Below are 144,179 nucleotides of genomic sequence, written 5' to 3'. Positions count from 1 at the left end.
TGCTGACCTTTTCTTTCTCGTTTTTCCTTAGACTTTTTTTCCTTTTCTTCTTTCTTTCTCTTTTTTTCTTCAAGCCGCTCTTTCATGGGAGTAGAGGTCAAGATCTCTGAATGCTGCTTAGGTCTTGCTCATCTTGTTGACACATCGGTAGAAGTGCTGCATCCGGGTATAGGAGAAACAACTTGAATGGGAACTTGGATAGGGTTGGACTGATTAATACCAACAGTCTTTGCAGGTGACCTTACAGGTCTTTGCAGGTTGTTTTCATTATTAGCAATCACTGTATCTTCCACACACACTGGTGTCGAGTCCTTATTCTTTTGAAGAATGTCTTCTACCAAGAAGTCTCCATCAGTAAAGATTCCCGGATTTTATGGATGTATCCCAGTGTTTTTGAATCCACTTGTTGCTTTAGCAATGGTAGCAACTTATGAGTAAGCTTTGTTAAAAAGCTCGGCTACATCATATGGTGTTATCTTCACTAAGTTCTTAGACTTCATGAACGAATCACACTCCCTCTTATATGCAGATTTCAATGGTGAATAAAATACTACATCTAAAGGCTGAAGCCTATGCGATGTATGCGGTGGTAAGGAAACCATAACCACTCCATTCTCCCTGCAAAAGGCATAAGCCTCAGCGGAGCAATGTGTGCTGTGGTTGTCTAATATGAGAAGCATTTTGTTCTCTACACTTGTGTGAGTAAATTCAGCGAAGTGTTGTAACCAAGTTAAAAACAGCTCTTCATTTATCCATCCAGTCTTTGAACAGCCGTAGATTGATCCTGGTGGCCCATTTTTTCCAACAACTGGGACATACGCGTCCTTGGAAAAATGAACATAGGAGGGACGTAGGACCCCCCTGTGCTCATGGCACATACAACGGTAATGTTTTTGCCTCTTTCCCAGCTGGTAATGGAGCCAACACGTTTTTGCCCCCTCTCTGCTAAAATGAGACCAGGGTCTTGTCGTTATCCCTGTTTCATCAACAATCCATATGTTTGTATCCTTGAACTTATATTTATCAACTGCTTCTTCCAAATTACTAAAAAAACGATTGATTTCTTGTTTGTTAAACCCTACAGCTCTTCCTACGCTTGTGGCTTCAGGTTTTCTAACACTTATCTTGTGTCTTTGCATAAAACCATACATCCAGTCTAAGCCAGCCATTTTAGTGTCTTTGTTAAACCCATGTTTTAAATGATTCTTTTCTGCATATTCAAACGCAATTTTTCTTAACTTTATTGCTGTAATTCCATAGAAAATTTTAGACAGTGTCTTTACATGATCAGCTAGAGCTTCTTCGTGGGCAGGAGGAAAGTCACATTTCCTGCCTAAGCGTGGGTCAGAATCAGTACCGCTCTTTAATCGGACTTGTAATGTGCTAAAGGGTATTCCAAAATTTTCCGCGGCCTTTCTCATTGATAAGCCATTATCAACAGCCTGTTTAGCTTTTTTGAGGTCTTCTGCTGCCCACTTAGCTTTTTCAGTTTTTCTAATATACTTCCTCGCCATCTGAAACATACAAAACAAAAATTGATAACTAAAGGCTGATTCTCACTACACGTGCCAGGCACGATCCAGTCACGGTCAAGTCACGATCGCAATTTTTATAATGCATTCACACTGTCCGGTCAATAGTACGGTCGAAATCTCCAGACAGTCATGTTTTCGCGAAATACATTAATGAAAATAGCCATTGTTTTGGATGAGGAAGAACAAATCTCACTTCCCAAAGCTCGACGATATTGGGTGCATCCTATCCTAAGGCAGCGCAAGAGAAAAGGAGAGTTTTCTACTCTATATAAAGAGTTGATTGATGATGAAACAAAATTCCACAGATATTTTAGGATGTCCCCTAACGAATTTCACCAATTACATGAAATTTTAAAAAGTGATTTGACCAAGCAGAACACCACGTTTCGGGAGTCTATTTCCTCTTTGGAGAAATTTGCTGTTTGTCTAAGGTGAGTAACTACATTAAGAAAATTTTCGTTCACTTTATTACCGGAGTATTTTTAAATTAAATAAATTCGGGGTTGTGTCAATTGAATAATGAAGTTTTAAAAGTGGTTGTGTAATTGAAAATAAATTTATTTTGGTATATTAATGTTTAACACCAGAAAACATATAGTGTTTGTCAAACTCAACACTCATCTTAACTTAAAAGTAATACCTAATACATGGAAATATGAAATATAATATTAAGGGGAAAAAGTTTCCAATAATGAGGCGGCAGACGAAGCAACACTATCTGGTGGCGTTTCTTGTACTGATGATGCAGTAGAAGATGGTCGGGTTGAAATACTGGGGGATGTTGCAAAATATGATTGGTGTTGAATGGATGTAGTAGGTGGAATTGCAATACTATGTGTGAATTGTTGTTGAGTGAGCTGATTGTAGTTAGGTACTGATGACACCACAGAAGATGGTCGGGTTGTACTGTGGGAAATAACATCTGTAAATTGTTGTTGTGGAGTGATCTGGTAGTTTGTAGGTTGATTCCAATATTGATCCATGTATTTGGCTTCAATTTCCGTGATACTTTGGAAAATTTTTTGTTTGGCCAAAAATTTATCATAGGGATTGAATTTATTCACAGTCATTCTGATGGAATCAAAAAACACGTCCATTTCAGATTTGGGTTCTTCCTTTTTCAATTTCTTCTCCTCCTCTAGGATGTGCTTCATTAGAGTACTGGAAGCAGTTTCTGTAGCAGCAACAGGGATTTTCCTTTTTCGTAACACCGAACTGGATGCTTTTGCTATTTGTGGCGTAGGTGGTGTAGGTGGCTCTGAGATTTGTCTAAGCGTATCATTCTCATCTTCTTCATCCGCAATAAATGAAGGATCTTCATTTTCGCCCGTTACTGAGGTTATTCTCACTTTGTCTTTCATGTAAGCTCTGAGAAACTCCATATGATCTTCGTATTTCCACTTCGTTTGGAAAGAGGCGGCCTGTCCGGTCTTTGTTTTTTGACCTCTGATGTGTTTTCGAAATTGCGCACGAAGCGATTCCCATCTTTGTTTGCATTTTCGGGGATCTAAAAAAAAATGTACATTGTTGAGACAAATCTTATGCATGTCGTACCTATGAGATAATAGCAAATGCAAAATCGTACAATAATAACCTAAATATGGAGAAATAGTAATGAGTAGTACAAAATTTTTATTGTTCAGCTACTATTCGATTGCAACTTTTAATAGTATATGTCAGGTTGTTCTATTCACTCTTTTCTCTTTTTTTTTGACTTAAACATAAGTGTTTGTACTGATTCATTATTGATATATGGTAAAATTATATTTGTTTTAGATTTCTTGCAACCGGTGATTCATTCCAGACCATCTCATTTAGTTACCGCCTTGGTCATTCCACTGTTCATGCAATTGTACAAGAAGTGTGCAATGCAGTAATCCGTAAATTATTGGCTGTATGCATACCAACACCGCGTAGAAAAGACTGGGAGAAGATTGCTGAACAGTTTTGGACTACATGGAATTTCCCCAATTGTCTTGGGGCACTGGATGGCAAACATATAGAAATAACAGCTCCTTCTAACAGCGGATCGAACTATTTCAATTATAAGAAAACCTTTTCGGTAGTACTACTAGCATTGGTCGATGCCGATTATAAATTCATAGCGGTAGATATTGGCTCTTATGGGAAAAACAGTGATGGTGGTATTTTTTCTACATCGAGATTGGGGAAATCATTGAATAATGGCACTTTGGACATTCCGGACTGTAAAAACTTACCTGGAACGAATATTGAAGCACCGTACGTTATTGTAGGCGATTCAGCATTTCCCTTAAAAGCAAATTTATTGAGACCGTATCCAGAGTTACAAGTTCAAGGAGATGTGGAAAAACGAATTTTCAATTACCGTCTTTGTCGTGCTAGGCGTGTTGTAGAAAATGCCTTTGGTATTTTAGCACAAAGATTTAGACTGTATTTTAGAAAAATTAACTCGAAACCCAATTATATAGAAAATATTATCCTAACCACATGTATTTTGCATAATTTTTTGCGCAACGGTACTTCAGTTTTGTCAGAAAGCTCTTCTTCAAGTGAACAGAATCAACCTATTTTTATGGCATTGCCTGGTATTGGTAACAATGCCCGACTAGAGGCATTTCAAGACAGAGAAAAATTTACTGCCTTCTTCAACTCTGAAGTGGGTTCGGTGTCATGGCAAAATGATAAAATATAACATATAATGTGTAATATTGTACGTAGCTATTTAATAATAAATTCAAAAATTTGTTTATATGCTTACCTGTTTTTAATGTTTGCCCTATTTCATCCCACAATTTGTTTTTGTGGGGTGTATCCATATATTTTCTGTGGGACATATCGTATAATTCCTCATGTTCTCGAACCAATTCAATCATTTGCTCGTCCATTTTGCATGCGACTTGACCGGCGATCGCCGTTTCGTCATTCACACTGAACAGGCATGGTCAAGTCCGCCACGTGCGCGACGGTCTTTGATCGCCCCAGAAATGATCGTCACGATACTAGACCGCGGCTTGTCTTGACCGTCCCGTCCAATGTGAATTGAAGCATTGTTTTACATTGAATGTGATTCCAACGGTTTTGACTTGACCGTGACTGGATCGTGCCTGGCACGTGTAGTGAGAATCAGCCTTAATGGGGTAATGATGGTCAGTTGACATAATGACTGCCATTACCCCAAACAGTATGACTACCATTACCCCGAACTCATGGTTTTATTTCACAAGAAAAAATCAACAACAACCTGTTATAATACCTTCATAAACAGCAATGGTTATAGTAATGGGGCTTACCTTGATACTGTGTGACCATTGGTTTATCAGCGGGAACAGTGAAACGTGTGAAAACAGCACTTTAAACGACAGGTTTTCTAATAAGGGCAACATAAAAACACTCCAACTCACTCAACGTCCAAACGACGACTGCCAAGATGGCGCGCGTTCGAGTAGTAGTTCGAGATCGTGCCGCAAGCAGGCAGCACCGATCAGAGCGATCTGCGTTACCGAGATATTATACCGACCACGATTACCCCTTGACTGTCATTACCCCACTCTCCCCTACGCTTGGGGATGTGAATTACTCAATAGAGAGAGTATATTTTCAATAAAACTGGAGTAATTTTCTTCGTTCGAAATGAAAATTCCGAGGTGAATTTGAATCATTTTTCCCGGTGTTCGCAATTTTTTCTTGGAGTTTGAATGAGTTTTGAAAGCTGACATACCATTTTCTGCATTATTCTCGCCTAGGAACCAAACAAAAGAAAACTAAATAAAATGTGCGGCAAAAGTGCCTAACCCATATTCTTTACTAAGTCATTTTTGCATCAAACGATTTGCTTCTCGGTCAATAAAACATTAAAAACTCTTGAAACTCACATGAAGACTTACTTCTTGATGAGTCTGGATTATAATCACTATCCTGATCGCTATAATCCGAACCAAAAGGCTCATGTTGACGTCCGCCATGTTTGTGTTGGTTAGGCAGTTTTGTCACACACGTTCTATGATTATTTGTCAGTTCAAAAACTACTCGATGGATGGATACACGTAATAATAGCTGTAGGCTTAGGCACAATTGCCACACGGATTATAACGTACCAAAATAAGTAGATGCGATATGTAACCCAAAAAAATATAGTTTGTGGTTTAGTCACCTTTACCTCTGAGCCCCTCATTTCTCGTCGCTTTCTTGACAACTCATTTATATGAGGATCGTGCGGAGAATTCGTGATATTGGGGACACTGTAAAAACTCGCTCGGTCTCGCATTCCACGACTTCCACAACCTACTACAATGCAAGTTATAGGCATTATATTGAAAATACCTTGTAAACACTATTATAATTGTTACTGCTGCGAAAAATCACTACACTCCACAAATTCTGGCACTGATTAAAAGAATAAATTATATATCATAAATGTTTAAACGTAAACAATCCGTGTATGCCCTAAAAGCGCCATTTTGGATTTATTTGACACATCGTTGGAATGCCTAATTGGTTAGGATAGGTTAGGTTAGTTTAGTTGAAAAATACTCGATTTTACTTTATTCATTTTTTATGTGTTTAATGGTAACTACAAACATTCAATTTCAGCTACAATCAACCCCATCGTTTGTAGTTTGAGGACAAATGATATTTTATGATTTGAAGTCTTGTTATCGTAGCTTTTTTGCTATACTTCGAAAGAATATAAAATATAGTAAAAGTTTGTTGTTACAACAATAAACTAAAATTCATTTAGAACCTATTTCAGAACTTTTTGGCACATTATTACTCGTCTTTCGTAGTTAGAATAATATCAATAATGCTTTCTCAGTGACCGATAAGACTACGTAAAACGTTTTTAGGTAAAGTGGGCTAAAAAAAGGTAGATTTATTTCAAAGCAGGTTCCAGCGTGACGGAGCTCTGCCTACCGAGTTATTCTGAATTTTATCAACTTATATTTCAAAACTTCAAACTACCAATGAAAGAAAAATTGTAATTATTACAAATAGCGAAATATAAAACTGATTACTTTCTTGATATATATATCAAGAAACTGGTATATATAATACCAACATTTGATACTTTTCTGTACTTCATGCAATATTCCACAATATTATTCCTGGTGGAAAAACTCAATTGAAGAACTTTTTCATACTTCTGAAAACACGCTTAGCAAATGCCAAATCTCATATTCATATTCAAAGGTGGATGTTAAAACTAAATTGATCCAAAATATTTATTATAATTTTAATCATTTTCAATTTCGAAAATGGAACAAATTCCGGGCACTTTCGTTTTTAATCCGATTTCTGTTCTATTGACCTGCTTAACTTAGATACTTTCTTTGTTAATATTTTTCTGCAGGTACATTTACAGAGATTGAAACAATGTTTGGGAATTTTAAAAATGGATTGGATATAGTTCTACTGAATTCGTCAACTTAGGTACTTCTGAAAATACGCTTAGCAAATACCAAATCTCGTATTCATATTCAAAGGTGGATGTTAAAACCAAATTAATCCGAAATATTATAATTTTAATCATTTTCACTTCGAAAATGGAACAAATTCTGGGCACTTCCGTTTTTAATCCGATTTCTGTTCTATTAACCTTATTTAGATACTTTCTTTGTTAATATTTTTCTGCAGGTACATTTAGAGAAATTGAAACAATGTGGGGAAATTTCAAATATGGAATTAGGTAAAATTCTACTGAATTCGTCAACTTAGGTACTTGATATGTTAATTTCCTCCTTTCAAATCGAAAAATACTTGGAAATGTGAAAGCTAAAGAAAATATTTAGTTTGAAAACAGTAACAGGGATTTCAATAAATTGGTTTATGACCTATTAACCAAATGAATGCGAATGAATATGAAAGTAGAAATATCAAAATAATTAAAACAAAATACCCTTATTATACAAACAATAAAAAAATAAAATAACTTGAGCTTTCGGAAAATCTTGAGAACATTTTACACTCCTCAATAATGTCAGCAAATGATTTAATGATAAATTTTTTGTTAGTTGCAACATCATTTGTTTATTTCATTCTTTCAAGGTACGTTTCAAAAACTAGTGCAATAAAAAAAGCGTTTGACAAAAGTGTCACATGTTCTTGTTTAGCATTGAAAATAAATTTTCAATTGTCGTTTATTCTAATCATGATTTTTGTCTTGAATATGGGATTATTTTTAATGAGATATTCAATGGAAACTAGGCAACAAAGAAATTTTATCGGACAAAATTGGGGGTAAATGAAGAGTTATGCAGTGAAACACGGCATTTTAGTTCGTGGAATACTTTATTTTAGCTTAATGTAAAATCAAATATAACTAGCCAGACAACATGGAATCGCCAGCTGTCAACTTCAACCGGAGTGTCTACACACCCGTCTTGACGCACAACTACTATTAAAGATCGAAATCTCTGGATTGTATTTTAACACTCCCTCTCAAGCCAAAGATTTCCACATACAGCTAAACTTAAGCATCAGCTCAAAGTACATAAGATATTTATCGAATATTAAACATTAGCCACGCAACAAACCTAAACCTAGTTTATGAGCATGAAACAAATCACCAGACAAATTTTTAGTTAGAATATCAGCGATTTGCTCCTTTGTGCTAATGTATTCTACAGTAACAGTTCCATCATTAACCAAGTCTTTAATAAAATTAAACTTAACATCTACATGTTTTAACCTTTTATGATCAAACCTTTTTGTTAATTTAATACAGGATTGATTATCCTCGTAAATAGTAAAGTTAGTTTTTGCAAGACCAAGATCAACCAACAGACCAGATAACCAAATCCCCTCTTTAGCTGCTTCAGCCAGAGCTACGTACTCGGCTTCAGTCGAAGAAGTGGCTACAGTAGATTGCTTTTTCGTAGACCAGCAAACTGTACCACCAAATACTTTAAATAGATAACCACTGGTTGACTTCCTATCGCTCTCGTCACCAGCCCAATCTGCATCCGCGTATCCAACAAGACAAACACTATTTAATGAAAAACAAAGTTCCTGATTTACAGTACCTTTAAGATATCTCAGTATACGCTTCAAACTCTGCCATAGCTTTTCGGTTGGATTACTTTGATACCTACTGCATAAATTGACTGAAATACTAAGATCAGGCCTAGTAGCCAACATAAGATACATTAAGCATCCTACAAGTTCTCGAACCGGTTTATCTGAAATTGTTTTACTACCATCACCAAATTTTAAATTTCCGGCTTCTAAAGGTGTATTAACTGGCTTACAATCCGACATGTTAAATCGCTTCAGCAAATTATTAATATAGTTCTTTTGATTTAAATAAATGCAACCTTCAGTTCTTCTTACATTTATACCTAAGAAAGTTTTTAAGATTCCAAAATCTTGCATTTCGAATTCGTCTTTTAGTTTAGCTTTTAACCTATCAATTTCAGATCTCACATTACTTGTCAACAGAATGTCGTCTACATACAATAAAATGTATGACATATTACCATTAAAACGTTTAACATAAAGACACGGATCATTTTGTGACCTTACAAAATTTTCTTTTTCTGCAAATTCGTTAAACCTTTTGTTCCAGTAATATGGTGCTTGTTTAAGCCCATAAAGTGCTTTATTAAGCTTACATACTTTATTTTCATCATTAATAGGAAAGCCCTCGGGTATTGACATATAGATGTCCTCTTCAATTTTTCCATGTAGAAAGGCGGATTTTACATCCATTTGCTGAATTTCCAGATTTTTAAAATTAGCAACAGCTAACAAAGTTCTTACAGTACTTAACCTCGCTACAGGCGCATAGGTTTCTTGGAAATCAAATTCAGCTTTCTGCATAAAACCTTTAGCAACCAATCGCGCTTTATATTTAACTTTATTGCCTACATCATTAGTTTTTACTTTAAAAACCCACTTACAGTCAATTAAGGTTACGTTATCCGGTTTATTTACCAAAGTCCAAGTGTTATTTTTGTTCAGGGAATGAATTTCCTCATCCACAGCCCTTTTCCAAAATCTATAATCAAATGACTCTTTTGCTTTTTCTAAGTTTTCCGGTACATTATCAACAAAACTTGAAACGTTTAAAGCCATATGCTCTATCTCATCATCTAAGACATAGTCATTATAGTATGCAGGAACTCTTTTTACCCTACTACTTGTCCTAACCTTTGTTTCCTCAATATCCTGACCTATGTCCCCATCTATAACTAAATCCTCTCCTAGCTCTTGATTTATTAAATTTTCCTCTGTAGTATTTTTCTCATCTGTAGTGAGAACTTCAAGAATCTCAGGATTTTCAATACTTACAAGTGAATTACTTAGATTATAGTCTATTTCAAAAGAGTGTAGAGTAATAAATCATGAAGTGTCATAAAATTTGCCTGAATTTCGTTGTCGTCCATGGGCGTAGGCAAATCTTAGGATTATTAAACTTAATAATTAAAGTAAATTAAAAATTACAGACACAGATAATAATAAAAGGCCATTTTTGGGAAGTAATTTGGTCTAAAACTAAGTACCTACATGTATTTAGGTAAGTAAAATTTCTTAAAAAAAGATTAAGATTAATTTTAGTGGTTCTTGTAAACTTATTTAATATGCAATTTGGGTTCATATACTTGAGCATGATTTCTCAAAAAAGGGTTAACACTTAGTTCCGAGGTGCCATGTCATTATAATAATCCCTTTTTGACCCTGCCCACCAATCATGCAATACCTATTAAACCCAGGTAATTAAGAAAAAGGGTTTAAATATATTGTAATGGTGTCTTAAACATTCGAGTTATAATAGTAATTGTTACTACACCAATTAAACGTACAGTGATATTGTGATATAGAAATAGTGAAAAAGTTATAAAATGGGGACATTTACTCCAAAGAAAAGAAGTGTAAAAAATTCTCCGCTATCTGTTTGCGAAAAAGTTATAATTTTAAATGTATATGATTGCATAAAACACGATCACCCTAGTTTGTCTGTGCAAGAAAGTGTTGAGCGATGTGCCCGAATGACTGGAATTGGACAGTCCACGATTTTTAAATTATTGCGAGAAAGAAAGATATCAGGCCAGGTAAGTCCATGCAAGAGAAAATCAGGAAGACCAATAAAAATCTTAGATGAAGACACCAAATGTGACATTCGAAGAAAAGTTCATTCGTTTTATTTTAAAAAGGAAATACCCACTCTTGAAAAAATATTTATCGAGATAAGCCAAGATAACGATATTCCTTTGATATCCAGAAAACTTTTATGGAAAACTTTAAAAAGTATGAATTTTGCCTGGGAAAAGCACAATCGAAAGGCACTATTACTGGAAAGTGATGAAATTGTTTGCTGGAGACGAAAATATTTGACAACTATAAAGCAGTACCGCAGAGAGCAAAAGAAAATTTTTTATCTTGATGAGACGTGGATAAACGAAGGTTATATAGTCAAAAAAATGTGGCAAGATAAAAATATAACAAGTTCTCGCCAAGCTTTCATAGAAGGCCTTTCGACGGGTATTAAAGTGCCTTCGGGAAAAGGGAAGAGGCTTATAATTGCTCACATTGGAAGCGAAGACGGATTTTTAAAAGAAGGTTTGTTAAGCTTTGAGTCGTGCCGGACGGGAGATTATCATGAGGACATGAATTCGGATGTCTTCGAAGACTACTTCGGGGAAATGTTAAAATTTCTTTCAGCTGATTCGGTCGTGGTTATGGATAATGCAAGCTACCATTCAAGGCGCTTAGAGAAAGTACCAACTTCAGCTTGGAGAAAGCAAGAAATTATTAACTGGCTGTCAAATAAAGGTATTCAGTTTGAGACGAATTCAGTAAAGAAGGAACTACTAGCCATAGTAAAACAACATAAATCTCGCTTCATGAAATATGCCGTAGAAGATGTAGCAGAAAAGTATAAAGTAACTGTGCTGCGCCTACCGCCATATCATTGCGAATTAAATCCTATAGAACTTATATGGGCACAAGTTAAAGGATATGTTGCAAGGCACAATACCACATTTAAAATGAAAGATGTCAAGGTATTGTTTGATCAAGCCATTATGGAAATCACATCAGAAAACTGGCAAAAAGCAATCCAGCATGTTTTAAAAGAGGAAGATAAAATGTGGGAACTGGACAACTTGGTCGATCAGGTGGTTGACCCTATAATTATAACACCAGGGGATGATGACAGTTCTTCGGATGAAGACTATACTGATGTAGAATAATTTAATTGAATTGTAAATATACTGTAGCGGGATAAGCAATCTGGACAGAGACCAGTGTATCAGTGACAGTGACACTTTTGCTTAGGTTAGGGTTTAGAATTAAGGGTAGTCTGAATAATTATTTTCTCGGAAGGTTCTCGAAAATTGTACCTAGTAATCTCTAGAACATTCAATTAGGGTATAAATAGAGTGTTGTTAAACGTTAAGGGAAGTTCACAGTTTTAGTATTGTTCAAGTGTCAAATTGTAATAACGTATCCAGTAAAGTTCTTGTCGTTTTTGTGAATAAATTGATTTAAAGTCCCCACAAGTGTTTCAATACGTAAAGTTCGTTCGTGTGTGTTTGTGAGTATTTCCCGATTTCGGTTCGTATATATTTTATTGTTACATTTTATATTTTTTTAATAACACTGTTCTGCTGTATTAAATTTTTATTTCCTTTAATATAATTTTTATGAATGTATATTCTTTTGGCAATTATCCCACTAGCGCGCCTCTGGCTCAGTATTTATCCGTCGATAACAATGGACAAATCCCTTAAAACAGGGTGATACCTACCTGCTCTTTATGAAACGACATAATTTTGCAATGCGGACTAGGGAAGTGACAGAATTTATTGACGGATCACCCTGTAGCGCTTTTGAATACTTAATGAGATTTTATTACTCTACACTCTTTTGAAATAGACTATAGTTATATTTTTGGTTTCATCAAATGAAACGTTTCTTACGGTACAAATATTTAGTTTTATTGGATCCCAAACCCTATAGCCATTATTCGAATAACCTATCATTATCTTTATTTCTCCTTTCGGATCAAATTTAAATTTTTGTTTTTCTTTGGGAATGTGACAATGAGCTAAACTGCCAAAAACTTTCAAATGTTTTAAATTGGGTTTCTTTTTATAAAACATTTCAGCAGGAGTGACTTCTTTTAAGGAAACAGTAGGTGTACGATTGAGTAAATATACTGAACAAAGTATTGATTCCCCCCACATGAACTTAGGCAACTTTGATTGCAGCAACAGAGACCTACCTTTTTCCAAGAGTGTCCTATTCAAACGCTCAGCACTTCCGTTCATTTCCGGGTTATAGGGGACAGAGTATCTGATCCGAATACCCCTGGTCCTACAAAAACCAACAAACCGATTTGAGCAATATTCCGAGCCGTTATCGCATTGTATCGACCCGATTTTATACCCTGTAATATTTGTGACCATAGCTTCATACTCTTTAAAACATTCTATAATGTCACTTTTATGTTCGATAAGATAAACGATGCTAAAATGAGTAAACCCATCTAAAAAAGTAACAAAATACCTTTTATTGTCATGTGTTACTGGTGTCACCGGACCACAGATGTCGCTGTGCACAATTTCCAATGGACGCCTTGTTACTTTCTTATATGAAGTTTGAAACGGTTTACGAGTAATTTTAGATTGACTACAGATAGAGCAAGTTTCCAGTTCTTTATCATTTAAATTAACATTAATTCCATCAACCATATTACTTTTAACAAGCTTTTCAAAATTTTGTTTTCCTATATGCCCTAGTCTAGTATGCCATAGTTTAGAATTCTTATTAACTTCACAAACATTAGCAGACTTGTCATGAACAACTTCAAATTCTACAATGTACAAGTTATTTTCCTTTTTACCTTCAACAATCAACTTATCTGATTTTCAAAGACAACTCTTAAATTAGCCTTTTGCAGCTTTTGCACAGATAACAGGTTCTGTCTTAGATTTTTAATAAAAAGAATACTTTTAATCTCCCCTGTCTTCATTTCCTGTAGTTTTACCTTGATTAGTCCTACCTTACTTGCTTGTAGACTCTCATTTTCTTTAGCTACTGCGATTTGAATTTCACCTTCCAAATTCCTAACCTCAGAAAAGTAGCTATCATCGTTTACCATATGGTCTGTTGCCCCAGAATCCACGACAAATCTTACAACATTACTGTTCATGGTGTTTGACACATTGCAGTTCATAGCACTTCCAACTGTTGCGACAAAAGCAATACTTCCTTCTTTTTCAGCGCTAGCTTCGTTTGCTTGTCTTCTTTCGTTCTTATTTAACCAACAGTCTTTTCTAAAATGTCCGACTTTACCACACTGATAACAAGGAAACTTCCTAACTTCTCTGGAGGATCCAGCCGAGCTTCCAGCATTTCTGGATTCCCTTTTATTTTTGTTAAAACCGCTGTACGCCACTGTATTTGTGTGTGACCCTGTCTCTGCTTGTGCACTACCCTTCCTTTTCATTTCATGATCTAGCAACTTGCCCTTCACAAACTCCAGTGTTAGTTTTTCTTGCTCTAATGTTTCCAGAGCTGTAACAATAGTGTCGTACGAAGTAGGTAGTGTCAACAACAAGTGACACACTATATCTATCTCTTCAAGACTCGCTCCAACAGACTTTAGTTCCCGTACTGTCTCTTCAAACCTTACAAAGTGTTTTTCCAGAGTTTCACCTCTTTCTAACTTCATAGTGAGGAGTTTTCTTCTTAAGTAGAGTTGGCTAGCTATGCCTTTCCTTTGAAAAACCTTTTCAAGAGCTTTCCACATTTGGTATGCTGTCTTTTTATCTTTAATATACTCGAGATGTGAGTTAGCAATACATTGCACAATAATTGCCTTGCTCTTCCTGTCTTGTTTGACCTGTTGCTCATCCGGAGACTCTTCTTCCGTCTTGATGGTAGAAAGTACCCCCTTTTGGTCAAGAATTGTTTCCATGCGAAATTTCCAATGGTCAAAGTCCTTGCCATCAAATTGACCAATTCCATACTTTTCCACAGTGAAATTTTCTTGGCGGGTACTCATTTTTAACCTCAAAAATACGTGATTTTGTCTCCCTGTCTTCCGAACTAAGATTCCACCGTTAGTTCACTTCTGGGTAATCTAAGTAATCTGGGCCCATAACCTGAAGAGTTATGCAGTGAAACACGGCATTTTAGTTCGTGGAATACTTTATTTTAGCTTAATGTAAAATCAAATGATAACTAACTAGACAACATGGAATCGCCAGCTGTCAACATCAACCGGGGTGTCTACACACCCGTCTTGACGTACAACTACAATTAATGATCGAAATCTCTGGATTGTATTTTAACATCTATCGTCAATTTCAGAAAAAAATATTACTGAAAAGGCACGTTGTTTGATTGTGCCTATATCCGTTGTTTCGTCCATAATGAGAGAAAAAAACATTCCAGGCTTTCTTAAAACTGCAAATAATTCCTCTCGGAAATATTTTCCTAAATTTTCTCTTATTATAGTTGTGGCTTTCGTTCTCTTACATGTTAGAGCCTTTGCAACAGATGAATCTTTGAAAATATTTGAACATACAGTGGTCAATGTATCCATTACTATAAATGGTAAATTACAATAGGCCACAAAACCTGCAAGTTTTATTTCTGCATATTTGACGGCATCAAATTTAGGCGTTTGTGCCATTTCGGCAATGTCACTAATGTCAGTACATTTTGAAACTTGCCTGGAGCGCCAAATGTGTTGCTCACGTTTACTGTGACGATAAATATCATTTTTATTGGGAAATATGTCCATATTACACAATTTACAGAAAGCATACTCAATATTATTATCTTTGGGTTTATCAGATTTTTTTAGCCAATTTTTGAAACATTCCAGTTCTAACAATTCTTGACGGAATCTATAATATCTCTAGATTTTTCTTTCCCTTGAAATAATTTTTTCGTTAGTCTCATAACATAATTGCTGGTAATGTTTGATTCAATGTGTTCGACATCGGCAGACTCCTAAAAGACTTGTGTCATTAGACAATCGTCATATGAATCAGAGAAAAAATTTATACATACCTCTCTAGATGTTCCAGCTTTGCTATTCAACTTCAACCATTTATCCATTTTTTTATTCACATTTTTCTTCAAAAGAAATTTTTTTAAGTTATTAATTAAAAAAATGTCTTGTGAGGCTCAAATCTCAAATACACAACAATGGATGCAAAAAGTAAAGATGAAGATGTTACGATGTTGATGTTAGATGAAATAATTTTTGACAAAGATTTAGGTTAATTAGGTTCGACTTTAATTTGACAGTTATCAAAGTACTGCTGTCAATGAGACGTGGCAGATGACAGAGCATTGCCCAGCATGGCATAAAACAGAAAACACAGAATACTAAATTGGTTCAAGAGTTAATATCAATGACGTATTTCCCTCTTCATTCATTGCATGGCCAACAAAGATAAAAATGTGATCTGGGTGTGACCATTTCTTGTTCACAATCATGTCATCTATTGGTGAGCCGGATTCCTTACAAAGGGCTGGAAATTCGCTATTACTCACAAAACACTGCAGAAGGGTAAAATTACTTACAAATCCAGGAATTACTGGCAGATTGGCAACCCTGACTGGAAACCAGAAAGTAAGGTTAGATAAGCTCAGCTGTGAACAAAACAATATAATTCCTCTTTTTCTGGACAGTAAATGTGTTTCAGCAGTGCTGCCATCTCTTCTACATCCAGCACAAATTATTTTACAATTTAATTAAAGTTTATAAAAGCTGTTAAATTCCGTAATAAATCAAAAAAATTAATACTGATGTGCGAATGTGAAAAAAAGGTAGGTGATACGGCTTAATAAGTGCAATAATAGAATTTAGCAGCCTAAAAAATTGAATAATAAGGTGTTTCAAGTAAAAAAGTTTTTTCATCCTTGGCCTGTGTAATTAATAACTTCATTTTGTACGTTCAAATACGCACAAAATCAATAGATGAATGAACATTCTTTCAAAGGAGTTATCACATCCATTCTTGTTTTTGAATATTTTATGGGGGGTGGTGTAATTACGAAGAAGTTGAAGAGGTAATATTTTACTTGAAAAATATCACGCTCCATGTAAACGTGACGTGATACACAGACAGGAAGCTTGTACACGTATGTCAAAAACTATGTATAATAAATTAGTATTTCGTGTTTTCCCGTATATCCCAAATTGTTGGCAACTTGATGTCTATACTGATAGAACTTTAATTTTTTCTGCGGTTCAACTAAACAAAATAACTCGTATTTTAATTTTCCAGAGAGGAAGACCTTCTTCATTTGATGGTCACATGTGGAGGAATCATCATTCAGGAACTGGTTCAACAAGATGATGAATATAGGAAGGCAGCTATCTCTTCTATTTCCTTCCTAGCCAGGGAGAGAATTCGTATTCCAAAACTCAAGGTAGAAAAGGTGGATATGCTGACTGACCAGTTGTCAGCAACCACACAAGAGACAAGACAACCTGGAGTGGCCACCTTCAGGCTGGACGACGGCTCATTGATTTATGCCAGTCATGACCTCCTAATAAAACACTCGGATTATTTTCTCGCCATGTTCAGTGGACGCTTCAAGGAAAGCGTCAAGGATGAAGTAAAGCTTCCCGACGTTGACCCTGAAACATTTAAACGGGCCCTGAACTTGCTTGAGCGCCCAACATTCGAAGAGCACGGACTCCAGGACCTTTTAGACGTTCTCCAACTGTCAGATCGTTTTCTGTTGAAGAATCTGTACAACTGCCTCTGTGGGTGGATCAGTTGTAACGTAATGAAGCCTGACAATGTGAGCGACCTCTATCAGTGGTCTCTGGAGACAGGACTACAGCAGCTCAGGATGGATGCCGTCAGATTCGCTCTGACCGTTGGGGTCGATGAATATCAAAGATTGGAAATGTTTCAAGAGTTATTCGACCTGACTCACAAGGAGAAGCTCTCGAAGGATATTTCAGATTTGTTGGGGAGGTATCTGCAGAGATGTGAGTAAGGTTTGGAAGCTGCTGAGCAGGAAGAGTTTTCCAAGTAGCAACGTAAATGTAAACTCCATAGCGACTGTATTCCTTTCCTCTATATACGTGGCAATATCATCATACGCGGCATACATTTTAAAGTTTATTTACTGCGAAAATATTACCTTTATTTATATGGACTACGAAAAATAGTTTAAATAACTAGTCAACATTATTTATTTGGGAATTAACTTATTTATTTATTTATTCTTCCGGTGTTTCAATAATTCATTTAATTTATTAAAAGTATTCATTTTGGAATCTGTAATCTACTAAATATTTATTGTTTTTCGTATATAACTTAAGTCTATTTTTTACTAACATTGTGTTAGAAAAAAGTATTTCAATTGTTGAATAAAATATTGTTTTCATAGTTTCATAGTTTTAATGATAGAATAACAAAAAAAAGATGTGGATTTTTCACAGAAACTATCTAAATGCACCCGAGGTAATAAGGAAAAATACTGAAACAAATCATTATGTGTACTCATATATAAAACTTCCATTGAACAGTTTGAATTGAGAAATAACGCTTCAAAAGTTATTTTCATTTAAACATTTCAGATCACTATATGCTATTGGCTTTCCTTGAAATATTCTCCAAAATCCTGGGGATCCAGTAAAACTGAAAAAGCGGCGTATGGAAGTTTCTTATTTCTGAAGGAATTCACTTAAATTGTTATCCATATGCAGGTTCTGCCAGAAAAGTTATTTTGAAAAATGAGAATAAACATTTTTGGGAAAGAAAGTTTTTGGCTTTCTACTACCCCATCTTGATACAAAAAAAGAAGGTTGAGGGAATCTTCCAAGATGGAGTAGTAGAAAGCCAAAAACTTTCTTTCCCAAAAATTAATCACCCCTAAAAATGAGAATAAACATGTTTTTCTGATTGATTCAGCTGTTAATTGATGAAGCTCCATAGTAATTTAATAAACTGCACTTTCTACTTTAAATGAATAGTAACAAATTGCACTTACATGGAACACTGTCATCCTCACTGCCATACATCGATGGTTCGCCTTAAGACACTTGCCCTAAGGCTCTTCAGTACCAAATTGGATAACATTATAGAAAATACACACAATTCATTCATGAATTACGATTTTTTAATGTCACGGAATAAGCTTGATCTGCTTATGTCATCGATGACATTGTAATGACATTCATTCACCTATTTGATTTAATCCCAGCCAAGAGGAATCTTATTTGAATTGAAGGGGTTATATTTTTAGGAGTGATTAATTTTTGAGAAAGAAAGTGTTTGGCTTTCTACTACTCTATCTTGATAGAAAAAAAGATGAGGGAATCTTCCTAAGAAAGGAAGGAAGTAATCAATTTGAAAATAAGTAACTCTATACATGGATGTGTAGATCATGCAAAGAAGTAACTTTCAGACACAAACTGAAAGAAAGTCCTCCTGAAACAGCTACTTTCATATAAACATTGAATTACACGAAAGAAAAAACTTTCAAAACAAATACTTCTATATGAACACTGAATTATACTAAAGATACTTTTCTCTACCAAGTTTGTATTTCAAACATTCGTTGTGGAATAAAAATCAGATATCATTCACTTTAAATTAATGGTAACAAATTGCACTTACATGGAACACTTGTCATCCTCACTGCCATACATCGATGTTTCGCCTTAAGACACTTGCCCTAAGGCTCTTCAGTACCAAATTGGATAACATTATAGAAAATACACACAATTCATTCATGAATTACGATTTTTTAATGTCGCGGAATAAGCTTGATCTGCTTATGTCATCGTAATGACATTCATTCACCTATTTGATTCAATCCCAGCCAAAAGGAATCTTATTTGAATTGAAGGGGTTATATTTTTAGGAGTGATTAACTTTTGAGAAAGAAAGTGTTTGGCTTTCTACTACTCTATCTTGATACAGAAAAAGATGAGGGAATCTTCCTAAGAAAGGAAGGAAGTAATCAATTTGAAAATGAGTAACTCTAAACATGGATGTGTAGATCATGCAAAGAAGTAACTTTCAGACACGAACTGAAAGAAAGTCTCTTAGACAAAAACCATGTGAATCCACTGATAAAACAGGAGATTGTTGATTTACTCACCATTTGTGTGTCTCAAAATTATTTCCAGTTTGACGGAGAATTCTTTTCATGCAATGAAGGACTAATAATGGGGAATCCTTTGAGTCCCTTACTGACGGAAATTTTCATGGATAACATAGAGTATGAAATCCATAATAATCAGTTAGCCAACAATTTTTTGTACTGGTACAGATACGTAGATGATATCTTAGTATGTTTTACTGGTACAGATAGGCAATTAGGCAAGTTCATTGAATATGCCAATTCCATCCACCCGTCAATAAAATTCACCACTGAGAGGGAGGTAAATAATTCAATAAATTACCTGGACTTAACCATTACGAAAAATAACAATAAACATGAGTTTGCAATTTTCCACAAACCATCGTACACGGACATTATCATACATAATTCCTCCACACACCCGTACCAGCATAAAGTTGCTGCATTCAATAGTATGCTTCACAGATTATTGAATATTCCACTGTCTGATAGGGATTTCCAGAAAGAGCTGAATTTGATCAAACAAATCGCGATTAATAACGGTTATAAGGTAGATATTGTAAGCCCCATTCTTTCCAAAAAACGACAAAAGCAAGCCATGGATCTGGTCTACCCATATTCAAGATGCGATAACGTGAGTTATAAGACATTGACATATGTGGGGGAACCAAACAGGAATATTGCCCGTTTTTTGAAGAAAGAAGGCGTAAACGTAGCTTATAGAACGAATAATAACCTAAGTAAATTTATTAAAAACAATAAGGACAAAACTTTGGTGTCGGATAGATCAGGAGTATATAAGCTGACTTGTGGCTCTTGTCCAAAACTGTATATTGGCCAAACAGGAAGAACATTTTTCCAACGAATTAAAGAACATAGGAGTAGTTTTGTAAATAGAAAGACCAATTCCACATTTGCAAACCATCTTTTAGCAGAAGGACACGAGTTCAATCATGAGTACGAGGTGTTACATTCAGAAGAGAAGAGTTTGAAACTTAATCATCTAGAATGTTTAGAAATCAATAGATTCAGGAATTCGGGTAATTTACTGAATGATCAATTAGAACTCAATAACTCTCCGTTACTGAATATATTTTTTCAAATGTGAAAATGGAACATAAGTGCAGGTAATTTAATTCGTTAGAAACTCAGGTAAAATATCAGCTACTTAAAATTCAGGTACTTCATTTACAGGTACTTTGATTTCAGGTACTCCATAAACTATATATATATTTAGTATTGAATGTGTAGAATTAGTTGAAAGACACGCCAGATGAAGCCATTGTATGGTGAAACACGTGTTGCGTTTTTGTAAAAAATTTAGTGAAAATCTCACAATAAAGTGTTTTTGGAATACGTTAGTTATGGATTTTCATCAAGTATCGGCCGATTCCATCATATATTTGAAAGAAAGTCCTCCTGAAACAGCTACTTTCATATAAACATTGAATTACACGAAAGAAAAAACTTTCAAAACAAATACTTCTATATGAACACTGAATTATACTAAAGATACTTTTCTCTACCAAGTTTGTATTTCAAACATTCGTTGTGGAATAAAAATTAGATATCATTCACTTTAAATTAATGGTAACAAATTGCACTTACATGGAACACTTGTCATCCTCAATGGTATACATCGATGTTTCGCCTTAAGACACTTGCTTTAAGGCTCTTCAGTACCAAATTGGATAACATTATAGAAAATACACACAATTCATTCATGAATTACAATTTTTTAATGTCACGGAATAAGCTTGATCTGCTTATGTCATCGTAATGACATTCATTTACGTATTTGATTTAATCCCAGCCAAGAGGAATCTTATTTGAATTGAAGGGGTTATATTGTCAAACGCCAAATTGTCAAACATATTAATTTCCGAAAATTTTCAATTTTTCAAGTTTATAGCCTCAGTGCACCGCACTGTATGGGTCGATTTAGTAAAAGTTCATTTACCTAAATAAAAGTTATGATATTCGGCAATTAGCGATAATGCAATAATGCTGATTGGCATTATTAGACTTCGACCCAGAATCGGGAACAAGAATGTTTGATTCAATGATTTTATTGGACCCCACAGGACATATTTCGGTGTATCCTTTCCGAAGCTCTGCTCTATCAGATATATTCCTCACAGTCATAGGGGGCTGTAGAGAATCAATCATTTCTCAGAGCCGTAGGGGACTGTGTGGCATGGTTAAGTTGTTAGAAACGCAAGTTTCTAAATGCATAAAATGGAAGAATGTTTGAGTATGCGGATTAGTTTGCCACCTTCTGAAGATAACACATCCATCACCCTTGAAAATGTACCTTCGGTAAGTGTATTATTTTTGATTTGTATTACTGGTTTGTTGAAGTATATAATTTTGATTAAGCGTAACATTGTTGTACCTTTATTTTAATAAACTTCATTATTTTCTATCTCTGTGATTATTATTCTTATATAAATACCTCCATCTGAGTTTTCGAAAGCCTTCGACTGTGTCAATCATGATATACTTATAAAAAAAATGTACTGTTATGGCATAAGAGGAATAAGTCTTGAATGGTTCAAATCGTACCTAAAAGGTAGATCCCAGCTGACGAAAGTCAATAATGTGTATTCGGACATTTTGGCTATTGATTGCGGGGTACCTCAAGGATCTGTTCTAGGGCCCATTTTATTCCTATTATACATCAACGATCTTGCTACAGTTGATATTGAAGGGTCATTCACAATTTTTGCCGATAACACCACATTGTTATGGCATGAAAAAAATACTAACAATTTGAAGCAAATGATATCATTAGATTTAGAAAAAGTCAAACAGTGGTGTGATTCTAATTTACTCTCCTTCAACGTAGACAAGACCAAAATTGTAAACTTCAAATTTAGCTATGACAACTTGCTATTAGATGGTAGGAAGATAAAAGAAACGACTTGCACAAAATTTCTTGGTCTGCATATTGACAATAAATTAAAATTTAAAGAACATATCACATCTTTATGCACAAAATTGGCTTCAGGATCATTTGCTGTCAGAATTGTCTCCAATGAACTTGATCTATTCACTGCTAGATCGACTTACTTTGCCCTAGTAGAGTCTCATCTAAGGTATGGCATTGCATTTTGGGGATTCTGTAGTAAACAACTATTGAACCAGGTCTTCGTGTTGCAAAAGAGATCTTTGCGGTTTTTATGTGGGGCAAACCATAGGGATAGTTGTAGACAACTTTTCGTTAAATACAGAATCCTCTCTCTATTCAGCATCTTCATTCTTGAAGTTGTTTGCCTGATTCATAAAAGATATAACACTGATTCTCCAGATACACATAGAATCCACAACACAAGACAGAACAGTAGTAATAATTTACATCTGCCAATACCCAGATTGACTCTAACAAAACACTCTAACATGTACGAAGGGAAAAAAATGTTCAACCATTTACCACAGGTAGTTAGGGATATAGTAGAGCAGAGACGTTTCAGGGAGTCGGTCAAAAATATACTGCTCATGAAAGCTTATTATAGCCTGCAGGAATATTATGATGACAAATTGTAAATATTCTCAGTGTTCTGCCAAGATAAGCTAAACAATATTATGTATTAACGGTCACGTTTTTATCATTATCATTATTACTATTATACATATAGTCTTGTTTTATTCCACATTAATATGTGTATGTGTAAATTGAATTGTGATACAATTGCATTTATAATGAAAATGCAAGGTTTGATTTGTTTTGACAAATATGTTTTACATACTTTTTAATTTGCTGTTTTATTTATTTATATTTTTATATGTATATATATACACATATATTTATACTTTCATCACACTTTGTCAATGAGAATTTATTCTTGGACAATAAAGTATATTTATCTATCTATCTATCTATCTAACCCCCAACTCGCGAGCCATTTGGGTCGCGACAATATTTTGAGGAGTGATTAATTTTTGGGAAAGAAAGTTTTTGGCTTTCTACTACTCCATCTATAATAGAGTTACTCATTTTCAAATTGATTACTTTCTTCCTTTCTTTGGAAGATTCCCTCATCCTTTTTTTTGTCGCCCCCCACGAACTACAATTTACAAAACTTGTAACTTGAGCGAGCAAATGACTAACGAGGTCTTACCTTTCACATTCGATTACACTTGATGTGAATTTCATTACATGATAATTGCACCAGAACCGGAAGGTGTTTTTGATCCATCTGTAATGGAACAACTATCTGCTGGAAAATTTTTTTTACGACCGGTTTCGGGGGTGATCCCATTACCAAGTATAAAATTGAACTCTGAATTTTGAAACATCGAGTTTATAGAATTTTCAGGTATGCTGCAAGCACAGGTATTTGAGAGACATAAATTCAAGAGAGGAGACCTACATAAATCGAATTACTCGTTTAGGGGTATATGTTTCTGGTTTTTAATTGATTTGTTAATTTCCATGGCCTCCAACAGATTCATTTTTCTCCCTTTATTACATTATATGTAGGATTTTGATGTTATCTACATTCATCTTGTGGTTTGATTCTTGAAGATGTTAGTACATTGCAGATTTGTTGTCCAAACAGACGTGTTCACGCAGTCTTATTTCTGAATTTCTACAGGGTTTGGCCTGTATATACTGCAGATCATTCGCCACACTCTATTCTATATACAGGGTGTAACTGAATAAGTGTAATACATTTAAGGAGGTGATTTCTCATAAAAAAAAATAGGATCTTTCATATAAAGGAATTTCATTGGAGCATCCCTTATTAAGATACAGCCCCTTAAAGGGGGTGCATAAAATTTGTATAACAATTTTTTTCACAAGCACCAAAAAAGTTACAATATTGAAATTAACCTGACGTTTTGTACTACCAAAAAGACACTTAGCCAGAAATTTATTTGGTTTACCCCATGGTTCTAAGAGGTGGAAAACGCAGCCCCTAAAATTTATTTCCAATGTAACTTTTGGTCTTATTATTTGTTTACCATTTAAAAATTTATTTCCGATAGCCTGGTTCATTCTAAACAAATAATGTCTCTTGGGTTTTTTGCCCAAAATAAACCAGTTCGCAGCAAAAAGTTATTTAAGGAATAACTACAAAGATACATCGTCAAAAATGCGAAAATACGAAACTAATCTATCTAGTAGGTCGCTATTAGTAATAGTGACAATTGAATTGGTATGACGCTGTCAGTTTATGAATTTTCGAAATTGAATTAATACTAATTGTGTGTTGTTGTTCCGTTCTTAATTTGTTACTTTAATAATTCACTTGTTATTAAAATGGCATACACAAATGAGGAAATGGCTGATATGCATTACGATTACGGTCTGTCGCAGGGGAATGGGTTAGAAGCTTCTAGAAGATATGCTGAAATGTATCCTCAACGGCAGCATCCTTCACATAGAATATTTGCTCGACTTCATCAACGATTACGAGAATATGGTTTATTCGACAAAAGAGCGCAGGGTAAATTTTCGTTATGTGGACACCCGGCGATTTTGAAAAAATTTTTGACTGTACTTACGTATTTTGATGCGAATCAGAAAGAAAAAAGCGGCGCTCTCCCTTATTTAAAAAGTTACGGCCCTTCAAAGATCAGAAAAGGGCAACTTTTCAGCTTTCTTTTTGACAAAATAAAAACACAAGCATTCATTCACTAAGTCACCTTTACACCTTATTCCTCCTTCTTTGATACTTTTCACTTCAATAATGGACATTTTTCTTATAAAAAACTTAATTTAAAAACGAATGCTTCTCCTGGTGACATTATTCTATTTTTAGGTTAGTTACTAGTGACATTTCAGAAAAAAGCGGTTGGTATTTGCCGCTGCCTACTATTTCAAATTCGTAATACACCACCAAAAACCAATTTACGATCTGAAGAATGAAGGTAAAAAACATTTGAATTACTTTAGGAATATGGACTGCATCAGTCGTACCAACCATGCCATTAACCTTAAAACGTAAAATAAAGAGATATGTAACCAAAAAGCAGTTCCGTACATTTTTTAACATTTTTATAAGAAAAATGTTGATTATTGAAGTGAAAAGTGTTAAAGAAGGAGGAATAAAGTGTAAAGGTGACCTAGTGAATGAATGCTTGTGTTTTTAAATAGTTTATTTTGTGAAAAAGAAGGCTGAAAAGTTGCCCTTTTCTGAACTTTGAAGGGCCGTAACTTTTTAAATAAGGAGAGCGGCGCTTTTGGTAAATTTTTGTTATGTGGACACCCGGCGATTTTGAAAAAATTTTTCACTGTACTTACGTATTTTGATGCGTAGATTACGAATCCGAAAGAAAAAAGCAGCGCTCTCCCTTATTTAAAAAGTTACGGCCCTTCAAAGATCAGAAAAGGGCAACTTTTCAGCCTTTTCACTAAATAAACTATTTAAAAACACAAGCATTTATTCACTAGGTCACCTTTACACCTTATTCCCCTTCTTTAACACTTTTCACTTCAATAATCAACATTTTTCTTATAAAAATGTTAAAAAATGTACGGAGCTGCTTTTTGGTTTCATATCACTGTATTTTACGTTTTTAAGGTTAATGATACGGTTGGTACGACTGATGCAGTCAATATTCCTAAAGTAATTGTAAAATGTTTTTTGCCTTCATTCTTTAGCTCGTAAATTTGTTTTTGACACTTTTCTTAAAATTACAACAAATGTACTGAGCTTTTTTCTTCGGTATTTTCATAATCCGCTTTCTATTGCATCTATACCATAAAGTGTCATAATTTAATTTGCACTCTTCATTGCAATTAGTACAACGTATTGTTGCTGCAAACACTCCTACTTGAACCAAATATAGAATTGCATTATTTCTTATTAGTAAATTATGAATTTCGTTCAAATTTATTTTGTATTTTTCTTTCACGTCAAACTAAAAATTCAAATCTACGAATTTGAAATAGTAGGCGACGACAAATACCAACCGCTTTTTTCTGAAATGTCACTAGTATCTACCTACAAATATCAGAGTGTCACCAGGAGAAGCATTCGTTTTTAAATTGAGTTTTTTATAAGAAAAATGTTGATTATTGAAGTGAAAAGTGTCAAAGAAGGAGGAATAAGGTGTAAAGGTGACCTAGTGAATAAATGCTTGTGTTTTTAAATAGTTTATTTGGTGAAAAAGAAGGCTGAAAAGTTGCCCTTTTCTGAACTTTGAAGGGCCGTAACTTTTTAAATAAGGGAGAGCGCCGCTTTTTTCTTTCGGATTCGTAATCTACGCATCAAAATACGTAAGTACAGTCAAAAATTTTTTCAAAATCGCCGGGTGTCCTCATAACGAAAATTTACCGAATTTTGCAACTGGATGCTGGAAATGATTAGAAGAAATTGTGACTTTCTGAAGACGATAGAATTCAGACGAATGTAGTTTTTCTCGGGACAAGATTATTAATTTTTCATAATTACCACACATGGGCTGATGAAAACCCTCACGCTTTTGTCGAAACTAACCATCAAGAACAGTTTTCTCTTAACGTGTGGCTCGGAGTTATTAGGGATGATTTAATTGCACCTCATTTTCAACCTCTTCGATTGAATGGTGAGGCATACATTCAATTTTTAAGAGAAGTGCATCACTGCTGGAGGAAGTTCCTTTGGGCGTCAGAAGGGATATGTTTTTCATGCATGATGGGGCTCCCGCCCATTTTAGTCAAGCAGAAGGTCAGCATTTAACTGAAACATTTGCAAATCAGTGGATAGGTCGAGGAGGACCACAGAACTGGCCCGCTCGCTCCCCGGATCTCAATCCTCTCGATTTCTCTATTTGGGGCCATTTACAGCATTTGGTTTATCGTACTCCTGTTCGCGATGTAGGGGACTTAAGAAACCGCATCATCGATGCGTGCAGGGTAACCAGAGAGTCTCCAGGAATATTTGAGCGAATACGTGGCTCAATGCGCCGACGTCTAGACGCATGCGTAATGTCTGAAGGTAGACATATTGAACATTTACTATGATTTCTACTTGTTGTGTGTTTTGTTATTAATAAATTAGTTTTGTTTATTACCCTTCAATTGTTTAATGCAGGTACTAACTACAAAATAACTATAAATGAATGAATTTGCTTCATCTCACTTCTGAGATGAATAATGAAATGAATACACTTCAAAAAACAAAACGTTTAATACTCAATAAAAACAGTAAACCTGGAACCAAAAGAATTCCATTTAGATAAAGCAGTTCCTTCTCCACATTAGTATCAAAATGCACAAACTTCCGAATACCACTTTTTGCTGGGAACGCAATTAGGATTGATGCAATGAGGGCATCGGTTTAAAAACTTTGACGACACCGGAATCTTATTTTTGATATGCGTCTTCACTATGTCACAGAGAGCTTCAATAAAAAGAGGATGATCGTTAGGAGCAGGAACTCGCCGAATGATCTCTACTCCAACCTGAAAGAATAATAAGAAAATATATATATATATATATATATATATATATATATATATATATATATATATATACGAATATGAAAGTTATTAAGTGTCTTGATATAGAAACAGAAGTTAATATCGGACATAGCACTCAAGAAAGTGGCAAACCATAGACACGTGTTTCGGGCTTTTGGCCCATCATCAGTATGGTGCAGCCAAGTGTAAGGATGGGCAACACTTGGTTACCAAAAGATAGAAATACAAATGCACGGAGCTACCAGCAGGAGCCAACCGCACATTTGTGGTTTCAGTTGATAGATCTTGTGTTTACAAGAATGTATGTAAAAATGGATGTCACGCAGGTAGCTATAGCTGCCTCCGTGGTGATTTTGATAGTTTTCTTATATATATATAAGATTTTAATAATTTTTTTTTTTAATGTCAAGTACTAAAAGGTCTACCTTGGGACAAAATTTGAAATGTTTATTAAAGTTTCAGGGCATACTACGATATTTTTTCTTAGTCGAAAATCGGGATTTTTTATTAGCGATTTTTTTATTGAAAAAATCACTACGCCACTGGATTCAGAGTGCCTCTAAACAGATGTAACCAAAATTTCATGAAAAAATATTCATTATTAACAAAGTTATGACAACTCAAAAATTCGAAAACTCACACAGCTAACAGTCACAAAAAAACACTCTATATCAACAGATATAGCCATGAGAATATTTTTTTTATGATTTCAACAATAAAGTGCCGCAAGATGAAAAAAAAAACAAATAGCGTAAATATTTTTAATGAAAATAACGGAATTACATTCAAGTTTTCACGCAAATTAACTAAAAACTAAGACCTAATATTTCAATTTAAATCTTAGTTGCCATGGGAATGATATTACAGTTTGACACTTGTGAAAGATTTAAGTGTACTATTGTCAACAATATTCACTTTACAGTTCTTCGAATTATTTTGTGTCATGGCTGCAAGATTGAGCGTAAGAGAGAAAATTGAAATTGTACGCCTTTCGGGAGATGACGTTAGAAGTGCTACAGAGAGACATCCAGATCGTCCTCGTATTAGGTACGGCAAATAAAATAAATAAAATATTCAATGAAACTGGTGCAGTATCAAAAATGATGTTGAAAAGTAATCCTGTACAAAGACGAAACAGGAATGATCAAATCATTTTAGATTATTTCGGAAATATTCCTAATGCCAGTATAAGGAATGCCACTTTAGATTTGAATATTCCATAAGAAACTCTTCGGAGATGTCTCAAGACGAAGAATATTAAACCTTTCAAGCCAAAATCTTTACACACACTTCAAGAAGGCGACGAAGCAAGACGCCTGGAATATTGTTTATGGGCCCAAGGGGAATATTTAAACAATAGATATTTCCTAAAAAAAATTTTATATACCGACGAAGCCACTTTCACTACAAATGGAGTAGTGTCATCACAGAATTGTCGCTATTGGGCAGCGGATAATCCTAACTGGGTAATAAACTGTAAAAGCCAGTATTCCCAAAAAATCAACGTCTGGTGTGGGATATTGAACGAACGAATTATTGATCCTTTCTTTTTTGAGGAAAACATTAATGCGCAGAGGTTTCTAGAATTTTTAAACACAGAGTTTTGGGATGCCATTCACGAGCTGCCAATCAATGAACGATCAAATTCAATTGTCCAGTTAGATGTGTGTTCAGTTTATTATGCCAAAGCTGTGAGGCAATGGCTTAACGAACATTTTCCAAACCGATGGATAGGTTGTGGTAGTGCGTTTATAGAGTGGCCACCCAGATCTCCAGACCTCACAGTTTTGGACTTCTTTCTCTGGGGACTTCTCACACAAAAGGTTTACAAAAACCGCTCAAGAGATAGAAATGAACTTTGTGCAAGGATTCGACAGGTATGTGCAGATATTAGCCCTCAAGAAGTAAGGAACTTAATCAGAAACATTCGTAAGCGCTACGACACATGTATCGAAATACGTGGTGGATTAGTAGAGGCTACTAGAATATGAGTTAGAATTAATTGTTGCACTGAATCGAAACATTTCAATAATTAGTTATTAGTTACGTTTATTACAATTTTTTGCTTCATTGTTAGTTGAATTGTGTGAATGTAATTCCGTTATTTTCATTAAAAATATTTACGCTATTTGGTTTTTTTTTTTTTCATCTGGCGGCACTTTATTGTTGAAATCATAAAATGATATATTGTGAGTGTGTGAGCTGTGTGAGTTTTCGAATTTTTGAGTTGTCATAACTTGGTTAATAATGAATATTTTTTCATGAAATTTCGGTCACACCTATTTAGAGGCACTCTGAATCCAGTGGCGTAGTGATTTTTTCCATAAAAAATCGCTAATAAAAAATCCCGATTGTCGACTAAGAAAAAATATCGTAGTATGCCCTGAAACTTTAATAAACATTTCAAATTTTGTCCCAAGGTAGACCTTTTTGTACTTGACATTTAAAAAAAATTATTAAAATCGATTTACAACTTTAAATTTTAGGGAGTGTTTCCATTGAAAATGGGTCACACTGTAGATTGAAAAATAAAATAAGTGAATATGCAAAATTAACAATTTATAAATCAATAATAGCACCCCACTTTGACTATTGCAGTACATTACTCTATTTTGTGAGTAATGAAAATCTAAACAGACTACAGAAGCTTCAAAACAGATCCATGAGGGCAATATTGAGTTGTATAGTTGTAATAAACGCACATCTGTGGAATACATGTTGGAAACACTATCTCTTATGTCTGCTAAACAAAGGATAACACTGAATATGCTAATATTTATATTTGAAATTAAAACACAATATGTTGCCAAATTATCTGAGTGATTAGTTAACCTACACAAATAGTATTAATACACACTCCACTAGAAATAGAATAGGAAATTTTTATATCAACAGAGAACATATAGGTTGTGACTCGTTGTATAGTTCTGGTCTGATTGCATTTAATAATGTTCCAAGTCATATAAAAAGCTGTGATTCATTAAATTTATTAAAAATAAAATGTAGTGAATATATTTCGAGTAATTGTCATCAATAATTTGTCTTGTTTATGTATATATATATATATATATATATATATATATATATATATATATATATATATATATATATATATATATATATATATATATATATATATATATATATATATATATATATATATATATAATAAGAATAAGAAGAAGAATAATGTTGGGGATGCAGTCAAAATTGCTGGGCTGTTGTTTAAAGAATACTCTTTGTTATATGGTCGAGCTTTCGAGAATGTTTATTCCCTTTATCAAGACATCTACAATAAATTGATAACATTGAAGCAAAATTGTAAAACAATAGATAAAAAAGTACTTACTAACTTGAGATTATAGTTTGTGTTTCTCAGTGAAACGTTCGACTTTTTACTGTAACCTCAAGTTAGTAAATACTTTTTTATCTATTGTTTTACAATTTTGCTTCAATGTTATCAATTTATTGTAGATGTCTTGATAAAGGGAATAAACAGTCTCGAAAGCTCGACCACATAACAAAGAGTATTCTTTAAACAACATCCCAGCAATTTTGACTGCATCCATAACATTATTCCGTATTTCTGGAACTGCGGCGAAATTCTACGATGTTCCATTGCGATATTTAAACGCTGACTGCAAGCGTATTCGGACAGTCAAGTACACAGCGAAGTGGAAGATACGGAGCGATACGTGAAGTGATCAAGTAAGGCGATAGACATTCAGACAGTGGACGTTACAGTGCGGTACACGAAGTGATTTAGTAAGGCGATAGACTTTAAAATATTAGTAGAAATTTTTAGTTAGAGTGTTTGTTGTATTTAAAGTGAAATAAAGTTAAGTTTGATTATTCAGTGTAGTCAATTATTGGTGAACCCACAGGTAAAAACTCAACAATACAACGCATCAATCGGATTGCAGAATAATTGGTGAAGTCCATATTCAACATACCTCTTCAGCAAGTTCCTTGCAGTACTCAATATCAAGCTCGTGTAACGTCTCGATGTGCTCATTGACAAAAGCAATAGGAACAACAACAAACGTCTTCTTTCCTTGTTTGACATAACTCTTGATAGCCTCGTCAGTCATGGGACCCAACCACGGCAAAGGCCCAACCTTCGACTGCCACACCAACTGGTAGGGTTGCGAGAAATTCAGTTCCTGCATCACCTGGTGGACGGTAGCTCCTACTTCTGATGGATAGGCATCTCCTCGATTGACTGCCTGAATAGAAACTGAGTTGATTTTTGTTATGGAAACCATATTGATTACTTTATTGAGATTGTTTTCCTAACAAGCACTTTTAGCAATTATCAGATCTGCAATACTCTACTTGATGTGCGTTTCACCAACCAAGATGACGTCTTCAGGAGATGAAAAATAATGAAGGCGCCAACTTGGTTGGTGAAACGCGCTTCGAGAAGAGTATTTTAGTTCTGGTGATGGGAAAAGTGGTTGTTCTGGATTTATTCTACGCCAGAGGTTCCAGTTTTACCTTTTATTGAAAGTTGTTTGTCCAGCAATTTTGAGCAATTCTTTTTAAAAGACACTCCATGAAAAATTTTACAAAATAATTGTATGGTATTGATTTACATCAATTTACTTGATAGAACTAAATGAATGAAAGAAAAATTTATTCAGTAGGAAGCATTATCGTGCATTAGGTGAAAGTTTTCACCAACAGCACCAGCAAACGGACGGACGATAGGTAGAATAATGGTGTCGAGGTACTGTCGAGCTGTGAGGGAGCGATTTGGAAAAACGAGATCGGTTCTGTCGCCGATCATGATTCCGACCCATAGCATAACTGTACAACCTCTGTATGTGTGGACTTCCTGGACGTGTCTCAAACGTTCATTATTTCCAGGTCGTCTCCACAGTCTTACTCGACGAGAATCTGGATGAAATCCAAATCTGGATTCGTCTGTAAACAAAACTGTGGCCCAATCATTTGCATCCCAGTTTTGATGTTCTTGACACCACTCTAATCTTCTACCGCGATTGCCTCTCGACAAAGGTGGACATCTAAGTGGCCTTCTGTTGTGGAGATCTGCTTCATGCAGTCGATTTCTGACAGTATCACGACCAATGGTTACCTGGTGCGTCTGCTGCAACACGTTAACCAACTCAGGTGCTGTGATTGTCGGTTGTCTTCTCGCGGTTAAGACCAAAAATCGGTCTTGAACTGCAGTTCTAGCGCGTCCTTGCCCTGGATGTTGTTCGGCTGGACTGCCAGTTTCACGGAAACGCTGCCACAATCGACTGATAACACTTTGGGAGACCCCCAAACGAAGAGCTACATCATTTTGTCGCATGCCACCTTGAAGAAGTCCTATAGCTCTATTCATCTCAGCCAATGGTAAGTGATGGCGTTCCATGTTAAAGCACAATATTTCCAGTTCAATTGCTGAGCAAGAACTGCATAGAATGTACAAACTCGACACTTTCAGATTATTCATTTTAGTCGAAAACCTACAGTTTGTAAAAAACTTGATAAAAGATTAGTTACCGTTTTTGCAGGCTTTGTTCAACCCATAGAAATCTACAGGGTGGTCGAGTGTACCAATTTAATCGAAATTAAACGACCTCATGCATTTATTTTTATGATATTTAGTATGTTATAAAAATATCCCTAGACTTTTCCGATGTGTGTATATGAATGGAAAGCCCACAATTGTGGGAAACAAAAATTTTAGTCATGTAAGAAAAAACCAGTATATAACCCTGATATACAGTTGAACAGTGATATCATATACCTCGATGCACAAAGCCTACTGAAACATGAAGATGAAATTCAAGAAAGTATTGTTTGTTACGATTTTTGATGTTAATTTGCCGTATTTCAAAATAATAATCTAATATACAGGGTGAATTACGTTCGAATAATGACGTCACCGTCATTTTTTTTAAATGGAACACCCCCATTTTGTCTCAATTTTCGGATTACTCTAGCTGAGCTGATTCCAAAAATGTATCACATGTTGATTCCAATTGGTACAAGGTGGACAAAAATACAGTAGTTGTGTGTGTGCTAATAAAGTAACGCGTAACATTCTTTATTAGGTAAATTAACAATATTATCAAAATACTTATTGTCTAGCGGCAATTGGTTTAAATGTAACACCCCGTAGTTTGGTACATGTTTAGAGTAATAAAAATGAGCTGTTTCCAAACATGTTTGGTACTTGTGGTCTAGCAGACAGAATATGAAAGAAATTATTTCTTATCTACATTTATAAAAAACATAGTCGTCTAGTTTTTTGTGAAATATCATTATTTGTTTAGTAATTTATTGATGTTCAGTGACAGTTTGGTATTCGTGAATATTCGAATGATTGCTTAGATTTAATTGAAAGTAGAAATGGAGTTAAGTGTAAAACAAACAATTGAAATACTTATGATGATTGGGTATGGAGACAGATCGCGAACTCAGATGGAAGTGTGCAATTTGTTTAATGATAAATATCCAGAAAGACCTATAACGCGTTCAACAGTCAGTAAGCTGGAAACGAAATTTCGAGAAACTGGTACGGTTGCAAATGTACGCAAATCAGGTCGTCCCCCTGCAAATGCTGATACAGCATTAGATGTTTTACTGAGTTTTGAAGAAGATGCGCACACTTCTGTTCGTAAAGTTAGTCGCGAAATCGGTGTTGGCAAAACAACGGTACACAAACTATTGAAGCTTGAAAAATGGCATCCTTATAAAATCAAACTTGTGCAAGAATTAAACGAAGATGATCCCGATAGACGACTCCAATTTTGCGAAGAAATGATGGATAAACATCACCGAGACCCTCTCTTGATACAAAACATAATTTTTTCTGATGAGTCCACTTTCACGTTAAATGGTGAGGTTAACCGTCAGAATTGTAGATACTGGGCAAAAGAAAACCCACACTGGATGCGTGAGCATCATACACAATACCCTCAAAAGGTAAATGTATGGGCTGGAATTGTACGAAATCGAATCATTGGACCCTACTTTATCGAAGGTAATTTAAACGGGGCAAAGTACCTTGAGTTTTTAAGGGGGTATCTCGAACCTACTTTACGTAATTTATTTCCCGTAATCCTGGAGGTTTTGATGAAAGTTTATGGTTTCAACAGGATGGTGCACCTCCACATTATGCTGTAGATGTTAGAAGGTACGTAGATGAAATTTTTCCGAACAGGTGGATTGGTAGACGTGGACCCACTGAATGGCCAGCGAGGTCACCAGATTTAAATCCTTTGGATTATTTTCTGTGAGGCCATCTGAAGAATGTTATTTATAAAACGAAACCAGCAATTATTGAAGATGTACAAGTGAAAATTCGAACAGAAATAAACAATATTACGCAAGAAACCATACACAAGGTTCAACAAGAATTTGTACACCGTTTGGATTACTGTCAAATACAGCAAGGGCTGCAGTTCGAACATTTAATTTAAAGTCATGTATTCCAGCATATTCTGTCCGCTAGACAATAAGTATTTTTGATAATATTGTTAATTTACCTAATAAAGAATGTTATGTGTTACTTTATTAGCACACACACAACTACTGTATTTTTGTCCACCCTGTACCAATTTGAATCAACATGTGATACATTTTTGGAATCAGCTCAGCTAGAGTAATCCGAAAATTGAGACAAAATGGGGGTGTTCCATTAAAAAAAAAAAGACGGTGACGTCATTACTCGAACGTAATTCACCCTGTATATTAGATTATTATTTTAAAAAACGGTAAATTAACATCAAAAATCGACGTGTTTCAGGATTATTTCTTAAAATGACCTGTTTAGCTAAAAATGAATTTGTTCCATACTTTACGGACACAGTGTATAATCAATTATTAGAGTTTATTGACAAAAATCAAATCATGTTTAGCAATCAATCTGGTTTTCAAAAAAAATATTCTTGTGAAACAGCACTACAGTTATCATTAACTAAATTTACTCATGAAACAGATAAAGGTAAATATGTTGTAGATGTCTTTTTAGATTTCAAAAGAGCCTTTAAAACGACTGACGAGAAGTATTTTACTTCAAAAGCTGAGAAGATATGGGATTGAGGGGATGGTTTATGAATGGATAAGTAATTATTTATATTGAAGGGGTTATAATTTTAGGAGTGATTAATTTTTGGGAAAGAAAGTTTTTGGCTTTCTACTACTCCATCTTGATACAAGAAAAAGATGAGGGAATCTTCCAAAGAAAGGAAGAAAGTAATCAATTTGAAAATAAGTAACTCTATACATGGATGTGTAGATCATGCAAAGAAGTAACTTTCAGACACAAACTGAAAGAAAGTCCTCCTGAAACAGCTACTTTCAAATAAACATTGAATTACACGAAAAAAAAAAAATTCTTTCGAAACAAATACTTCTATATGAACACTGAATTATACAGAAGCTACTTTTCTCTACTCAGTTTGTATTTCAAACATTCGTTGTGGAATAAAATCAGATATCATTCACATGAGCTCTACTTTAAATGAATGGTAACAAATTGCACTTACATGGAACACTGTCATCCTCACTGGTATACATCGATGTTTCGCAGTATGAATTTTGTTGATTATATCATATTTTAAGTTAGCTAATATGTATATTAGGGAATACTAATTCCATAAAAAATTGATTCAATTCAAACAGATTTTCTACTACCGTAACCCCTTAGTACAATGAAATTATTATTTACGAACGAAGACAGAAACGTTAAAGCTGGTATAAAAATCCACTGGATTGGGACTTGAAGGGGAAGGACTTTAAACATGATTGATTACAATTTTCGTACAGTTGATACTAAGCAAAAATCAAAACAAAAGAATCAATTTTAAAATTTATTATTTTTATTCAATTTTGTAAAAAATGGGTATATTACAATGTTGTTAGTAGATAACATGTGACACTTAAACTTGTGAATGAGGTAGGTAGGGCAGATAGTCTTAAATCTTCAATAATAATATTTATTATTTTGAATTATAAATACTTTTAATTTCAATCAATTTAGCATTAATCTGTGCTCAATATTTTTGGTTAACCTCTCTTTAGTTAGCACAAATAGATTCGACGATTTCCCTACACATGAACATGCAACATACAATATACGACTGTTGAGATTCCTACAACTGAAATCGTAAGGAAAAAATTGAATACTTCCGGCCATAACATGAGCTGCTGTGAGAAAACTCCTCAAAATTGGATAAAGAAACTAGGGGTGTAAGATTTAAAATAATAAACAAACGTCAAGCAGTTATGGAAAGCAGAAGAATAGTGGAATTAAGTAACAAATACTTAGAACAAATAACTAAATATAGACAAGAACAACGGCAAATTTTCTATTTGGACGAAACTTGGTATGACACTCAGGACACAGTTACGAAAGGGTGGACTGGTGGTTCGAGAATGTGTACGCCCAACATGCTTGCAAACAAAGGATCGCGACTAATCATTGTGCATTGCGGAGGAAGTGAAGGATGAGTTCTGAATTCTTTGAAATTATGTGGAAAAAACTTGAGGACTACAATGTTGACTATCATAAGAACATGGAAGCTAATATTTTTGCAGAATGGTTTGAAATCACATTGATCCCAAATTTGGATGCGAACAGTGTAATAGTTCTTGATAACGCTTCTTATCATTGTGACAGTTCATCAAAGTACCGAATAAAAATTCGAGGAAAAGTTGAATACAAAGTTTTTTAATGGATATTAATATACAGGGGGGTACCTTGTACCCGGTTAAGTACCTCTACCAAAAGATTAGTAAAAAAAATGATCATCAAAAATTCTCGAGCGCGTCAGATTAAGGTATGGCGAGTTAATTACCTGCTAAAAAGTGTATATTCCAGTAATCTGACAATTTGAGAGTGACGTAAAGAAAGGGGAGGGCAGCAAAGTTGTAAAAAAATAACGTCATTTCGACATTCTCGAGCGTAGCTAATTTTTTTTATTTTGAAGGAAATAATTCAAGGATAACGAAAAATATATAATCTGACGATTTCCGCAAGCCGAAATAACAAAAATTCGTCGATAAAGTTTAATGCGTGCAGCTGTGTGATACCTATATTTTTCTCTCCGAGTTTCTATACCTCTATTCTCTATTCACTTTTGTCTATCTATTACTCTCTCACTCCGTCCCCACTCTGAATTCTGTTGCCATGACGCCACGACAGCTGATCACAGAGACTCGTTCGTGATGAAAATAATGATTAATTAATCAATTAATTGATGGATGTAGCCGTTACTACGTGGTAGGAAATCATAATGAAGAAAAGAGAAATTAAAGTTTCTAATTTCTCTTTTCTTCATTAATTCATCAATTGATTATAAAAAATTTAATTTTTTTGAGCATTTAAAAAAAATATTTTCTTATAAATACAAGTATTCTACATAAAAACATACACTTATTTATTTGCATGCTATTTCCTCAGCTTTTCAATTAATTGAATTCAATGAATTGAAAAAAAAAGTTTTTGTCAGATTAAGCGAATCCTTCTAGATAATCGTCAGATTATGAGACAGCACGTCTAAAATATAAAGATGAACCATATATATCTTAATCTGACGCGCTTGAGTATTTCATAATGGCGACTTTTTTTTGCACATTATAATAATGGCCGCGAGTTTGCGTCAGATCGAAATCATCAGATTATTGAATGAGAGCTTTTTTTGTTGCACTCAACACCCCCTTAGAAAATCTGACGCGCTCGATTACATTTTTTTCTTTTTACTTTTAAGCCTTACGTACAACCACCCACATCATGCAAACGATCAGATTAACATACCAACATTATTAAAAATACGTAGGACATTGATGGTATCAATATCTGACGCGCTCGAGTATGTCCCTGCAACAGTATTTTTTTACATATTTAAAAATCTATAGCCGCTTCCCCATCGATGAAAAGGTATATATTATATAACATTTTTTTCTTATCATCTAGGCTTTGCAACCTAATATGTCTCAATGACGCTCGATTAAATCCCCATTTTGCATCGTGGGCTCCCCTGCTATCAGGGATTTCCAGGCAGTTGGAAGTCTTAGACCGTCATCACGTTTGTTCAGGCAGAAAGGTCGCTTTTCGATTTCGATGGCCTCGCGAATTATCCGAGCTTGGAGTGTTTTTGCTGTGGCGATAGTCTTAGTGTTCGCAAAGTCTATCTTGTGTCCTGTCTCTTGACGATGTTTTGATAAGGCTGAGGATAGGTCTGACTCTCGGACAGCAAGTTGATGTTCATATACTCTACTTGTCACACGTCTGTTGGTCTGGCCTAGATATGTTGTATCGCAATCGGAGCATGGAATTTCATATGGGATTTATTGATAATTTTGTCCTTGGGAGAACGAAGGAATGTGGAAATTTGATTGTTGGCGGTGAATATCGTTTTTATGTCCTGTTTTTTAGAGAATTCGGCCAATTTTGTTAGTTACACCTTTAATGTAGGAAAGGAAAGCTTTGTGGGGAATGTTGTTGTCTTTTGGATCTTTGGAACTTGACGAAAAAGTTTGTTGACGACGGATGGATCTGTCAATTTGATGGTCTGTGAATCGATTTTGAAGGAGAGCTGAGTTGAGTTGGGCTAGCTCTTGTGGTTTGCTGTGGTGGTCCGTGAGGTTGATAGATCTATGGATGAGAGAGTTCAAGACGGAGTTGGTTTGTGCTGGATGGTGGTGGGAGTTTGCGTTGAGGTATCTGTTTGTATGTGTTCGTTTCCTGTAGACCGTGTAGGAATGGAAGGGAGTTTCCATTGTGAATTTTATATTTGGGTGGAGGTCGTAAAATTCACAATGGAAATTGAAACCAATAACTCCCTTTCATTCCTAGATGTCCTCATTACAAAATCCAATAACTTCTTCACCCCAGCCTTATAAAATCATCATCAAGAGACAGGACACAACAGACTTTGCGAACACTAAGACCATCGCCACAGCGAAAACACTACTAATCCAGTCATTATAGTAAGTTCACCTCGGAATTCGAGATACCCAGCTGTAAGTCTGTAAATACTTGTATATTGACACCCTAAAAGTTGTCTCAGCACCTACATATGGTAGGGTGTAAGCAACTATTAAATTTCAAGGTCAAAGGTCACAAAAATCGTTTTTTTGCGCTTTTTTTGGAAATATCTCATTTCCTATGGGTTTTTTGCTATTTGTATTTATTATCGATATTGTAGAATACAAAATTCTCTACAAATTTTGTTTGAAAAAATTTTTTATACGATGAACCGTTTTCGAGATAGAGGGCGGAGAGCGCGCGGTCACAGATCACTTCAGGTCAACCGGTGCCTCCGGTCGAAAACGCGCCATATATAGTTGATGAACTATCGATAAATCAATGATTATAAATATTTGTCAATTTTTATTAACTATTATATTATATTTCATCATTTTTTTACTAACTTATCCACTTTTTATTCAGTATTAATTTATTTAACAACACTTACCTGCCCATGTAATTGCAGAATTGTTAATGAAAATATAGGAATTATATTTGAATTTTAACCTATTAATATTTATAACTTCTTACATGATGAAAATAAAAACAAATAAATTATGAATTAATCTTTTTATTAAAAAATATCATTGAATACATTTATTTTTATTGAAAGTAAAGAAATGGAATAAAGGGTACAAAAACTACAATTTATAATTTTAATCATCTTGTTCCTCTTCATCGTCGTCTTCTGGCTGCTGGTAAATTTCAAACTGGTCTTCATTATCGTCTTCAACGACATTTGTCTCAAGTTCTTTGATGATTTCGAGGTCAAAGGTTCCATCTTCGTTAATGTCGCTCTGATATGGTAGAGCATTGAGACAAGCTTGCCCATTACATTGGCCACAAGCTAAAGAGCATTGCAAACCCGCTTTCCTGCATCCGCATCGCGAACCACAACCACTCTTGCAGTTGCAGAAAATTGTATTTAGCAAATCTTCTGGAGTAGGTGGTAAAATTATCATGATAGGCTCCAGAAAATCGTTTCGCATTGCCCAACCCCATACCTGGGGTTCCAAATCATGTCCTAACCAAATTTGAACTTGATAATATACACGGTTGAAATGTTGATGAGCAGCTGCACTTGTTGGTGGAATATTTGAAAGCTGCACAGGTTTATTAAGTTTTGTAGACTTGACGTAATGCATATAACGAAGATGATAGAGACTTTTCACAGATTTCGGAGCATTATAGACTGCCAATAAGGTTTGAGTTCCACTCTCTAAAAATCTCTGGGCCGAACAATTTTCTTCCTCAAATGCTGCAGCTAGTTCATCTAAATTTGTCAGTTTCTCAAAAACATTTAAAAATGATTTTTTCAGTTTTTAAAAAGTGCAGAAGTTGTGTCACAGCCACTTAATGCGTGCAGAAATAAAATATGTTTTTTAGAATGAGGATAATTATCAAAACTTTTAGTCGAGTATATCTCCGTTTTTACAGTACCTTTCCCAACGTTTTTAAAGAAAATTTCTTGTTCGTAAGACAGTGTACGCCCAATTAAAATGACAAGTAAATCAATATCTTGTCCTATTATAACTGCAGTTTTTTTAGACTTTGATTCTTCAATTGCAGTTTCAACAATAAGAACATCCGCATCATCTCTGGCTTGTTTAGTAGTAATATTTGCAGCTTGTAATTTTTCAATTAACATATTAATGAACTTATCTTTGTTATTTCGATTTGATAAGAATTTTTCTTGAGTAACTGGTACAACCATTGTTTCATCGAAACAAACTTCATACGTTTTTGAAAGTGCAGCAGGTCTTCTCTGCTGCTCCATAGCTTTTACGTTCTTACTGTAGTCTGAATATCCGTAAATTTTAACATTTACAGATTTTGAAGAGGCACTAAATTATTTTCTATTTAAAATGTCATTAGTGTAAATGGGAATGTAATTATATTATGATTTAAGTTTTTCTTTTAATTATTTTTTAATTTCAGTAAACGGTTATCGGTATTATTGAATAGATATAGATTTAATGCATGAAGAAAATGATAAAATAGAATATAATAGTTAATAAAAATTAACAAATATTTATAATCATTGATTTATCGATAGTTCATCAACTATATATGGCGCGTTTTCGACCGGAGGCACCGGTTGACCTGAAGTGATGCTGTGATCGCGCGCTCTCCGCCCTCTATCTCGAAAACGGTTCACCGTATAAAAAATTTGTTTAAACAAAATTTGTAGAGAATTTTGTATTCTACAATATTGATAATAAATACAAATAGCAAAAAACCCATAGGAAATGAGATATTTCCAAAAAAAGCGCAAAAAACCGATTTTTGTGAACTTTGACCTTGAAATTTAATAGTTGCTTACACCCTACCATATGTAGGTTTTGAGACAACTTTTAGGGTGTCAATATACAAGTATTTACAGACTTACAGCTGGGTATCTCGAATTCCGAGATTCTTACCTAATTTAAGCTTAAATGACTGGATTATACAAGCTCGGATAATTCGCGAGGCCATCGAAATCGAAAAGCGACATTTCTGCCTGAACAAACGTGATGACGGTCTAAGACTTCCAACTGCCTGGAAATCCCTAATAGCAGCGATGCAAAATGGGGATTTACTCGAGCGTCATTGAGACATATTAGGTTGCAAAGCTTAGATGATAAGAAGAAAAAAATGTTATATAATATATACCTTTTCATCGGTGGGGGAAGCGGCTATAAATTTTTAAATATGTAAAAAAATACTGTTGCAGGGACATACTCGAGCGCGTCAGATATTGATACCATCAATGTCCTACGTATTTTTAATAATGTTGGTATGTTAATCTGATCGTTTGCATGATGTGGGTGGTTGTACGTAAGGCTTAAAAGTAAAAAGAAAAGAAATGTAATCAAGCGCGTCAGATTTTCCAAGGGGGTGTTGAGTGCAACAAAAAAAAAGTTCTCATTCAATAATCTGACGATTTCGATCTGACGCAAACTCGCGGCCATTATTATAATGTGCAAAAAAAATTCGCCATTTTGAAATACTCAAGCGCGTCAGATTAAAATATATATGGTTCATCTTTATATTTTAGACGTGCTGTCTCATAATCTGACGATTATCTAGAAGGATTCGCTTAATCTGACAAAAACTATTTTTTTTTTATTTTTTTCAATTCATTGAACTTAATTTATTGAAAAGCTCAGGAAATAGCATGCAAATAAATATGTGTATGTTTTTATGTAGAATACTTGTATTTATAAGAAAATATTTTTTTTTAAATGCTCAAAAAAATTTAATTTTTTATAATCAATTGATGAATTAATGAAGAAAAGAGAAATTAGAAACTTTAATTTCTCTTTTCTTCATTATGATTTCCTATCACGTAGTAACGGCTACATCCATCAATTAATTGATTAATTAATCATCATTTTCATCACGAACGAGTCTCTGTGATCAGCTGTCGTGGCGTCATGGCAACAGAATTCAGAGTGGGGACGGAGTGAGAGAGTAATAAATAGAGAAAAAGTGAATAGAGAAAAAGTGAATAAAGAATAGAGGAATAGAAACTCGGAGAGGGAAATACTTTATCGACGAATTTTTGTTATTTCAGCTTGCGGAAATCGTCAGATTATATATTTTTCGTTATCCTTGAATTATTTCCTTCAAAATAAAAAAAATTAGCTACGCTCGAGAGTGTCGAAATGACGTTATTTTTTTACAACTTCGCTGTCCTCCCCTTTCTTCACGTCACTCTCAAATTGTCAGATTACTGGAATATGCACTTTTTAACAGGTAATTAACTCACCCTACCTTAATCTGACGCGCTCGAGAATTTTTGATGATCATTTTTTCTTTTACTAATCTTTTGGTGGAGGTACTTAACCGAGTACAAGGTACCCCCCTGTATATTAATCTGCCGCGCTTTAGTAAATCCCGAAATCCCCGCTTGGGCTCCCCTATTATAATTTCCCGATGCTCACCCCCCACCAAGACGTCCGGTGATGGTAATCACCTGACGTCCCGCCCCCTCCTTTCCGCTTCAGTAGCTTCCGTAGATATAAACACCACAGAACACCCATCGACACCTCAGTTCAATCTAAGGAGTAGGCAGATTGAGACCTTAGAGAGAACTCGCGACGAGACCTGGGGAGTAGGCAGATTGAGGCCCCGGCGTCAAGTCACATCAAATTCTTGAAAATGGCTCCAAAATGGGAGCCGAAACGTCGAATACAAAACTCCAGACGCGGTTAAACCCGAACTCAAGGACAATGGATTAACAAGGTCTCTAAATCAAAAATCAAACTCTGCTCTACTTTGCCAAAAATGTAGAACGCTTCACGATGACACGCAAAATCGTGAAGCGTTCTACTTTTTGGCAAAGTAGAGCAGAGTTTGATTTTTTATTTGGGATGTACTGTTTGGAACCTTTGGTATAGTAATTAATATTACTGGAGTTTGTTCCCAACACCAAACCGTTATTCTAACACCTCGACATGTGTTTCGATCTCCAAGTGATCATCTTCAAGAGGAAGATCTTCTTCGAGGTGTTAAAATAACGGTTTGGTGTTGGGAAAAAACTCCAGTAGTATTAATGAAGTGTAATGTTCAATTTGAACATGACTATATAAAAATATGTGGACCACCAAACATCGTGGACCTGGATACTGGTACATAAATAGTAACATTACCTTCAAGGGAAGAGAATGCGCAGAAAACAAAATAATGGCCTGCTTTCTCTTATCTTCCGGAATTTGTTGCAATTCTTTGTTTATATTATCAGCAAAACATTTTGCCAATAACGGATGAGTAGGCCATCTGTCTATCACAGTCATTCTCATACCGTTGGGAATGGTCCTGAAAAAACAATTTCGAAACGTGAGGCGACAACAATTGTTTCACGCAATTAATATATACCTTTTCTGGAATAATTTATAAATTTCATTGAAACTGGAACCTGATGTTGCGCAACTGTACTGTGGAAACTGCGAAAAAATTATCGCATGCTGCACTTCATCACTGAAAATATAAAATAAGGATAGTACTTAGGTCGTAATAATAATAATAATATTATTTATTTATCCTTTGAGACGTTAACAACGCATAGGACATGTCAGTACAACACGTTAAAATAGAAAATAAACATACATTAAGATAAAATATCTCAGTAGTTTTAAAGTATAAAATGTATAATAATAATAATATTTTATTCACCATTCACGATACATAGTGTATATATATGGTAAGTCAATCAATAATCAGAATTAATATTAGGTTTAAATTTAAAAATGTTAATATTTATACAAGACGTCACTAAAAAGAAAAAAAAAGAAATAAATTTATACATACATATAAACACATACACAATTGAAATATATAAAAACGTATACAGATCTAGTTCATATTTTATTTTTCAGAAATTATCGTCTAAAAATTCTTGAAAACTATAGTAGCATTTCTCTAATAACAAGTCTTTAACTTTCTTTTGAAATATGATGTTACTTCCAGTCCGTTTGAGTGATTCTGGTAGTTTATTGTAATATATGATTGCATTGTAATCCGGAGACCTCTCATAGAATGTCGTTCTATGTTTAGGAATTTTCAATAAGTTGCCGTGTCTGGTGTTATATTCATGTTTCTCAGAATTACACGAATAATTATCTATATTCTGTTTGGCAAAGATAATACATCGAAAAATGTACACAGCAGGCACCGTAAGAATTTTATTTTCTTTAAAGATAGATCGACAACTGTCTTGATAATTCAAGTTAAAAATCAGTCTTACTAAACGCTTTTGGGAAACAAACACTCTCAAGAATTCTCTTGCTCGACCCCATGCCAATATATTCATATTAATATGTGCATATGCCATAGCATAGTAAATGCTTAGCAAGCCTGCTATATTCAAGGTTGATTTCATTTGTTTAATAGCGAAATAGGCTTTATTTAGTTTTGAACATACACTTTCAATGTGTCTACCCCAATTTATACTCTCATCTAAATGAGTGCCTAAAAATTTAGTTTCCATAAAGGGTTGGATGTCGTCAATTACAAAAAGTTAGTTGGGTAACAATTTTCGGTGAAAAAATTTGACTATTACCGATTTGGACGTGTTTAGAATTAACTTATTTCTCTGACACCAGGATGAAAATTGATTTACAACCATTTCCAGTTTAACTGCAAGCTGTTCTGCATCCTGATCGGATATTGTTATCGTTGTGTCGTCGGCAAACATGGTAACATGAACGTTTTCTAAATATTGTGGAAGATCATTTACATAAAGAAGAAACAGCAGTGGCCCAAGAACTGAACCCTGTGGTACCCCAAGTTTCACAGCCTGACTGTGTGAAATTGAATTATTGCATCTCACTATCATAGTTCTATCTGTCATATATGATTGTATCCACTTTATTATACTGGCTGGAAGTCCTAGAGGCGCCAATTTATCTATTAAAGTTTCAATACACACTGTATCAAAGGCTTTTGACAAGTCGAAAAATAATGATAGGACATATTTGTTGTTGTCAATCTCTTTATATATATAATTAAGCAAGTGACACGAGGCTGTTTCAATCGACCTCTTTTGCCTGAAACCATGCTGAGAAGTACTTACTAATTTATTCTTTTCTAAGTGATAAATCACTCTTGTAGACACTATTTTTTCAAACAATTTCGATAAAGAACTGAGAAGAGAAATTTGCCTGTAGTTGTCAACTACTTTTAGGTCACCTTTTTTGTGCAGAGGAATTACCAATGCTTTTTTAAATTCATCTGGAAAGAACCCTTGTATAAGTGATTGATTCATTAGGTATATAAATGGTTTTAGTATTAAGTCAATAATATTTTTTATAACTATAGTCGATAATTCATCATATCCTGAAGATGTCTTATTTTTCATTCTATTAAGACAATCAACTACTTCATATTCTGTGATAGGGTAAGATGGGTATGGATAATTGATGGTGACATTTTCTACCCTAGTACAGGGAAGAGACATATTCTGACCAAAATGATTTAACATTGCGGAATCTGATGCATTAGCGAAATGCTCAGCAAAAGTTAATGCAACTTTGTGTGGGTCAGAGATAACGGTATCCTTCTGCTGAAGAATGATTTTTTCTTTTCCATCTTTCTTTTTTATACCTAATTCATTATTAATAATTTTCCAGGTTTCTTTAGTTTTATTTGCGGATTTATTTATTTTCGACGAATAATGGTCTCTTTTTGCCTTTTTAACTTTTTCTTTGTGTTCTTTAACTTTTGCCTTGTATCCGTCCTTTAGAATGGAATTGGTTTCATGAGAGTGTGATAAAATCCAAAACATATCCTTCAACTCTTTACTTTCTTTAGTTATTTCATTTGTTACCCAACGTTTTGTGTTATTACCATTGTTTCTTATATGTACATGTTTACTTGGACATGACATATCATAATACCATAGTAATGTCTGAATGAAATATTGGAAAGCTTCATTAAGAAGTAGATGATATACAGGCAACCAGTCTTCAAAAGTCAGTCTTGTTCTTAGTTCCTTAATATTGTCAGGATAAAGCGTACGCCTCATAACTGAATGTCTGCTACACACTTCTTCTTTTTTGTCAATGTTTTCCGTCCTATCGTATATTAAAATATGGGCAAGATGATCAGCAATATTTGGTTGAACTATACAGTGGAGTCCCGATAATCCGAACTTCGGTAATCCGAAAGTCCGCTTAATCCGAAAGAAAAGTAGAAGAAATGTATTGCAATATATACATACTAAGGATTACATTATGTACAAAGATAAGTGTAATTAACAGAACAGAATAATTTGAGCGTATTTTGCGTATTTTGACCTGTGATACAGTAATATAGAAAACAACATTTATTACTGTATGAGGAATATTTCTCACTCGTCACGCACTTCATAAACATAATGTGTAAGTTTTAGACGGATAAAACAAAATCAACTGTGCTTATGACTATTGTATATCCCATTTTGTATAAATATACATTGTATTTCATTATAACATTAATTTTGGTCATGATTTCGCTTAATCCGAAATATTCGTTAATCCGAAATGGGTCCGGTCCCGATCGTTTCGGACTATCGGGACTCCACTGTATTACATTTAAAACTTGGTTTTGGGAGATTTGTCACCATGTAGTCGATAGAGGTTGCGCTGGTGTGACCGTTTCTATTGGTAAAAATTCTAGTATCTTCTTTGGCATTTTCCCATAATTGATATGAGTTCAAAATATCTATTAGCAATTTTGTGTTCATACTCGATTTTTGACAGTCTATGTTGAAGTCTCCGCAGAGAACAACAAAATCAGACCTACTAGTAGCTATATCAAGTGCCTGTGTTAACACACTGATAAAAATATTGGGATTACCATTTGGTGGTCTATATGCGGTTATAACCGCATATAGACCACCGCATATTTATAAAATATAAAGAAAAAAAAAAAAAACAAGATTAGTCAAAATTCGATGTATAATAAAATAATAAAATCTGGATGAAAGTCTGGACCGCAATCAGCTAAAGTCGTCTAAAAGGAATTCACTGACACTGTAATAAGCCTTAGACAGGAGCAAATTTTTAACTTCTCTTTTAAATGACATCAAACTCATGGTTTTAGGTGATTGAATAATTTTATTCCCATATATTTGGGTTAATGTTCAAATTTAGAGGATCTGTGTCTAGGAATACTTAACAATTTTCCATTTCTGGTTGAGTAACTGCGGTAAGAAGAATTTGTGTTATATTTTGTTAAATTATCGTGGATGTATAATAAGCATTTAAATATAGAAGGGAATGGCAGGATTTGATATGATATGAAGTGCTGTTTGCACGATTCTTTCCATGGGATATCAACTAATTTTCTGATAATTTTTTTTTGGGAAATAAAAACCCTATCTTTGTTGGTGGCATATCCCCAAAGAACCACATTGTAGCTTAAATGGCTGTAGACCAAGCTATAATATACGTCCAGCAAGGCATGCAAGGGCATAAAATGTTTTATTCTGGAGAGAGCATAGTACGCTTGGTTAACTTTTTTACAAGTGACTGTAATGTGTTCAGACCATCTCAAGCAATCATCCACATAGACTCCTAGAAATTTTGTGAAATTCGTTGATACCAATTCCACCCCTCTAATATCAAAGACACTAGGATGTTTATCAAGACCGATGGAAGAACTAAAATTGATACATTTTGTTTTATTCAAGTTAACAATCAGATTGTTTAACTTGCACCAATCTAAGAAGTGTGTTATAAACCTGACCGTTGATGACTTTAATTCCTCTAGGCTGTGTGCTGACACCGCTAACAAGGTATCGTCAGCAAAGAGAGTGAGACTATTGTTGTTGATGTTGAAGTATTTGGGTAGATCATTGACGAATAATAGAAAGATAAGCGGTCCCAGGACAGAGCCTTGAGGAACTCCTGAACTGATTGGTTGAGGATCAGATAGTGTATCTTTTATTTTGACCAACATTGTACGGTCTGAAAGAAAATGTTTGAGCCATTGCAAAAATACACCCCTGAATCCTAGATTGAAAAGTTTGGTTTCAATAAAGTCATAAGATAGACAGTCAAATGCACGTGAGAGGTCAAAAAATATTCCTGCCACGTGCATACCATTGTCTAGGGAGTTATAGATGATTTCAGCAAAACTACAGGCAGCTGACTGTGTGGACTTGCCTTTACGAAAACCGTGCTGGCAGTCAGTAAGAATCTTAAAATTCAACAAAAAGTTAGCCATTCTCTCGTTAACTAGTTTCTCAAAGATTTTTGAGAAAATACTTAAAAGAGCGATAGGACGATAGTTAGTCACATCTGATGTTTCTTTACTTTTGTGAATGGGAATAATAATGGCCGTCTTCAAGCAAGATTGGGTTTAAATTAAGTGATGGATTGACTAACCGACACTTGAACAATTCAATTCAAAATATACCGTTGCGGAAAATAGAAATGAAAAATATACTATTAGGATAATACAATGGAATAGAATAAAAATTTATTCATCATTAAAAATTTCATACATGTAGTACATACAGATATAAAACTTTATCAGACTTAGTTAGGACAGAACATAAAGCAACTGCGCTTATCTATAGTTACAATGTCTATACAGGGTGATTCAAAAGTACTTTGACAAACTTCAGGAGGTGATTCCTCACAATATTCTAATATGAATTGTCCAAATAAATAAATGTCCGGAAACGCTTCGTTTCCAAGATACAGGATGTTGAAGTTTTATTTTTATTTTCGATTTTTTCAAATAACTTTCGAAATACTGAACATTAAACGAAACTTGGTAATGGGAGGTTTTTGAGGTGTCGAATTCGAACCTGATGTTCTCATTGCTCTTACTCGTAGGGGGCGCCACCTACACGTCTTTTTCTTTTTTAAAGATTCATAACTTTTTTGGGCGTACTTCTAGCACATTTTTCAATAAAAAAATCTATTCCTCTATCATATCTACGTAAATAAGCTACCCTTGTTACTAGTCGCTGTAAGCAACCGTTTTCTAAATATTTGGACTTGAACACTTCAAGTCGATTATTTGATAATCGATGCATGTTGAAGTTATTACGAATATTTTGCATTTTTCACAAGAATGCTTTGGAAATAAATTTGACGTTTGTGAGTAGTTTTGGTAATTACATATTTTGTGACAGTTAGACGTTTTGTTGAAGTTTCCGTAAGTAGAAGTAGAAAACACTTATTTTCAAAAAATCCAACATTTGCTAGTCTATTTTTTATGCATTAATTTGGGTGAACCAACCAGCCAGGAATATCGCCCGTTTTTTGAAGAAAGAAGGAGTAAACGTGGCTTACAGAACGAATCATAATCTAAGTAAATTTATTAAAAACAATAAAGACAAAACTTCGTTGTTGGATGTATCAGGAATATATAAGCTGACTTGTGGCTCTTGTCCAAAACTGTATATTGGCCAAACTGGAAGAACATTTTCCCAAGGAATCAAAGAGCACAGAAGCAGTTTTATAAATAGAAAGACCAATTCCACATTTGCAAACAACCACCTATTAGCAGAAGGACATGAGTTCAATCAGGAATACGATGTGTTACATTTAGAAGAGAAGAGTTTGAAACTCAATCTAGAATGTTTAGAAATCAATAGATTTAGGAATTCGGGTAATTTACTGAATGATCAATTAGAATTAAATAACTCTCTGTTACTGAATATTTTTTCAAATGTGGAAAATGGAACATAAGCTCAGGTAATTAAATTCATTACAAACTTAGGTAAAAAATTAGGTACTTGAAATTCAGGTACCTCAAATTGTAGAATAAGGTTGAAAATTTCAGGCCCATCACTGTTCCCAGTGTGTTTGCAAAAGTTTATGAAAAGTGTGTGGCACACATGGTAATTTCTTTTTTTGATCTCTATAAACTCTTTAATGCAAATCAATTTGGCTTTAGAAGAGAGCGGTCAACAACGCATGCCATAATAACATTTCTTAATGAACTATACAGGCTGATTCACGGTGCACATTAGACGTTTCTGGTGAACCAGACAACGGATCACTTTGAAAATTCAATGGAGGGCATATTCGGACATTCTCTAGCCAACTAAAATATTTTCGACAATGCGGTGTTGCCGCTTCTATTAGAAAGCAGTAGCAACTTTGATTTTTCAAATGGAACACTCTGTATATAATATTATTTTTGGAATCTCCAACAATTGCCCGACAACTTTTCTTGATATTTCCCTATACCTATCTGTTACCGTTTTCGAAATAAAAATTAATTTCAATTTTTTTCTTCGAAAACCATGACTTCTAAAAATGCCGATATCTTTTAGTTAAGAAGTACTATGATATCGAAATTTGGTTTGGAGTTAGGTGATACTTGGACACTTCCCACACGTCAGCCTATTCTCCGTTACTTCAATACAGGGTGGTAAAAAACTACAGTTTTTTCGTTTGCTTGAAAAAGTTGCTGACATTTGATTATTTTAAATGGAACACCCTGTATATTACTGAAAATTCGGAATGCTGCTGAAATTTGCTTTCTTTCTATGTATATCATACCTATACCTAACTAGTCAAGTTTCGGACTTATGAACATTTATTTGTGAAAATGTCCCTTCAGAATGGTATTTCCATTCGATATTTGGTAAGCAGGCCATGATTACTATTTGACAGTAGCGTTGTGACATTCTCCTAATAATATCGACATTTTCGTCACTTCAGAAGTTGCAAATACCTTCAAAACGATGGAACAAAACTATTCAAACGAAGTTCTTATGAATTTGTTTATTATTTTTGGACAGTGTGACAAAATTATCAGCAGAACATGTAGAAAGTTCAATGAAATGTATCCGAATCTACCGCCAATGAACCTCAAGAAATTTATACGAATTCAGAACAATTTCAATGCATTTGGATCAATTTTAAAAGCACCAAGAAACTTGCCTCGACCCGTAACTTTTGAAGACAACCAGATTAATGTCTTAGCATATTTTCACGCATTTCCCGAGTCATCGATAAGAAGTGCTGAAGAAGATTTGGGTATAAAATATTCATCGGTTCAAAGAATCTTGCGAAGACATAAAATGCATGATTATAAATTCACCAAAATTCAAGCAATGGAGCCTCAAGATCCTCAACAGAGAGTAGAATTTTGTGAAATGTTGTTGACACGCATTCAAGAAGATCCACTTTTTTTAAATAAAATTATTTGGACTGATGAATCGAAATTTTCGAGAGAAGGGATTTTCAATAGAAAAAATCGTCATTATTGGTCCAGTGAAAATCCTCACGTCACAAAAGAAGCCGGATTTCAAGAAAAATTTAGTTTTAATGTCTTCTGCACGTTGATGGACAACAAATTGAGGTACGTGATATACGAGGAGTCATTAACATCCAGAAGCTACCTGAATATTTTGGAGAATACTGTAGACAGTTTCGTGGATAATCTGCCACTCGAAGATTATCGAAACTGTTGGTACCAACTAGACGGAGCTCCTGCACATTGCACAAGAGAAGTGAGCGCAGAACTGGATAGACTATTTGACGATCGGTGGATGAGGCGCTTGGGACCATGGAATTGGCCAGCGAGATCACCCGATCTTAATCCATTAGATTTTTATTTGTGGGGAATGTTTAAAGAAAAAGTTTACAAAATACCCGTGCGTTCGAGAGATGAATTGTTAGAAAGGATTGCCCAAACATTTGAAGATTTGGATCCCAATGAAATCAGATCTGCCACCACGAAAGCAGTCAACACCCGCATTTTAAAGTGCTTGGAAGTGAACGGCCAGCGATTCGAACATATTTTAAAATATTCCACATGATTGTTTTACTTTTTTATAATTATTCATATCAATATTTCCAATTTCAAGTTTCTTGGTGCTTTTTTAAAGTTTATCCAAACATATTGAAATTGTTCTGAATTCGTATAAATTTCTTGAGGTTCATTGGCGGTAGATTCGGATACATTTCATTGAACTTTCTACATGTTCTGCTGATAATTTTGTCACACTGTCCAAAAATAATAAACAAATTCATAAGAACTTCGTTTGAATAGTTTTGTTCCATCGTTTTGAAGGTATTTGCAACTTCTGAAGCGACGAAAATGTCGATATTATTAGGAGAATGTCACAACGCTACTGTCAAATAGTAATCATGGCCTGCTTACCAAATATCGAATGGAAATACCATTCTGAAGGGACATTTTCACAAATAAATGTTCATAAGTCCGAAACTTGACTAGTTAGGTATAGGTATGATATACATAGAAAGAAAGCAAATTTCAGCAGCTTTCCGAATTTTCAATAATATACAGGGTGTTCTATTTAAAATAATCAAATTTCAGCAACTTTTTCAAGCAAACGAAAAAACTGTATATTTTTACCACCCTGTATTGAAGTAACGGAGATTAGGCTGACGTGTGGGAAGTGTCCAAGTATCACCTAACTCCAAACCAAATTTCGATATCATAGTACTTCTTAACTAAAAGATATCGGCATTTTTAGAAGTCATGATTTTCGAAGAAAAAAATTGAAATTAATTTTTATTTCGAAAACGGTAACAGATAGGTATAGGAAATATCAAGAAAAGTTGTCGGGCAATTGTTGGAGATTCCAAAAATAATATTATATACAGAGTGTTCCATTTGAAAAATCAAAGTTGCTACTGCTTTCTAATAGAAGCGGCAACACCGCATTGTCGAAAATATTTTAGTTGGCTAGAGAATGTCCGAATATGCCCTCCATTAAATTTTCAAAGTGATCCGTTGTCTGGTTCACCAGAAACGTCTAATGTGCCATCCACCTTGAATCAGCCTGTATAAATTAGTTGTGATAGTGAAATATTGTTGAAAATTAATTTGTTTAAGACAGTTAATTCCTCAATTCGTTACAGTAATTCTTATTACAGCGTTGTTTTGCTCCTCTAACTACTTTTTTGAAAATATTGCTATATCTTTGGTATGTATCATTGTGATTACGCGTGATACACAAAAATTAGAGTTAAGAATCAACTTAGAGTATGTCATTCGCTACGAAAAAGACAAATATAATAATACTACTGAAAACTAACTTACTTTTCCATTTGTGAAAATGCATCAGCAGTAAAAGGTTCTACATATCTAAACGCAACATATGGCTTATGAGGAGCAGTCTCTGGCGACTCTCTATCCAACTTTTCACATAATAGTTTTCCTTGTAATTGTGTCCACTTCAGGATGGGTGAACCACCTCCAATTTCTTGATATTTTTTTTGTACTTCCGGTGTCCTCCGTTTTGCTATCCACGGACCAAGGTGACTGAAACAAACCACTAGGTGTTTATTCAGTCTTTAAAGATACAAACAGAGATACCATGATTTTTTTTCGAAACATCCACCCACAGTTTTCATGCAAAATTTATGGTAACGACTGACTGGACTCTTCAGTGGTTTATACTACACAGTTCTGGGTAAACTTTTCAGTTTGCGCTATATTACACTTCAGCAGATTTTCATTTGATTTAACTTTGTTTATTTCTTCAGACTGTGGAAGGTTATATATTTTAATAATAATAATAATAATAAACAGCTTTATTTCAGAGTAGATTACAAACTTTTATTGCAAAGAGGTCGGCAACATAGAATGAAATGGTGTCAAACAAGAAGGTACAGATTTTTTTGTTATAAATATTTATAAATGAATGTTCCAGTGAGATATGCGTCCAAAGCATAGGGCTCTAAGTCTATGAGAAGTTTTTTTTTAGTTCTCTTTTGAAAACTCCAATTTTCTTAGTTCGCTTTAATCTGTTAGGAAGATGGTTGAAAAGCTTGATTGACATATAGTAGGCGTTTTTTTCAGTTACTGTTAGTCTATGAAGGGGATATGTATATATATATATATATATATGATGAGGCCAATAGCCAGAAACACGTGTCCGCGGTTCGCCCCTATTTTTTGAGTGTTTTGTCCACGAATTTTCCCCTTTTGATTTATATCACACACACTTGGTAATATTTATATCTCTGTATTTATATCCTGGACCCGGAAGTCACGCAGGTAGCTATAGCTGCCTACGTGGTGATGTTAGATGATGCCTGGGAATTCTGGGTGATGTTAGATGATGCCTGGGAATTCTGGGTCTTCTAATTGAAACCAAAAATGTGGGGTTAGCTCCTGTTGGTGACACCGTGCATATGTGATGTTTTTCATTTTTGGTAACCAGTTGATACCCGTCACGTGGTATCAATGTGACGGGGCTCCTATTCATAGTTCAAGACAAGTCAAAGAGAAACTATTAGAAATGTTTAGGGGCAAAGTTATTGGGCGAAATATGGATTTTTTCTTGTGGGGTTACTTAAAACAAATCGTTTATAAACAAAGACCTTTTCGTGACGTGAATCACCTAGAAACTGTTATTAGAAACTCTATTTTAAACATAAATCCTGTGAGTATCAGCAACTCAATAAAAGATGTATCAAGAAGGACAATTATCTGCATAGAACGCGATGGAAGACATACAGAAATGTAATGTATTTAATGTCGTGAGTCTTTTTTTCGTGTTTTTTTGCTATTAGGTATAGGTACATGTTTATTTTCAGTTCCTTTTAATTAAGATTGAATTCCACTGTATTTTTTGTTAAAAAAACAATAAACACTCTAAGATATTGTTTCCTAATGTTCCGTTTTGTTCTAATTCATATTGTGAGGCCATTTGCTCATTAAAAAACTCAAGTACTGTATAGTTTGGAAAGCCCCGTTGAAACTAGATGAACTTTGCATCAAGTTTGACAACTTTTATTTTTCAAAATTTGTTTTTAACATCAAAGAGGCTCTTAAAATATTATTATATTACAAAAAAAGAAATTCGGTGACGAGTTTAGTTAAAATAAATGATTTAGTACAGGTGTGCTTAAATTTTGATAAGTAGAAAAAGCAGGAATGCGGAAAAATAGTGAAAATATAAAATACTCATTATGGGTTTGAAACTTGGTGTGTGGGTATAAAATTACAAAAGAAAATGTTTTTATCCTTTGATATTTTTGGATATTTTGAAGAATAATGTCATTTTTCGATGTTTCTTTTTTTTAAATGTCAATTTTGACAGGTTAAGGAAATCAATATATATATATATATATATATATATATATATATATATATATATATATATATATATATATATATATATATATATGCGCACCATATGGGAAACTTTTTTTTCGAAAAGTTTCAATGAAGTTTAACTTCGGCACTTGTTTGTGCTTTAAATTTAACTTGAAATGATGGGGCCAACTGCGACCCACTGACGTTTAGTGTTTGCCAAATTCAACTTTTTTTTGAAAAAAATTGAAAAAGTGCATTTCTAGATCGAATTTAACAAAAAGTTACTTGAAAAAGCTGTGCCTACGGCAATTTTATATCTATATGCCAAATGTTATGCAACTAGGATAAAGTTAATGTTTTGCTTATTTTTGACAGATATCTCCTTTATTTTAAAAAACAAGTTCGGTTAATTGTCATCAATTCATGTATACATAACAAACTCATCATGGAGTTCAACTTTTCTGATACATTTTTACTTATACGGACATTTCTAGAGAGAAATTAAAAATTTGCTATAAAAATTTTAACATGACTGGTGCAAAGTTTCAATCACTTGGCTATTTTCTTAAACAAACCTTTGATTTCGAAAAAGCAGAGGCATCTAAAAAAAATGCAAATAATTTCGATAGAACTATTATTATTATTGTAAATTTTAAACAACATTAATATTATAGAAAATACAAATGGGTACAAAAAATTACTTATTGATCTAAATGAGGTTGTCAAACACTTATAGCCTACATTTCAGTATGTCGTCCTCCACGTTCAATACAAATTATGGTCCTTCTACTGACACCTGTAACTGCATTTTTAATAAATCGGGGATTTATATTTGCACAGCACTCGCGAATGGTATTTTCCAGATGTTGTATGTCAGTAAATGGTCTACTTCGGTACACTTTTTGTTTCAGGTAACCCCACAGGAAAAAGTCTAAAGGCGTCAAGTCGGGTGATCTAGGTGGCCAATAATGTTCCCAGTTACGTCCAATAACTTTGCCTCTGAACATTTGTTGAAGGGACTGTTTTACAGCAACCGTGTGATGTATTGGTGCGCCATCAAGCTGATACCATTGGTCGTATTTAATATTCAAAGGCATATTATCTAAAACTTCACTAACCTCATTATTTAAAAGGTTGAGATAATCGACGGATGATCAATTTTCCCTAAAGCAAAATGGCCCAATTATTTGGTCGTTAAGTATCCCACACCATACATTAGTTTTAAAGGAATACTGATCACCACATTCAACTGTAAAATTGGGATTTTCTTGGGCCCACCATCGGCAATTTTGAGAACTTACCGTTCCATTTGAAGAGAATGTTGCCTCATCTGTCCATAAAATTTTATACGGAAACTTTACATTTTCTTCTCTCTCTCCTTGAAACCAGAATGAAAAGCCCAAACGGACATCAAAATCTCGTTTTTTTAACGTGTTAATAAATTTTGGCTTGTGAGGGCAAAATTTATTTTTTAATAAAATTGTTATAACACTTTCTCTCTTGTAATCGGTATTTTTTATAATATCGGTTATCCTCTTTTGCATGTGTTCAATAACTTTCAAACAAATGTTAAGTTGGGCCTCCTCATCATATTTACTTGGAGTGTGCTTTTTTTTAAATTGATTTGCTACGGATCATGTTTCTCTGAATTTCGACATTATCCTTGACACAGTAGTATGTTGAACATTTTTTCCTGGATGCCGTTCATTGAAAATGTTGGCTACTTGCGGTATAGTGTATTCTCACCACATATTAAAACTATTTCTTTCCTGAAGAGACAGCATTATTGCAACAATAACTGTTAAAAATTTGACAAGTAAATCAAGACCTACTTAAAAATTTTATTCAACGAGATTAAGCATCCTTACCGCCCTAGTTAGTGTTTATAAATAATCTGTAAATACTGAATATTGAAATATTAATGTAATTTCAACTCAAGAAATTTTATTAATACTTATTGCAGTTTTTGAGTTGTGTCTGTTTTTTCAAAATTGAAGGTACTGATGTTTGTTTAAGAAAACAGCCAAGTGATTGAAACTTTGCACCAGTCATGTTGAAATTTTTATAGCACATTTTTAATTTCTCTCTAAAAATGTCCGTATAAGTAAAAATTTATCAGAAAAGTTAAACTCCATGATGAGTTTCTTATGTATACATGAATTGATGACAATTAACCGAACTTGTTTTTCTTAAATAAAGGGGATATCTGTCAAAAATATGCAAAACGTCAACTTTATCCTAGTTGCATAAACTTTTTCAAGTAAATTTTTGTTAAGTTCGATCTAGAAATGCACTTTTTCAATAAAAAAAAAAGTTGAATTTGACAAACACTGAACGTCAGTGGGTCGCAGTTGGCCGCATCATTTTAAGTTGAATATAAGGCACAAACAAGTGCCGAAGTTAGACTTCATTGAATCTTTTTGAAAAAAAAGTTACCCATATGGTGCGCACTTTAATGTTGACACTGTGTATATATATATATATATATATATATATATATATATATATATATATATATATATATATATATATATATATATATATATATATATCGGGTGTCCCACATTTTATGTGACAGGCAATATCTGGTTTGTTGAAGGAGATACACAAAAATGTTTCATACAAAAGTTTTAGGAGTTCATGAGAGCTATATTTTGATATAATTTTTAAATATACAGGGTGTTTTGGTGTAGGTGCTACAGACCAAAATTCCATTTTTTGAAATAGAACGCCCTGTATATCATTACATATTCAGATGCTACGTTAAATTCTGATATAATTTCATGTTTGGTTTTTGAAATTCGGTTACGGCGTTGTTGAGTTATTGCACTTTTCCTTAAATATAAAGTTTCAAAAAAACTTATTTACTCGTACACGAATCCAGTCTATATCTTTTATTAAATTGAACTAGACTACTACTGAATACAAACCATTATTCTCACCTCTACGATACGATATCGATATCAGTGGAATATAATATTGAAATTCCTGAGAATGTGACTAACTTGAGGGTGAATTGCTTTATATTGCACAATGTCATCAAGTAGCTTATGCTTGTTGATGCCAAAGTAACAAATGTTGTTGAATTGTATCTACTTGTCAGTTCGATTCAGTGATTCTTTGCAAAACAGTAACTGTGTTCTTTGTGCGAAAACTCCAGTATGCCTTTCGCGTTTAGTCCAAGTGATTGCATTGATATGTTATTAATTTTTGGGGAATGTCAGAAAAACTGCCGTCAAGCACAACGTCTATACCAAGAACGTTTTCCAGACAGACCCATTCCGTCACGAATGACTTTTTCGAGAGTTGTAGAAAAATTGCGAACTGGGTCATTTCCTTCTACTATAAAGCATCGTCATCATAGAGATCTGTTAGAACTGAAGATTTAGAGATCAATGTGTTGGCTTATATTATTATTCATCCACATGTTTCTATCCGTACTCTTGCAGAAGAAGTCGGTGTGAGTAAATCTAATGTACAGAGAATTCTGAAAGAAAATAAATACCACCATTCAAAATTCAGTTGGTACAAGGTTTGAAACCCACGGACTTTGAACGACGACTTGAATTCATTGCTTGTATTCAGGTAATATTACATGAAAGTCCTAACATATTCAGTCAAATTCTGTGGAGCGATGAATCGCAATTCCACAATAATGGAGTTGTGAATCGACATAACAGTCACTATTGGTCTCAAGAAAATCCCCACTGGGTCCGCGAAAGTAATTTTCAAACTACTTGGGGTATTAATGTATGGTGTGGATTGTTCAATGGCCGCATCATAGGACCTTACTTTTTCAAAGAAAATCTCAATGGATTGTGATATTTACATTTTCTAGAAAATGATTTGATCCAGTTGATGGAAGATATTCCCATAGCAGAACAACAAGGAATTTGGTGGCAACAAGATGGTGCTCCTCCTCACAATTCACAGGTTGTTACTGAATATCTGGATAGAACGTACCCAAATAGATGGATTGGTAATAAGGGTCCAATTCGGCGACCGGCTCGTTCCCCAGATTTATCACCGCTTGATTTTTTCCTATGGGGTTATTTAAAATATATTGTTTTCACTACTCCCCTTTGAATGTAGATGATCTGAAAATGAAAATTCGACCAGCGTGCAGTGATATTACGCCTGATATTATAAGAGCGACTTGTACGAGAGAAGTGATTCGACGTTTCGAAACCTGTATAATATCTAATGGGCATCACTTTGAACAATTTTCATGACTTATTTCTAGGTACCTACCATTCTTATGAAATGATTTATCAAGTTATATTATTTACATTGTTATTAATTAAAAATATGTTTTCGAATACACCTCTTTCAATTTCGCAATTGTTTCATATTCAAAATGATTCCTGACTGAATTCCACAACTCAAAATTGAAACTATACTTCGAACACCCAAAATTTTGACTGATTTTCATGTGATCTGATGCAGAGAGAATAATTGTATGAGATATTTTTAAAATAATAGTCGTTCTCAAGACTTTACATTTTAAGCAATAACTCAACAAGGCCGTAATCGAATTTCAAAAACCAAACATGAAATGATATCAGAATTTAACGTAGCATCTGAATATGTAATGATATACAGGGCGTTCTATTTTAAAAAATGGAATTTTGGTCTGTAGCACCTACACCAAACACCCTGTATATTTAAAAATTATATCAAAATATAGCTCTCATGAACTCCTAAAACTTTTGTATGAAACATTTTTGTGTATCTCCTTCAACAAACCAGATATTGCCTGTGACATAAAATGTGGGACACCCGATATATATATATATATATATATATATATATATATATATATATATATATATATATATATATATATATATATATATATATATATATGTATGTATATACACATATATGATAAATAAAATACCTACCTATTTTTATTTTATTCGTATCACATTGTTATTATGTTCTATAGATATTTTAAGTTATTGACATATCATATATACATACTGTACCTCAGTGCAAATAAATATATCATAAAAAGCTATGAATTTTGCCTTAAAACGCATCATATACCCAACAATTGGAAAATGGGCACAATAATTAAAATTCCCAAACCAAACAAGGATCACTCCCTTACAGACAGTTATCGTCCGATTACTCTCCTGCCTGGTAAAAACTTTGAAAAACTTTTACAAAACCATTTACTCCAACTGCTTAATGATAAAATTCCCAGCTACCAGTTTGGATTTAGACAAGGAAGATCTACCTACATCCTCTCACGATTCTCACAAACAACAATGAAACAACCAAGCTGAACAACAACAAAACGGCAGCGATCTTTCTGGATATGAACAAAGCATTCGATAACATCTGACACAAGAGGCTTTTATTCAAACTGTATCAACTGGGTTGTCCTAACTATCTAGTACATACAATTAGGAATCCGCTAATTGACAGGAAATCATTTTATACAGGGCTTTTCATGATGAGCGTTAATTAGCCGTTTCTGACAAACTATTTAACACCCCGTATATAATATCATATTATGATTCATTATCACTTTGTCAACAAATTCATATACAATTTCCCTATACCTATCTATTACCGTTTAAAAGATATAAATTGATTTCGATATTTTTTTTTTACCAAACATGAACTTTTATAAATGCTGATAATCTTGAACTCTCTTGCACTAAAACGATCAAATTTGAAATGGAGTGGAGTGATACTATGTGGATTTCCACTCCGAGTCATATTTTCATTTGCCTCATAGAATAGAATAGAATATTTATTTACCAATATTTGATACAATAGTGTATATTTGGCACGTCACTTAAATATCACACACAAATAAATATCACAAATGTCACAAATAAATGTAGAGTCATGTAACAAAATGAATAAAAACTGAATCATCACATTTTCACACATGAACATATTTACAAATATGATTGTATAATATAACTTATACTTGTCAATTTCACAAAAAAACAGGTGTATATGAGACAAAACAAAATATTTGCCAGGTGTATATGGGATAAAACAAAATACTTACACTACACAAAAAGTTTACACAATGAGGAAATAATTTAGATTCCTCATTCCTCCTATTTTCCCTTTGACAGGTCATTTATTTCTATTTATAAACTCATCTATACTATAAAAAGCATTCAGCATCAAATATTTTTTTATTTCATTTTTAAATGAAGATAACGTCATTTCTTTCATAGGCTGAGGAACACAGTTATACAAAATAATACAGTTATAGTATAGAGAGTTTTTGAATGCAGCTGTTTTATGCCCAGGTATCGACAATAATTTTTTATGTCGTGTATCGTACATGTGCCTTTCCACAGAGGTATTGAAAGAAAGTATATTAGTTTTTGCGTACACCAGACATTTATGGATGTAAATGCTAGGTACCGTAAAAATATTATTATTTATAAAAGTTTCTTTACAGCTATCTAAGCGATTTATATTGAAAATCAGTCTCAGTAATCTTTTTCTGAGCAACAACTGTAAATGACTCGATCGTCCCCAGGTTAATATATTCAATGAAATATGTGAATAAGCTAATGCATAGTACACACTTACAAGACCCTGTTTGGCAATTGTGTCTTTAAGCTGTAAAATGGCAAAATAAGCTTTATTAAGCAGCTTGCAGACGTGGTCAATGTGTGGTTCCCATGTTAACTTGCTGTCTATAAAGGTGCCAAGGAACTTAGTTGTTTCAGATAGAGCAAAATTACAGCCAGGTGTTGATGGCCTCCTAAGGTTAAAGTTCATAAAAACCGTTTTCCCATGGTTTAAAATAAGTTTATTTCTTTGACACCACGCATACACTTCGTCAAGCGTTACCTGAGTTTTGTGGTAAAGTTCCTCCTCAGTAACACCCGACACAGTAATAGTGGTATCGTCAGCATACATAGTGGTGGCACCATATTGAATATGATTTGGTAAATCATTAACATAAATTAAAAAGAGTAGTGGGCCTAAAATAGAGCCTTGTGGAACACCGAGAGTTACGTCATGTATGTCTGATTGGCATTCAATACATTTTACAATTAGTTTTCTATTTTCCATGTAGGAATTGATATAGCTTAGGAGACATCCTCTTATTCCGATATTATATAATTTTTTAGACAGTATGTTCCTGTCCACTGAATCAAAAGCTTTTGATAGGTCAAAAAATAGAGTTAAAACATATTTGCCATCATCTAGCTCTTTATATACATTTTTGAAAAAATGTGCGGATGCTGTCTCTATTGATTTTGATGGCCTAAATCCATGTTGACAATCTGTAAAAATTTTGTTCCCTTCAATATATGCTAAAATGCGGCAGTAGAGAATTTTTTCTATAATTTTTGAAAATGCACTTAGCAAGGATATTTGTCTACGATTTTCTACTTCACTCATGCAGCCTTTTTTGAAAATAGGGATTATACAAGCTATTTTGAGAAGATCAGGAAACTCTCCGCTAAGAAATGACTGATTTATGAGGTGCAGCAGTGGGTCTATGATGTTATTGCAAATATTTTTTATGATGTGAGTACAGGGTCTTCAAAAAATGCAGATACTTTGATCTCATGAAAAAATGAGTGGAACTCAATTTTTTCAAATGGAACACCCTGTATATTTCAACATTTTTGAGCTCTACATCCAATTTTAGATTAACTTTGTTCAGATAATACTATTTCTATTTTGAACCGTTTTCGAGATAAACTGTTTCAAACGGAAACTGACGTGGTTTTCTTGCTCGTTTTTTTGAATTCATCACTTATTTTGGATATTCAACATTTTTTTTATACTTAGTAATATTTCTTTTTGATCCAATTTTTTAACTGTTTCAGACCAGTCAATTCGAAATTGGTATGTACCTACCTTAGAAAAAGTTACAATTTGTATACATTGAGGTATTGGTCTCTAACGTACAACAGTACACATAAATATTTTTTAATAGTGTGCTTTGGAAAAATAAATTAACCAATTATTTAACGTCAGATTATCGTTGGTGGTTTTGACTGATTGTGATAGCTACCAATTATAATAGAATAATGTCAAGATTAGGTTACAGTAATGAAGATTTCTTGAATTTATTAATAAATAATTTATGGTGAGTGCAATAGAATTGCAAGTAGAACATGCCGAGTATTTCATGAAAGATATCCACAACTTCCGAAGCCGAATAATAATGTGATGAATCGACTACTGAAAAACTGTAGGTTTAATGGAACCTTCCGTCCAAAAATCATTCGTAAGAAGACTAAAGTGGATGATGATGACAATGGTATAACAGTTTTGGGATACTCTCATGCATTTCCAAATGCTTCTCTGCACGAGGCTGAAAGCGAGATAGGTTTACCCTACGTGACAATTTGTCGAATTCTTAATAAGCATAAATGGCATCCCTATAAGTTCTACTGTGTCCAACATTTGAAAGAGACTGATTTACCTCGTAGAGTGGAATTCTTTGAATGGTTACTTGTCAAGACTCAAGAGGATGAACATTTCCTTGACAATATCATATGGACAGATGAGGCCAAGTTCACAAAAAATGGAGTTTTCAATAGACACAACAGTCATTATTGGGCGCCAGAAAATCCCCATGTTGTCCGCCAAACGGGTTTTCAAGAAAGATGGCAATTCAATGTATTTTGTGCAATAAAGAATGGGTCAATTTTTTATATCGAATTTTATGATGATAATTTGAATGCATCAAAATATGAAGATTTACTGAGGAATGGAATTCAAATGATTTTAAATAATAGACCAGGAAGAGAACGTGTATGGTACCAAATGGATGATGCTCCATCCCATAACTCTCATTCAGTCAGCGAAGCTTTAACCGAAATCTTCGAAGACAGATGGATTGGTAATAATAGACCTTTTCGTTGGCCTCCTAGAACACCAGATGGCAATCCATTAGATTATTTCGTGTGGGGTTTCATTAAAAATATGGTTTACTCTACTCCAATAACAACGATGGAAGATATGAATCTATTTCATATCTTCCATTGACAACTGTTTTCAATAGTTTGACTCCAGACTTGATCAGAAGCGCTACACATGCCAATCTTTTGAAGAGATTACATGTTTGTTTAAGTAGAGGTGGAGATGTGTTTGAACATATTCTGAAATACACTGACGATTAAATTAACTTATTAATTTATGGGTTTATTATTTTCAGTTCGTGTTTCAGCGTTAATAAAACTATTGTTTGAAGAGAAGTTTCATTCGATGGTTGAGGAGTATTTTGATAATTATCTTTTCATTGTATTATCTGTGACTGATTGAGAAACATCAAACGAAATATGTTTTACAAAAATGAGTGATGAACAAGGAAACCATGTCAATTTCCGTTTGAAACAGTTTATCTCGAAAACGGTTCAAAATAGAAATAGTATTATCTGAACAAAGTTAATCTAAAATTGGATGTAGAGCTCAAAAATGTTGAAATATACAGGGTGTTCTATTTGAAAAAATTGATTTAAACTCATTTTTTCATGAGATCAAAGTATCTGCATTTTTTGAAGACCCTGTATGAGGCAAATGAAAATATGACTCGAAGTGAAGATCCTCATAGTATCACTCCACTCCATTTCAAATTTGATCGTTTTAGTGCAAGAGAGTTCAAGATTATCAGTATTTATAAAAGTTCATGTTTGGTAAAAAAAATATCGAAATTAATTCATATCTTCTAAACGGTAATAGATAGGTATAGGGAAATAGTATATGAATTTGTTGACAAAGTGATAATGAATCATAATATGATATTATATGGGGTGTTTCAATTGAAAAATCAAAGAAGCCGCTACTTTATAGTAGAAGCGACAACGCCACTTCGTCTGAAATATTTTAGACGTGTAGGTCATATTGATTTATGCATACTGTGAAATTTTCAGGTTGATCCGTTGAATAGTTTGTCAGAAACGGCTAATTAACGTTCATCATGAAAAGCCCTGTATAGTAGACAATGGAAGTCCGAACTAGTGAAATTCATCATGAAACATTGTCAATCACCTTCAAACAAAGGAAACTGAGAGTTAAAATACTGAGTAGTTTTTCAGACGAATTAATCCCAGGACAGGGAATTCCACAGGGTTCACCGTTCTCACCTTTGCTATATAACTTATACAGCTCAGATATTTATCGTCACCAACAAGGGAATATCAAACACTTCAGGCAGGAAGCATATATTCTCCAGAATGTAGATGACACCACCCTAATTGCCCACGATCAAACGCTAGACAAAGTTATTAACAATTTGGAACATCTTGCAACAATAACAAATAACTGGTTCAATAAATGGAGGCTTCAGCCAAATCCCTCTTAGTCTCAATTCATCATATTAAATCACCGGAATTCCGCAACTTCAACAATCAACGTTTTCCAACATGTCTTACATACAAAATCAACAGTTAATTACGTAGGTGTTACGCTTGATTTCAGACTAAATTTCAACGGCCACGTTAATAACAAAAAATGAAAGTCACTGCAAAAGCCGCACATTCCACAAGTTTCACAAGCACATCAACAGCAAGCCGAATATACAAACTAATCTGCCGTCCACTTACACTCACTGTTTCTCAATATTGAACAAAGGGTATTGAAAACGATTAAAGTATCTGAAACAACGTCTATCAGGAAAACAACAAAATTGAGGCATCCCAATAACCCAAAACACAACCCTCCTAACCCTCTGCTGTAACAACTCACTGGTATTATCAAAATCGAGGAAAGACTACTGCTACTTACTCAGAAGTTCGCTGAAAAAGACGACAATGTAGAAATCGTCAGAAACTATGCTGTGACAAGAAACCCCTATGCAATGCAAGAGTATGACACTGCCTTCCAACAGAAACACTGTTATAAAGAAACACAGCTTTATCAATGAAATTGTTTTAGTTTTTCTTTATATTCATTTAAGGTTTTTTTTGTGTGTAATATTATAAAATATCTAACTTCAAAGCAATTTTGTTACACAGACGGAAGGACTTCGGTCTGCCAGTTGGGCAAAATTGTAATTTTGTATTTTATAGATTATAATATTTCGAAGCAGAGAATACTATTAAGTGATTGATTGATCAAACCTACTCTTGTGCTATTGGCAGTTGTATCATGTCTCGATCTGTCATTATTCTATGCAAATAATCATGAACTTGGTCCACTCTTTCAGGTCCCCCCATATTTACGAGAACAACGCCAGTTTTTGGTTTTGTGGTAGTCGTGGATAAGTTTCTCAACCCTGTACTTGTACATCCTGAAAAGACGGCATTTAGTATATCCTAAGGAATCGTAACAAATAGCTTACTCAAGAAGTATGAAACTCTGAGAGCAATCATGGTCACTAATGAATTGAATAAATTTCATAAGGGAATGATAAATTAAAATTACAAGTGTCAGCTGCGATATCAAGTGTCAAAGTCTTCTTCTTCATCTTCTTAATTTTGGTCCCAGCTTATAGATTTGGCGCTATTGACCAGTGCTCTTTTTATTATAGTAATAACTATAAACTTTGTCCAGGGAGTACAAGAGTCTTGAATTACACTAATCACGGTATCCTCCACAGAACTCATGTTGTCTCAGATCACAGTATGCAGGTTCGTTCATGGTTGACCAAATTTATTTTTCGCAGCACAAATCGCTAAGTAACATCGAGCGTTCATACTTGCACGGCACCTTTTCATATTAGTTTGTTATCTGCTGTGAGTTGTCATTTTCTTTCAGTAATAAAAACAACTGAAAAGTTGTTTTGTGTTTATTCTTACGACAAACGTTAAATATTGAATGAATACGGATTATAGGAAATTCTAAAAATGAATAAAAGAGAATTGAAACTTTCTATGTTTTTTACCACTTTTGTTTGTAACATGCATACGTTTAAAAATGTCCTTGCAGGACGAAACTGCAGTAACGTTAGTTACAAATAAAAGTGGTAAAAAACATAGAAAGTTTAATTTATCTTTTCTTCATTATGATTTCCTACCACGTAGTAACGGCTACATCCATCAATTAATTGATTAATTAATCATCTTCATCACGAACGAGTTTCTGTGATGGCGTCACGGCAACATAATTCTGAGTGGGGTTGGAGTGAGAGAGTCATAGATAGAGAAAATGTGAATAGAGAATAGAGGAAGAGAAACTCGGAGAGTTTAAACTTTATCGACGAATTATTGTTATTTCGGCTTGCGGAAATCGCCAGATTATATATTTTTCGTTATCCTTGAATTATTTCCTTCGAAATAAAAAATAGCTCCGCTCGAGAATGTTGAAATGACGTTATTTTTTTACAACTTTGCTGCCCTCCCTTTCTTTACGTCACTCTCAAATTGTCAGATTACTGGAATATACACTTTTTAGCAGGTAATTAACTCACCCCACCTTAATCTGACGCGCTCGAGAATTTCTGATGGTCGCTCACAGGCGGCCTTATATATGAGAATCATATTTGGTGGAGGTACTTAACCGGGTACAAGGTATTCCTTTGTATATTATTCTGTCGCACTTTAGTAAATCCCGAAATCCCCGCTTGGGCTCCCTTATTATAATCATAACACTTGGTTAGTAAGAATTATCCAATATGAACCGCCAATTCTTCAGTCCACGTGGACTAGTTGACAGCGGCTTTATTTCTCTGTGTTGTTTTTTTTTGACCTTTGAGTACGCCGACACGTTAAGTAGGCACAATACCAGTTACTTCGACCATACTTCTGATTGGACCAAAACGCGATTGCTAATGTTTCTAGAGCAAAAAATGTGGTGGTTTTGTAAATCTTCCATAGTAGATATCACGGTAAACCGTACTAGAAGTTTTTTTTCAATCAATAAACAATATAACATAACTTTTTTTATTATTTTCAGTCTTAACAATATTGAAAAAATCTGAATATACCAACTGTTTATTGTATATAACCTAGATGATCATGAATATGATTTGATTTGAATGAATATATCGATGAGTAACTTTATTCGGTGAGTTTTATTGTTTTCGAGTAAGTATCTCTTGCTATTCTCCTCAGATGTTCAGCGTCTGATGACCCAGTATCGGCCACCATATTGTGGAATATTCCTTCTCTATTCTGCAGGAGAATGTGTGGGTGATCGAATTCCATAACTTGTCCGGCTTCCATCACGAGCACTTTATCTGAATCCATGATGGTGTTCAAACGGTGGGCCACAGTCAATACCGTACAGTTTGCGAATTTAGTCCTGATTGTTTTCTGAATCAGAGCGTCTGTCCTGTGAATATTTTTGAATCAATCAATTAAGAGTCAGACATTGTCGATAAATAAAATGGGTAATGAAAATTATTCAAATTAAAAAAAAAATAGCAAACATTTATACAGGGTGTAACATAAGTACGTTAAAATATTCAAGTGACGTATTCCTGAGACGATTTTAAGAAAAAAAGTCTATATGAACTTGTGTCCGAAAATGCTTCGTTACAGAGAGACGGGGTGTTGAAATTGGATTTTTTGTTCGCTTTTTGAAAATAAATCTTGCAAAAAATAAGTTATTTGTACGAAATTTGGTACCCGGGGTTTTTTTGACGTGGGAAATCATAATTTCGCATTAATTTTCATGTAACATCTAGAGGGCGCTGTGTACGCTGTCATTATTTCTTTCAAATTGCCCTAACTTTTTTGACAGTAAACTTTTGGTACTTTTCATGAGAAAACCTTATTGCCACACCTTTTCCAAGTAAAAAAGGTACACCTCCTCAACAACGCTGGAGGTGATCATCTTCGAGATATTTAAAATTTTCTATATCGATGCGATATCTATTACTTAGCTCCTAGGGCGTTAAGTGAAGTTGCTGAGAACATTACAAAAACTAAGTACCTATGTGGTGGATCTCGTCAAAATAAAAAACTTTTTTCTATAAAATGTTTAACGAAGAATGATTCGTTTTCGAAATACAGATTGTTGAAATTTTTCAAAACATGGTAGGTTTTTGTCATAAGTTTTTTGCAATTTTAGTTATTTTCATCAAACTTTATACGCAGTATACCCGTACAGACTTCTTCTAAACTGAGCATTATCGAACTGCTTATTCAACCCAAATTAAAAAAAAATTGTCAGGTTTAATTATTCAATTAGAAAGTGCTACATTCCGGAGTTTGTAAAAAAAACAATTCGGAGAAGTACCATGTTATTTATTAGGAAAATATACATATAAAAATTGAACGAAACAACTATTAAAACAACTGTTCATAGTGATGACCCCCCAACAGTAATACAAGCTTCTGCTCTCCTCATCAAAGAATTCCGCACCCGATGAAAAATGCCCGGAGTGTTTCTTATCGTTTCGCAGCAAGCTATGATGCGATCCCTCAACATATCCTCGTTTTCAATGGGGCTAGCATAAACTAGTGATTTTAGGTGTTCCCAAAAGAAAAAATCGACGGGATTGAGGTCCGGTGACCTCGGGGGCCAATGCTCAGTGCATCTTCTTCCTATCCATCGTTGGGAATATGCTACGTCTGCAAAACTTCTTGCTATCATACTGAAATGAGCAGGAGCTCCATCGTGCATAAACCGAGAGTGATTTTGGAGACTAATGGGAAGTTGAAGACCATAAGTTGGGAAAGCTCGTGTTCCAAAAAATGTAGTTAGGCATCTCCATTCAAACGTAAGGGGAGAAAATAGGACCCAATTAAATGATCCCCAACTATGCCTACCCATACATTAAAAGAGAATCTGTCTTAGAAATGAGTTTGCGTTATCACATGTGGGTTATCTTCCGCCCAGGTGTGGTTGTTATGGAAATTCATGATATTATTCCTTGGAAAATTAGCCTCATCTGTGAAGAGGATTTTCAATAATATTTGCAGATGTTGTTCGACTTTTCTTTGAAGCCATTGAGCAAATTCGATACGTGGTTGGAAATCACGTAGCGTAAGTGCCTAGACACGCTGAATATGATAAGGATATAATTGCTGCTCCTTTAAAATTCTGTAAACTGTCATGTGACTCACATTTAAAGTTTGACTAATTTTTCTTTTACTTGTCTCTGGATGTTCACTAATTTCTTCGAGAACCGCCTCCTCCAATTCTACAGTTCTTATAGTCCGTGGCCGCCCTACTGCAGAATTTGTTTCAAAGCTTCCAGATTCAGAAAGTCGCTGGAAAAGATTCGCAAATGTCGCTGCACAACGAGTCACGCGTTGGGGATACCTTTCCTAATAGATGCGTCTGGCCTCGCTTGAATTTCCGTCGGCCAAGACGTATGCAAAAACCATATCAGCCATTTCAGCATTCGTAAAGTCGGGCATAGTACCAAAAAATTACTTTATAAACTCCGAACTGTGAATTTGTCAATAGTTAAAAATGTGACAGCGAACTTTTATTTTTATAAACATACTTTCAGAGCCTACTCGATTCAATTAACTTAATTTGCAAGCGGAGAGTGACAAAACTTATTGAATTCAAATTTGGCTATAAAGTAATATGCATCGATATAGAAAATTGTAAATATCACGAAAACGATCACCTCCAGCGTTGTTGAGGAGGCGTCCCTTTTTTACTTGAAAAGGGTGTGGGAGATAGGTTTTTTTCATGAAAAGTACCAAAAGTTTACTATTAAAAAAGTTAGGGTAATTTGAAATAAATAGTGACAGCGTACGCAGCGCCCTCTAGATGTTGCATGAAAGTTAATACAAAATTATGGTTTCCCACGTCAACAAAACCCCGACTACCGAATTTCGTGCAAATAACTTATTTTTTGCAAGAGTTATTTTCAAAAAGCAAACAAAAAAATTCAATTCCAACACCCCGTATCTCCGAAACGAAGCATTTTTGGACACAAGTTCATATAGACTTTTTTTCTTAAAATTGTCTCAGGAATACGTCACTTGAATATTTTAATGTACTTATGTTAAACCCTGTATACATTAAATGATTAATGAACATTATTCTTCTCGCCAGGAGCTGAAAACTCCACGACAAATATCGTCTTGCTCTGGTGGTCGAGAAGGACTACAGGCTTATTAGTTTGTATGAGCCTGAGGGTGGGGAACGAATAGTTCCAATAAATTCGGCACTTCTCGTTCCCTATAACGGATTTAATATCCCCAGGAGTGTAGGGCAACACCGGTGTCTCGTCAATACCGTAAGATTGCCGTAGATGGTAATATAGCACTTTTAGAGCCGCGTTATGTCGATGGATATAGGCCGAGACCGCATATGCTGGACATGCTGATAGCAAGTGCATTAGGGTCTCGGGCGCCTCGCGGCAGGCTCTGCACCTTGTGTCAGGAACCTCTATACCCATCACGCGACTGCGGTAGACTAAGGTGTTGAAGACACCATCCTAGCAACCCATGATGAATCCTTCAGTTTCCGACTTCAGTCCACCCAACCTGAGAAAAGCAAACGTCAGGCGCTTTGATGAGCCAAGGTCTTCAATGTTATTGAAGAAGACTCCATGCATTGGCTTATTCTTGTGTTTCCGCAGAAGTAAGGTGATCTCTGCGGCTTTCATCTGAGCTTTTTGCTGAACAGGTTCCAACTCGGTGACAAAGTTGTAGTCACCTCGTTCAGTGTCGAAAACTATACCCAGTTCATCAGCTGCTCGGGTAGCTGTCCTAAAGAGAAATGCTCCAATTCCTGCTCTCTCAAGGTCATGGACCATGCAGACAAGGTGATCCGAACTCCTTACGACTTTACAGGCTGTATCCAGTACCATTCTGTCATGCAGACACCCCAAACTCAAAAGTCCACGGCCTCCCTGTTGTCGGGGGAAGTACAACCGTGGGACGGACGATTTGGGATGCAAACTCCTATAGTGATCTGTCATTTCTCGGGTCTTTACGTCGAGTTGATGCAGATCCTCCCGAGTCCACTTCACTACTCCAAACGAGTAGAGTAAGATTGGAACGGCAAGCATATTTGTTGCAGGAACTTTGTTCTTCTCCTACAGTTCCGATGACCAGATTTGTTAAAATTTGTGCTGATACTTGCCGCGGAGAGAGTTTTTCACTGCTGTTACCTTTCGTGAGTGGCGTTGTTCCACCCCGAGGTAAGTATACGTCTCTCCGGCATCCAGATGGTGTAGGATGCTCCCATCTACGAGCTGCACATCCTCTCCGTAGTCCCCGCATTGTCCTCTTTTGAGATGGACCATTGCACATTTGTCTATCCCGAATTTCATACCGATAGCATGCGTGTACTCTTCCACCACCCTCAAGGACTGATGGAGATCCTTCTCTCCAGAGGCATAAAGTTTAAGATCATCCATATAAAACAGATGGGTGAACTTGTGCCTCCGGTTTCCCGGGGTGCCACAGTTATACCCTCGAGTATTTCTGAGCGCAACGGATAATGGCAATAGTGAGATGCAGAAGGGAAGGGGACTGAGGAAATCACCCTGAAAAACACCCCTTTTGAAAGGGACCCACCCTGTTTGGACTCTTGCTTGACCAGATGTTATGATGAAGCTAGTTCGCTAAAGTGTTATCAGTTGTTGAATGCATCTCACTATATTTTCGAGTACCGCAAGGCATCTGAGCAAATGCTAGATGAGCTCATGCGAAATTGTATCGAATGCCTTACGGTAATCGATCCAGGCCATAGAGAGGTTACGCTTGTATTGTATCGAGTCCTGCGTTACACATCTATCGATGAGCGGGTTCTCTTTACATCCAGCGACTCCTCTCTTCGACCCCTCTGCTCATATATCCGTTCGAACACTCGGTCAACTGCGGTGAGTATTCGTGTGTATAAGATGCTTGTAAACAACTTATAACACGAATTCAAGCATGTTATCGGTCTGTAATTCTTAGGAATCAACAAATCTCCGCTTTTGTGGATAAGAACGGCCCGCCCCTTGACAAACCAATCCGGAATCGGCTGCTCTCCGTCCAGCCATGAGTTGAAAACTCTGACCAGATGGCGGTGGGTACTTGATAGTTCTTTCCACCAATAAGTGTTCAGCCCATCTGGGCCTGGAGCAGCAAAGTTTTCGGAACCAACAAGGGCCCTTCGAACGTCATCCGGGGTTATCGGGTTGCGCAGTTCATTGAGCTCAGGCTGTAAAAACTCTCTGTTGAAAGCTTCGAACTGTGCTAGGGCTGGAGTGTCTAAGTTGAGTGGCTGCGGGTGTTCATAGATATCCTTACAGAAGGATTTCACCTGATCAGCGGTCGGCGGATTATCCACAACACGTGGAGGCTCTTGGAATAAGCGAGATTTCTCGCGGAACCTAAGGTTTTCTGCGATACCTCTCGCTCACCTCACTAGTGACTTCTTAGCAGCCACTAGCATTCGTATCCTATCAAGGCAGTGCTGTTTTTAGGTGGTCAGCAGCACGCCTTGGCTTAAAATGTGATGGATACGTCGCAGATTGGCGGCTATTCGCCGCACTGCGGGCGTAAAAGGCCTATTGGCCGCCTTGTAATCCACCACACATTGGATACGAGACGCGTGTTGTCTCGCCGACGTGATTTTAGCCTCCATCTTGTGTACACGCCGTTCAATCTTCCGAACCGCAAGGCCGGGATTTCGTCTTTCCGATTCGGAAAGCGATTGGACGACGCTATACACGGCGGTGTTGATTTGCCAGATGTCAGCCTCTTCTGTTAGAACACTATGAGCCTCCGCATCCAAAGAAGCACGTTATTGTGGCTTCAGGGGCCCAATTCTGTGGAGCGCCCTGCGTGTTCTGATTGTCGTCTCCATTGGTGGTACGGTGCGAGTCTTATTTTATTTTCCACCGTAGTTTGCGCTGGTCATCCCCCGAAGCCCCGATACATTCGGGAGGGCGCGCCAGCATTATCAACCAATGACCACTCCCCACACCGTGGGGTGAGTATCATTATTATTATTAAATATTAGTGAATCGAAATACCATTCGAAATTTGTGAAATACTGCTGATAAATGATAAATAAAGAGTATTTCACATTCAAAAATATTTGATCTCGAATGAAACAGAATATTGGTGAATGGAATTTCATTTAAATATTTTGAATACATAGCGTGTCTCATTTTTGAGACAAGTTGGTCTATATCTATATTGCAGAAACCGTTTTTCATAATTCGATAACATTCATACTCACTGAGGGTCGACGTTAGCAGTAGCTTCGTCCAACATCAAAATTTTATTATTCCTAATGATCGCTCTCGCCAAACATATGAGTTGTCTTTGTCCCACACTATAGTTGGATCCTCTATCCATCACTTTATTCTCTAATCTGTTTATTATATTCTGCGGGTCTTTCAGTTCAACTTCATTTATCGCCTTGTAGAGTTGTTCGTCTGTGAATTCGTCGAATGGATCCAAATTGTAACGAAGAGTCCCAGAAAAGAGAACAGGATCTTGAGGGATAATTGTGATCTTTGACCTGAGGTCTTCAAGAGAAAGGTCATTGGTATCGACTCCGTCGATGACGATTCTTCCTTCAATTTTAACTAATCTGAATAAAGCCGAAATCAAAGAAGATTTTCCAGCGCCAGTTCGTCCAACTATTCCCACCTAAAAGTGAAGAATTTTCAAATAAGATATTTGAATAAACTATTTTTTCATGTGTTGTAGAAACACTTCAAATATTTTCCATTTTTTTAAGAGCTCCAACCCGATGGAAGAATATTTTGGGGTGTTTGAGATTTTAGAAACAGATTTATTATTGAAATTCTGACTAGTCACAGTAATACAGGGTGTAATTAAATAAGTGTAAAACATTTAAGGAGGTGATTCCTCATCGAAAAAAAGATAGGATCTTTCATATAAAGGAATTTCATTGGAGCATCCCTTGTTAAGATACAGCCCCTTAAAGGGGTTACATAAGATTTGTATAACAATTTTTTTCACAAGCACTAAAAAAGTTACAATATTGAAAGTAACCTGACGTTTTGTACTACCAAAAAGACACTTAGCCAGTAATTTATTTGGTTGTAAGAGGTGGAAAACGTAATCCCTAAAATTTATTTCCAATGTAACTTTTTGTCTTATTATTTGTTTACCATTTAAAAATTCACTTCCGATTTTATTCTAAACAAAAAATGTCTCTTGGGTTTTTTGCCAAAATAAACCAGTTCGCAGCAAAAAAATATTTTAGGAACAACTACAGAGATACATCGTCATAAATGCGAACTGAATTTATTATTATTTTGTAGTTAGTACCTGCATTACACCATTAAAGGGTAATAAACAAAACTAATTTATTAATAACAAAACACACAACAAGTGGAAATCATAGTGAATGTTGTCAATATTTCAGACAAATTTCAGACATTACGCATGCGTCTAGACGTCGGCGCATTGAGCCACGTATTCGCTCAAAGTCTCTCTGATTACCCTGCACGCATCGATGATGCGGTTTCTTAAGTCCCCTACATCGCGAACAGGAGTACGATAAACTAAATGGCCCTAAATAAATAAATCGAGAGGATTGAGATCCGGGAATTAAGCGTGCCAGTTCTGTGGTCCTCCTCGACCTATTCAGTGATTTGCATATGTTTCAGTTAAATGCTGACGTGCTACTTGACTGAAATGGGCGGATGGAACTTCCTCCAGCAGTACTGGATGCACTTCTCTTCAAAATTGAAAGTATGCCTCACCATTCAATATCGAGGAGGTAGAAAATGAGGCTCAGTTAAATCATCTCCAATAACTCCGAGTCACACGTTAAGAGAAAACTGTTCTTGATGGTTAGTTTCGACAAAAGCGTGAGGGTTTTCATCAGCTCATATGTGGTAATTATGAAAATTAATAATCTTGTCCCGAGAAAAACTACTATCGTCTGGGAATTCTATCGTCTTCAAAAAGTCACAATTTCTTCTAATCATTTCCAGCATCCAGTTGCAAAATTCAAGACGGTTCGGAAAGTCTCGCGGTAACAGTGCCTGTACTCGTTGCAGATGGTAAGGGTATAAGAGTTGTTCCTTTGAAATTCGATATCTATTAAAATGTTTTTTATGAGTGCCTGAAATTTTATGTCGCTTCTAATTCCTTTAACTTCAGTTGGTAACTTGTTGAAGCAAGTAATGGCATTGTACTGAGGAGACTTCTTAAAAAGTGTCATTCTATATTGGGGAATTCTTAGAAGGTCACCATTACGTGTATTATAGTAATGCTCGGAGGAGTTTTCTCTGAATAGGTGTAGGTTTAATCTGGCAAACATTATGGATTTGAAGATGAAAATGGAAGGAGCTGTAAGAATTTTCTTCTCTATGAAGATAGGTCGACAGCTGTCCCTGTAGCTTATGTTATAGATAAGTCTCACTATTCTTTTCTGGGCTAGAAATATTCGAGAGAAATCTTTAACCATACCCCAGACAAGTATGTTCATGCTCTTATGAGAGTAGGCCATAGCATAGTAGATGCTGAGCAGGCCGGATTCATCTAAACTTGGTTTCAGTTGCTTAAGGGCGTAGTAACCTTTATTCATTTTAGAGCAAGTGTGATCGACTTGCTTTCCCCAGTTTAAGTGAGAGTCTAGGTAGGTACCTAAGAATTTCACTTCAAACGAGCTTTCGATATCATTTATGATCGGATTTACTGGGTTATCTCTACTAAAGTGAAACTTCAACGATACAGACTTGTTCGTGTTTAAAATAAGTTTGTTTTTTTTGACAATTTGCACTGAATATATCGATTATGATGTCTGATTTGCTGATGAGTTGTTCAACATTATTTCCAGAAACAGTTATGGTAGTATCATCAGCAAACATTGTTAGGTGAACATCTACTATATTTTGGGGTAGGTCATTGATATATAAGAGGAACAGTAGTGGACCTAGTACCGAGCCCTGAGGTACGCCAAGTTCAACGTTTTTGGCCGTAGAGGTTGTCCCGTTACACTTGACTATCATATTTCTCTCACTCACAAAAGATAAGACCCAATTTCTAATATCACCCGGAAGACCTATGTCTTGAAGTTTACGGCTAAGAAACTCGGGACACACCATATCAAAGGCTTTGGATAAGTTTATTCCATCATGTTTATTCCATCATGTATGTGGCTTAGTAAGTGATACGAAGCTGTCTCGATAGATTTGTTTCTCCGAAATCCGTATTGGGAATCAGACAGTATATTATTATATTTCAATATTGTTACTTTTTTAGTGCTTGTGAAAAAATTTGTTATACAAATCTTATGTACCCCCTTTTAGGGGCTGTATCTTAACAATGAAATTTCTTTATATGAAAGATCCTATCTTTTTCTCGATGAGAAATCACCTCCTTAAATGTTTTACACTTATACAGTTACACCCTGTATTTTTTTCATTCAAGCTAACCCTGGATGTGGCATCTATTTCATGGTGGGCCTACCAACTGCCTATCATAAACGAATGCGTACGCAAAATTTCGTGTCCCTGCTATTTACCGCTGAGGAGATCTCTCGTACGGAGCCGATCCTGGCAGCAGCATCAGGTCACGTTTGTGATTAAAATGCATTGTCATCGGTTCTGGACCAGCATGCAAAATTTCAGGTCAATCGGATACCGGGAAGTGGGTCAAATTAAACTTGCAAGATTTGTTAACATAAATACAGGTCAAGTTAAAAAAAAGCTTTTAATATAGCAGGAACAAGCACGATCAGTGTGTTACAGGAAATTCAGGTTTGGAAACCACTATTTGATTACTTTAGGTGAAAATTATATTTCCACACAGGGCGTTTATATGCACCTACAACAGCATAATTTACTGATAAATCTTTACAGACACGTATACTTAATTGAGATGAATAATATTTTTTTGTAAAAATTCGGATAGGTTGCACCCTCTGATTCTGAAACAAATTTTGGGATTACGGACCAGAAAGAAGGTTGGTATGAGACACAAATATATAAATTAAATATAAAATGAATGAAATGCAGAATGTGACTCACTTTTTCAGTTGGTTTCACCGTGAAATTCAAGTTTTTCAAAATTTTGGGGCCTCCTTCAAAGTAACTCATAGAAGTATCGTCGAAAACAATTTCTCCTTTGAAAGGCCATCCTTTTGGGGGGGATTTTGGATGTTCCGGTTGATAATCTGGAGTGAGCGCTTTATATTCTAGGATTCTCTCAACGGACATCAGTTGAGTGGTTATAGCAGCGGACATGCGCATGGCAAACTGAACCATGAAACTAAGTTGTGTAGATTGTGTTATTGCAAGACCAACACTTCCACCCGATAGGCCAAGTACTGCGGAAAATCAGAGATATTAGATTCTATTTCTTGAAATAAGACAATGAAAATTGTTTATTATTACCATCTGAAAGTCCTACGAAAGAGAAAGTGACGATTGCAACGAACAGTGAGCAGCACATATCCAAAACAAAACCGAATGCAGTCCCGGTTGTGATACTCATGAACCATGCACTAGAATGGTAGTCTTGGGACTGATCGAAATCTTTTTTGAGGAGTTCTTCAGCCTTGAAAGCTCTAATAGTTGTTAATCCTTGCAAGGTGGCATTCAACTGGGTGAAAGCAGGGCTTCGCACTGAAAAAAAGTCCATGAAAACTAAGTAACTCTCAATATAAAATAAACAATGTATCCCTGATAAACCTGATCTTAATATTTACATATTGTATTCGTATATTAACTATCTTGTGGAAATTTTTTTCAAAAGTTAACAATTTATATTTGATGATGTATATCATTTTTCAATTTCCGAAATTTGATAGAGTGAGGAGTAGGTGAGTAGGAAATAAAATGACTTGATGAAAAACTTTCACACTTCCATTTAGTAATTTTAAATTGAAAATGAATAACATCACTCATTTCGCTTTTGAGAAAATACAATATATGTTTTTTTAAAGATTTTTTCTAAGTTATAGGTTATTGATGGGAGTTTATACTGAAACTTCTGACGTAAAATGAATTCAGAACAAGTGTCTTCTTTATTAATCCAGTAACTTTGTCGCCTGAACTATGAGGGAGTATGCATAAAAAAAAAACCGCGAAAAATGATTTGCACAGCACCCTCCAGTACTTACAACAGATTTCATTATGTCCATCAGCAGTGGCCTGGATGAAGAATCTAGCTTTAACAGCCACATGGCTCTAGCGATTGGGAGAGAATCGATGCTAAAGATGGTTGCCAGAACTTCCAGGAAGTGAAATTCAAACGTAAAAACAATTGTACGAACTATTATAGTCGAGGTAACTGATATAGTAAACTAGACTAGTCTAGTTGATAAAACCAGACATCACCAGAAGATGGCAAATGAGACTTTGCCGAAACGTTGTGAAAATCTGGGGATAAAATACACAGAACACGGAGCGAAACCCGAGAAAACAGCTCACCATATATACAGGCTGATTCACGGTGGATGGCACATTAGACGTTTTTGGTGAACCAGACAACGGATCACTTTGAAAATTTAATGGAGGGCATATTCAGACATTCTCTAGCCAACTGATATATTTTCGACAATGCGATGTTGCCGCTTCTATTAGAAAGCAGTAGCAACTTTGATTTTTCAAATGGAACACTCTGTATATAATATTATTTTTGGAATCTCCAACAATTGCCCGACAACTTTTCTTGATATTTCCCTGTACCTATCTGTTACTGTTTTCGAAATAAAAATTAATTTCAATTTTTTTCATCGAAAATGATGACTTCTAAAAATGCCGACATCTTTTAGTTAAGAAGTACTATGATATCGAAATTTGGTTTGGAGTTAGGTGATACTTGGACACTTCCCACACGTCAGCCTAATCTCCGTTACTTCAATACAGGGTGGTAAAAAATACAGTTTTTTCGTTTGCTTGAAAAAGTTGCTGAAATTTGATTATTTTAAATGGAACACCCTGTATATTATTGAAAATTCGAAAAGCTGTTGCTTTCTTTCTATGTATCATACCTATACCTAACTAGTCAAGTTTCGGACTTATGAACATTTATTTGTGAAAATGTCCCTTCAGAATGGTATTTCCATTCGGTATTTGGTAAGCAGGCCATGATTGCTATTTGACAGTAGCGTTGTGACATTCTCCTAATAATATCGACATTTTCGTCACTTCAGAAGTTGCAAATACCTTCAAAACGATGGAACAAAACTATTCAAACGAAGTTCTTATGAATTTGTTTATTATTTTTGGACAGTGTGACAAAATTATCAGCAGAACATGTAGAAAGTTCAATGAAATGTATCCGAATCTACCGCCAATACACCTCAAGAAATTTATACGAATTTAGAACAATTTCAATATGTTTGGATAAACTTTAAAAAAGCAGCAAGAAACTTGAAATTGGAAATCATGATATGAATAATTATAAAAAAGTAAAACAATCATGTGGAATATTTCAAAATATGTTCGAATCGTTGGCCGTTCACTTCCAAGCACTTTAAAATGCGGGTGTTGACTGCTTTCGTGGTGGCAGATCTGATTTCATTGGGATCCAAATCTTCAAATGTTTGGGCAATCCTTTCTAACAATTCATCTCTCGAACGCACGGGTATTTTTTAAACTTTTTCTTTAAACATTCCCCACAAATAAATATCTAATGTATTAAGATCGCGTGATCTCGCTGGCCAATTCCATGGTCCCAAGCACCTCATCCACCGATCATCAAATAGTCTATCCAGTTCTGCGCTCACTTCTCTTGTGCAATGTGCAGGAGCTCCGTCTAGTTGGCACCAACAGTTTCGATAATCTTCGAGTGGCAGATTATCCACGAAACTGTCTACAGTATTCTCCAAAATATTCAGGTAGCTTCTGGATGTTAATGACTCCTCGTATATCACGTACCTCAATTTGTTGTCCATCAACATGCAGAAGGCATTAAAACTAAATTTTTCTTGAAATCCGGCTTCTTTTGTGACGTGAGGATTTTCACTGGACCAATAATGACGATTTTTTCTATTGAAAATCCCTTCTCTCGAAAATTTCGATTCATCAGTCCAAATAATTTTATTTAAAAAAAGTGGATCTTCTTGAATGCGTGTTAACAACATTTTACAAAATTCTACTCTCTGTTGAGGATCTTGAGGCTTCATTGCTTGAATTTTGGTGAATTTATAATCATGCATTTTATGTCTTCGCAAGATTCTTTGAACCGATGAATATTTTATACCCAAATCTTCTTCAGCACTTCTTATCGATGACTCGGGAAATGCGTGAAAATATGCTAAGACATTAATCTGGTTGTCTTCGAAAGTTACGGGTCGAGGCAAGTTTCTTGGTGCTTTTAAAGTTGATCCAAATGCATTGAAATTGTTCTGAATTCGTATAAATTTCTTGAGGTTCATTGGCGGTAGATTCGGATACATTTCATTGAACTTTCTACATGTTCTGCTGATAATTTTGTCACACTGTCCAAAAATAATAAACAAATTCATAAGAACTTCGTTTGAATAGTTTTGTTCCATCGTTTTGAAGGTATTTGCAACTTCTGAAGTGACGAAAATGTCGATATTATTAGGAGAATGTCACAACGCTACTGTCAAATAGTAATCATGGCCTGCTTACCAAATACCGAATGGAAATACCATTCTGAAGGGACATTTTCACAAATAAATGTTCATAAGTCCGAAACTTGACTAGTTAGGTATAGGTATGATACATAGAAAGAAAGCAAATTTCAGCAGCTTTCCGAATTTTCAATAATATACAGGGTGTTCCATTTAAAATAATCAAATTTCAGCAACTTTTTCAAGCAAACGAAAATACTGTATTTTTTTACCACCCTGTATTGAAGTAACGGAGATTAGGCTGACGTGTGGGAAGTGTCCAAGTATCACCTAACTCCAAACCAAATTTCGATATCATAGTACTTCTTAACTAAAAGATATCGGCATTTTTAGAAGTCATGATTTTCGAAGAAAAAAATTGAAATTAATTTTTATTTCGAAAACGGTAACAGATAGGTATAGAGAAATATCAAGAAAAGTTGTCGGGCAATTGTTGGAGATTCCAAAAATAATATTATAAACAGAGTGTTCTATTTGAAAAATCAAAGTTGCTACTGCTTTCTAATAGAAGCGGCAACACCACATTGTCGAAAATATTTTAGTTGGCTAGAGAATGTCCGAATATGCTCTCCATTAAATTTTCAAAGCGATCCGTTGTCTGGTTCACCAGAAACGTCTAATGTGCCATCCACCGTGAATCAGCCTTATATAATCAGAAATGATTATTGAATAACGAAATTAGTTAGCTTCCTAACTATATCATAAAGGGGAACTGTTGGAAGGTTGGGTGCACTATATCGTTTACTTGAACTATATCTACTGTTGGCAATAAACAGGTAACTTTTGATCCTCTAACACAGTTTCACAGGCTGTGTGTCTTGAAACAATAGGATGAGGAATTGCGAGAGTTCTTCACTCACGAACTGTCACTAATCCCAATCTCACTGGTCTCTGAAGAGGGAATGAGAAAGGACACAAAATCCACCTCGTATTCAGGACTTCAATCTGTAACCTTGAATGTGAGGCAAAAGTAAACGAAGTTAGTAGTAGTGGATGAAAGGCATCTACTTCACAAAGTTGTGTAAATTACTGCTCACTATAGCTCAAACGTGGCAGTAGTTTTTGATGGTTACCCCGTAGATGCTGTTCAGAAAAAACACAAAGAGCTCTGAGCGTCTTCGAAGATCCCAGTTACACTCATCGCGAGAGATGATTGTTGATGAGAAAACCATGGCACAGGTTCCTCAACAGAAATTCTTGTCAAATGACAAAAACAAGATCCTTTTCATAAAGCTGCTGACAACAAAAATGGGAAACCACAACATTCAAGTACTCCTGATAGGCTCATCATCACTACATCTGTAACTGCCGCCTCTACCTATGATATAGTGGTAGTCGTTGGTGAGGACATTGACTTGCTAATCATTCTTACTGCGATCTCAAACCAATGTGAAATTTTTTAAAATAAATGTGGAAGAGGCAAAGTATCAGATGTCATGTATTCCAGCATCACTTCTTTAAAATCCTCTTTGACACCAGAGCTTTTCCTCTTCATCCATTCCTTTAGTGGTTGTGATTCGACATCCTGCTTCTTTGGCTTAGGGAAGATGCAAATGATGTCCATAGTCGAAAAAAACCCGGACGTTGAAAAGCAGGCTGCGATTTTTCGGGCCATAATGATTTTTTCAGTTTGTTCCAAGGGCCAGTTTCTGCCCTTAACTATATTTCTAGACTAGGATAGTCGTAAAGTGTGGGACCTAATCAAACTTGCGCTTTTTTTGCATTTCAATTATTATTGTGTATTGTGACACTTAACGACATCTAGTGGCGAGTAGTAGTACTATGTACTATCTTTTTCAGCCATCCGCTAGATGGCATTAGGCTTAATTAAATATTTGGAATTGCCGCGGTGGTTCCAGAAAGTTTTGGTTCTCGCTAGTGTATTCCGATCACGTCGAGATGGCAATAATAATTGCATATAAAAAGGCTAGCGGCGCAACTGCGAGTTAGTCTGCGTAGGAAAGGCGAAGGAAGCGAAACTGTGAAATAAAGTAACACACGTCAATAAAAGTATTTTGATTTGACTTATTGTTTTTATGTGTGATTTGTTAGTATGGAAAAGAAGCGAAAAATCGACAGTGAATGCAGAACGTTCCAAGAAAAACGGAACTTTCAGTATTTTGTGATTGAGTCCAGTAATAAGGCGCTATGTTTAATTTGTAATGAAACCATAGCTGTTCTGAAAGACTATAACATTAAACGACACTATGAATCGAAACATCTTCAAAGTTACTCCAAGTATACAGGAAGTTTTCGGAAGGAAATATTTAAAGCTTTGAAACGCTGACTCAAATCACAGCAATCTTTGTTTACCAAAGCGAATACTGAACAAGAGTCTGCTTTCGTGTGGCTCTTGAAATCGGAAAACGTGGCAAACCATTCACCGATGGAGAAATTATAAAAGAATACTTGATTGCAGTAGCCGAAGAAATATGTCCCGAAAAGGTAAATTTATTTAAAAGTGTCAGTTTGTCAGCAAACACCGTGGCTCGGAGGGTGCAAGACATCGCAGAAAGATATATCATCTCAACTGTCTGACAAAAATGGACATCATGAGTGGTTTTCTCTAGCATTGGATGAGTCAACGGATGTGTCAGATACTGCTCAGGTGTTGATTTTTATTCGCGGAGTAGATAAAAGCTATGAAGTGTATGAAGAACTTCTTGATATTGATAGTATTCACGACAACTGGAGCAGATATTTTCAAGGGAGTTGAAAATGCCATTAATATAAAGAACCTTCGATGGAGAAATTTGAAATCTATAACAACTGATGGAGGCAAAAATATGTATGGTAAAAATAAAGGAGTGGTTGCACTTGTGTCAAAGGCTGTAGAAAATGATGGTGGTTCAAAACCATTAGTTTTACATTGTATCATTCATCAACAGTCCTTGTGCGGAAAATGTTTGGATATGTCTGAAGTTCTGAAACCAGTCATGTCAGTTGTTAACTTCATCAGATCCACTGGGCTGAATCACCGACAATTCCGCGAGTTTATTCAACAGATTGGGGAAAATGATTTACCATATCATACTGCCGTACGCTGGCTTATTTGCAGAAAAGTCCTTGAGCGCTTTTTTTAACTTCGAGCAGAGATCGAAATTTTTTTAAGTGAGGAGCAGCGCCCTTTTGCCGATTTAGAAAATAGTGAATGGATGTGGAAGTTAGCCTTCTATGTCGATTTGACAAATCATATGAACGAACTGAATTTGAGAATGCAAGGACAAAATCAGCTTCTCCCTGATTTATACACTAATATCAAATCCTTCAGGCAGAAAATAATACTATTTCAATCGCAATTACGTAAAAAATGTTTCATACATTTTGAAACATGTGGAATATTCAGCCACACTACAGAGACTGAATTTCCGTCAATTTTGCAATCGAAACTTTGAGTGATTTGAAGATGAATTTTGATACTCGTTTTTCAGATTTTGATGTCATTGCGAATGAAATTAAGCTTTTTCAAAATCCTTTTGATTCTGACATTGAAACCCTGGCTCCGAAAGTTCAAATGGAAATTATTGATTTACGGTGCAGTGATATGCTTAAGAACAAATATCAAAATTCATCTTTGTTGGAATTTTATAAGAGTCTTCCACTGGAACAATTTGATAATTCGCATAAATTTGCTCGTGACTTGTTTTTCTGTTTTTGGTACTACTTACTTGTGTGAGAAAACGTTTTCCAAGATGAAGTACACAAAGAATGTTTTCAGATCTTAATTAACCGATGAGCATCTTAAAGCTCTTTTGATAATTGATACAAGTAAAATTGATCCACAACTACAAAGTATTGTCGGTGGAAAATCACAATTACATAAATCTCATTAGTGTTTTTGTTTTACTGTGATTCATTTCAATTATTTGTTAGTTATTAATATGCTTAAACTTAGATACTCAAGTTAAGTTTTCTTTGTCATCATTTCTGTCGTTAAGTTTCATCTTGCAAGTAAATAAAACCGAGTAAATATTATTCTGTGTTTTCTTCTTCAACTTATCACAGCAATAGTAACAACAATCAGGTAATCATTGGCTGTCGCGGGCCAGATTGATGACAGTAAATCATTGGCTGTCGCGGGCCGGATTGATGACACTGGCGGGCCGGATTTGGCCCGCGGGCCGTAGTTTGGAGACCCCTGTTCTAGGATAATGAAGCATTTGTTGAAAGCTTCAGAAAGACAAGACCCCCTTTCCATTAAATTTTTTTCCCAGATGACGGCCAGTCGTCATCTTGAAAGTTTCATCTGTCGATTTCACTTCAAAATGAAGCATTCATGCATTAATTTCATCACCCCAAATTTCGATTTCAAAAATAAGCTGGGGAGGAACAATAAAGAAAAGCACTGTACGAGAGTTCAGGTTTGATGTGGAAGAAAAACTTTAATGAGAAAATATGACACGACAGAGATTCGAAACCAGCTTTCCTGTTATCTTTAGACAGGCAAATTCACCAACTACGCTATTGGCATTATACTTTCATAAATTGATTTTTCTTTCATATATCTGCATACAGCAGATTTGATTTGAGGCCAAAGAATTAGATATTTGGATATTTTCAGGATAACTCTCAGTAAGATATTACAATAAGCCAATATTTTATATTTTTGAAATGGAAACTTACTGATTGACTCCAGTCGCTTGATGTTTTTGGAAGATTTCAGGTAAATATTTCTCAGATATCCAAAAAACACTCCCAGTACCAATACCAGAACTAAAGTATATGGACTCACTATTATCACTAAAACCAGAGAACCTGCCATCTGGAGAAACATCTGTAGAAATAAAAAAAAAGTGGATGTAGCCGTTACTACGTGGTAGGAAATCATAATGAAGAATTTTTTAATGTGTAGGTTTGAAAATGTCCTCATAAGGCCCAACTGCAGTAACATTAGTTACAAATAAAAGTGGTAAAACACATAGAAAGTTTCAATTCTCTTTCCTTCATCATGAAAAAATACTTTTTTCAAATGAAGAAATACATGTAAAGTGAGTTAGAATTATATCAAGGTTACGTGCAACGCCATCTGCCCGCGAATAGATCAAGCAAGGAGAATGACAATTTTTCATGATGAATTTCACAAGTTCGGACTTCAGTTGTCTCATATATAGAATGATTTGAAATCCCTGAAACAAATAAAGGTGATATCACCTCCTTTAATGATGATCTTTATTCTGCTCATTGGAGTACAAAGTATACAATGGACAATGCTGGTGATATGCTATTTTTCTGGAATACCAATTTGATACATAATAATAATAAGTACGTCTTTATTCACCATAAAAATACAAATGGAATAGACAAAAATAAAATATAACAGAATACAGAAACAATAACAAAAAAAAGAAAAAAAAAACTTCCAGTATATGGTGAATCTCTTTTAGACACATATTTATCAGAACGGACTCAAAATGTCATACTGGATGGTGAACAATCTATTTCATTGGTCAGGAGATTTGAAGTACCGCAAGGTTCAGTGTTGGGACCACTTCTTTTTGCCCTCTACATAAGTGATTTCCATAAATGCAAAATTCAACACTACGCCGATGATACCCAACTATATACCTCTTTCAGTTTCCATAAACTAAAGAGGTCGAAAAACTCACTGATAGAAATCTTAAATCGCTATTTGATATATCCTGTGCACACAAAAAATAGAAGTGAGGTGCGTGAATCTCCATCTATTCACATCGATAATCACGCTATCCCCTTTGTAGAGGCAAGTAAAAATTTAGGTTTATGGCTTGACACCGAACTTAGATTCACAAAAATGTCAATTACGTAAGACTTCTTTCAATATTTTGAGGCAGTTATATCCTAACAGACTGGCAATGTCTAAAACTTGAGACTCGGCCTCTGTGAGTCTCTGATACTCTCAAGACTGGCCTACTGTGATAGCATTTACGAACCAGCTTCACTACAAACTGATGCTCGGCATCTTCAGAAAATACAAAATAGTTGTATTCGATTTTCGTATGGAATATGTAAATACGATCACATAAGCTTATCCTTTGAGAATCCAGGTTGGCTGAAACTTAATACCGTAAGAGAACTGCACCTTCTTACTTTCACTCATAAAATATTGCAAACCGGAACATCACCCTATCTGCGTGATAAACTCATTTCACTATCTTTCAATAACAGTCGCAATCGACACCTCTTGTTTATATCATAATTCAGCTATTTATACACGTAGTTTTTCATACATGGCAGCTAAATTGTATAACACCATATCTGTAGATTTCAAACAGTTACCTCTCAAGAACTTTTAAAAAAATACTCAAAGCTCTAATGTCAACGAGCCAATAATTTAACATTATAACACTTTCCTCAGGCTATCAGATAGGTTTTGATTTCCCAGATTTTGTTTTACCATATCGCGATTGTATCATTTTGTGTTATTTTATAGTTATTTTATAATAATTTATTATTTATTTACGATACTTTGCACTTTTTTATAGTTTGAAAGGTTAGGTTTAAAAGCAACTATAATAGCTGAACCTTGCCCTTTCATCATACTATGTTTCATCATAGCTTTCTATTGTTTATTTTTTTATTATGATGAATGAAGACCTGTTATTATTATTATTAAAAATAAATAGCTGTAAATAACAATTACATTAAGCAAAAAACCTGAAATGAAATAATAGTGAAATAAAATACAAGTAAAAATAAAACAATTGAACAAAAAATAAAAATAAAGAAATACAAAATGAAAATAAAGATAAAAATAAAAAGTTAAGAGATATCAAGATAAGTTAGTTCACGACGTTTCGATTGTTAGTATCCACAATCGTTTTCGGATGATGTATTTGATGTATTTGTATTTCTTTATTTCTATTTTTTGTTCAATTGTTTTATTTTTACGTGTATTTTATTTCACTATTATTTAATTTCAGGTTTTTGCTTAATATAATTGTTATTTACAGCTATTTATTTTTAATTCTTCTTTTTTAGTTGTTTCAGGGATTTCAAATCATTTATATATTAGACAATGGAAGTCCGAACCAGTAAAATTCATCAAGCAAGGAGAGTTACAAACAATAAATCATACATACAGGGTGAAGCTAATATAAAGCGTGTAATAAATAAACAATAATATAAAATAACGTATGTGTGATCTGCAATAAAATTTAAAATTTTTATTTTTCGTAAAAATTTTCAAATCTTGAAAGGAAAGGAAAATCAGAAAGCAAAATAGCCATCCAAAATTTTGATGGATTTTCTTCAGATTTCTACAATACATGTTTTTGTTTCAACAATACGAATATTATAGAAAACATATATATACTTTACCTGACCAACATCAAGTAGCGTTCTAGGAAGCATCTCATCAATACCACCAATATCCTTCGATACTCTGTTCAAAATTCTTCCGCTGGGATTTGTGTCGAAAAACCTCATGGTAGCATTTATGATCCCCTCGAATATAAATTTATGCAATCTTCTGGAACACACCATTGCCAGAGTATAGAAAGAAAATGACCTGAACATTTGAGCCAGCAGTAAACAAGTAAGTAGTGCTCCATAAATATATAAACAAGTGTTAGTGGATAATTCCGCAAATAACGGCCTTTGTGGTGAATTGTTCGTGATTTCAACGGAAGCATTTAGTTGTGTTGCCGTTCGGTACTCTTCGATATTCGTCCAGGTGCTGATGAACCAATCGGTTCCACTTCCAAAGATTTGCGCGAAGAAATAAAGGAAAATTACAATAGAAACGTTACAACAATTGGCTCCTGATGATAGATATTTCAGTAATAAGGAACCAGACACTTTACCCTTGGATGATTCTTCTTGCATATCTTTCACTTTGATCTCTTCTTCTTCGTCATCACTTTCTATTTCTTCTTGTAGGTCATCATGAACACTCTCCATCAGGCTCTTAGCACTCAAACAACTGACTACCGAAACTGTTCGTTTCTGAAAAAAGAATTGAATGTAATTATATTTTTTTTCAGAGATAGAGTTTCAATATCCTGAATACTTGATTATAGTGATGCGCTGAATAGAGTTTGTGATAAATTGTAAAAAAAAACTTTGGCTTTCTACTTTTTCAGCTTTTCACAAAAAAGGAAGGGAAAAATCAGTTTCATGTCTCATGATTTTTATACAGGCTGATTCACGGTGGATGGCACATTAGACGTTTCTGGTGAAACAGACAACGGATCACTTTGAAAATTTAATGGAGGGCATATTCGGACATTCTCTAGCCAACTAAAAAATTTTCGACAATGCGGTGTTGCCGCTTCTATTAGAAAGCAGTAGCAACTTTGATTCTTCTTCAGCACTTCTTATCGATGACTCGGGAAATGCGTGAAAATATGCTAAGACATTAATCTGGTTGTCTTCGAAAGTTACGGGTCGAGGCAAGTTTCTTGGTGCTTTTAAAGTTGATCCAAATGCATTGAAATTGTTCTGAATTCGTATAAATTTCTTGAGGTTCATTGGCGGTAGATTCGGACACATTTCATTGAACTTTCTACATGTTCTGCTGATAATTTTGTCACACTGTCCAAAAATAATAAACAAATTCATAAGAACTTCGTTTGAATAGTTTTATTCCATCGTTTTGAAGGTATTTGCAACTTCTGAAGTGACGAAAATGTCGATATTATTAGGAGAATGTCACAACGCTACTGTCAAATAGTAATCATGGCCTGCTTACCAAATACCGAATGGAAAATACCATTCTGAAGGGACATTTTCACAAATAAATGTTCATAAGTCCGAAACTTGACTAGTTAGGTATAGGTATGATATACATAGAAAGAAAGCAAATTTCAGCAGCTTTCCGAATTTTCAATAATATACAGGGTGTTCCATTTAAAATAATCAAATTTCAGCAACTTTTTCAAGCAAACGAAAAAACTGTATTTTTTTACCACCCTGTATTGAAGTAACGGAGATTAGGCTGACGCGTGGGAAGTGTCCAAGTATCACCTAACTCCAAACCAAATTTCGATATCATAGTACTTCTTAACTAAAAGATATCGGCATTTTTAGAAGTCATGATTTTCGAAGAAAAAAATTGAAATTAATTTTTATTTCGAAAACGGTAACAGATAGGTATAGGGAAATCAAGAAAAGTTGTCGGGCAATTGTTGGAGATTCCAAAAATAATATTATATACAGAGTGTTCCATTTGAAAATCAAAGTTGCTACTGCTTTCTAATAGAAGCGGCAACACCGCATCGTCGAAAATATTTTAGTTGGCTAGAGAATGTCCGAATATGCCCTCCATTAAATTTTCAAAGTGATCCGTTGTCTGGTTCACCAGAAACGTCTAATGTGCCATCACCGTGAATCAGCCTGTATACCATCATCATACTTGGCATGGATCTCTTTATTATTAATAATAATAATCATCGTCTTTATTATCGTCTTTATTTTATTTTCCAAAAAAATTGAAAAAAAAAACAAGATTGAGGAAATACATCAACAGAAAATTTTTGAAAATAAAAGGCGAAGTTCAGTTCAGTTCTTGAATAAATTCAACAACTGAACTGTTCTTCCACTTAACCTAAAAATACCTCTCTATTGATTTTTTTAAATGATACAAAAACAAAGAAAAATACATGGTGGGCCATCGAAAACTTGACATGGAGGTTTTGGGTACTAATCTTGCAAATCCTAAAAAACGCTCAGACATGTCGATTTTTATTGGGAGGGGGACAGTTTTTCCCCATTTACAGCGTCATCACTTCAACCCCGGAGTAGAGGGGTGAACAACCCTTGGAATTTTAATACGGAATAGGGGGCGTGCCGCACATCGTTTGAAAGATGTTGGAATTATCTAAACAACAGTGTACTTTTTTTTTTATTTGGACGAAATATATTAAATTTAGAGTCGAAGTTACTTACTCTATTCTCATGTTAGCATATGCTCAAAATGGTCACCTCCAGCTTCCATGCAATAATAGAGATTCTGCTGGAAACTTTCTCGAACATCGTGGAGCATTTCTGTAGTGATTTGGCGACATTCATTAGTGATTCGTTGCCGTAAATCTTCGAGTGATGCAGGAAGAGTACAGTAAATTCTGCTTTTCAAATGACCACACAGAAATAAATCTAACGGCGAAAGGTCTGGTGATCGTGGTGGCCATTTGATATGCCCCGCCTCCCAATCCGGTGATCCGGAAAAGTCTGATCTAAATACTGCCGAACAGACAGAGCATAGTGCGGAGGAGCCACATCTTGTTGGAATATCAACAGATCCTCCCGATAATTGTGGTCATTTTCAATAATATCAGTGAGAAGGTGATCGATAGTAACTTCCAGAAGCTCCAGATACATTTGTCTGGTTGAATTGCCTTCTAAAATTCCAGCCCATACATTTAATTTTTGTCGACGTTGAGTATGCACTCCATGAAAAATGTGAGGATTTGAATCAGCCCCATAGCGACAATTAAGACGATTAACTGTGCCATTCAGACAAAAGAACATTCATCACTGAGGCAAATGTTGGAAACAAAATGTAGATTTTCCACCGTTCGTTCACTAACCAACTCCCAAAATTGCAAGCGTCGATCGAAATCATCTTCATTCAGTTCTCGCGTTAATTTAATCTTGCAAGGATGCATTTAGTGGGTTTTTAAAATACGCCGAATGCTAGTTCGTGACACCCCGGAAACAAAAGCTAACTTTCTTGTGCTCAAAGTATGGTCAAGCTCAACATGGCCCAGAATTGCCACTTGTGTCGCCGATCTAGTTGCGTGAAATTCAGCAATTAAATCGAAAATATTTTGCCGCGACAGCGGCAACAGCACAACGTCTATTTCCATAGAAGTAGTAGTGGTAGTAGTAGGGGAGTCACTTGGGACATACATCCAGGTGAAGCTAGTAAAAGCGTGTTGAAAATAGAAAAGTAATTTCGCGAGCTTGGTCATGTGGGGCAGATAATAAAGCAGCTGCCAATACCATGAGTGATGCTTGAGATTGAGGCAAACCCACATACATCGAGTAGACAGGCATCCACTACATTCAATGTTTACCATACATCGATAGTAAACATATTAAAAGAAAATGAAATGCTTCCTACTCAGGAGCTCATGGAAGACGATTTTGATAGAAGAACTTATTTTTGTGGGCAAATGATGGACATGTTGGATACCAATATCATCCAATTAGAGTGTACTTTGTCTCTTAACGGTCATGCTGATCGGTAAAATTGCCGCTACTGATGAATGGAAAATCCTTACTGGATAAGAGAAGAACACACGCAATACCCTCAAAAGGTAAGTGTTTGGGCAGGGATTGTAGGAAACCATATCATCGGTCCTTTTTTCAGTGAGGGCAGCTTGAATGGCGATAATTATTTGGCACTTCTTCAAAATCTTAATAATGTCATTCCAAATTCAGCACATTTACATTTTAGTCCAGGAAATCATCAAGTTCCAGTGAATACGATATGGTTTCAGCAGGATGGAGCACCACCATATTACTGTGTTAATGTCCGGCAATACATTTCTCAATCGGTGGATAGGGAAGCGACAATCGATTGAATGGCCAGCGCGATCACCTGATCTTTCATCATTAGATTTCTTTTTGTGGAGATATGTACGGAGTACAAAACTAAAGCTTCAGATTTGAATGACTTTAAAGAACGAATAACGCTTGCTTTCAGGTCGATCATGCCTGACATGATAAATAATGGTAGAAGACAGTTTTATTTGAGATAAGTATATTTCCAAGACGTTCGCGGTGAACATTTTGTACATCTTCTTCGTTAACATTCATCGTTCTTTTCGTATTCTACATTTCATTACGTTTTGCCTAACATTTCAGTTTTTGAGTGGTTTTTATCGAATTTCGGTAACCACAAGATTTTAATTGACTTTATCGTGATTGTTGCAATAAACTTGAAAGCAATAACATTTTTAAATAGGGAATGAAGATACCTTTCAAACGATACATCACAAACCTATACTCCCCATTTAAAAAATTGGGGGTTGTACCTGTCATTGGAAGGGAGTTGCAAGTAGGGGTTGAATTTTTACGTTGAAGAATGTAAAATTATAATTTAATTTGACGTATTTCAGGATTTTTTTAAATATATACAGCGTGACACACGGTCGATGGTAGGTTAGACGTTTCTATAAAACGCAAAGCATGATTTTTCTGAAAATTACACCTCTCACATTTCCTTACCTGTTCTATCGATCTAAAATATTTTCAGCATTGCGACGTTGCCACTTCTATCAAAAAATCCTAGCAATTATATTTTTTAAATGGAACACACCCGTATATTAATACATTTTTGGAATTGCTCTAGTATTTTAATACTTTTTTGATGATAATGTCCTATACCTATCTCTATCTGTTTTCGAGATAAAAAATAAATTGTGCTGAATATGGTCCAAAACATAGCCTTGATTGAAATTAGGTACATCAGTACTCTCAATTCATGAAAAGTTGATATTTTGGCCAAACTCGAAATATTCAAATAACACCAAGAAATCGACTCCATATCATACAGGGCGTGCTAAAATTACTATTATTTCCATTGTGCATAAAAGTAGTCAAAAGTTCATTTTTTCAAATGAAACCCCCTGTATATTACTCGATAAATTGAAAGATGGTGAAAAATGCTTCAAGACGATATACATGTCCCTATACCTAAATCGTCAAGTTTTCTTAATAAAGCCGTTTTTGTGGAAAAATAGTTATTCACGTTTTACCTACAAGTGTTGAAAGTGGCGTTTTATTTTGTGAGTGGGGATAAAACGAGCGTCAGCAAGTGGATCAAACTCACGAGCAAAATAAAATCACTTTTAACAAATGTATCATACAAATTTTTTTGTATAACGTTACTGCTGGTGATAAATAAAAAATATAGGGTCCATGAGATTTGAAACACACGATCTTTGGATTACAAGACATATGTTACAATTACATACGCCAACTCACGTTATTTTAAGGAGGATTATTGGTTAGTCATGAAGGACTTTCTACAGTTGGACTGAATACTACTTCGTCATCGTCAGTAACTTCACAGGGATTTAATATTACCAATAGCACGAACTGCATGTGTGAACTTTTCTAAATGATTTTTTGGTAGGTGTTCTGATTGAAGTGTTTCTATCAAAGAGATTTTCAATAACAGTTGTACAAAAAATAATTTTTAAAGAATTTGATTTCTAGGTAGCCGTGGAAATATCAAGCTCATGACAGTTTGGTGACTTTTATAAGTAATTGATGAATGGTTATTGCGGTGTTTCAAAAAATCGCCAAAAATGAATGCAAATATTGATTATTCAATCGAAGTTCTTATGAAATTATTCATTATACACGGACAGTGTGATCAAATCATTGCCAGAACTTGTAAAAAATTCAACCAAATGTATCCTGAATTAACACCAATGAACGAGAGGAAGTTTGTAAGATTACAAAATGATTTCCTTAACTATGGCTCCATGTTAAAAGTGCCTTCAACATTACTAAAATCTGTTACTTCAAATGAGGACAATACTGTTAACGTTTTGGCATATTTTTATGCATATCCATTCGCAGTGCAGAAAATGGTTTAGGTGTATCAAATGCTTCAGTGCAACGAATTTTGAAAAATCACGGAATGCATCCGCATAAATTTACCAAAGTTCAAGCTCTAAAAGCAGAAGACTTCGAACGTAGAATGCATTTTTGTGAATCCCTTTTGATTCATACACAGGAAGACCGGGAATTTTTGCCAAAAATAATTTGGAGCGACGAATCAAAATTTACGAGGGATGGTATTTTCAATCAGAAGGAATAAACATTTTTGGGCTGATCATAATCCTCATTTTACAAAAGAAATGGGTTTTCAAAAAAATTTGACCTGAATGTTCTCTGTATTCTGAAGAAGAATAAAATTAGCTTTTTTATTCATGAAGACACACTGAATGCAGAGAGATATCTCCAAATATTAAGGACGACTGTAACCGATTCTCTTGAAAATTTGCCTTTAGAGGAATATAGGAATTCGTGGTTTCAACTGGACGGACCGCCAGCTCATTCCACCCAGTAAGTTTCCAGGAAACTTGACGAACTCTTCGACGATCGTTGGTTTAGGCGTTTAGGGCCGTGGGATTGGCCATCGAGATCACCCGATCTCAAGCCACTTGACTTTTTTGTATGGGGTGTTTTAAAAGAAAGGGTAGTCCAGTGCCTATCAAAGAAGAATTGCGACGGCGAATAGTGCGGAGTATTGAAGATCTGGATCCCCAGGAAATTGAAAAAGCAACCACAAGTCGCGTACAAAAAAACATTTTAAAGTGTTTAGAATGTAATGGACAACATTTTCAGTATTTATTGTAAAAATGTGATATTTTGTTTACAATTTTGTTATTTTGAATCATCCTATTCTGTTATTGTCTGTACTTTCACATGTTTTAGCCCACAAAATCTTACCTTTTACCTAGAAATGACTGATTTTTTGTACAGTTGTTCCCTGGAAACTTTGAGTCATAGTTAAGGAAATTATTTTGTAACCTCACAAACTTCCTCTCGTTCATTGGTGTTAATTCAGGATACATTTGGATGAATTTTTCACACGTTCTGACGATGACTTGATCGCTTTGTTAATGTGTATAATAACTAATTTCATAAGAACTTCGTTTGAATAATCGATATTTGCATTCATTTTGGAAGATGATTCGAAACACTGTCGATAACTCTTCGTAAATTACTTATAAAAGTAACCGAACTGCTATAAGCTTGATAAATCCACTGATACCTAAATCCAAATTCTAAAAAAAAATGTTTTTAGAAGAACCGACTTTATTGAGAAAACTTGATGATATATCATCTTGAAGCATTTTTCACCATCTTTCAATTTATCGAGTAATATACAGGGGGTTTTATTTGAAAAAATGAACTTTCGACTACTTTTATGCTCAATGGAAATAATAGTAATTTTAGCACGCCCTGTATGATATGGAGTCGATTTCTTGGTGTTATTTGAATATTTCGAGTTTGTCCAAACTATCATCAAAATATCAACTTTTCATGAACTGAGAGTACTGATGTACTTAATTTCAATTAAGGCTATGTTTTGGACCATATTTAGCACAATTCATTTTTCATCTCGAAAACAGATAGAGATAGGTATAGGACATTTCAACAAAAAAGTATTAAAATACTAGAGCGATTCCAAAAATGTATTAATATACGGGGTGTTCCATTTAAAAAAATAAAGTTGCTAGGACTTTTTGATGGAAGTGGCAACGCCGCAATGCTGAAAATATTTTAGATCTATAGAACAGGAAAGGAAATGTGAGAGGTGAAATTTTCAGAAAAATCATGCTTTGCGTTTTCCACAAACGTCTAACCTACCATCGACCGTGAGCCACGCTGTACAGTAACCGAAATAATTAATTTATCCCATTTGGCTTCTACACACTGTATAATAGCTCCATTGGTGATTCAATGACAAGCTATTGTAGTGAAAGAAAATTTTACCTTTTTTCTGAGAAAAAAATGTTCATATTGATGATAACAATAACCCAAATAGTTTGTATTCATGATCATATAATTTTGAACGACTCTAAAAAACTCAATTTTTTTTCTCCATTTCGTACATTTGTTGCAGTCACATATAAATGAACCAAAGAAATTTTTCATTTGCGAATTACTCACTCGGAAAGATTTCCTAGGAGCCCATTCATCCACATCATCTTGTTTTTCTTCTTCGAGTTTTTTGTCAGGTTCGGCGGTGAAAAGCTTGGCGTAAGAATTATCAGTATCCATCAAGTCGTTGAATGTTCCCTCGTTTTCAATTCGACCCTTGTAACAGAGACATATTTTCATAAGTTTCATTTTAGATTGATATTCGTATGGTATTGTAAATATTGGAAAGTTAATAAAGTGTGTTGTGAAGTGTTTTCACAAAAAGTTTTTTCAAATAAAAAATTGTTTATTGCAAAACGTCTCTCATAGTTCGTAATCAAAGATACAGCAAATGAGTGCAATGTGGCGGACGTTTCACTTCAAAAAGAGACTTTCATTATTTCCTATTAACAGTGTGAGAGCAAAATTGAGGCTGAATTATAAAAGTATTCTTTCCATGAAGATAAGATTGCTTGCACATAAGTTTCCCAGAATCGCGAGATTCTGCTTCAGCATGGTCAGTAGTTCACATGGGAACGGGTGATATAATAATAATAATAATCTCGCTTCACCATAACATCTGGTCAAGCAAGAGTCCAAACAGGGTGGGTCACTTTCAGAAGGGGTGTATTTCAGGGTGATTCCCTCAGTCCCCTTCTCTTCTGCATCTCACTATTGCCATTATCCGTTGCGCTCAGAAATACTCGAGGGTATAATTGTGGCACCCCCGAAAACCGGAGGCACAAGGTCGCCCATTTCTTTTATATGGATGATCTTAAACTTTATGCCTCTGGAGAGAAGGATCTTCATCAGTCCTTGAGGGTGGCTATCGGTATGAAATTCGGGATAGACAAATGTGCAATGGTCCATCTTAAAAGAGGACGATGCGTGGACTACGGAGAGGATGTGCAGCTCGTAGATGAGAGCATCCTACATCATCTGGATGCCGGAGAAACGTATACTTACCTCGGGGTGGAACAACGCCACTCACAAGAGGTAACTGCAGTGAAAAACTCTCTCCGCGGCAAGTATCAGCACAAACTTCGACAGATTTGGTCATCGGAACTGTCGGGGAAGAACAAAGTAGCTGCAACAAATATGCTTGCCGTTCCAATCTTACTCTACTCGTTTGGAGTAGTGAAGTGGACTCGGGAGGAGCTGTATCAACTCGACGTAAGAACCCGAAAAATGATGCATCTCTATAGGAGTTTGCATCCCAAATCGTCCGTTCCACGGTTGTACTTCCCCCGACAACAGGGAGGTCGTGGACTTTTGAGTTTGGAGTGTCTACATGACAGAATGGTACTGGATACAGCCTGTAAAGTCGTGAGGAGTTCGGATCCCCTTCTCTGTATGGCCCGTGACCATGAGAGAGCAGGAATTGGAGCATTTCTTCTAAGGGAGCCGCTCGAGCAGCTGATGAACTCGGTATACTATTCGACTCTGAACGAGGTGACTACAACTCTGTCACCGAGTTGGAACCCGTTCAGCAAAAAGCTCAGATAAAAGCCGCAGAGATCACCTTACTTCTGCGGAGACACAGGGATAAGCCGATGCATGGGGTCTTCTTCAATAACATTGAAGACCTTGGCTTATCAAAGCGCCTGACGTTCTATTTTCTCAGGTCGAGTGGGCTGAAGTCGGAAACTGAGGGGTTCATCATGGCTTGCCAGGATGGTGTCTTCAACACCTTAGTCTACCGCAGTCGCGTGATGGGTGTAGAGATTCCTGACACAAGGTGCAGGGCCTGCCGCAAGACGCCCGAGACCCTAATGCACTTGCTATCAGCATGTCCAGCATATGAGGTCTCGGCCTATATACATCGACATAACGCAGCCCTAAGAGTACTATATTACCATCTACGGCACTCTTACGGTATTGACGAGACACCGGTGTTGCCCTACGCTCCGGGGGATATTGAATCCGTTGTGGGAACGAGAAGTGCCGAATTTATTGGAACTATTCGTTCCCCACCCTCAGGCTCATACAAGCTAATGAGCCTGATGTAGTCCTTCTCGACCACCAGACCAAAACGATATTTGTCGTGGAGTTTTCAGCTCCTGGCGAGACGAATATCGTCAGAAAAGAGGAGGAAAAACGGATAAAATATCGAGATTTTCTCTTCGAACTCCGCAGACTCTATCCAGATCACTCTGTCAAGATGGTCGTTCTGATTATTGGAGTCCTTGATGGAATGATGTCTTCTCTACTCTCGAATCTCAAAATCATACCGGCTTGCCGCACTAAGGCAGAAATCTTAGTCGCACAGATGCAGAAGGCTGTCATTCTTGGCTCACTGCGTTTGCTCAGGGCACATGATTCTCGGACGCAATGATCACTTACCCCACGGTGTGGAGAGTGGTCATTGGTTGATTATGCTGGCGCACCCTCCCGATTGTATCGGGGCTTCGGGGGATAGGGCCTGACCAGCGCACACTACGGTGAAAAATAATAATAATAATAATAATAATAATAATAATAATCTCTTCATTCACTCAGATTGATTTGTATAACCACAGGAGCAGAAGTACAAATGAAAGAGAGGAAAACGTCAATGTACAATATTGAAAAGAAATAAAACTATACGAAATGGATAATGTCACAAAATTATAAATTGAAAAATGTGTAAAAAAATGAAATAAATAAAATAAAATAGATATATATCGAGTGGTCCAACGAAAAGTATGCACCTTGCTTTTCTCCTTTTTTTGTAACTTAACGCCAAAATGCTCGAACAGGTCAATTTTGCTTTTGAGGGGGAGACATTTTAGATGTATTTTTCTACCTGTGCCTTCAACCCCCTAGAGAGGGCGAGTAACAACCCTAAAATTTCAAATGGAAAGTGGGGTCGAGTGATATATCATTTGAAAGGGTACAAAATTCTCTTTCCAATGATACCTAATTTGTTGCATTTACTTGAATAGTTATAAACAAATCAAGAACATTTACTCGATATTTTTGCGGAAAAAACGGCATTTTTATCACTACTACATTCCTCAATTTCTCTCGTGAAATATAACTTTCGGATGTCAAAGTCCTTTTTTAAAAATTAATTTTATTAACAAAAATTGATGTTAACAGTATGAGAGCAAAATTATAACTGAATTACAAAAGTATTCTTCCCATGAAGATAAGAATGCTTGCACATCAGTTTCCCAGAATCGCGAGATTCTGCTTCAGCATGGTCAGCGGTTCACATGGGAACGGGCGATATAATTCCTCCCCCGAAGATTCAACGTAGGAGGGTCAGCGAGGAAGTTGAACCCTAGACATCTCGATATCTTGACTTGGTTCGGATGGTCCATTGGTTTTGCACCCTCTGAAGCCAATCTTCTTGTGCAGTAGGTACAAACAGATTGATACTAGGACCAAGTAGATAAACATCGTCCAAAAACTTGGGATATGTGCTACGTCTTTGAAAGATATAATCGGTTCGTTTTCCATTATTGCGGTTTTTATTGAATGAAGTTCGTCCAGGTTCAGGTCATCAAGTTGGATCCCTATTGATTTGGGTGGCTCTGGCTTCCCTTCTTCCAAGTCTGGTAAGATGATTGGTTCACTATTGGTAACTTGGTGATCGTTGGTTATGATTTGGTTGCCACAGGATAACTGGCATCCAATTGGAATGTCGAATAGATAACTTCCAGGTAGTAGGTTCTCGATTTCGTTCTGGTTCTGGCACTTGAGTTTGGTAGTTTGTTGAGCCGGTAGGAGGACAACCCATTTGTTTGAGTTATCTAGTTATCTAATGGCTGGTCTCGATAAATGTATGACAGTCTGCTTACAAGTGGAGGTGTTCTGGACATTGAGTAGCTGGATTTCGCATGGATTGTCTTCTGTCAGCTCTCTGATGTTGGTGGATGGGCAGATATAGGTTCGATGGGAGATCTCCAAACAAGGATCGCTCAAGAATGCATACAATTTTTCGTTTTTTGACAAATATTTGTTTTGAGGTATAACAGCCTTGAACTGACCCTTAGTTAATATCGGAATAGAAAATAGGTTATAGTAATCGAAATTTGATGGATGGGTAATTGGAATATGCAAGATATAGGTTATTCTGAAATTTGATATATAGCTTTTGAGGCTAATAATTTTTTCATAAAGCAAAGTATTCTCGAAACTTATTTCAATTGGTAGTTGGTCTTTCTCAACGTTTTTATTCAATTTTTGCAGTTCTTTGAACAAATCTTTTGTTTTTATAATACTAGGATGAAGAATGTTCAGTCTAGAAAATTGTATTGAGTTTTCAACATCTTGCAAAATTGAATTTATGATTTCAAATGTATTGATTATCTGATTCAAAATGTCTTTAATAAACATAGAGTTTTCTTTATACGTTTGATTTTCAACAATTTTTGCTATTTGATTAATTTTTGATTCCAAAAGCCTTTCGTTATGTTTCACTTGCTGAACTGTACTATTGAACTGATCAATTAATGAGATTGAGAGTGAGTTTTGCTTCTTGATATTCGTTACTAGATTATTTTGATTATCTTGTAATTCTTTGATCAGGCGGTCATATTTTTCACCATCGTTGGAATCTAAATTTCCTGTGATCGACTTGAAAATGGATCCAATTCCGTTTATAAGACCGCGCTTTGTTCTGAGTGGATGTGGTAAAATATTGTTGAGTCTATCAGTCACCTCCTTTTCCGAAAATTCTAATAATTTTAAATAGTTAGATGTGTCCCATGAGTAGTCTTTGTGACCGCCTACAAGTGTCCTTACATTTTTTGAATGGAATTTCAGTTTATTTACCTCCACGATTATTGGATTTAAATCATAATAATGAATAAGTGAATATGCGTGCGTTTCGACTTTGGCTGTTCCAAGTTTGAGAGGAATAAGTCCTGTATTGTTCTTTAGGTTTTGTTTAGATATATTTTCCTGGAGTCCGAGAGTTCCAGATAATCTGAAAAATTAATCAATTTTTAATGGGAGATGGGTATTTTTTGAGGGGACGTTTTAAATTGTCCATGTGAATTTTTTGTTGGTTTTCTGTAGAAACTGTTTTCATTGTATGATCGACCGTTTTGATTTGAGTTGGTTTTTGAAATTTATTTGCATCCTTCTGCCTAATATGTTTTTTCACGTAAACTTTTTGTTTGGTTTTGAATACAATGGGATCATCGCGTTTTTTATTTTCTCGTTCTACTATCTTTTCCTTTTGCTTTATTAGATCCGAGTTTATTTTGGAATAGAGGAGTTTCGATCGTTCCTTGTGATCATTGGTGTAATCATTTAGTAATTTCCGATCAATATCAATATTGAAAGGATCATTGGTTGAAATGTGACCACTTATGATGTCAATTGGCTTGAGTTTTGTGACCGAATGTATAGAGTGGTTGTATGCCAAAATTGCGTACAACATTTTCATTTTTGGAGGGGTTTTCAAAAATCCTCTAGTGTTGAGTAGACGAATGTGTTCTAGAATGGTGGAATGGAACCGTTCTATCATTCCATTGGATTGAGGATGGTGTGGTGATGTGAAATGAACTTCGACTTTGTGTAAAGCCAGGAGTTCCGAAATGAGAAAGTTATTGAATTCGGTACCGTTGTCAACGATAATTCGTTTGGGGATACCATGATGAGAAAAAAATTGAATGAGGTTGTCGGCTATTTCCGTACCTGTCAAGGAGTTGACTAGGTATGCCTGTGCGTACTTTGAAAAACTGTCTATGATTGTGAGGAATTTTCTACTTTCGATAGTGAATGTATCCATATGTACGATTTCGAAAGGTTTGGTTGCTGTAGGGGTGATGTTGAGCTTCATTTTGATGGGGTTTCGCTCATATTTGCTTTGTTGGCAAATAAGGCATTGATTAATATATGTTTGAATGGTTTCTTTTATGTTCGGCCAGTAATGTTTTTCCTTAATTCTTGCGAAAGTTTCGTCAACACCGCGGTGGTTTGACTTACCTTCATGGTGGTTTTTGATAATTTCTTGAACGTCTTCTTTTTTTGTAACGTCCAGAAGCTTTTTGGTACACCTTTTGAATTTTATAGAGGGCCACTTGAAATATTTTTGAATTGTTGCCGAAAATGGTTCATAAAGTTCGGGGTTTTCAAAATAGACATGGTACTGCACCCCTGGGGCGACATATTCTTTGATAAAATTCAAAATATCGTTTTCTGTATTATTTTGCGATATTTGTACATGAATTCTCATCTTTTTCTCGAACAGAATGGTAGTTTTAGGTTTGGCCGGAGAATGGAGAACTGAGCTTATAATCAACTGATTGAGCCCTAGGTTCACGGCACACTGCGCTATTGGAATTGTTACAACAGGGTTCTGTTCAGCATTTGAGTGAATGGTGTCATCTTCAAGGTTTTCGCGTTCTGGTAGGGGTTCATCTTCTATTTGTTCGATATTAGGTTGCAATGGTGAAGAAATGTAATTTCTTCCATTACCTGTGGAAGGTAATTCATTGTCTTCGTGTATTCTGGGTTCTGGTAGGGGTTCATCTCCTGTACGTTCGGTATCAGGTTGAACTTGTAAAGAAAGATTGTCATTTTCTGTGTGACTTTTCGGAGGTAACTCGTTGTCCGTATTATTTACATGCATTTCGTTAGGAGGAATCATGATGGGGTAATATTCAGTGTCCAGATTGGGTTCTCCAATCATCAAAATATCGGAAGAGGGTTGATAATCCGGGGTTTCAAGGCAACGACTTACTGGGTTTCCTTGACCACTGAAAGTGACACTTTGATTTGTTAGACGTTGTGATTCGTCTAGTATGTCATCCAATTCTTCCCAAAAGGTTTTGGTGTCCTTAGTGTGGATTTCGACACGGGATAAAGCATCGGCGTTGGTGTTCAACTTGCCTTTTTTGTAGATTATGGTATAATCGTATTCCTCTAGTTTGATCCGCCATCTCAGCAATTTTGAGTTGGGGTCCTTCAGAGAGAATAACCACTGAAGGGGTTTGTGGTCAGTGACTATATTGAACTTTCGTCCAAAGAGATATGGGCGGAAGTATTTGGTAGCCCATACGATCGCGAGAAGCTCTTTCTCAATGACTGAGTAATTTTGCTCAGAGTCATTCAGGGTCCGAGATGCGTATGCAACTGGAAGGTCTTGGCCTATAGGGCCTTGAGAAAGGACAGCTCCTAGGGCGAATTTACTTGCGTCCGTGGTGAGATTAAAAGGTTTAGAAAAGTCGGGGTACTGCAAAATCGGATCATTGATTAACAGGTTTTTGCAGGTATTGAAACATTCCAAAAACTCTGCATTATGTTCAATTTTTGCGCCTTTCTTCAGGCATTTGGTTAATGGTTTCGTTAGTCTAGCGAAATTATTGATAAAGCGTCGATAGTAACCTAACAAACCCAAGAATCCTTTGATCTGTTTGGTGGTTTTTGGGACGGGGAAATTTTTGATGGCTGTGATTTTATCTGGATTCGGCTTGACACCTTCGGGAGTCACGACGTGTCCCAGATAGGCTACTTCCTTTCGTAGGAATTCCGATTTATCCAGCTGAATTTTGAAGTTTGAGCTTCTCAGCCTGTTGAAGACAGATTTAAGGCTCTCAAGGTGTTCTTGGAGGGAAGTCGAGAAGATGATAATATCGTCGAGGTATACCAAGCACTTTTCGTTCTGGATACCACGAAGGATATTATCCATTACGCGCTGAAAGGTAGCTGGCGCGTTTTTCAAACCAAATGGCATTCTCAGGTACTCATAATGGCCATGTTCCGTATTGAAAGCTGTTTTTTCAATATCGTTCTCTTCCATTTCAATTTGATGGAAGCCACTGGCCAGGTCGAGTGTTGTGAAATACTGGCATTTTCCCAGTTTGTCCAGAAGATCTGTGATGTTAGGTAAAGGGTATTTGTCATCTATCGTTTTCTCATTGAGCTTGCGATAGTCAACAACAACCCTCCATTTTTGCTTCCCAGAAGCATCGACCTTTTTGGGTACCACCCAAATAGGCGATGACCAAGGAGAATTGCTTGGCCGAATAATTTTCTGGTCGAGCATTTTTTTGATCTGATTTTCGACTTCTTGCTTGTGTATGAATGGGTACCGGTATGATTTTGTATACACCGGTATTTCATCAGATGTTCTAATTTGGTGCTTTACACGGCTCGTAAAAGTCAGCGGGGTATTTTCATAATAAAATATGTCAGAGAATTCTTTGCACAGCGAAAGTATCTTAGATCTTTCCTCGTCATTCAAATGGTCACATCGAATTTTTGAAAAATCTAAATTTTGCTTAGGGGAATCATCAAAATTATGAAAATCGATTTTTTGAATTTCGTTCTTATCAAATTTTTCAACAGCGATTGGTTCTGAAAAATTCAGGGTTACTGGTTTGGTGGTGTTGTTCAAAATTGTAGTGAGAGCTCTACCTTTATTTGCAACAGTAAGACACTCTGGCAATTCACAATTATGAAAGCGTTGGTGAGGTATTATTATTTCACCATTCTGAATTGATGTTTTGACCTGTATCACTTGCTCAGATCTTGGAGCAATCGTAATTAAATTGAGATCGCTTTTTGTTTTTTGAAACTTCAGTTTTATTTTCGCATAAGGAGTGATAAGATAGCCATTACCAAAATCTAGGTTAGCTTGTAAAAGTTTTAAATTGTCAAGACCAATCAATCCTTTGAAAATGTCATGAAATTTGAAAAGGAAAAATTTTAAATGTTTTTGTTGTGGCAAATTGAATAATTTTGAAGCAGGCATAGATGCGCTATATTTATGAGCTGATTTTTGGAAAACTGTGGAAACAATAAACGGGTCGTATTTAATTAGATTTGGAAACAGTTTTTGAGCAATTTCTGGATCTATAAAAGATTTCGTGGAGCCTGAATCAATGAGAAATTTTGCGTCATATTCCGGAAATGTTATATATGATAATTCGCTAGAACTAGAATTATTGAAAGAAATGATTTGCGGAACTAGGTTTGATTGTTCGTGGTTGGCATTTCCTGAAAATTTACCTCGGAATTGTCAAAGTTATTTTCCTGATTTTCATTTTCGCAGTATAGAAATTCGTCATAATGTTCGTTATAATCTTCTTCAGCGTAATATTCGTGTTCGCTATAATTTGGTTCATTTTGAGTGTCACTAACTACCGTATTAAATAATTCCTCTGATATAAAATTCCTTTGGGGTTGGTTTTGAAATGAGTTTGAGGGACCTGATCGATAATTAGGGGCGTTTCTTGTCGAAACACTCATTGGAACTGGTTTATTTGTTTGATATGTATTTCTGGTGGATACACTCATGGGTGTAGGTTTTGTGAAGTTCTGATTCTGATTGGGCCTGAAGACATTTCTGTTTTGAAATGGTTGTCTAAAAACTTGCGCGTTGGTAAAGAATTTTTGGGGTTGGCTTGGTGCTCGTGGCTGAATTGGTATTGGTTGTGAAGGAAATTGATTTTGCTGTCTGAAAAAGTTATTTGGTGTACTATAATTATTGACAGGAGAAGAATTTGGCTGTCTGATCTGAATTGGTGTTCTAGAAGGTTGAAAGTTTGGTCTAAATGTATTCTTATTTGAGAAATTTTGGAAGTAATGTACATTGTCTTCCTGTAAAACAAACTGCAATGCTTCACTGAGAGATTTGGGTTGCATACAACGTATTGTAGTACCCAAGGGTTCCTTGAGCCCAGAAAGAAAGGTTTTCAATGCCAAATTGCTATATAAATCTCTTTTACACCTTTTAGATTCTTGTGTGATTTCGTGAACGTCGATATAATTGCACAATAGGTTCAATATATTTTAACACCTATCATAGAACTGTTGAGGCTTTTCATTAGGGGATTGCCTAAGCATAACCATGTCTCTGTTTAGGCAAGTTTCATCCCTTTGATCGGCAAAGTTTCTGGTTAATGTATCTTTGAGTTCTCTCCAATTTGAAACATTCTGTATATTGGCTACTACTTTAGCATTGCCTGATAATTTTGAAATGAGACAGTTCAGCAAATAAACATTTTGAAAGCTTGTCGGCTCAGCCACATTATAAAAAGTATTAATTATTGAATCACAAACTGCTAGATATCTATTTAAATCATTAGGGTTGCCGTCGAATTCGGGCACACACCTAAGGTATTCTGAGTTGAATTGATTAGCCATTATTATATTTGAACTACTAGAAGAATTAGGCAAAGAAACTGGAGAGTCAGCTGAAGGGTTTTCGTTATTCAAATTTAACTTTCCAAGAATTTGAGATAAGTTATCAATAGACATTTAAAAATACGACTCACATTAAAATTGTAAGAACTTTGAGCATCCTTTATAAGGTAGACGACTGGTTCCTCGATTTTTGATTTCCAGAAAGACTTCCTTGCGAGACTGGACGATTCTGTTCCACTCCCCGATGATCTGCCTGTTGAGGGTAGCTAAAGGTCCACGATGGATTGGGTTTCTTGAGGTTTGAAGAGCCACTCCTTCACAAACACCTCCACAAGACAAAACAACAAGTTCGATACCCGATAAATCGTTGAAACGAAAACTGCACGTTCGATACGTTCAATTTCGAGTATCCTACCGACTGCGCCAAATATAACTTTCGGATGTCAAAGTCCTTTTTTAAAAATTAATTTTATTAACAAAAATTGATGTTAACAGTATGAGAGCAAAATTATAACTGAATTACAAAAGTATTCTTCCCATGAAGATAAGAATGCTTGCACATCAGTTTCCCAGAATCGCGAGATTCTGCTTCAGCATGGTCAGCGGTTCACATGGGAACGGGCGATATAATTCGTGCGTTTTTTGGTCCAAATAACAACAGCAGATAAGTGTACAAAAAGAATTTAGGCAAACGTTCATTGATTCAGTTCGGTTGCTTTTGAAATTATTTCAACTTTACTGTAAAAATGGTTTATTTCATTCCTGCACAAGTTGAAATTGTTAAACTTTATTATCAACATAGTAGTTGTGCTAGACTTACTGCTCGCCTCTTTAATAACAGTCATCCCGGGAAAAATGTGAATGATTCGTACGTTGCCAAGTTAGTCCAAAAGTTTGTCGATACCGGATATGGCAGGAGAGGCCCCATCGAATGGCCTACCAGGTCACCTGATTTATCGCCTTTAAACTTTTTTCTTTGGGGACACTTGAAAAATAAATGTTTTGCTACGCAGCCCGAGTCCATAGAAGATCTTCGCCAACGAATTACAGCAGAGTGCAGAAGTATAACACCTGATATGCTACAGAATGTTAGGAATAGATTTGAACAAAATCTGTATTATTGTGTGGAAGTAAATGTCACATTTTCAGCACTTGCTGAAGTAGGATTCTACTAAGTCAATTACACATTTCAAAGTACTGGATTGTAGTTGTTTTTCTTCATAATACCTACATGTTTGAGTGAAATACAACAAATTAGATATCATTGGAAAGATAATTTTGTGCCCTTTCAAATGATATATCACTCGATTCCACTTTCTATTTAAAATTTTAGGGTTGTTACTAACCCTCGCTAGGGGGTTGAAGGCACAGGTACAAAAATACATCTAAAATGTGTCCCCCTCAAAGCAAAATTGACCTGTCCGAGCATTTTTGCGTTAAGTTACAAAAAAAAGGAGAAAAGCAAGGTGCATGCTTTTCGTTGGACCACTCTGTATACATATATATACATACACACACACACACACACACACATATATATATATATATATATATATATATTATATTATATATATATATATATATATATATATTATTATATATATATGATCCAATGCAGGTTTTCATGGATGGTAGAAGATGAGGTGTTGTTTTTCCGGGTGTTCATCCGTTGTGTACTATTCGATAGTCGACGTTTCGCCATCATCTCAGATGACATTATCAAGACGAGATACTGCTTCGCTTTGAGAGGTGTAACTGATGTTAGGTTCTTCTTGTGGTGTTTTTATATGGTTTCGCTTGCGTAAGTTGTATGGATTTGTTACCTGTTTTTCCACCTGAGGTTTGTTGATGGCTTTTGGCAGTTCTCCTACCTGTTTTTCTACCTGAGGGTTGTTAATGTCTTCTGGCGGTTCTCCTACCTGCGATGGTTTATTATCAATTTGTGGTTGTCTTTGTGCGTTGTTTTTAATTATTGTTTTTCAAATCCTTGGGATGTTTAGTGAGTCATCCCTTTTGTTGATGAGGCCTTGCTTTTCGATTTCGATAGCTTCCCTGATTTGTCGAATTCTTGGGTTTTGCACCTGTGCTATCTGTTTTGTGGACTCAAAATTAATCTTGTGACCTGTTTGTAGATGGTGTTGAAAGAGGGTAGAGAAGGTTTGTTTTGTTCTTATCGAGTTTTTGTGCTCCTGGGTTCTGGCAGATTTACGTCTGTTGGTCTGACCGATATATTGTTGACCACAGTCCTCACATGTGATGCTATATACTCTTTGATTTTCTAGGGAAATTCTCTCTTTAGGTCTGGGCAGCCAACTGGATATCGTTTTGTGCGGTTTGTAGGTTGTCCGGATGTTTTTACGTCTTAGTATTCTCCCGATTTTGTCGGTCACACCTTTGACATAAGGTAGTGTCACAGATTGTCTGTCGTGTGGAGAGTCTCCTGTCGATCTAGTGGATGTTTTTTTGGTTCTTCTTTGTCTGTCGATGGCCTTTTGAATGATCTTTGGTCCGTAGCCATTTTTGTCGCAGAGCCTTTGTTGTCTCCCTCAATTCTGTTGCCCTATTTGTTGATTCTGTTAGGCGGAAACTGCGGGATATTAACGTGTTGGCTACGGATTGTAGCTGGGTAGGGTGGTGGTGTGATGCTGCTTGTAGGTTGCGGTTGGTGTGTGTGGGTTTTCGGTAAACTATATAACCCAAGTTGCCAGTTGGTTTTCGTGTTATAAGTAGGTCTAGGAAAGGTAGCTGCCTGTTCTCCTCTCTTTCGGTAGTGAACTGGATGCGGGGATGGATGCTTGTTCAGGTAGGTCACAAACCGGTCTAGTTCTTCTTTTCCGTGGGGCCAGATGATGAATATGTCGTCTACATATCTTTCCCACAGGGTTGGTTTGAGGCGAGCGTTGTTAAGTGTTTCTTTCTCGAAGTGCATCATGAACAGGTTTGCGATCACGGGCGATAGGGAGGAACCCATCGGAGCTCCCTCTACCTGTTTATAGATCTGGTTGTCAAATATGAAATAGGTGTTTTTAAGGCAGTGCTCTGCTAGATCCGTGACATGTTGCGGAAAGCTATGATCAGTTCTAATGGTGGGTATACTCGGGTAGAGGGATTTTATGTCTAGGCCGGCAAGGATGTCGGTGTCGTTAAGTTTGATGTTTTTAATGATGTCCACTAAGTGCTCTGAGTTTCTCACATGATATTCTGCCAGTTCCGTCTTTGGAGGAGAACAGGCAGCTACCTTTCCTAGACCTACTTATAACACGAAAACCAACTGGCAACTTGGGTTATACAGTTTACCGAAAACCACACACACCAACCGCTACCTACAAGCAACATCACACCACCACCCTACCCAGCTACAATCCGTAGCCAACACGTTAATATCCCGCAGTTTCCGCCTAACATAATCAACAAACAGGGCAACAGAATTGAGGGAGACAACAAAGGTTCTGCGACAAAAATGGCTACGGACCAAAGATCATTCAAAAGGCCATCGACAGACAAAGAAGAACCAAAAAAACATCCACTAGATCGACAGAAGACTCTCCACACGACAGACAATCTGTGACACTACCTTATGCCAAAGGTGTGACCGACAAAATCGGGAGAATACTAAGACGTAAAAACATCCGGACAACCTACAAACCGCACAAAACGGTATCCAGTTGGCTGCCCAGACCTAAAGAGAGAATTTCCCTAGAAAACCAAGGAGTATATAGCATCACATGCGAGGACTGTGGTCAACAATATATCGGTCAGACCCCAGGAGCACAAAAACTCGATAAGAACAAAACAAACCTCCTCTGCCCTCTTTCAACACCATCTACAAACAGGTCACAAGATTAATTTTGAGTCCACAAAACAGATAGCACAGGTGCAAAACCCAAGAATTCGACAAATCAGGGAAGCTATCGAAATCGAAAAGCAAGGCCTCATCAACAAAAGGGATGACTCACTAAACATCACAAGGATTTGGAAAACAATTAAAAACAACCCCCAAAGACAACCACAAATTGATAATGAACCATCGCAGGTAGGAGAACCGCCAGAAGCCATTAACAACCCTCAGGTAGAAAAACAGGTAGGAGAACCGCCAAAAGCCATCAACAACCCTCAGGTGGATAACAGGTAACAAATCCATACAACTTACGCAAGCGAAACCATATAAAAACACCACAAGAAGAACCTAACATCAGTTACACCTCTCGAAGCGAAGCAGTAACTCGTCTTGATAATGCCATCTGAGATGATGGCGAAACGTCGACTATCGAATAGTACACAACGGATGAACACCCGGAAAAACAACACATCATATATATATATATATATATATATATATATATATATATATATATATAATATATATATTATATATATATATATATATATATATATATATATATTTATTTTATCGACTATATACTTATTGTTTATATTATATATTTTCATATTCCTTGTATGTACTACGTTATGTTATGTTATCATTATTATTTTAGATACCCGTTTTAATATACTTTATATGTGTATGTGTGTGTATGTGTATGTATGTGCATATATGTATGTGTATATTTATGTGTATATGTCTGTATATACATAACATGGTGACGCATATTCGTATTTCTATATGTTTTCTTCTTATATTTCTTCAAATAATTAATGTTATATTATTATATATATTACTTTTATCAACTATAGACTTAGGTATTGTTTATTTGAATATTTTGTATTCTTTATATGTACCATGTTATATTATCATTATCAACTTCAGATTCAGTTGAACTTTCCCGTCTAATCCCCTACGCACAGACTTGATCTTGTGTAGGTTTACCCATTCATTTCCCTTCCCGCTTATCTTCTGCACTGTGTCATATGTATGTACAAAAATGTTAAATAAGAGGAGAATACATTATTATTATTATTGACAAACTTCGTCAAACATTGGTTTCTTTCTTTAAAAAATTAGATATTCTTTAAAAAAATTCAATGGGCTTACCAATAAAATCAAGGTGCTTAGTATTTCATAAAAACACAAACATATCTATACTCACGTTATTCAAAATAATGATATGATCGGCATTTTTCAGATAATGAACTTGGTGAGTTATGAGAATTCTGGTTTTATCAGCTAAGAAACCATTAATGCAATCCTCATATAACGTTTTGGAAACATGAATATCCACAGCGGAGAGTGGATCATCCAGAAGATATATATCCAGGTCTCTGTATACCGCTCTTGCCAAATTTATTCTAGCTTTCTGTCCTCCGCTTAGAGAAGCTCCCTTGTCACCAACTATTGTCAAATCTTTATTCGGGAATTGATTCAAATCGCTTTCCAGAGCGCAGACCCGTATGACTTCTTTATACCTTTTTTTTGTCGTATTCAGCACCGAAAACTATGTTTTGCCGAATGGTTGACGCAAACACCCAGGGTTCTTGAGACGCGTATGAAAATCTTCCATCAATATTCAGCAATCCACTAGTTACATCAAGCTCTCCTGTAAATAAAAACCAGGTGAGATCGGACCAATTTTAGGATTCATATTTAGAATTAGAAATTTTATTCGATTAAAATATCTCAAATGTATATATTTTTGTTTGGTATATTCAAATCTACAATATTTTATTTCAATTTGGGGAACAGCTAATTTATCAGTAATAAATCCTCTCAAGAGACTGCAAAATGAAATAATAAAATGTATATTCAAATTACCATATCTTGAACCTACGTTAAATTTATAAATACAACGTCATTTTTTTAGATATTCAGTCTATTTTCCAATTGAAAATTGTTATTTCATTCGTTCTGTTAGGAAAAATCACAAACATTCGAATTTGGAATTCAATCAAATAACACAAGACCATAACACAAGACAAGCAAAAAAACTACTAGTTAAATCATTTCAATTGAAATTTGAGGAGAAATCAATATTTCATTTAGGAGTTAAAATATATAATAATCTTCCAGAGAAACTGAAAATGAATTAAAAACAAAATTCAAATTGGAATTGAAAAAGTTTCTGCTTTCTTCCTCTAATCAAAATTCAGATCTCCATATTACATTTTTTTGTTCTTCATTACCATTATAATTTAAAAATGTATATATTTATATATGTATGTGTGTGTATATGTAAATATGTATGTATATATGTATATATATGGCAAAATGGATTAACGGGGTCTCTCAGTCAAAAAATCAAAAATCAAATCTCTGTTCTACTTAGCCAAGCTTTCGTTTCTCATGGGAAGCTTCTTCAGGGCCTATAATTTATTGAGTTGTTGGTTTTTTTGCCATCGAAAAACATTACAATTTATACTTACAGTAAAAATGAGTTAAAGACAATAAATTGAACATATAAACTGACGGAGAAGGTTGAATATGTATAAGATTATTTAGGGTTTGACAAATGATCACGAATCTGAAGGAAATTTGAGCCTATTTTGCCCCCTAATATGTTTTACCGTAAAAATGGGGTGTTCCATCGCGAATGGCGGACAGTGTATATTACTTTGATCAACCCCATTCAGGTGGTAGGTGCATTTTGAGCATTTCCATCAGTCCTGAGAGTTTCATCGTTCTATCTCCAATATTACGGAAGATACGGAGGTGTTTCCATGAGAAGTGAGACACACTGTATATATATGAAAAAAGTGGATTATATCCGAACGCCGTCGTGAAATGAGATGACAAGTTACATGAATAGAAAAAAAATGTATCAAGATTCATGAACTAGTGAAGAATCAGTAGATAATCAGGTGAACGAGAACAATTTGAAATGAGATCACAAGTTACATGAATAGAAAAAAATTGTATCAAGATTCATGAACTAGTGAAGGATCAGTAGATAATCAGGTGAACGAGAACAATTTGAAATGAGATCACAAGTTACATGAATAGAAAAAAATTGTATCATGATTCATGAACTAGTGAAGGATCAGTAGATAATCAGGTGAACGAGAACAATTTGAAATGAGATCACAAGTTACATGAATAGAAAAAAATTGTATCAAGATTCATGAACTAGTGAAGAATCAGTAGATAATCAGGTGAACGAGAACAATTTGAAATGAGATCACAAGTTACATGAATAGAAAAAAATTGTATCGAGATTCATGAACTAGTGAAGAATCAGTAGATAATCAGGTGAACGAGAACAATTTGAAATGAGATCACAAGTTACATGAATAGAAAAAAATTGTATCAAGATTCATGAACTAGTGAAGGATCAGTAGATAATCAGGTGAACGAGAACAATTTGAAATGAGATCACAAGTTACATGAATAGAAAAAAATTGTATCAAGATTCATGAACTAGTGAAGGATCAGTAGATAATCAGGTGAACGAGAACAATTTGAAATGAGATCACAAGTTACATGAATAGAAAAAAATTGTATCAAGATTCATGAACTAGTGAAGAATCAGTAGATAATCAGGTGAACGAGAACAATTTGAAATGAGATCACAAGTTACATGAATAGAAAAAAATTGTATCGAGATTCATGAACTAGTGAAGAATCAGTAGATAATCAGGTGAACGAGAACAATTTGAAATGAGATCACAAGTTACATGAATAGAAAAAAATTGTATCAAGATTCATGAACTAGTGAAGGATCAGTAGATAATCAGGTGAACGAGAACAATTTGAAATGAGATCACAAGTTACATGAATAGAAAAAAATTGTATCAAGATTCATGAACTAGTGAAGGATCAGTAGATAATCAGGTGAACGAGAACAATTTGAAATGAGATCACAAGTTACATGAATAGAAAAAAATTGTATCGAGATTCATGAACTAGTGAAGAATCAGTAGATAATCAGGTGAACGAGAACAATTTGAAATGAGATCACAAGTTACATGAATAGAAAAAAATTGTATCGAGATTCATGAACTAGTGAAGAATCAGTAGATAATCAGGTGAACGAGAACAATTTGAAATGAGATCACAAGTTACATGAATAGAAAAAAATTGTATCGAGATTCATGAACTAGTGAAGAATCAGTAGATAATCAGGTGAACGAGAACAATTTGAAATGAGATCACAAGTTACATGAATAGAAAAAAATTGTATCAAGATTCATGAACTAGTGAAGGATCAGTAGATAATCAGGTGAACGAGAACAATTCGAAATGAGATCACAAGTTACATGAATAGAAAAAAATTGTATCGAGATTCATGAACTAGTGAAGAATCAGTAGATAATCAGGTGAACGAGAACAATTTGAAATGAGATCACAAGTTACATGATTAGAAAAAAAATGTATCGAGATTCATGAACTAGTTAAGAATCAGTAGATAATCAGGTGAACGAGAACAATTTGAAATGAGATCACAAGTTACATGATTCATGAACTAGTGAAGAATCAGTAGATAATCAGGTGAACGAGAACAATTTGAAAAGAGAAAAAAACTTCCTAGGTGTCTGATATTCTTCGGATAATTAGGGCCGGGATGATTCATTTCAACACATAAAGCTCAAGTAAAGTATAATTAATCTCAAGTATGATGAGATTCTTGTTATCTCAGATGTGTTCAATACTTTTGCTCAAGTTTTTCGGTAGTCAGTCACGTTTCACTTCAGGTTTTTCAAGTCGCTCTATATATTGAGTGCATATTTGTAACTGTATACTTACCCAAAAGTGTTTGAAGAAGTGAACTTTTTCCGGATCCTACTGGACCTACGACAGCAATCAATTTTCCTTTCTGAACCTTCATTGTTATATCATTAAGAACGGTATCACTCTTTGACGTATTCCATCTAGAATATACGTTTTTCAGTAGAATCACTTCTTTGTTCTCTATCGAATGAGAATTCCCAAAGTTTTGAAGTTTCTCGTAATCATATTCTTCATTGTCAAGGAAATTCTGTAAACGCCTAACGGAAATAACGAGTTCGGACACTTCAGTTATCCCTCTGACAAATATACCTGTCAAGGTTTGGGACAAGATGTTGAAATAGGACATCAGTTGGAATACCTAAAAAACAATAATCACAAATTAGATTGGTTGTGATGAGTTATTCATTGTAAATTTCATCAGTTCGGTAAATTGATGGATGTAGCCGTTACTACGTGGTAGGAAATCATAATGAAGAGAAGAAAATTGAAACTTTTATGTTTTTTAACACTTTTAGGGTAAACTGACCAGTTACTGGATAGTTGGATTATAATAATCGAAAACAAGATTCCTACTTTACCTTTCAGTTAATCTTTTACTCTAGAGATGACACCATATATTGTTGTCATTGCTGTTGACCAGCAGTTCGTGATACATTATTGTGTTACTTAGTTCCGTTGAAGGAGATTTGTGGAATCTAAGATTCAATGTGAATTTTATTGTGAGAAAAGGTAAGTTTCACAACTTCTACACCTCGGTAAGTGGAGTTGAGTTATGTTTTATGGGTGTCCAATAGGTGAAAGAAAATACCCACTAATTTCGATTCCTGTCCAATCACTGATCTTGGTAGGTTTCTTTAAGTTTGTTCAACAGTTTTACCGCCTTCTCAGGTTGATTCATTCAATGTGAGACTTCCTCAAATATTTTTATTCCAACCAGTTATCGGACACTTGTCCAATAAATGGTTGATAATGTGTCCAATAACTGAAATTTTCATTTCAGCGGTTTTATTCACTAGTAAATAATGCCAAGGAGAAGCCCTCATGATGCCAACTCTATGGAGTCTGCTAAAAATGAAGTTAAGAACAATGAGATATTATTAGGAGCAGCTGCAAGGAAATATGGCGTGCCAAAATCAACATTGGAGTTCAAATTGAAGAATCCTGGACATGAGGACATAATAGAGAATCCACGTTCTCGCCCATTCAAAAATCATAGGCCCGGTGATTCTTGGTTCCAAGGTAAAATGAACTGATTCCTTCACCTTTTTGTTATTTTGATTTTTAAATTCTACCTAGACCTTCCGTAGAAGACATCCCACAATGATCAGAGAACTAGTGAGCCAGTAAGTTCAGCAAGTGCTTGTGTTTCTGAAGTAGATATTAGGAAGTGGTTCTTTGAGATACTTGACGTCTAAAAATATAGATTTGCAGGATCCGTCTCGAATATTCAATGGAGATGAGACGGGCTTCCAAATCTGTCAAATCACTGGTAAAGTTTTTGCTGGAAAAGGCGTAAAAACGTTTACACTGTTGAGTCAACTTCATTGGAGAAGATACTTCAACGAAATTCAAGACCTATGATGCGATTTTGATCAAAGAAGGATTCAAAAGTGAGTTCTTAACACTTCATCAAATGTGGAAATATTTCGGAAAACCCGATATCGAACCTAAAACTGGATCGCAAGTTTCTGGATTGAAAGAGTCCGAAAATTAATTGTCTGTTGATATTTGAGTGATGAACTTCGAAACTGAATCGAGAGAGCCTGATATCGCATTGAAAGAGCTCGATAATGAATTGGACATGCCATTGGAAAAAGCAAGTATGGAACTGGAAAAGCCAGAAGCATTAACCAATGAAAAAAATCATGAAAGAAATATAGATTACCAGAAAAAATCGGATCTAACAGCTGATGCAACAAATTAAAAAAATCATCTCATTAGGAATATCATTATACATGAAAAAGATACTGGAACAGATAGTGGAACTTCGAATGATGATACGAGTTCACGTATTGATGCTCCTAGTTTGAATTTGATCCAAACTCCATATCCACCTTCAAGAAGTGCAAGTTTTGACACATCTGCATCTGCAGTATTATCATCGGCGAATAAAATATGTATTGAAGCGTACTTCAAAGTACCAGACAAACCCCAACGGAAAAACAAGCGCGATATGGAACGCGTTTCATATGCAGTAACTTCAAGATGTTATCAGGAATGTTTTGAGGCCAAAAGAAAACTCAAATTAGAGGAAGAGATGAAGAAGTTGGAGAGGAAACGAATAAGAGAGGAAAGAGTTGCGGCTAAAGCTGATTCTCAAAATGAAAGATTGCAAGTCAAACCAGGTTATAAAAATGGCAATTGTTTTGTGTTTGGAAAACGTATCACTAAAAGTATTCTATATTTTAATTGCGTTGTAATTTTTCGTAATTAGTAAATCAAAGTTTAACTGTTTGAAAAGTGCAGTAAAGAATAAATTATTGACTTTTCATTGATATTGTTTTTTAATTATGCTTATGTATCAAGCTATTTCGCAAAAAGTAGAAATGAAGTGAAATGTTTATCTGTTTTCAAAAACTGTATCAACTTTGCATCCTTTTTGGCATAATTTTTTCTGGTGTTTTAAATTTTTGCGAAATAAGTTGTATTTAGAATTGCAATTGGTAATAAAAATGCGTTGGAAAAATAAGTTAGGCATAAAGCACTAACTTTGTTGAGGTTTGGCTAAATTTGAGAAATCGGCAAATGTCAAATTTTCGAAAAAAACTAAATTTGTACTAGAGAGCTAAAAATTGGTATATGGGCAAAAAAATGAAAAAACAATCATCTTTTCCCTTTACCGATTTTCGAAATTTCGAGCAATAACTGCTTTTCTGAACATTTTTTGGAAAACATGTCAAATTTGTTAGGGAAGAAAAATCACTTGATCGGTCATATGCATGTCATTTGGCATCATTTTCAAAGCACAACCTAATGGAGATATCAAAAGTTGCTTGAAGAGCTGAACAAAAAAAAATCTCATTTGATGCGGACTTTATGTGTGACACTGTATGTTCATATGTCAATTTTATAAGTGTTGATAATATTTTCGAACGAATGTGTACACAACCATGTTGATACAAAATATAGTCATATTTTATATTTCTATGCTTACATTTGTATATTTTTTTCACAAGCTTTGTCCATAAGATTTGTCCATAAGATTTGTCCATAAGATTTATTCTCAATGAAAATAAAGTATATCATTATTATTATTATAAAACATCATTTGACATTCCATTCAGAAATTGAATCAAAATAATTCATGAATTATAGTGAACGATTTAAGAACCAAAAAATGAATTATAAATTTTCCAATTTTCGCTTCCATTTCATATGATACTCAATGCAAAACGAATTTTCAAAAATTACCTACCGTTGAAGCTGTGAGTTCTTTCCCAGACAAAGAAATGATTAACAGAGTTGCAAAAAGTGCCAGCCTAGTTGTGAACATTCCAAGTGCCATAAAAAAAGCTCGAGTATAAGATCCCTTCTTTATTATATTCGTTTCAGCTTTCCTAATGAGCCCAATCAATTTTTTGAACGGCTTTTCCCATGCATACATCTTTATGATTTGTATACCACAAATTATCTCATCCATCAGTCTCAGTCGCTCGTCCGTTTTCAAGGCTGTTTGTTTCCTGAATTTTGCCGACAGTTTTCCAGCGTATCCTGAAAGTCGATACAGAATTGAATTATTCAAATAGTGAGTGCATCATTATGAAATATGAAACTAAGCTCATATAAAGTGAGTTGCAAAGCTGTAGGAGAGCCAAATTATATTTTTAGATACATTTTCTTTCTAGAGAATTGAGTTTTTTCTCGAGATCAAGATTTTGTTCTCAGAATTTCATTTTATTATCTAGATCTCAACTCATTTCACTAGATCTTCATTCTTTTCCAAAATTTCTACTTGCCTATGAAGATCTCGAATAATTCTTTAAAATAAATTCTAAAATTTCGACAGAAAAAGAGTCGAGATCTCATCTAAAATGTCAATATCTACCGCAAAAATTGAGGTCTTTAGAAGAAAGACAACAGAAAAAGTTGGTCAGTAACTTCATTCGATTGTTGAATGAAAGTTTGATATTTGTAGCAAGGAACTGACACTGAATTATACAGGGCGTTACCCAGGGCGGTCCAACGAAAACTTGACCCCCCCTGTAAGTCAGAAATGGACGTGCAATCGGAAATTTCAAAGAACACGTCAATTTTCATTTCTAGGTGGACTAATTCTAATATAATCTTTATTTTCCTTATTTTTGACAAAGTTAAAAAATTTGCATAGGAATCGTCAAATAGAAAAATAAAACAAAAAAGATCGGAGACTAGAAGTTCCTGAAAAAAAAAAGATAATGACAACTACCTACTAATACACATAAATTCTTCAAAGCGATAATAACAGTTATCAACAAGAAAATCCTTGAGTTTTCTTCTGAAGATATACATCAGGCTTATTAGCTTGTATGAGCCTGAGGATGGAGAACGAATAGTTCCAATGATTTCGGCACTTCTTGTTCCCTACAACGGATTCAATATCCCCCGGAGCAAAGGGCAACTCCGGTGTCTCGTCAATACCGTAAGAGTGCCGTAAATGGTAATATAGCACTCTTAGGGCCGCGTTATGTCGATGGATATAGGCCGAGACCGCATATGCTGGACATGCCGATAGCAAGTGCATTAGGGTCTCGGGCGCCTCGCGGTAGGCCCTGCACCTTGTGTCAGGAACCTCTATACCCATCACGCGACTGCGGTAGATTAAGGTGTTGAAGACACCATCCTGGAAAGCCATGATGAACCCCTCAGTTTCCGACTTCAGCCCACTCGACCTGAGAAATGCAAACGTCCGGCGCTTTGATAAGCCAATGTCTCCAATGTTATTGAAGAAGACCCCATGCATTGGCGTTTCCGCAGAAGTATGGTGATCTCTACGGCTTTTATCTGAGCTTTTTGCTGAACGGTTTCCAACTCGGTGACAGAGTTGTGGTCACCTCGTTCAGAGTCGAAAACTATACCGAGTTCATCAGCTGCTCGGGCAGCTGCCCTGAAGAAAAATGCTCCAATTCCTGCTCTCTCATGGTCACGGACCATGCAGAGAAAAGGATCCGAACTCCTGACGACTTTACAGGCTGTATCCAGCACCATTCTGTCATGCAGACACTCCAAAGTCAAAAGTCCACGGCCTCCCTGTTGTCGGGGGAAGTACAACCGTGGAACGGACGATTTGGGATGCAAACTCCTATAGAGATGCATTATTTTTCGGGTCTTTACGTCGAGTTGATAAGCTCCTCCCGAGTCCACTTCACTACTCCAAACGAGTAGAGTAAGATTGGAACGGCAAGTATATTTGTTGCAGCAACTTTGTTCTTCCCCGACAGTTCCGATGACCAGATCTGTCAGAGTTTGTGCTGATACTTGCCGCGGAGAGGGTTTTTCACTGCTGTTACCTTTCGTGAGTGACGTTGTTCCACCCCGAGGTAAGTATACGTCTCTCCGGCATCCAGATGGTGTAGGATGCTTCCATCTACGAGCTGCACATCCTCTCCGTAGTCCCCGCATCGTCCTCTTTCGAGATAAACCATTGCACATTTGTCTATCCCGAATTTCATATCGATAGCATGCGTGTACTCTTCCACCACCCTCAAGACTGATGGAGATCCTTCTCTCCGTAGGCTCAAAGTTTAAGATCATCCATATAAAACAGATGGGTGACCTTGTGCCTCCGGTTTCCGGGGGTGCCACTGTTATACCCTCGAGTATTTCTGAGCGCAACGGATAATGGCAATAGTGAGATGCAGAAGAGAAGGGAACTGAGGGAATCACCCTGAAATATGAGCTCATGCGAAATTGTATCAATTGCCTTACGGTATTCGATTCAGGCCATAGAGAGGTTACGCTTACATTGTATCGAGTCCTGCGTATATATTATTATTATTATTATTATATATAGGGTGTAACATAAGTACGTTAAAATATTCAAGTGACGTATTCCTGAGACAATTTTAAGAAAAAAAGTCTATATGAACTTGTGTCCGAAAATAGTTCGTTTCGGAGATACGGGGTGTTGAAATTGAAGTTTTTTGTTCGCTTTTTGAAAATGACTCTTGCAAAAAATAAGTTATTTGCACGAAATTCGGAACCCAGAGTTTTTTTACGTGGGAAATCATAATTTCGTATTGATTTTCATATAACATTTACAGGGCGCTGCGTACGCTGTCATTATTTTGAAATTGCCCTAACAAAATAGATACATCTCCTCAACAACGCTGGAGGTGATCGTTTTCGAGATATTTACAATTTTCTATATCGATACATATCACTTTATAGCTAAATTTGATTTCAATAATTTTTGTCACTCTCCGCTTGCAAATTAAGTTAATTAAATCGAGTAGGCTATGAAAGTTTGTTTATAAAAATAGAAGTTCGCTGTCACATTTTTAACTATTGACAAATTCACAGTTAGGAGTTTATAAAGTGATTTTTTGGTACCATGCCCGACTTTACGAATGCTGAAATGGCTGATATGGTTTTTGCATACGGCTTGGCTGACGGAAATTCAAGCGAGGCCAGACGCATCTATCAGGAAAGGTATCCTCAACGCGTGACTCCTTGTGCAGCGACATTTGCGAATCTTTCCGGCGACTTTCCGAATCTGGAAGCTTTGAAATAAATTCTGCAGTAGGACGGCCACGGACTACAAGAACTATAGAATTGGAGGAGGCGGTTCTCGAAGAAATTAGTGAACATCCAGAGACAAGTACAAGAAAAATAAGTCAAACTTTAAATGTGAGTCACATGACACTTTACAGAATTTTAAAGGAACAGCAATTATATCCTTATCATATTCAGCGTATCCAGGTACTTACGCTACGTAATTTCCAACCACTTATCGAATTTGCCCAATGGCTTCAAAGAAAATTGAACAACATCCGCAAATTTTATCGAATATTCTCTTCATAGATCAGGCAAATTTTTCAAGAAATGGTATCATGAACCTCCACAACAACCACATCTGGGCGGAAGATAACCCACATTCGATAACGCAAACTCATTTCCAAGGCAGATTCAATTTTAAGGTCTGGGTAGGCATAATTGGGGACTATTTAATTGGACCCTATTTTCTCCCCTTACGTTCGAATGGAGATGCTTACCTACCATTTTTTGGAACACGAGCTTCCCCAACTCATAGAAGATGTCCCCATTGGTCTCCGAAATCACTCTTGGTTCATGCACGATGGATCTCCTGCTCATTTTAGTGTGATAACAAGAAATTTTTTAGACGTAGCATATCCCCAACGATGGATAGGAAGAGGAGGTACTGAGCATTGGCCCCCGAGGTCACTGGACCTCAATCCAGTCGATTTTTTTCTCTTGGGGACACACAAAATCACTAGTTTATGCTATCCTCATTGAAAACGAGGAAATGTTGAGACACTCCGGAACTCCGGACATTTTTGAACAGGTGCGAAATTCTTTGATGAGGAGAGCAGAAGCTTGTATTACTGTTGGAGGTCGTCACTTTGAACAGTTGTTGTAATAGTTGTTTTGTTAAATTTTTATATGTTTATTTTCCTAATAAATAACAAAGTACTTCTCCGAATTGTTTTTTTTTTCTCCGAAATGTAGCACTTTCTAATTGAATAATACGAAATTATGATTAACCACGTCAAAAAAACTCCGGGTACCAAATTGCGTGCAAATAACTTATTTTTTGCAAGAGTTATTTTCAAAAAGCGAACAAAAAAATACAAATTCAACACCCCGTATTTCCGAAACGAAGCATTTTCGGACACAAGTTCCTTTAGACTTTTTTTCTTAAAATTGCCTCAAGAATACGTCACTTGAATACTTTAACGTACTTATGTTTCACCCTGTATAAAGATGTATTGAATGAAAATTAAAAAAATAAAGTTGACTCTTTTGCAGTTTCATAGGGAGTTCATAAAGAAAAATTTGGATTGACATAAATTATTCGAAGGTACCTTGTAGGGGACTCATTATCACTATCGTCAATATTCCTGCAACACCGGGTAAACCTGCCTCTTGATATAAATATGTCATAACAATGATTGCAGATATCGGTCCAGTCCATAATTGATGGCACATGACAGAAGCAAAGTCAAATCGGGCAACATCATTAGATAATAAATTCACTACTTTACCAGCAGGTGTCTCTCCAAGGGCTGTTCTACTGAGTTTTACAGCCTGAAAATAATAATAGCAAACATAAAGGATGTGTATATGAGAACAATCTACGATTTCTAAACAGTAGTATTCTGAGGTCGATTCTCTCACCTCCCTAACTTTATAATTCAAAGTGTGATAATCATCACAGTTGATGGTGCAATAAAACCTTATCCTATAGCAAAAACATGATTCCAAAATTATCGTCATGAATCCTGTCCGTCTACCACTTGTAAAGACCTCAAAATTAATCATTCCAATAAAAACATTTCTTGATCCCCACAAACTTTATTTGAAAAATATATCACAACATGTTTCGCTAGCACAGTAGCTTTTTCAAGTGATTTGAATACTTTAAGTTTTTCCTTACTAATATTTATATACTACAGGTAACCATATTGCCTAAACCTCTACCTAAGGTTCAATTATGATCACGTGAAGCATATTACCTCACATCTATATCAATAATAATTCTTTCTTGGTGATCTATTCAAATCTAGTTTGTCATTCATCAGAATGTTTGAGTTTTTAAGTTTATTCATTTCCATTGCTTCCAAATGATTCAGTTTCAAACCTTCATTTTCTATGTGCGAAACTTCGAACTCTTCGTTGAAGATATGACTTTCTTCTAGAAGATGATTGAATATGTTGAATTTGTTTTCTTATTTACATAGCTCGTATGATGGTCCTGGATTCGTTACCTGAATGTTCTGCTAGTTTGACCAATATATACTTTAGGACACGTTCCACACTTTAATTTATATACTTCTGATTTCTCGAATTTGGATGTTTGGTCTTTATTATTTTTAACAAACTTTACCAACGTATTACTGGTTCTATATGCAGTTTTAATATGTTGTTTCCTCAAAAGTGAAGCTACTTTTTCCGTTGGTTGTCCAAAATACGTTAAAGCTCTATAATTTTGATTATCTACCTTATTATTAGGAAAAACATCTCGAATCGCTTTTGCGTAGACTTTCTTGGCAAGTAGTTTGTTAATTAATTCGGCTTTATACCCATTGTTAACCGCAATTTGCTTGATGATATTAAATTATTTTTATAAATTATCTATTGAAAGAGGAACATCAACTAATCTGTGAATCATGTTATTATAAGCTGCTACTTCGTGTTGATAAAGATGGGTAGAATCGTAATGTATAGTAATATCCGTTTAGGACGATTTGTGATGAATTGAAAAATCATGTTTGTTGTTCCTTCTACTAATTGTTAAGTCCAACAAATTGATTGAGTTGTCTGCTTCTATTTCAATAGTGAATTTAATGTTTCATGATTTTGTTGATATCCCTATGAGAAGTATCTAATTGCCTCTTAGTACCTGTAAAACATACCAAAACGTCATTTACATGTGTATGCCAATACAAGAAATTCTTAATCAAAGGATGTTTAAAAATGGACTTCTCTAGATTATCCATGAAAATTTCTGCAAGTAAGGGGCTTAATGGATTTCCCATAATCAAACCTTTTGAAGAAGAATAAATATTGTTGTTGAATTGAAAATAATTTTGTTAGAGACACAACGACAGAAGGTCAATTATTTCTCATCTAATAATTATATTACTAAAGTAATACTATCATCAAAAGGTATGCTAGGAAATAGATTCTGCACATCAGAGGATAGTAATTTTGCGTGGTCTGGTAGAGGTATGTTTTCTATTTTATTGATTAAGTCATTTGAATTCCGTAGACTGAATTTTGGTTGAAAGTTACAATGGTTCAAGATGATATTGATTAGCCTTTTTGATAATTTCACTGATGGTGTAGTGACGAAGGAAACCACTGGTCTAATTGGATAACTCTGTTTGTGCAATTGTATGAGTAAATATAATTCAGGCACCATCAGAAAGGTCAAGAATTTCTTGTATTGGCATAGATATGTGGATGACGTTTTGGTACGTTTTACAGGTACTAAGGGGCATTTAGATACTTTTCATAGGGATATTAAGAAAATTCATGAAAACATTAAATTCACTACGGAATAGAAGCGGACAACTCAATCAATTTGTTGGACTCAACAATTAGTAGAAGGAACAACAAACATAATTTTTTAATTTATCAGAAATCGTCCTATACCGATATTACCCGAGATAGCAGAAATACGTTTTATGGACGTTTTTAAAACGTCCCGCTTGGACATTCAGGACATCCTCAAAACGTTCACTTTATGGACGTGGACATCTTATGGGAGTCTTCGTAACGTCCATTGTTAAGAATCAGGATGTCTTTAAGACGTCCATAATAGGACATTACAGGTCTTCGAATGGACATTTACAGGATGTCTTTAGGACATCCATTTGAGAACATTTCATGGACATAATCAGAAGCTCAAAAAGATATTCACAGGATGTTCTATTTGTTTCTGTCATGCGTTTCTGTTGGCTAAACATGATTTATTTTTTATTTATTAGGTCAGATTTCCTCGAGAAAATTAAGAAAATATTGAACATTTCAAAATCTTTTATTTGAAACATCCATTGAAAATAATAATATAAATTAAATGATTATATTAAAACTTTTTCGTAGATTTCACGTTCTTCCTTTCCTTCGCCCTTTTTAGTCATGCCTGAATCGACAGTTGTTGTGATATGGCTATATTTGCCTTCTCAGCTGAACCTGAAAATAATTCAAATTGCTTATTCAGAATGAATGGCAGATGATCAATATGAAAACCCAATCTGTATCAAATTATTATAGATTTCTAATGTAGGCGGTGTCTAAATAATATACGAGTATACTCACTTATGATATGAGCTGCATTTTCCTTCACTTCTTCTTACTGAAAACTAGTGGCTTCAACATATTTGGCTGTTTGTTCTCATGATGAAGCTGTGGACGGTGGGATGACTGTATAGGGAGCAGATTGCGAATGCCGTTTAGCACGCATATAATGTTTGTTTAAGTTTGACCTAGACATTATGAATTCACTAACCTTTTAGCTTTTTAGTATTCAGTAAGATAAAGTGTAAACGTTAATAAGTCGACCACAATCACGAGTAACAAGAATGACATTGACATTCACGCGTCACACAACAACACAGAACCACAGGTACGGAACCAACTATTCACAACTATTAGATCATGTAGGCTACGCTACGCTATATTATTATTCTTCGCAAACATTCGCTATATATGATCTAAAACTGAACTACTAGTTTTACTTCAGTTCGTTTTAGTCATTGATTAATGGACAGTTTAGTGATCTGAACTGCATTATTCACCTTTTTTTGTTATTACTTTCCCAAAATGTCGACATTGAATGAATTAAAATATCAAAAAAGCGATGCAACTAAAGGTGAAGAATGTAATAATTAAAATCGACCAGACTTCCGTACAACCGACAGTAAAATGCAACAAGGCGCGTTCTGTGGTTGGTGACTCTGATGGAGGGAAGTTTAAAATTATCATTTCAAACGGTCGCATGCAAATTGAGTTAGAAATGCTTTAATTATTTGCCAACCCTAATTGCTAGTTCCTTAGCAACTGAACCAATACAGTTCAGTAGTTCGTAAAATTGCATTATACAACCTGCCCCAAAAGTTATTAACTAAAGTCCAAAACTCCACAATTTGAAATCAGTCTTGCGCGTGCGCACATGTTACGCATGACTTCGTGTTTTATGTATCAATTTGGAAATTGAAAATCACATAATATAATTCCTAAAACTCCATTCTCGAGATATCATTGTTTGAAATTGTTCTTTGATATGACCTATATGACCTTGATACCTATATGTTGGATAACTTCACACACAGTTTTGGCATCACCTTCAAATGTTCTACTGCTTATTTATGATTTAATAATGTTATAACAACGTTTTGCTGAATGAGACTTTTTTGTATAAAAAACATTTATATACGCCGTCTTTTATAATCATTTAATTATAATATATCCTGATTTTTTAATGTTTCTCATGAACTAATACAATGCGAACGTGAATCCAATGGAAATATAATAAAGTACCTATAATGGACGTTCTACGGACATATATTTCTGAGCGTCCCGAGGCTTTACTAAACTGGACATACTTAAAACGTCCAGACTTGGTCCTGGACATTCAGATGCTAAATGGACATGTAATGAACGTCTTTAAAACGTCCTGTGCTATCTGGGACTATACATTACGATTCTACCCATCCTTATCAACACAAAGTAGCAGCTTATTATAGCATGATTCACAGATTAGTCAACGTTCCTCTCTCAATAGATAATTTCAATAAAGAACTCAATATCATCAAGCAAATTGCGGTTACAATTGGTTTAAAGCCGAATTAATAAACAAAATGCTTGCCAAGAAAGTCTACACAAAAGCGATTCGAGACGCTTTTCCTATTGGTAAGGTAGATGATTGAAATTATAGAGCTTTAACGTATTTTGGACAACCAACGGAAAAAGTGACTTCATTTTTGAGGAAACGAGATATTAAAATTGCATATAGAACAAGTAATACGTTGGCAAAGTTAGTTAAAATAAAGACAAAACATCCAACTTCGAGAAATCAGAAGAATATAAATTGAAGTGTGGAACGTGTCCTGAGGTATATATTGGTCAAACTGGCAGAAAATTTGAGAATCGAATCCAGGAACATCACAACGAACTACGTAAATAAGAAAACAAATTCAACATATTCAAATCATCTTCTAGAAGAAAATTATATCTTTAACGAAGAGTTCGAAATTTTGCACATAGAAAATAAAGGTTTGGAACTGAATCATCTAGAAGCAATGGAAATCAATAAACTTAAAAATTCAGACATTCTAATTAATGACGAACTGGATTTGAATAGATCACCATTATTGCACTTGTTTTCTTAAAAACAGAGAAAGAATTATTATTGATGTAGATGTGAGGTAATATGATTCAGGTGATCATAATTGAACAGGTACGTTATATAGAGGTTTAGGTAATTTTTTGGAGGGAGTCTCAATTATGGTTACCTGTAGTATATAAATATTAATGTAAGAATAACTTGAAGTTTTCAAATCACTAGATAAAGCTACTGTGCTAGCGAAACATGTGATATATTTTTCAAATAAAGTTTGTGGAGATTAAATCGTGAGGTGTAGTTTTTGAAATAACCATATACGATACTTTATACTCTCAATATTCAATCTAGATGCAAATTTTTGTCATTCCTTATCAACAATACTAATCTCACTGTCAATATTAGGTGTTAACAACATTTTTTTGATTACTTTGTCTGCAGTTCCTTTCTATTGAAGAATGAACTGACACCCTCAGCTTGCTGAATTAGTATATCTTTTAAAGTACTGAAATACAATTCTTATGAATGTTACTTTTGAATATCTTCCTATACGAATTTCAGCTCACAACTCAAAGCCCCGTTGCGGTGAGCTCCAGGAAATCGTAAATTTTGCAAATCGTAATTTTTTCTTGCGTCACGTCATAACCTAATTGAGTTGATTGAGAATACTTGTGAGTCAGTTGAATATGATATGAGAAAGCTGGTGACTTTTTTTCATATTAACCAGTTACAGGTTTTTAGAAAAGTACTCTTGAGTATACAAATCGTAAATTTTGCAAATCGTAATTTTTTCTTGCGTCACGTCATAACCTAATTGACTTGATTGAGAATACTTGTGAGTCAGTTGAATATGATATGAGAAAGCTGGTGACTTTTTTTCATATTAACCAGTTACAGGTTTTTAGAAAAGTACTCTTGAGTATACAGGGTGTCCCTGGACTTCCTCTTTTCCTCTCGGGAATGTATAGATGGGATCAAAATATCACCAGTACTTCATATAACTTTTTTTCCTAAAATCCTTCGTTACCAAGTAACGGGCCCTCAAAGTTACAAAATGAAAAATGTTTTTCTTTGATAACTTTTCAAGTGAATATTCAAAATCATCCAAATTTTGGTAATTGACTAAACAAATGAATTCCTTCGATGAGCTTTCATGCAGGAGTCAGTTGTTTTGCTACAAAGTCAGGAACGGACTACCCCCGATGGTCCACACCCCAAAACTTTGAAATGACAGATATTTTTCAATATTTTTCAACAAATTAAGGTTACTTGGACAATTTTATGAATAAAAGTACTCGTGTGGAAAGTCGATCGGAGCAACGAGTCTTGATAAAAATGTAGTTCTACTCGACGACATCAAACCCGCTCGTCCACCATTATTTGAAATGAATAATTATCAAAGCAGAAATAATAATGATAACGTTAATTCAACAACATTTATAACAGGAATAATGCAAAATATGATAAATGAAGTCGTAAACAAAAAGTACAGTACCTATATGGAAGTTTAAGTCACAATTGTGATAGCAGATATTTTTTCAAAAGAAATATCAAGTTCTGTAGATTCGTGGTGTTTTTAAACTAACAAGCTACTCTACTATGAAATATCGAATTTATTCCATATTTTGTATGTACATAATACGTGTGGAATAATCACGTTTCGTGTTGATCAGTTATCTGAATCTCATGAAACTCAACATTCGAATGTTTCAAATACTTCTTCACAGCTAAACTGTTGAGGAGTTTCCCTGATAATTATAATTTTATGGAAGAAATTCTTTAACACGAATCTAAATTTAGCTGAAAAAACGCACATCGGAAAAAATATTTACTATACTAATAAAAAGCAAACGAATGAACTACAAAAACGGCTGCACATGATCAGGTGAAAAATATCCAGGGAATGATTATGTTCCATTTCTTTCACAGATGTTGACAAAAAAAACCTTTTAGAAAGTTTTGATAAAAAATGAGAAACTGGAATGCGATTTTGTTTTGTTGAGTGGTGCGTTGTCATATGACTATCATTGTATTGTCAATATTCTATAGGATATTTTGAATTTTTTTGATATGGCCGAACAGTTTACATTCAATGAATATGCAGATATGCATGTATTTTATGGACAAGCATTTTGTAATGCTGCAGAAGCTCGTCGTCTGTATTCCGAGCATTTTCCCAATCGAACGGTACTGTCAAGAGAAACATTCGAGCGTGTCGATAGCAGCTTGAGGGAGACAGGTATGTAATAATTGATAATTAATTTGAGCACGTTGTTTTATTTTGATATTATTGTAGGTACAGTTTTGCCAAAACGAGGTGGTGAGGGCGCTCCTAGGACTGTACGTACCGTTGTATCGGAGGAAAATATTTTGGAAGCCGTCGCTGATGATCCTTCAATGAGCATCAGAAATCTATCAGAACAGTTCCATACATCCAAGTCCACTATTCATAGAATAATTAGGGAACAACTGCTCCACCCATTTCACATCCAGAAGGTACATGCCATGACACTTCAAGATTTTCCAGCACGACTGGAATATGCCAATTGGTTCATGGATAGGCAAAGAGAGGATATGACTTTTATTAATCGAGTTTTATTCACTGATGAAGCAGGTTTCAGTAGAGATGGAGTTATCAACTCTCATAATCTCCATATATGGGCCGAAGAAAATCCCCATGGGATATTGCAAAGCAAACACCAACGGAAATTCAACGTGAATATCATGGTATCATAGGAAACCATCTTATAGGACCATTCGTTCTACAGGACCGATTGAATGGAGAACGTTATTTGGAGTTCATTCAGAACGATTTGAATGGACTTTTGGAACATGTTCCATTGCAAACCCGAAGAGATATGTGGTTTATGCATGATGGCGCTCCTCCTCATTTTAGTTTGATTGTGCGTGACCATCTGAACCATATTTTCCACAATAGATGGATTGGTAGAGGTGGGCCATATTCATGGCCATCGCGGTCTCCGGATTTAAATCCATTGGATTTCTTTCTGTGGGGGCATCTAAAAAGCCTTGTTTACGCTACACCTATTCACACAAGAGATGCATTGTTGAATAGAATAACATTACATTGTGAAGCCATACGAAACGACCCTGGAATGCTATTTCAAGTACAGAGAGGGTGTCTTCGCAGACTAAGAAAATGTATAGAGAGAGAAGGTGGTCATATCGAGCAGTTTCTGTAGCGGATTTTTCATTTCTGTTTGCTCTTGAGGCTCTTAAGTTTCTTTAGTTAAACGTGTTTGCATTATAAAAATTCGTTATGAACATTTTACCTATCATTTCCATTTTCCTTAAAAACTAATATTTTCGAATAATGGTAGACATCTCAGGATAAATGTTGTTGAATTAACGTTATCATTATTATTTCTGCTTTGATAATTATTCATTTCAAATAATGGTGGACGAGCGGGTTTGATGTCGTCGAGTGAAACTACATTTTTATCAAGACTCTTTGCTCCGATCGACTTTCCACACGAGTACTTTTATTCATAAAATTGTCCAAGTAACCTTAATTTATTGAAAAATATTGAAAAATATCTGTCATTTCAAAGTTTTGGGGTGTGGACCATCGGGGGTAGTCCGTTCCTGACTTTGTAGCAAAACAACTGACTCCTGCATGAAAGCTCATCGAAGGAATTCATTTGTTTAGTCAATTACCAAAATTTGGATGATTTTGAATATTCACTTGAAAAGTTATCAAAGAAAAACATTTTTCATTTTGTAACTTCGAGGGCCCGTTACTTGGTAACGAAGGGTTTTAGGAAAAAAAGTTATATGAAGTACTGGTGATATTTTGACCCCATCTGTACATTCCCGAGAGGAAAAGAGGAAGTCCAGGGACACCCTGTATAACGATGAAATTTATAAAAATAATATTGAATAGTGAATTTTACTACTTTGTGAGATATCTATCTCGAATCTCGAAAGTTTTCTACTTACTTTTCGATAAATCAACACAATAACAGCAGCTCTCACTCTCATTCCGGTATGAATTGCATTCATCATGTATTGGGTAAAAATCACTGTTGAGGAAATATTCAAAAATACTATACCACCAGCATAAAATAAAGCTTCTTCCTTAGTTGTTTTCGTATTTGGACTATAAAATTCTAACATTTTTCCCAGCATCAACGGACTGGTTGGTTTCAGTATGAGATCTGCTATCCCCAGGAGAATTCCTAACATAGCTATTTCAAACCAGAACGTTTTGAGAATAGCTCTGAAAAGACTGGGTTTTTCTTCGGGTTAATTTTTGCATTTTCTACCTGTTTCTTCCAATTCCTGAAATATTAACGCAATTTCACCATGAGAAGAATGACTCACTTGAAGAAGAATACAGAAGTTGAACATATTTAACAGTAGTTCAAGTACAAAGTACAAGTTTTCAGTGTCATTGCTTTTCGTATTTTTGGAATTTCTTCCTGACGTTTCGCTGGCGCGAGTGGCTAGCTTCTTCAGAGGTTTAACCATCATGGAACAAGACTAAAAGAGCATAAAAGGAACTGCAGACTAGGCCAAACAGACAAGTCAGCTGTGGCAGAACATGCACTGAGTGAAGGAGACCACAGAATTTTGTTTGAGAACAGAGAACCAATTGCCCCCAACCAGGGATACCATAGCCGACTGGTACGGGAGGCAATAGAGATCCACAAACACACGGAGAATTTCAACAGAAAAAAAGAAGCGGTGAACCTCAATCAAATATGGAACCCCATTTTAAGGAATTCGAGAACAACGAACAGAATGACAACGAGCAGCAAGATTGTTAATGTTCCAGGTTCAAGTACAGGTACAAGTGCAGGGACAAGTACAGGTACAAATAAAACTGATTACCTGACAAGGCATAAATACGCTTTACGAAGCCTAAAAGGTAGTCATCGGACAGCAAGCCATGCATGCCTCTGAAGAAGCTAGCCACTTGCGCCAGCGAAACGTCAGGAAGAAATTCCAAAAATCCACGGTTTGCAAACTCGAAAAACAATGGCACTGAGTGGTTCAAGTAATTCTGTGTGAACCAAATACCTAGAGAAATGTCGAAATTGAGGGTTAAAGAGAGTTGAAGGAAGCGGTTATCATTTTCTCAAGGAATTTTTCATCTTTCTTGGCCTAACTACTATTTCAACTACAAGCAAGTCCATGAAACATACAGTTCCGCTTAGTTAGAGCGATATTGAACCACCCAGTTAGAATGGCACAGTGGATACCAAAACTCTAAAATTGAACATGATACGGACCTACAGCGCAGTGAATCGATTGTTTTCAAATATGACTCTCTGACTCCCGGGACTAGGTAGTGACATCTACTTATTTTGATCTTGTATATATACAGTGTATTACATTTAAAACGAGCCACTATGAATAACTTCTGATACAAGGGGACACATTTTAACATCCTCACATTTGATATGACTTTCCCTATCACACCCTTAGAGCATGCATTCTCGCGCAGGCTCATTACTTCGTAGCAATACTATCTCTTAGCTCATGCGTCCACTCAAAGCGTTCGTTGTAATTGCTAGGGTTGTCACCGGTAGGCAAATCATCGTTATGGGCTCCTTCACCTTGTCTCTGGCCCCTCCGAGCGGGTCGATTGTGGGGGCCCCTTCCTCGATTACTAGGAACCAAGTTATGGGTCTACCGGGTGGTTAGCCCTGCTTTATTATTATCATTTACCGTTGTATGTGCTGGTCAGGCCCTATTCCCTGCTTCTCTGATACATTCAGGAGGGCGCGCCAGCATTATCAATCAACGACCACTTCCCACAACCGTGGGGTAAGTGATAATTGGGTCCGAGAATCATGTGCCTTGAGCAAGCGCAGGGAGCCAAGAATGACAGCCTTCTGCATCTGTGCGGCTGAGATTTCTGCCTTAGTGCGGCAAGCCGGTATGATTTTGAAATTCAAGAGTACCATTTCCCCAAGGACTCCAATAATCAGAACATCCATCTTGATAGAGTGGCCTGGATAGAGTCTGCAGAGTTCGAAGAGAGAATTTCAATATTTCATCCGTTTTCCCCTCCTCTTTTCGGACAATATTCGTCTCGCCAGGAGGTGAAAACTCCATGATAAATATCGTCTTGCTCTGGTAGTCGAGAAGGACTACATCAGGCTTATTAGCTCGTATGAGCCTGAGGGTGGAGAACGAATAGTTCCAATGAATTTGGCACTTCTCGTTCCCCACAACGGATTCAATATCCTCCGGAGCGTAGGGCAACACCGGTGTCTCATCAATACCGTAAGATTGCCGTAGATGGTAATATAGCACTCTGCACCTTGTGTCAGGACCTTTATACCCATCACGCGACTGTGGTAGACTAAGGTGTTGAAGACACCATCCTGGCAAGCTATGATGAACCCCTCAGTTTCCGATTTCAGTCCACTCAACCTGAGGAAAGCAAAAGTCAGGCGCTTTGATAAGCCAAGGTCTTCAATGTTATTGAAGAAGACTCCATGCATTGGCTTAACCTTTTGTTTACACAGAAGTGAGGTTATCTCTGCGGCTTTTATATGAGCTTTTTGCTGAACGGGTTCCAACTCGGTGACAGAGTTGTGGTCACCTCGTTCAGTGTCGAAAAAAAAACCGAGTTCATCAGCTGCTCGGGCAGCTGCCCTGAAGAGAAATGCTCCAATTCCTGCTCTCTCATGGTCACGGACCATGTAGAGAAGGGAATCCGAACTCCTGACGTTTTTACAGGCTATATCCAGTACCATTCTGTCATGTAGACACTATAAACTCAAAAGTCCAAGGACTCCCTGTTGTCGGGGAACTGACGATTTGGGATGCAAACTCCTATAGAGATTCATCATTTTTCTGGTCTTTACGTCGAGTTGATACAGCTCCTCCCGAGTCCACTTCACTACTCATAACGAGTAGAGTGAGATTGGAACGACAAGCACATTTGCTGCAGCAACTTTGTTCTTCTCCGACAGTTCCGATGACCAGATCTGTCGAAGTTTGTGCTGATACTTGCCGCGGAGAGAGTTTTTCACTGCTGTTACCTCTTGTGAGTGGCGTTGTTCCACCCGAGGTAAGTATACGTCTCTCCAGCATCCAGATAGTGTAGGATGCTTCCATCTACGAGCTGCACATCCTCTCCGTAGTCCCCGCATAGTCCTCTTTTGAGATGGACCATTGCACATTTGTCTATCCCGAATTTCATACCGATAGCATGCGTGTACTCTTCCACCACCCTCAAGGACTGATGGAGATCCTTCTCTCCAGAAGCATACAATTTAAGATCATCCATATAAAACAAATGGGCGACCTTATGCCTCCGGTTTCCGGGGGTGCCACAGTTATACCCTCGAGTATTTCTGAGCGCAACGGATAATGGCAATAGTGAGATGCAGAAGAGAAGGGGACTGAGGGAGTCACCCTGAAATACACCCCTTCTGAAAGTGACCCACCCTGTTTGGACTCTTGCTTGACCAGATGTTATGATGGTGAAGCGAGTTCGCCAAAGTGGTATCAGTTGTTCAATTCATCTCACTATTTTGTTGCGTACCGCAAGGCATCTGAGCAAATGCAAGATGAGCTCATACGATATTGTATCAAATGCCTTACAGTAATCAATCCATGCCATAGGGAGGTTATGCTTATATTGTATCGAGTCCTGCGTTACACATCTATCGATGAGCAGGTCATTTTTACATCCAGCGACTCCTCTCTTCGATCTCCTCTTCTCATATATTCGTTCGAACACTCGGTTAACTGCAGTGAGTATTCGTGTGTATAAGATGCTTGTAAACAACTTATAACACGAATTCACGCATGTTATCGGTCTGTAATTCTTAGGAATCGACAAATCTTCGCTTTTGGGGATGAGAAAGGTCCGCCCCCAGCCATGAGTTGAAAACTCTGGCCCAATGGCGGCGGGTGCTTGGTAGTTTTTGCCACCAATAATTGTTCAGCCCATCTGGGTCGGGAACAGCAAAGTTCTAGGAACCCACAAGGGCTCTTCGAATGTCATCCGGGATTATTGGGTTGCGCAGTTCATTTAGCACAGGCTGTCGAAGCTCTCTGTTGAAATCTCCGAATTGCGCTAGGGCTGGACTGTCTAAGTTGAGTGGCTGCGGGTGTTCATCGATATCTTTTCAGAAGGATTCCACCTGATCAGCAGTCGGCGGAATATCTACAACACGCGGAGGCTCCTGGAATAAACGAGAAGGTTTCTCGCGGAACCTAAGGTTTTCCGCGATACCTCTCGCTCGCCTCACTAGTGACTTCTTAGCAGCCACTAGCATTCGTATCCTATCAAGGCAGTGCTATTTTTAGGTGGTCAGCAGCATGCCTTGACTTATGGTTATGGATATGCGGCTATTCACGCTATTCGCCGCACTGCAGTCGTGAGAGGCTTGTTGGCCGCTCTGTAATCTATCACACATTGGAAACGAGACGCGTGTTGTCTCGTCGACGTGATCTTAGCCTCCATCTTGTGTACATGCCGTTCAATCTTCACAATCGCAAGGCCGGATTCGTCCTTCCGATTCGGAAAGCCATTGAACGACGCTATTCACGGCGGTGTTGATTTGCCAGATGTCAGCCTCTTCTATCAGAACACTATTAACCTCCGGATCCAAACAAGCTAGTTCTTGTGACTTCAGGGGCTTAATTCTGTGGAGCGCCCTGCTTGTTCTGATTGACTCCATTGGTGGCATGATGCGAGTCCCCTCTCCAGCCGTTACAACGGGTGGTAGAATTGTTATTTTCACCACTTCGTTAGCAGGCTGGGGAGGAGCTATATAGTACTGCCGCCGGAGATAGGATAGGTAATCCCTATGGTTTTTCGGCATGCTCCGGATGTGTTTCACACCACAGAGCATGAAATCTCGCCATGTACCCTCTTCGTGCGGGCTTACTACTCTCGAAGCAATGCATAAGGCTATCTCTCAGCTCATGCGTCCACTCAAAGCGTTCGTTGTCGTTGCCAGGGTTGTCGTCGGTAGGCAAATCTACCACCTTGCCCTACCACCTTGCCTCTGACCCCTCAGAATGGGTCGATTGTGAGGAGACCCTCCCTTTATTACTAGGTCCACCGGGTGGACAGCCTTGTGGATCCACGGGCGGCACCGGAGGGAGAATAAAGTTCTCCTTCCCGGGTGCGCCTGGGCTGCCGGTCCGGTTTTGCACCAGTTGCTCGGGTAAGTGGTGTCGCAACTCACCAAAGGCCAAAGGTGTTAGTGGCCATCCCTGCTTCTTGGTGTGTCCGCTTGAGGTAACATCATCTTCTCAGAATATACTTGAATTTGTAAAATTATATGAGTACTCATCATTTCAAAAGTATTCTGAAAACCACTTACACCTCCAGTCGATTTCCTAACAGCGTACTCCTATCATTATCAAGAGGATTATACAGGTCTTCCACATCCAATGTTTTCTTGCGGCCTTTTCTGAATATAGGAATGGTATAACTGAAATCAAACATGTTTTGAGAATATATGTAATGGAATCGGGGCTGATACTCAAAAAAAAAGTTATAACGGATTCAAGAAACACTTAACAGTTTCAAAAAATTGCAACACGTGTTTAGACACGCTTGAAGAAGCTATTGTGTAGCGAAATGAATATAGCGTGATGAATTCTTGTGAAAGTGTTTAGTGAAAATTCCACAATGAAGTGTTTCTTGAATATATTTTAAGGAGAATTGTCAGAATTCAGAATATATGAGATTAAATTCATGATCATACATGAGGAATCATCATATGCATAGAATAAGATATACTGTGTTCATACAAAAATTACAGAGATAGCATTTTAATTCCGCTTCGGAAGGGTATATTCGAAGTAACTGATATAGTAGCCAAGCGGTTCGGCGTGGGTGATTTGTTCACTCACTCGAATTGATTGCCGTGTTGGTCGGTGGTTCAAGCCCTAGTCTGAACGATCGATCTTCACGTGCTATCGTCCATCCCGTGTTAGGAATCACACGTTAAAAGGTAAGACCTCGGTAATCCTTAGCTCGCACAAGTTTCGACTTCCGAAGGTTGTCGTTCGTAGGGGTGCGACAGCTGGTTAACGGAAAAACAGATTTTAAACAGTAATTCTTAAATCTATTGGCGAACTTAAAGGCCAAAAAAACCAACACAAAGAACTGATGCCGCTAGGAATTATTCCACGTGGACTGAAGAATTGGCGGTTTGTATTGGATAATTTTTACTAACCGAGTTTTATGACTGACTGAAGAGTCATAATTTTTTTTTTTACATTTGAACAAAATTTATATTATACAACTAGAAATACAAATCAATTCAAAGAACTAAGATTATAAAAAAAAAGGAAAGAAGAAAAAAAATCACATCAAAGGTGCTGCTTCGTTCCCTCCTGTTCATAAAAGAGGACATATGCCTCATTGCTCACAAGTGATTTTGGCGAAATTGGAAACACGTGTGAATCGTTGTATTCATGCCACGTGCCACTATATAGGTGTCTGCAATATGCTGTGTAATGTCCGTTGTAAGTAGTCCCATTGTGATTTGAAAGTGCATATAGATTATAACGACAAGGAGCCACATTGTCTGCTGCATCATTGTCATAAAATTAAATTTGAAGTCATATTACGTTGACCAATAGAATGTAGCGATGAGTACCGCCGTTGTGTCTTCAACGCTCAACGTTCAGGAACTGATCGCGATTTGCGTGTTGAAATTCGACATTGATAGTTATAATTACTTGAAATTTTTGTTATTTGTTTGAAGTGTGGCGTCTTTGGACAAGTACTAATAGAAATAACGAGTGTGATAACAACGCAGACTTTTTCCTGTGTAGTGATTCCGATAGCGATGGTGAACAATGCGAAAAAGAGATACCAGTGATTAAGATTGGGATGCATTTGAATATTGAAACACAAAGAGTATGTTTCAATGTATTTAAGGATCTACATCTCAAGTTTGGTTTCGAGGGAAAAAAATATTACAAGCAACATCAGATTTAACCGAAATTTCTTTCCCAACTGTACGTAAAATGATCGAAAAAAAACTCATGAACGCAAGACGCGATGTGATACAGGATTACCAAAATCTTTAGATATTCAACCAATAACATCATTGAAAAAACAATATACGACTGTTACAAAAGCAATGAGATTCCTACAATTGAAATCATAAGGGAGAAATTGAATAATTCGGGCCATAACGTGAGCTGCTGTGACAAAACTCTTCAGAATTGGATAAAGAAACTAGGATTTAAATTTAAAATAATAAACGTCAAGCAGTTATGGAAAGCAGAGGAAAAGTTGAATTGCGTATCAGATACTTAGAACAAATAACTATATATAGACAAGAACAACGGCAAATTTTCTATTTGGACGAAACTTGGTATGACACTCACGACACAGTTACGACTGGGTAGATTGATGGTTCGAGAATGTGTCATAAAATAAAAGGAATATTGAAATATACATAAAAACATTTCAAATCAGTTTCAAATTATTATTCACGCATATGCTCATTTCATCTTCATTAAATATAAGGTATATTGCCTTCAGTTCATTACTTAATGATGGTAAGAAAAGAAATTGGTTCAGAAATGAAAAACAAAAATAGAAAAAAATCACTTACCCAAAAAAATAAAATGGAAAATATATTCGCATTCTGTCTTGGGTTGGGGTTATATGTTTCTTTGGTAACATCCATGATAACGCTTCAGCAACTCTGAAAATGTTTTGTTTAAATAAAATCACAATTTTGAAAAATAAAAACAAGGACAGCTCTCAGAATAGGGTTATCATGGTACAAAAATAGTTATATTTGTTCATATTATACAGGAACGTATAAGTGAATGAATGTCATTACGACGTCATCGATGACATAAGTAGATCAAACTCATTCCGTGACATTAAAAAATCGTAATTCATGAATGAATTGTGTGTATTTTATATAATGTTATCCAATTTGGTACTGAAGATCCTTGGGGCAAGTGTTTTGAGGCGAAACATCGATGTATACCAGTGAGGATGACAGTGTTCCATGTAAGTGCAATTTGTTACCTTCATTCAAAGTAGAACTCATGTGAATGATATCAGATTTTATTTCATAACGAATGTTTGGAATACAAACTGAGTAGAGAAAAGTAACTTCTCTATAATTCAGTGTTCATATAAAAGTATTTGTTTCGAAAGAATTTTTTCTTTTGTGTAATTCAACGTTTATATGGACTTTCTTTCAGTTTGTATCTAAAAGTTACTTCTTTACATGATCCACATATCCATGTATAGAGTTACTTATTTCAAAATTGATTACTTCCTTCCTTTCTTTGGAAGATTCCCTCATTTTTTTGTATCGAGATGGAGTAGTAGAAAGCCAAAAACTTTCTTTCCCAAAAATTAATCACTCCTAAAAATATAACCCCTTCAATTCGGAAAATCAATGTTTGAAGTTGTTGCCTATGTTTTTGTATCCTACTTTGATCGAATTAGTCAAATGACTTATTCCAGTTAGTTTATTCGCGGCATCGGCATTAATCGTTTGCTCTAAAGTTAAGTCGATGGCCTGTCTTGAAAAAAATTATCTGTTCTTTTCACACCAAATGAACCTTGTTGTAATTGTAGCTGTAATCCTGGATGAGTCTCTTCAACTTTCAATAATTTTTCTTGGTACAATACTGAATAACGTGAGTAATTTTGTTGATTGAAAGTGAAGAAAATACTTGTAATTCTAGGTAGCATATACTGGAGTAGATCGAATCTTTCTAATCTGATGCTCCGATTCAACATGAAATAATATTCATCAACTGAACTCACATAAATCATATAAAATGATTCAGTGTGAACACAGATACCAATAAAATTCGGCAGGTTATTTTTCAATACAAAATTTCGTTCATCTTTTTTTAGAGCATGATTCATATACGTTTTCAACGTTTAATAAATAGCGTCCAGTGAAAACCAACTTTTATATACCGATTCTATAATGATCGTTTTTACTGTGACGAATAGCATTATATCTTCTTTGGTTATAGATGGATATTTTTCCAATTTGGTACATTTATGCTCGTTTTAAGACATTCTAACTCAAATACATGAATGTCAACACGAATTGTCGGTTTGGGCAAATATGATAAATATATAATTAAACCTATATGTCAGCACAGAAATATTTACATTCAGGTTCATTGAAATGATAATATAATAGCGTACGGCCTTCAAAAATATTATCTTCACATAGATTACAACTATTGTTCATGATTTTTTTACTTTGCATCAGATGTTTATATCAAACTCTTGAGTTTGAATTGATACCCAAATAAAAATGTTTGCGATTTGGTCTTCGTTACCGAATATTTTTGTATTGAGATACGTACACTTCTACATTTCGGATTCTCAATGATAAAATATAAAACCTACCTGAAATATTGCAGAAATATTGTATGTGAAGTTATGCCTCAGGTCCTATGCTGAAAGATAACGTGGGAATATCACTTAGTCCCGATAAAATCAATGATCACAACACAACAAAGTTTTTGTTTCGGGGTTGAAATTAGATGATTTTAATGTATTTCCACGTGTTAAAAACCGAAAGTGACCATAAAAATTATATATTAGCTCTTGTTTTCAAGATATAGTATCATTATATTATATATATATGTATATTGAGTTTTCAACAAATGAAATATTTCATCACCAACAGTTGGTACACATGTTTGTTTACATAACACCCCTCTCATCAGCTGTTCTTAAGTAGTAAACATAACCTATGTGAGTTTGTCAATTGTACGCACGTGGTTGCTATTGAAATTATCGTGTGAAGTTGATTTTTAAATTAATTTAAGTGCTGATCTGAAATGTCTCGAAAGTGTGTGAATTCTGTCGATAGCTTTTGCTATATATGTGGTGAAATAACATTTAAGGCTCAGAAACGTAAAATGACACCTATCGTTAAGACAGCCTATGAACATTATTTTGGTGTGAAAGTTGGGGACCAAGATAAATCATGGGCTCCCCATATATGTTGTAATTCTTGTTCCGTCATATTGCGAGAGTGGCTGAAA

At 35.6% G+C, this 144,179-nt stretch overlaps 3 protein-coding genes across 3 annotated transcripts; 1 reads left to right on the top strand and 2 right to left on the bottom strand.

Annotated features, from left to right (window-relative positions):
- Positions 1 to 10,354: 10,354 nt before the first annotated feature.
- Positions 10,355 to 17,885, top strand: LOC141484606 (uncharacterized). Its single transcript, XM_074179601.1, has 2 exons — positions 10,355 to 16,304; positions 16,766 to 17,885. Exon 1 carries the CDS (start codon positions 10,355 to 10,357, stop codon positions 11,702 to 11,704), a length of 1,350 nt encoding a protein of 449 aa, XP_074035702.1. The 3' UTR covers positions 11,705 to 16,304; positions 16,766 to 17,885.
- Positions 17,886 to 27,687: 9,802 nt separating this feature from the next.
- LOC111512618 (ferrochelatase, mitochondrial) lies at positions 27,688 to 67,935 on the bottom strand. Its single transcript, XM_074179599.1, has 7 exons — positions 67,781 to 67,935; positions 67,564 to 67,729; positions 54,490 to 54,711; positions 44,848 to 44,949; positions 44,622 to 44,787; positions 31,952 to 32,224; positions 27,688 to 27,980 (listed from the first exon to the last, which is right to left on the bottom strand). Exons 1-7 carry the CDS (start codon positions 67,809 to 67,811, stop codon positions 27,783 to 27,785), a joined length of 1,158 nt encoding a protein of 385 aa, XP_074035700.1. The 5' UTR covers positions 67,812 to 67,935; the 3' UTR covers positions 27,688 to 27,782.
- Positions 67,936 to 69,306: 1,371 nt separating this feature from the next.
- On the bottom strand, positions 69,307 to 134,386 carry LOC111516782 (ATP-binding cassette sub-family C member 4). The gene is given in 13 exon segments (XM_074179594.1): positions 69,307 to 69,711; positions 75,529 to 75,944; positions 79,304 to 79,602; positions 79,670 to 79,900; positions 87,505 to 87,655; positions 90,178 to 90,804; positions 98,497 to 98,643; positions 113,601 to 113,915; positions 113,917 to 114,047; positions 117,188 to 117,530; positions 120,588 to 120,883; positions 125,194 to 125,416; positions 134,136 to 134,386. Coding segments are annotated over 13 exon segments (3,699 nt in total). The 5' UTR covers positions 134,382 to 134,386; the 3' UTR covers positions 69,307 to 69,437.
- Between the last annotated feature and the right edge of the window lie 9,793 nt (positions 134,387 to 144,179).

The sequence above is a fragment of the Leptinotarsa decemlineata genome, unplaced genomic scaffold (assembly GCF_025532065.1).
Source record: "Leptinotarsa decemlineata unplaced genomic scaffold, Ldec_3_MD MMD2_P_RNA_scaffold_14, whole genome shotgun sequence".
NCBI classification, from domain to species: Eukaryota; Metazoa; Arthropoda; class Insecta; order Coleoptera; family Chrysomelidae; genus Leptinotarsa; species Leptinotarsa decemlineata.
This window is presented reverse-complemented; position numbering and strand designations above follow the sequence as displayed.

Bases quoted from the DNA above. Each gene is read 5' to 3' on its own strand.
- LOC141484606 (XM_074179601.1), top strand. From the start codon at position 10,355: ATGGGGACATTTACTCCAAAGAAAAGAAGTGTAAAAAATTCTCCGCTA.
- LOC111512618 (XM_074179599.1), bottom strand. From the start codon at position 67,811: ATGATTGCTCTCAGAGTTTCATACTTCTTGA. The intron at 54,712-67,563 runs GTAGGTTTGATC...GGTTTGTTTCAG, and splicing joins CAACTGCCAATAGCACAAGA to TCACCTTGGTCCGTGGATAG. The intron at 27,981-31,951 runs GTATGTTGAATA...TTATTCTTTCAG, and splicing joins GCAAGGAACTTGCTGAAGAG to GTTGGAGTAGAGATCATTCG.